This window comes from Zingiber officinale, chromosome 2B, assembly GCF_018446385.1.
Source record: "Zingiber officinale cultivar Zhangliang chromosome 2B, Zo_v1.1, whole genome shotgun sequence".
NCBI lineage: Eukaryota > Viridiplantae > Streptophyta > Magnoliopsida > Zingiberales > Zingiberaceae > Zingiber > Zingiber officinale.
In genome coordinates, this window is record NC_055989.1 from 152,643,484 (window position 1) to 152,786,373 (window position 142,890).

General features: G+C 39.7%; 12 protein-coding genes across 14 annotated transcripts; 5 read left to right on the forward strand and 7 right to left on the reverse strand.

The window, feature by feature from the left end:
- The first annotated feature begins 7,756 nt into the window (after positions 1-7,756).
- LOC122047933 (probable BOI-related E3 ubiquitin-protein ligase 3) lies at positions 7,757-9,808 on the forward strand. The gene is made up of 4 exons (XM_042609470.1): positions 7,757-8,262; positions 8,352-8,800; positions 8,889-9,141; positions 9,244-9,808. The coding sequence occupies exons 2-4, from the start codon at positions 8,733-8,735 to the stop codon at positions 9,748-9,750; spliced, it is 828 nt and encodes a 275-aa protein (XP_042465404.1). The 5' UTR covers positions 7,757-8,262; positions 8,352-8,732; the 3' UTR covers positions 9,751-9,808.
- A 4,500-nt stretch (positions 9,809-14,308) lies between these two features.
- On the reverse strand, positions 14,309-19,956 carry LOC122047934 (guanine nucleotide-binding protein subunit beta). Its single transcript, XM_042609471.1, has 6 exons — positions 19,644-19,956; positions 19,461-19,555; positions 16,809-17,230; positions 15,871-16,228; positions 15,662-15,775; positions 14,309-14,623 (listed from the first exon to the last, which is right to left on the reverse strand). Exons 1-6 carry the CDS (start codon positions 19,747-19,749, stop codon positions 14,588-14,590), a joined length of 1,131 nt encoding a protein of 376 aa, XP_042465405.1. The 5' UTR covers positions 19,750-19,956; the 3' UTR covers positions 14,309-14,587.
- Positions 19,957-29,438: 9,482 nt separating this feature from the next.
- LOC122047935 (glucan endo-1,3-beta-glucosidase 7-like) lies at positions 29,439-31,541 on the reverse strand. The gene is made up of 4 exons (XM_042609472.1): positions 31,406-31,541; positions 30,107-31,122; positions 29,740-30,025; positions 29,439-29,553 (listed from the first exon to the last, which is right to left on the reverse strand). Exons 1-4 carry the CDS (start codon positions 31,470-31,472, stop codon positions 29,519-29,521), a joined length of 1,404 nt encoding a protein of 467 aa, XP_042465406.1. The 5' UTR covers positions 31,473-31,541; the 3' UTR covers positions 29,439-29,518.
- A 134-nt stretch (positions 31,542-31,675) lies between these two features.
- Positions 31,676-34,522, reverse strand: LOC122047938 (uncharacterized protein At1g01500-like). 2 transcript variants are annotated; one of them, XM_042609474.1, is made up of 3 exons: positions 34,233-34,522; positions 32,911-33,747; positions 31,676-32,260 (listed from the first exon to the last, which is right to left on the reverse strand). In XM_042609474.1, the coding sequence occupies exons 2-3, from the start codon at positions 33,604-33,606 to the stop codon at positions 32,027-32,029; spliced, it is 930 nt and encodes a 309-aa protein (XP_042465408.1). In that variant the 5' UTR covers positions 33,607-33,747; positions 34,233-34,522; the 3' UTR covers positions 31,676-32,026. The 2 variants fall into 2 exon arrangements, with proteins under 2 accessions (XP_042465408.1, XP_042465407.1); XM_042609473.1 differs by having other exon boundaries at positions 32,911-33,713; positions 34,233-34,521.
- A 2,342-nt stretch (positions 34,523-36,864) lies between these two features.
- On the forward strand, positions 36,865-37,550 carry LOC122049679 (splicing regulatory glutamine/lysine-rich protein 1-like). Its single transcript, XM_042611040.1, has one exon. It carries the CDS (start codon positions 36,993-36,995, stop codon positions 37,305-37,307), a length of 315 nt encoding a protein of 104 aa, XP_042466974.1. The 5' UTR covers positions 36,865-36,992; the 3' UTR covers positions 37,308-37,550.
- Positions 37,551-40,163: 2,613 nt separating this feature from the next.
- On the reverse strand, positions 40,164-41,306 carry LOC122049680 (protein N-lysine methyltransferase METTL21A-like). Its single transcript, XM_042611041.1, has one exon. The coding sequence runs from the start codon at positions 41,212-41,214 to the stop codon at positions 40,390-40,392; it is 825 nt and encodes a 274-aa protein (XP_042466975.1). The 5' UTR covers positions 41,215-41,306; the 3' UTR covers positions 40,164-40,389.
- A 4,802-nt stretch (positions 41,307-46,108) lies between these two features.
- On the forward strand, positions 46,109-48,731 carry LOC122047939 (box C/D snoRNA protein 1-like). Its single transcript, XM_042609475.1, has 5 exons — positions 46,109-46,426; positions 46,507-46,708; positions 47,254-47,322; positions 47,598-47,730; positions 47,812-48,731. Exons 1-5 carry the CDS (start codon positions 46,204-46,206, stop codon positions 48,466-48,468), a joined length of 1,284 nt encoding a protein of 427 aa, XP_042465409.1. The 5' UTR covers positions 46,109-46,203; the 3' UTR covers positions 48,469-48,731.
- A 3,054-nt stretch (positions 48,732-51,785) lies between these two features.
- LOC122047940 (receptor protein-tyrosine kinase CEPR1-like) lies at positions 51,786-55,117 on the forward strand. Its single transcript, XM_042609477.1, has 2 exons — positions 51,786-54,413; positions 54,511-55,117. The coding sequence occupies exons 1-2, from the start codon at positions 51,884-51,886 to the stop codon at positions 54,885-54,887; spliced, it is 2,907 nt and encodes a 968-aa protein (XP_042465411.1). The 5' UTR covers positions 51,786-51,883; the 3' UTR covers positions 54,888-55,117.
- A 3,224-nt stretch (positions 55,118-58,341) lies between these two features.
- On the forward strand, positions 58,342-62,582 carry LOC122047942 (ribosome biogenesis regulatory protein homolog). Of its 2 annotated transcripts, none has more exons than XM_042609480.1 (9): positions 58,342-58,533; positions 58,600-58,731; positions 58,921-59,071; positions 59,871-59,922; positions 60,056-60,184; positions 61,248-61,365; positions 61,808-61,994; positions 62,091-62,204; positions 62,306-62,582. In XM_042609480.1, the coding sequence occupies exons 2-9, from the start codon at positions 58,646-58,648 to the stop codon at positions 62,432-62,434; spliced, it is 966 nt and encodes a 321-aa protein (XP_042465414.1). In that variant the 5' UTR covers positions 58,342-58,533; positions 58,600-58,645; the 3' UTR covers positions 62,435-62,582. The 2 variants fall into 2 exon arrangements, with proteins under 2 accessions (XP_042465414.1, XP_042465413.1); XM_042609479.1 differs by having other exon boundaries at positions 58,609-58,731.
- Positions 62,583-62,638: 56 nt separating this feature from the next.
- On the reverse strand, positions 62,639-65,076 carry LOC122047941 (L-type lectin-domain containing receptor kinase SIT2-like). The gene has a single exon (XM_042609478.1). The coding sequence runs from the start codon at positions 64,800-64,802 to the stop codon at positions 62,766-62,768; it is 2,037 nt and encodes a 678-aa protein (XP_042465412.1). The 5' UTR covers positions 64,803-65,076; the 3' UTR covers positions 62,639-62,765.
- Positions 65,077-86,605: 21,529 nt separating this feature from the next.
- Positions 86,606-87,690, reverse strand: LOC122049681 (protein GOS9-like). Its single transcript, XM_042611042.1, has 2 exons — positions 87,219-87,690; positions 86,606-87,147 (listed from the first exon to the last, which is right to left on the reverse strand). Exons 1-2 carry the CDS (start codon positions 87,484-87,486, stop codon positions 86,708-86,710), a joined length of 708 nt encoding a protein of 235 aa, XP_042466976.1. The 5' UTR covers positions 87,487-87,690; the 3' UTR covers positions 86,606-86,707.
- A 44,928-nt stretch (positions 87,691-132,618) lies between these two features.
- Positions 132,619-133,207, reverse strand: LOC122048882 (mannose/glucose-specific lectin-like). The gene is made up of 2 exons (XM_042610398.1): positions 132,971-133,207; positions 132,619-132,858 (listed from the first exon to the last, which is right to left on the reverse strand). Exons 1-2 carry the CDS (start codon positions 133,205-133,207, stop codon positions 132,619-132,621), a joined length of 477 nt encoding a protein of 158 aa, XP_042466332.1.
- Between the last annotated feature and the right edge of the window lie 9,683 nt (positions 133,208-142,890).

The window sequence follows — 142,890 nt, forward strand, 5'->3', positions numbered from 1 at the left end:
CAAGGATGAGTTGCTTGATCAAGAACACCACAAACAACAACCTTTCTGCCACTGCCCAACCACTCAATTGATCCAAGGTAGGATAAAAATTAAAGATTACAAATCCAAACAACAATCTAACCTTACCTCTTCCTCACAGCCCCTCTTCTGATGATCCTCAGCCAAGATCGTTGCTACTGGCAACCAGGGGAATCACTGGACCAAAGCACACCACAAGCAAACCAGATCAAAAATAAAAATCCTTGCACCTACTAAATTTCCAACCAAACAAAAACCTCACCGTAGACTTGATCAATGGCAAAGAGCACTAGGGCACAAGGTGGCCGTCGGCTCTAGGGCTCGGGTGCCGGCACAGAGGAGTCGGGATCACCGTACGCAGCGGGGAGGAGCGGCTGTCGCTGCACTGTTTCGTGCGGGAAAGAAAGAACTCGGCCAGCGACAGCGTCGGGTACGCACGGCTAGGGCACTGGTGGCCGGTGCTAGGGCTGTGGAAGAGGGGGAAACGAACGGTGCTCGGCGTCAGCGTCGGTGGGCAGAGAGCAGGTGGTCGGGTGGCGCCGGGTGAGAGAAGAAGAGAAAAATGGCGCCGGCGGCGGAGAAGAATCGGCGGTTAGGGCAGTGGTGGCGACGGGGAAGAGAAAAGGTTTGCGGCTGTGAAGGCAAAATCGCAAGCGAAGGGAAAGAATAGGGTTTCGGCAGAAAAAGAATTAATTAAAAAGAAAAAGAAAAGGAATTATAAAAGAAGAAATTCCTCTCTTAAACGGGTAACCTAAACAGACTTTTCCGGGCCCTGTTCCGATCCCCGTTAACTCGTCCATACGAGCTCCGAAAAATTCTCGGAAAATTTCCAAAAATTTCGAAAAATTCCCTTATTAATATTCGCATATTTTTCGGTATTTTACAGGTTTAAAGGTTTTAAAAATAATTTTAAAAATTTAGTAAAGAAAAATTTGAAAGAGAACTTGAAAATTTGTATAGTTAATTTTGAAAATACTTTTGAAAAGAGTTTGGAAATTTTGAAAAAATTAAGTTTGAAATTTGAAAATTTAATTTTTTAATTTTTCAATTTCCTTGGTCTTGAAAAATTAAAAAATAAAAATTGAAGCTCCCCTAAAATTAATAAGTATCTAAAAGTCTAAACATATATATTTTTTAAATTTTTATTTTAAAAAAAAAAACTAGAAAAATGTTCTTATGATGAAATGTCCAACTATCATACTTAGCTAACTACTACAAGATAGCAGCTGCTGAATTAGGTTGGTCAATTTGAGAGTTCGAATTTAACTAATTTGTTACTAGCTAGATTTTCTAAATTGATCAATGTGTTTTGTTTAAAGCCCAGATTTATAGCGATACACTGATATAAGCATTTGAAATCTTAGACTAAGTCCTAAGCATCTCACATCGTTCTATGTTTCAAAATATACAAGCAAGGTATCCTATTGTGCTTGTGAGATGTTTGGCTTCTAAGACTATAGGAATATTTAATTCTACGATAAGTCCTAGGCTACTCCCAAAAGATAGAATATTTAGAAAGCAAATTTTAAAAGGAGAAATTTTGAAAATATAAATTTGAAAAACTAATTAATAATAATTTTTAAAAATAGGTAATAAAGAAAAAGACCTATTCTATAAATCACATGCCTAATACTCTTAATATGTGATGTTTTGGCCAAAGACTTTGAGTAATAATCTTGATAAGTAATCATAAGGTATGCATTTCCTCGCAAGGAGCGGTGAATCCTTTATGGGTTATCTAAACACTTTCGTGCACTTTGACTTATACTCAATCATCCCAGGTCCATACCTCTACGGAGATACTTGCTTAAGATGTCAAAGTATAAGTCTCCATGATCAAAGTGATGACTTGAATACCTTAAGTCGATGGAAACTTGCACTCGAGTTGTAATGAGATTTTCATTAATATATTTGTATATGTAAAGAATCATATGAAGCCTCATAGCAGATCACTCAAATGAACTAGTTATCATAACCAACATCCATGTTTAACTATAGAAATCCCAATGTCTCCCTCCAGTGAGGAATAACTACTTGGTTAGACCAAAGAGAATAGCACGTGCTAGTCTCACAGAATCGATGATGTCCGAACTCATCAATTCAACGATTAGGGATTATTTCAATACATTTATAATTGCACATGTAAAGATGCTCACTAGTTGTGATCTGATCATAAGTTCTCTCATGCTATGAATCATATTACGAACATTTAGTAAATGAATTTAAGATCCAATCATACACATAGGGAATGTGCACTCAAATAGTGAATTTCATTTATCCAATAAATGATACAATATCTAAGGTGATTCCCTTAGGACACATGTACACACGTACCTCTGCCCGTAGGGGCGGATCACTTTTTATAGGATGATGGTTGACGTTTTCCCCTTGTCCCGAGATTCACGTTGTTATCTTTTTCTTGAAATAATCTGAGATTTATACTATTGTTATTATTTTCCTAATATAATATGAGATTTGTGTTATTGTTATCATTTTCTTGAAATAATCCGAGATTCTGCGTCGAGGTATCAAGAAGACAAGTGCACAAAGAAATGGAGTGGCAGGGAGTCGGGGGCGCTAAGAAGTCGGGGGCACCAAGGAGTCAAGGTTGCTAGGGAGACGAGGTTGACTTGGTTTCCCTTTGCTTGAACCACAAAGAAGTTGGGGCACCAAGGAGTTGGGGTGCCAAGGAGTCGAGGTTGCCAAGAAGATGAAGTCGACTTGATTTTCCCTTTACTTGAATAGCCAAGGAGTGCTTGAAAAATGTGGATCAACTTTTTCTCCTTCATCATGCTTTGATAGCTTGACTCTATATTCTATTGAGGTATTTATGGGCTTACTATTATTCATCTTGAACTTCTTTAATATCTCTCTTGCATAACTTTCTTGTGAAATGAAGATTCCATCTTCACTTTAGTTCACTTCGATGCCCAAATAGTATGCCATGAGGCCAATATCAGTCATCTCAAACTCCTTAGTCATCACTTCTTTGAATTCTCCAAACATACTTAGATTACTTTCTGTGAAGATCAAGTCATCGACATATAGGCATATAATCAAAATATCTTTATCCTTATTCTGAATGTTTAGTGTTGTTCATAAGGACATTTGATGAAGTCTTTCTCTTGCAAATACTTGTCTATCCGGTTATTTCATACCCTTGGTGCTTGTTTTAGCCTATAGAAAGTCTTCTTCAATTTTAAAACTCTGTCTTCTTGTCCTTTGATTTCATAACTTGATGGTTGCCGAATATAGACTTCTTCTTCGAGAATTCCATTTAAAAAGTATATTTTTTTTATCTATTTGATGTAATCTCCACTTATTTTGGGCTGCTAAAACAATGATTAGTCTGACAGTTTCTAATCGAGCAACGGGAGCGAATACCTCATCATAGACAATGCCATATCTTTGATTGTAGCATTTGGCCACTAATCTTGCTTTATATTTTTCAACTTCTCCTTTGACATTTTTCTTTATTTTGTATACCCAGTTCACACCAATTTCCTTATGTCCTTTAGGAAGTGGAGTTAACTCTCATGTACCATTTTTCTTGATCACCTTGATTTCTTCATCCATCATATTTTTTCACTTTTTACTCTTTATAACTTCTTGGAAATCCATATGCTCGTAATCGGCAAAGAGACAAAATAGAGTAATATTATCGTGATTTTTAGTTATCTCATAAAGGTCACGTAAGCTTCTAAAGTGCGGTACTCTTTCACTTGAATTTTCACTTAAAGTTGATGCAGATGAATTTCCTGTGTACTTAATGTTGGTGTTACTAGTGGTTTAGTATGCTCCTCTCTTGTTTGCTTTACCTTTGGTTGCTCTACATTTTCTTCTTCAGAATATGGGAAGAAGTTGTAATATTCATTTTGAGATTCCCAATTCCATTCTCCTTCTTCATCAAATACGACATCCTGGCTGATGATTGTCTTCTCTATATCTGGATTGTATAATTTATATTCTTTTGAGTTAGTATTATAACCAATAAAAATGAACTTCTTACTTTTATTATCCAATTTATTTCTTGCTTTGTCAGGCACATGAACGTGAGCTACACTCCCAAAAACTCTTAGATAAGAAATCCCAGGCTTCCTTCCACTCCATGCTTATTGTGGTGTCTTGCCCCACAAACTCCTTATTGGTGATCAGTTGGATAAGTATACTGCACATGCAACTGTTTCTGCCCAAAATTCCTTTTGTAGCTTCTTGCTTTTGAGAATGTTTTTTTCCATATCAAGGATGATTCGATTCTTTCTTTCTACCACTCTATTTTGTTGAGAGGATTTGGGAACTATCAAGGGTTGTCGTATTCCGTTGGCTTTATAAAATTCTTGAAATTCCTTTGAGGTAAATTCTCCTCCTCGATCAGAACGCAAAGCTTTGATTTGGAGAACGTCTCCTTTTCTACAGTAACTTTAAATTTCTTGAATATGCCGAAGACCTCCAATTTTTACTTCAAGAAATATACCCAATTTTTTTGAGAAAAGTCATCTATGAAAAAAAAATGAAATAATTACTCTTACCAAGTAAACTTGGCTTTATCAGACCACAAACATTAGTGTGTATAAGTTCAAGCGGCTTTTGGGCTCTTGAAATTGACTCCTTTGGAAAACCTCTTCTAAATTGCTTCCCAAGTAGATATGCTTCACATAATTGGTCAAGATGTTTAATACAAGGTAGCCCTTTCACCATCTCCTTTTTTGAAAATAATTCTAGTCCTCCAAATTTTAGATGCCCAAATCGAAGATGTCTAGCCATTTCTTGACATAGACACCTTAGCAATTAAGCAATCAATATCATCTTTCAAGATAAGCATATTATCTTTTAGACGAATATCATATCATTTTTCCAAGAGTTGTCATAAGCTTAAAATGTTGCTCTTCATATTTGGTACAAACAAAACATTCGAAATATATTCATCTTTTCCATTCTTCGAATGGATGAGAATACTACCTTTGCCTTTCACATCGATCTTTGATTCATCTCCGAAGGATACATTACTGTCAACTGATTCATCAAACTCTATGAACATCCTTCTTTTTCCACACATATGATTGCTTGCGCCAGTGTCGAGATACCACATTGTATTTTCGCCTCTTTCATTATCTTCATATGCTAGTAGTAGGGTGTCATCTTCTTCTTTCCTTTCTTCCATATAATTTGCTCTTTCATATACTTTATTCTTGGGTGATCTATATCTTTTAGCATAATGCCCAAATTGTCACAATTGTAGTACTTAACTTGAGATTTATCGTACCTCGAGTTTGTGTACCCTCTTCCAAATCCTCTTATTGAATTTTCTCCTCTTTCATGGTTGTTGTTGGATATCCATCCTTGCTCATTAGCACGACCTCATCCATATCAACGACCTCTTCCATGTTTACTTCTATTATTACTGAAGCTTTCATATTTCTTTGTCGACTAAAGAGTCATCTTTAAGAGTTGTTGAGTAATTTCTTCATTTATCTTCTTCTTTTCTTCATGGGCTTGTAATGAACCCACGAGTTTCTCTATTGTCATGATTTGTAGATCCTTAGTCTCTTCGATGATGGTTGTAATACTATCAAATTTTAATACAATGATCGAAGAATTTTCTCAATGATATTTAATTCTTCCAGATTATTATCATTTCTCTTTAGTTGATTGGAAATGGTAGAGACTCTAGAAAAGTAATCGGATACCAACTCACCTTCCTTCATATGAAGAACATCAAATTGACTTCTTAATGTATGAAGTCGTACCTTTTTTACTTTTTCTTCTCCTTGATATGAGACTTGGAGCTTTTCCCATGCTTGCTTGCTGAAGTAGCACTTGAGATTTTGTCAAAACCATCTTCATCTAAAGCTTGATAAATGAGGAAGAGAGCCTTCTATAAGTACCTCAGGTTGATTTTTGATATTATCAACCGAGTTAAGTTAGGTCCTGTATTATTTTGATGTCTTGTGTCTAAGTGTACAGGAGTTTATGAATATAAGAAGTCGAACGGAAGACGTAGCGGATGAGAAGGATTACATCGGAAGTGAGTGGACTGACTCAGTGCATTCGAAGCACGAGAAGCTGCAAAAAAGTACATTGATGGGCGAAAAGGACGTGCGTGACGCTCGAGGGACGAGAAATCGAGGAGGAAGTCTGTTCGAGGAGAAGGTTGGAGTTGGATTATTGTGAACTCAATTCTGAACGGCCAAAGAATCATCTAAAGAAAAATATGGAAGAGTCAACCAATTTTTAAAATTTACTTGTACAGGCAAATGATCTTATAGTAATATTAATTGCCACAATTTGATTTGATGGATAACTGACTGATTATGTTGATGGTCGACTCTTCTTAGTACTAAACTAAGGTGTCATAATTGTTAAAATCAAGCTACTTCGAGCAGTTGTGCGGTTGTAAATGAAAAGCAATCAGTTATGATTGCAGCTCTGACAATGACTTTCAGATTTCACTTTTCACCTTAGTTCATTTAAATAAGTTAATGATCAGTGTCAGAAATCACTGAATGGATGTCTCTGTAATGTTGGCACGAATTGATGAACAAATTTACATAAACATTAGTTGTTTCAGTAATATGAATGGTTCTGTACTTCATATGCTTCAACAATTCTCTCAAACTAAATCAATTCTCTGTATCGTCTTTCATTCAAATACAGGATCAACCAAGCGTATAATGGAGCACTAAAAGCTGCAATATATGAGTAGATATCAACAGCAATATGTATCTTATCATAAACTGGGAATCATTTAGTGGCAGCTGATTCACTATCCAAGTTGGAACGCACTGACAGATGCCTGAGTGAAGTTTCAATAGTTGATATAACCTTATCATTGGACACAAACATTTCCATCAACTCTTGTGATTGATCTGGATTTCAATCGTTCAGTCCTCTCATATGCCACCACCCTTTTGTTTCCAGTCACTATCTACGTCTTCATTATTACTCATAGGACTCCAACACTGACGGGTTCATTATTTTCCTACAAAGTTTAGAGAGTTGAGTGAAACGTAACATATTACTTCCATTTGCCAAGACTGAACTTATCATGTTAATAGGATAAGCATGTCAAACAGTGCCTTGGCTCTTAACAGCTCTGTTTCTTTCAATCTGAAATGCAAGAACAGTAGCAATTCAGACCTACCAGCGTGATTGAGCATCATCTGTCACACCCATGATCCGTCCAGCCAACACCTTCTTGTTTTCTCAACGATGCAACAGGCAAAAACACAACATCGAAATTGGGCACACATGGCCATGATCAGGACTGCAGCTTATCACTGTTGATGGAAGCTTGTGATGGAGATTGGGGAGCATGAGGGCCCCTCCGTACCATGCATCCACAGGCAGCTCCCATGTTCTCCACCTTCCAGTCTTCTGCCTTTTTTTTGTTTTTTAATTTTCCTTTAGCCTGACCATCAATGATCACTAGAACATCATTCTTTACCTTTTGGTTCAACAATTACATGATATCTTTGATTTGCTTCTTGGATAGATTCTGCTTGCCTTTTCTATAAGAAAAATAATGTTTTGAAGGTCTGTGAGGGAAGCAACAAGCTTGCTGTGGCCTCTTTCCATGCGCCTTTTGCTCAGAACATGGCACCACCTTGGCTCTCAGTACCTGCCAAAAGCCAGCGTGAAGGTGAGCACACATGGCTAAAGGAAGAAAAAGAAGAGAGAAAAAGACTAGAGAAACAATGGTAGGGCAGTAGAACAAAGGCAACATGGTAGGGCTGGGACACATTCGTTCAGTGGCACTCATCTTTAGGCCTGATGGGTTGGGTTAAAGGAAGAGGTGCGTGCCCACATAGTCAAGGTGCTTCTGGTTGCCTCATCAGCCCACTTTTCATGAACTTCTTCTTTGGATGCTGAAGTTTGATATGCACAATAAATAAAGTAGATCAAATTCTGAAATGACTCTTAATGTAAGAGTAGCTGTTGGTGCCAATTCTGATGTCTTGGGTTTGAATGGAAGGACCACTGAGTTGAAGCTTGGCATTGATGTTCAACTAAGTTTGGAGAATATTCTCCATGATGATGCTGCTGCATTTAGCTGCATGCTCTGACATCCCTCGTAAGATAGTTCTTGAAGGGCAAAAACCCCCTCCTGCTGCTAGCTAGCTGTAAGACGCTTAAAGCTTTCCTAAAGACCACCATTGGTAGGGTAATGCCCACTGCAGCCTGCAGCATCTGATTCAAAGGATACAACAACACCAAGCAAGCAACACAGCCAAAATTCAATTCTAAGTCCTCACGATTCACTGTCCATCTTCAGAGTTGTTTCTTTGCGAGGAAGGAAAAAAAGGAAATGAATTTAATGAGTGTGGATGTTGCAGGTTTGGTGTGACTCATCAGAGGGGGTAGAGGGGTAGAAGTAAACGTAATTTGCCTCACGAGTTACTCGGCGGTGGTCAGGAGGGGTCCCCACTGGCGGCGCGGTTGAATTCACGGTGGCCACGGGAGGCTGGCGTCCCCTTGCGTCCGTCGCCGGCCACGCGTCTCCCGCCGGTGCATGCACCTGGTTATTCCTCTCTCCCGCTGCTTCCTCAAATTGTGTTGTCTCTTTTTCCCTCCTTCGAATATGGGAAATATAATAATTGCCCTTTTTCTTTTTTGCCCCTGCCTTTTTCTGTATTCTTTGGCTTTGCTCGACGAGACCAAACCCCTAAATAAACCCCATCCCTTCCCCCACCCAACCACCCACCCATCGCAATTGCATGCACCTCCTCATGTCTGTTGAAGCTCATCACCTGCGCCTCTTCCCTTCCCAACTCATCGCGAACGGGTAATTGAATCTCCGGCCATCTCTCTGATCTCTGGTGTCTTCTCTTCTTGCATGAAATGAAGCGGCCGGCTGATCGAATCTTTTGCAGTGAGGCTGTCGGCGGCGTTCATCAGGATCAATCTGCCATCTACAACATGCAGCTGGGGTTTGCTGCGCCGACGGCTGGACCTTTGGCTGCCGCCTCGACCTCCGAGAGCAGCCTCACCTTCAACAACCTCCCCGCGGGTTCCAGGAAGCGGCCGCGGGAGTTCTCCGAGCACGCGCTCTCCTTTCTCGGCGAGGATTTCTCCGCCCTCGTCCAGCAGCAGATGCTCCACGTCGACTGCCTCGTCCTCCACCACGTAATTCGATTGATTACTTGCTAAAAATGGGAAATTTGTTGTTTTCGGAAGCAGGGGAATTGAAGGGGGGAAAAAATGAGATTTTTATGGATTGTGTTACAGGTGGAGAAGGTGAGGATGGAGTCCGTGGAGCGGCTGAAGCGGTTCCTGCGGCGGGTCCTGGCGACGGTGGAGGAAGGAGTGTCCAAGCGGCTGAGGGCGAAGGAGGAAGAAATGGAGAGGCTGAAGAATCTGAACTGGGCGCTGGAGGAGCGCATCCGAGGTCTCTGCGTGGAGAACCAGATGTGGCGGGAGCTGGCCCGGAGCAACGAGGCCGCGACCCACGCGCTGCGGGCCAACCTGGATCGGGCGCTGGCCGCCGCCGCGGAGGCGGAGGCCAAGGCCGAGGCGGCCGTCGACGACGCCGAGTCCTGTTGCTGCGGCGGAGTGGACAATGCGGAGGCGGAGAGGAAGAGGGTCGCGTGCCGTCTGTGCGGCGAGAAGCAGCCGGCCGTGCTGCTGCTGCCCTGCCGGCATCTCTGCGTCTGCGTCGCCTGCGGACCGGCCGTCGCCGTCTGCCCCGTCTGCAACTGCGACAAAAGCGGCAGCATCCTCATCAACATGTCGTAATCGACTCGTCCTCCATGAATGCAAGAAAAAAGCAATAAAACTGAGATACAATTTAGCAGATTGAATGTTACAGTCAATCCGATCAGCAATTAACATTACGCAATCGCCGACGCATCACGCATCACGCATCGTTGTCACGAAGAAGAAACGGGATAAGATGCCACGTGGCGGATCTCTTGTTTCTTACACGTGGCGTACGATGAGACATCTCAAATCAGGCAAATCCAATCGGGAGCGTTTGAGATTAATATTTAATTTTCTGAGTTTAATTAATTTGAAATATTTGAAACAATTTTAAACTACTCTATTTAGAGATAGTGATGGGTGAAGAAAAAAAGAGGAAGAGAGCAATTTGGATGACGTTAATGGTTGGCTCTTTCGAAGGTGGGATAGGACTAGGAAAGGAATAGCGATAGAAAATGATGATCATGTAGGACCGAAAGCGAACGACGGCTAAGAAACTAGAGACAATAATTGAAAAATATTTTTTAAAATATAAATAAATAAATTTGTTAATAATTGACTTAGATTATCTCTCATACAATTATTATACTCGAAGCAAATCTTATAGCAATGCTACTTTATAACAACCAATTAAAAAATTTAATTTAGATTAAAAAAATATTATTTTAAATATAGTGTGTTAAATTAATATTTAATAATATGATTATAATTAAAAAAATAGACGAATATAAATTCTTTATTATTTCGAACTCTCTAATTCTTTTAATGATATTCATAATATTAATTTAATTTATTTTTTAAATACCAATTATATTTTAGAATTTAAGTTCAATGAATTGATAGGTAAGAATTTTAAAAATAGGATAAATATATATATTTTTTTTTTATATGTAGAATTTTTTAATAATGGGGTATGTAAAGTTCGACCAGACCGGACCAGTCGTATCGAACACGACATGCGCTCTCGTGGGGCACCACGTGACCGCCACCGAATGGGAGAGGCGTCCGCCTTGTGGACCCACGTGCGCGGGGAGCGTCGCGCACGCGCCACGCAGTCCGTGGACAACAACGCACTGAACGCAGTTTGGGACTGCGGGCCCCACCGGTCGATTCCCATTCGAGCCGGAATCGAAGACCCGGTCCAGCCGATTCGGGTTCTAATGCCATGAACAGAGATCTTGATTAATAATTCTTTATAAAAAAAACAGAGCAATTTAATGGCATTGAAGAGTGAGCACTAGGTCTTTACCAATCTGAAAGTAGACACCTCTTATCTTGAGATGCGAGATTGTTCCTCCATGCCCATGCTCTCCTTTGCCTTCACCATCAAATCCAAAAAGATGAGAATTTATCAAGCATTCATGGTGCCATATGAAGATCATGAAAGAACTAGTACATTCAGAGCTCTCACAAAATTAGGTTAGAGGGTAGAATTCCACATGCAGCAACCCCACCAGTTCCTAGTGCCTCCCCAACCAAATCCCTGCCAATCAGTATGTGGACTTTCAATGAGCTTGGCATGTTCTCACATTTGATGCATGCATGGATTCAGTGAGGGAGTGAAAGTTGAATGTTGGTTTGTGGATTTGATGAAGCATGAAAGTGACCGTTCATGTGCTCATTGGACAGAACATTTAAGTGCAACCACACCCTCCACCACCAGCACAAGTGCTGTCATATTTCAGGACTGCATATTTAAGCAAACCTAAAGAGGGGAAAAGCATCTCAATCTTTGATGGATGGAAACTCACTCACTTCTCATGTTGCTATTGTGGGTCACAGAGCAGTTGTGTCTGTGCCATTTTCTTCTTATAGTGGACTTTCAGGCAGTTTCTATTGGTTCCTAGATGTAATTATCGCATGTATAGGGGAACTGTTATTATTAGTTGAAATAATGAACTAAGCATGGAATGATGGCTTCTCGATCAAGACAAAAACAAATCCCACTTTTGAACTAATGTTTATGAAAGATTCAAAGTTTTCCCCTCCACTGCTGTCCAAATTGTAGAGAAAATATGCAAAAGATTGATTGAGTTAAATCACTTCCTCATCTCCTTTTAAAAGTAAAGAGAAGAATTGAAAAGTTACTTCTTTACCATTATGTCTTATAGAGATGAGTCACAAGATAGTGACTTGAAGGAATTTATGATCAAAACATGGACCTAGAACTAAGTAGCTGAGCATTTAATTTATCAACGTGAAGTTGGAGGAAACTTTACAATTAGTGATTAGCATCAAATAGTATACATTATGATTCACAGGGTATCTTATAAGTGGCTATAACACTTTTAATAGTCAAAATATCATCATAGGATATTTCGATCCCTTCTAAATTATTAGGTCCAAAACTAATCTCAGACCCTTGTATATGCTCCTGGCTATAGCTGACCACATGAATCTCAAGTCAGTAGGCGTGCGACTTTCTCGTTCGGTTGGAATCTCCGTCAGTCAGACCTCTAGCATTTATTTCAATATCCTCGAGCGGCATTATAACAATTTTCTTCTTGCCGCATTAGGGATGCTCCTGTTTGACTCGGGCAGAGGCCCGAGCTCGATTATCCTACTGCTAGGACATTCTTTGGCACCGCCCTTAGCCTAGGTAGCTCCTTCGGGGTGGTTCGTTCAGCTGCTGATAGCGTCGACAGTTGGGAGACGACAAGCGCCGGTAGAATCTTGATTAATGGCTCGACACTTCTCTTGATTGTAGTGATAACAATCTTGAGTATCGTGCATCTCTGACCGATGATAAGTGCAAAACTTTGGAGCCCACCTAGGGAACTCGAGGAATTAAGTCCGCCAAGCCCCCACGTCTTGTACAACGTGAGGTCGCGACTCATGGACAGGTGGTGGAGGATCCACCCGGGGCCTTTTGTGTGGTAGGGGAGGAGTCCGGCGCTCAGAAGTGGTTGCTAGCGTGGGTGTGGTGACCTCTTTCTGTGTGGATTGAGCTTCTTCTAAATTGATATATTTGGCCGTCCATCCAAGTAAATGGTCGAAGTCCCTTGGAGGCTTCTTTATGAGCGAGCGGAAGAACTCATTATCTGTGAGCCCTTGAAAAAAGACGTTCATGAGAATCTCCGAAATGGCCGAGGGTACATCTATGATCACCTGGTTGAATTATTTGATGTAGACTCTCAGTGTCTCCTTGGCCCCTATTTGAGTGAGAATAAGTTCAACGTAGTTTTGTGGTAACGACGGCTGCTAATAAAGTGATGAAGAAAAACCTTACAAAAATCCTTGAAACAGTAGATGAATTCGGTTGGGAGTTAATTGAACTATCTCTGTGTCAAGCCCGAGAGTATGGTGAAAAACATTCGATATTTTATGCCATCCGTATATAGATAGAGGACATTTTTAAATTTGAGGAGGTGTTCTTCTAGTCTAGTCTGTTGCCCCTCCATGAGAAACTTATTACAAGGAATAAAAGAAGTGAGAGCGAAAGGATTAAGTTCTTAAACTATGCATAAATATTAAAAGATCTTCCTCCTGAATACTTTGACATCTTGGAATTTAGGAGTTCGAACATATGTATTAAAACAGAAGAGAATCATACGAATGTGGTATTATTCGATATGATTTGATACAAATTTTGTTTTATACGATTCCAAGATATAAAAAACTATTAAAAAGTAAATAAAACTAATTGAAAGTAAAGAATTAATCTAATTTACTAGAAATTAAATTGAAAGCATTATTACAAAAGAAAAACAATAATGAGTGAAGTTTAAATCATACAAAACTTGAAAAGAATGAATCTCAATGGTACTCTTCACATGGAGACACAAAATTGTCTATAGGTAAGGTCGATTCAACACAAAATAAGTCTAGCCAAAGCCAAGTTGATATAAAAATATGACAATAAGAGTGAAAATTGCACTTCACTCTAGAAGTTATGTACTCTAAAAATTGCCATAAAAATTGAATTTTAATCGATTATCATGGTTTTCTATGGTATACAATTTGGTCTTCTAGGAACAACACATGCGACAAACATGTAAACGATTCATCAACCTAAATGCCATTCTTCAATGCACCAAAAGCACCACATTTGAAGGAAGTAAAACAGCAAAGATTACAAAACCAAAGCATATCATAAGGTAAGTTGCAGAGACGATATTTCATCAGCATGATGAGCAGAAAATGCAAGCTATGTTCAATGGCATCACACACCTTTTGAGCCAAATCCACTGTCGCCCCCGGAAGTGGAGTCTAATCAAGAACCTCGACCACCTCTGGTGTCGTGATCCTCTCGAGTATCAACGGTGCAATCCTCTCCCTGAGCTTCAACCCACGGATGCCCGCATCGACGAAAGCAAGACAGGATTTTGCAACAGCTTCTAGAGGCGGAGGAGAGGGCCACCGGCATTTATGCACAGAAGAATGGCAGAGGAAAACTGGGTTTGGGGTTGCGTTTTCCCTTTTTTTTTTTTTGTTGATTTTTAATGAAATGTATCTCTTATTAATCTCCATCAATAAACAGTTGGTTTCGTTGAACCGACCAGTTCAGTTCACTCAGCTTTCGAGATAACCCCACACAAGGTGTCACAGTTAAAAACAATAAAAACCCAAACTCAACAACCGAATGCAGCACAAATTTAGCTCAATCTAGAAAGTTGGAAGAAACACAACTTTCGCGCAACACGCAAAGAATTCCCGATGCTTCGAGATACATGAACAAACACAGCCGAGCATACAATATGAATACCAGATATGAACAATCACAGAAGGTTGAATCAATCCTAAGGGCCTGAGATGATAAGCAGCAGTATGTAATGGTTTAGGACCCTCTTCAATGAAAATCTTACCCGAAAAACAAAGGGTATGCAGGAATGCAGCTCCGGTGCCATAGTATCATCATTGCCAATGGTAAGATTCAGATAACCCTCCTGTGTCCGCCAAATGCCCAAATCTGCACCCAAAAAAAACGTCCTTATCAGTTGCATTGTAGATGTTTTTTTAAGTGGCACTGAAGGTTGAATTTGTTGAAATTATGCAAGGGAAAAAGTGTCGTTTGAGATAAGAAGAAACAAGAGCTACTTTTTCTCCTAGTCTTCAAAAGGATTGACTATGGTAAGTAGGCAAAGGGAAAAAAAAAACTTGTTTCTTCAAGTAGTGTCCATAAATACTTAACATGGTGGTTGGTGTGTCGAGGTAAAGATACAAGGGATTATAGAAGTCTGCTAACTATAGTAATCTAACTGTAACCTCCATTGGGGACAGGATTAGGGGAACTAAAGTCGGGAGGAATTTGGCCAGGTTGCATTTAGTACTCCAAGCTCGCTTTGCTTATAAGCCATAATTTCTTCTCTAGCTGAATGTGAGAGATTGCCCTTTGATTTAGCAGAAGCAGAAGAAGAATTAGTAGCAGCTTATCAAATGGAATATTCAGGTATCAGACTTGGTTTATTTTATCTTGCTTCATACCTAAATCTATTAGTTTCTTCATTATTTGTAACGATTCTTACTTAGGTGGGTGGAAGTTATCTATTCCATATATATCTGTTCCTGAACTTTTTGGAATAAAAAAAATAGCTGGAGTCTTTGGAATGACACCTGGTACCTGTGTTTGCTCTGTTCCAACTGATCATGTTAGTTCACACCAGTAAAATCTCACACCATTCATGTTTCATCCATCGTAGGCACGACAGAGCTAGTAGGTAATCTTACCAACTTAGAAACCTAAGAAAAAAGAAAAGCTATTCCTATCCACCTTAAATTGGATTTCAGGAAGCAATACTAGAGAAATAGACACATGGTCACAAGAGAAAACTATAACCTGGAAGTTTTCAAGAATTAGAGTTGTGCTTAGATGTATCAAGCTCTACTACGACAATCAATCTCTATAAGAATCATCAGCAATCTGTATATGGCAATTGATCGTCTTCACGTATTTTAAACATATAAACTATGTATACAGTTTATAAAAAGGTGGCTGCAAGAGATTCACCTTAAGGTTCTTGTCCCAACTCCCTGTGCATAAAGCACTGCCATCAGAAGACAAACCTAAGCAGCTAATGCGCAAGTCATGAGAATTTTGAAGCGTTCCCAAGTTCAAAACCACCTAAAGAGAAATGAACACGCACAAACAGAAATCATATCGTGGTTAATTTTGCTGAAAACTATGCATTTTTTAGGATGGCAGGAAAGTGCATTTACCTCACCCACTAGTGTATCCCAAACACAACAATCGCCACTGGAATAACCGGCAAAGAGTAGCCTTCCAGATAAAGAAAAGGCAATAGACGTGACAGTTGGGACATCATTGTCGTCATGCTGTTGACTGTAAACTTGAAGCTGATGTCCAGTTCGCATATCATATAACCTGCATGTGCTGTCATCTGAACCAGTTCCAAATCTCTGCCCATCAGGGAAGAACTTGACAGTGTTAACATCTCCTTGGTGACCATGATATGTCCGAACTGCACGGCTAGCAATTCGAGTATCCCATAACCGTGCAGTTGCATCACAGGAACCAGAGACAAACATGTTGGAGTTCGAACTGTTGATTGAGACACTGCAGAAATAAACAAAGAAATTGCATGTCAGAATATAGATTTAAACTAGATTATTAGTACAACTGACAAATTTCATGACTTTTCATATCCTACATATTTTCTTTTCATCAACCAGGATGGAAGCTCGTAGGAGGGAGAGGCATTTGGGATTCAAGTTGGTATGTTAAATTTAAATTTACATCTTTAAATCTTCAAACTTATAGATCCTCATGATATATACTGAAACATGTTTTGATCAGTGTTTTTATACATGAAAATCCTTATAGTTTTATTAATGTCTCTGATGATCCATCATTCCATTTGCTAGCTTAAACATTTTATAATATTAATCACAGGTTCTAACCTTGACTGAAGTATTAAACAGATAGAAAAATGTGCTATACTTAGGTAACTTGTATGTTAAGCTTCTGATATCATGTTTAATCAATTCATATGGGCAGAGGAAGTGACAAAGCTATCAAAGATGCTACTAGAAAGAACTACACCCAAATGTGTGGTTATGACAAATAGTTCAATTGTAAGTTTGGAAAATGCTACCTGAATTAGTTAAATTATGCCTTTATAAAAGGATATTATTACCTCAACACATCAGCTGTATGTCCGGAAGGAAATTCTCCACCGAAAACTGAAATTCTTTGGCCAGTTGTGACATCCCATAGAACACATGTTTGATCACCGGAGCTAGTAATCAACCGAGACTCCTGATCAGGAACATACTGACAAGAATACACATAGCCTTTGTGCCCCGTAAGTACCCTTGAGACAGGAATGTTGTCTCTTTCAACACGAGAATTGAGATTGAAAATAGTGCAGGCACTGTCAAGACCTCCACATGCAACAGATTGCCCATTTGGTGCAAATGCACAGGTCATAACCCAGGGGCACTGAAGCTTTATAGCATGTGTCTTCTGACTCGTTAAAGCATTCCATACAATTAGACGTCCATCCTGAGAAGCACTGACTATCCAGTTCCTTTCAGGTGCCCAGTCCAATGAATAAACCTGAATTCTTAAAATAGAATACATTGGTTCGCAATCTAAAATAAACATGCTAAAAATGTAAAATTTGAGACAAATAAAGTTGTAGAAAGAAAAGCAAATACTAGGTGACGGGCTATTCTGAGTAATTCTCCACCCTACCATACCATTACAATATAAAAATAGTATGAGAATTCAACAGGTCCAAGCTTATTATGAAAATAGCAAAGAAAAATGCATGTAGCAGGGAGTGGCAATGAAGCTGGACAGAACCTGTTTGTCTCATATGGTTCCCAATGCCAACCTAAGAGAACTGCTATCCATCGTGGCCTCACCTTGTTCAGAGTCTATCAAACAAAATATTGTCCTTGATCAATTAGTAATAGACCCAAGTAGTTTTTTCCCCGGCCGCACTCACCATCTTATTAAGTTTGAAGTAGCTTGAAAAGTATGTAGATATAAACTACAACTATTTTTCAGAAAAAAGGGCTAGAAATAAAAAGTGTCACTTCATATACTGATGTAGAACATGTTAAACTTCATCTTTTTTTTAACTAATTCTATATAGTTTTATGCAAATTGCTTATGAATTGGATGGGACAGTTTTGTGGACAGATAAAGGCATAAAGCAATATGGAATATATCTCTTGCTATGAATGGTATCCTAACATTGCAAACTGAGTCAAACATTAGCCTGGGTGACATCAATCAAATATAACAAAGAATTAAGCAAGGTTGGCCTCAGCGCAACACAGGCCCAATCAGATGTTGTGTAGCACTATAGCTAGGGTTGTAAACAATCTAAGCTGAGCTAAGCTTTGGGGTGTTTAAGCTTGTTTGCTAAAGTAATCAAGCCAAGTCAAGCTGAGCCAAGTTTAAAATGAACCAAACCTTTGAAATGTTTGTTCAAGCTTGGCTTGATTTATTTTTTATGAGCTTGAGTTTGGTTCGTTTAGATGTTATCGAGCTCTCAATTCAAGCTTGGCTTGAGCTTGGTTAGAGCTTAGCTTGTTTAGATGTTATCGAACTCTCAAATTTTTAATTATTTGATTGATTATTGAGTTTTGTAATTCAAACTAATTTATTTATTTTTATTTAGCATATTGATAAGAGTTTTATTAATGAACATGAACGTTGTTCACGAATATTGTTCATGAATATTGTTCACGAACATTGTTCATGAACGTTGTTCATGAACATTAACGAGCTGAACACATATGTGTTCAAGCTTGTTTATTTAGTTTAACAAGCTATTCAAGCTTGTTTATTTAAATGATCTTGTGTATATTGAACAAACATAAACAAACTCTTACCAAGCCGAATACCAAGTTTGTTCACAAACGTTTGGTTCATTTTCAACCCTAACTATAGCTAACTCATAACTCCAGATACTTTAAACTAACTAATGTGCTTCTATCATTCTTCAAAAACAATGGCCAAGTAATTACATATCTACAATCAGTCAATCAGCCAGTAATTGCAAGTCTCTCTCAGACGGAGCAAAAGATACGATTGTTAAACTCACCAAAGATAGAATGCCTAATATAATCATGCTCGTATGTACATCTCTACCCGAAAAGAACTTAATGCTCACATTTGCATTCTCACAGTCAGTTTCAATAAAGAACGTAGTGGACTAAGGTATCCTTCAGTGTCACAACGAGATTAAAACTTTCCCTCCATATGCATAAACAAAATTATTTATCTACAAACAATTGATAGGATTACAAGCTATTGTGAACTAGCATGCCAAAAAAATCACAAAGGAATTACAACTCCTAGGTCCTGTAAAATGACAGAATAATAGGAGAAATAACCAGCCCCAAGAGAATAGGAGGAACATTATTTCATGACTATAAACACATTAGACTAAACCCTGATCATCTTATTGCAATATAACTGTGCTTAGCTCTTCAATTTTTTCCTCTATATTGCACATCGGATTTTAAAAAATACCAACTAGAATATCAAGATTTTCTAAAAAAAGGAAAACTAGTTTTAAGTATGACCATCAAGAGTTTACTGCTTAAAATACCGAGATTTTGAAAGAAATATTTGTGCCAAAATGAAGACAAATATTTAGGAAAGTGTTTAGTTTTGTTCACTTTCGTGACGCTTTAGAAACATCATTAGCTGCATGTTATAGAAAGTTTTTTAAAAGTCTCTGGCACCAACGAATCAAATGAGAAAAAAGTAAAGCATATACTCAACAATTTCAACCCTCACCAAAAATAGCCAAGAAAAATCAACCGACCTTGCCAGTGTGACCCTGCAAGATCCTGCAGCAAACGAGATCTGTGGGGCTGAAACTAATTGCCGATCTCCCTTGGCTCTTAGCATACCCAGCCACTGAAGCACGCACACAAGCGTAAGCCTAGAGGGCTAGTCATATCACATGTAAGAAAACCAGAGAAACATAAAAAGAGAGGAATCCCACCATCAGTATCGAGAAGCAACTGCCTCCTCTGCTTCAATCGCTCCCTCAGAGAGTTTACCGTAGCCGTTGCAGCTGCGTGCCGCTCCTTAAGCTCCGCGACCGACATCGACGAAGCCCAACCCTAGCTCCAGAAAAAACAAACTGAAGAAAGGGAAATCCAGGGCCTCCTATGATGCTTAACCTCCCCGTGAGCTTGATCGGCGCCCTAATCGCCTGTTTCAGTAGTAAAAATCACGCCTTGAAGGAGCAGGCCGCCAGAATCGACCGAGCAAGGAGGCGGAGGACGGATCAAGTCAAGGACGGGGAACGGGAAGAAGACGACAAAGTGCCACTGACGTCAGCGATCGAAACTTATCCATTTTGTTTAAAAAAACCAAAAGAAAGCAAAATTACATGAGTCCGTTAGAGTTAGGAATATAAAAGATAATACTTGGTATATTTTTTTTTAAAAAAAACTTTTTCAAAAATACTATATTTTGTTTTTATCTTTTTCCATCCATTTTTTAAATTTTATTTGCCTTCATTATTGGAACCTCAAAATTATTTTTAATGTGATAAATTAAATTAGGTTAGGTCCTATTTTAATTTGATCCATATGTCTAAGTATGCAGGAGCTTAGGAGCATATAAAGTGAAGCGAAAGATGTAGCTAACGAGAAGGACGACACGAGAAAAAGTCGACGGACTCGGTGCGCCCGAGGGACAAGGTGTCACGGAAGAGTACACCGGTGGACGAAAAAAATGTACACGACGTTCGAGGGACGAGAAGTCGGAGAGGAAGTATGCTCGAGGAGAAGGCCAGAAATTGAGTTCGAGTGAACCCTATTCCGGTGGCCAAAATCACTCAAGCAAGCGGAGCCGGAGCGGAAGACCCAGACTGAGACGAGCAAAACTGAAGCAGAGGGTCTAGACCAAAAAAAAGTCAACCATGTTGACTTTGGTGGTCCGGGCGCTCGGAACTCAACTTTTATCACGATCAACGTGTATGTTGACCGACGTATCATGGATAGAATTCTATCTCACTCTAGGCGCCCGAAATCCTTCCAAGCGCCCAAAACATAGCTATAAATATAACCCTGATTTCAGTAGTTCAGATAACAACTTGTAATTCCTTTCTTTCTGTTCTACTGTTAATTGTGAGTTGTTAACGTTATAAGAGGCTACTCTGCCCGAAGGAGATCTTCATAAAGTGCGCTTCATTCTCCTTGTGTCTTTGTCTGTTTAATTAGTCTCTTAACTTTTATTACAAGTATTCTTAATTAAGTTATAAGTCGAGAAAGGGTTGAGTTTATTTGTGCAAGACAATTCACCCCTCTCCTCTTGCCGGCCACCAAAGAACCAACAAGTGGTATCAGAGCCAGGACACTTCAGAAGGACTAACCGCCGATTGAAGCAAAGAAACCAATGGTCGGACCAAGCATCGTTCCTCCAAAATTTGAGGAAGAATTCGCACACTGGAAACGTCGAATGAAGGTATTTCTAAAAACTGACTTTGAGATTCGTTTAATAATCAAGTATGATTTTGTAGTTCCTATGAATCAAAACGGAGAAGAGAAAGAGGAGAGCCTTTGGATGAAGAAATAACAAAATGATTCCTTAGCTAATAATAGAGTGATATATCACTTGCTAAGTGTACTGCCGCCTCAAGAAGTCAATCGCATCGGGAGCTACTCGTCGGCCAAAGAACTCTGGGAAAAATTCCTGGAACTCCGCGAAGGCACATCCGAAGCCAAGCTCACAAGACGAGACATACTTCGGAACAAACTAACGAATATCCATCTAGAAAGAGGTGAGTAAGTAGTGTAGGATCGAAAGCGCTAGAGGGGGGTGAATAGCGTTCGTGGCTTTCACGTTCGTTTTAAAACTATTGAGTAATATGCAGCGGAAATAAAAGAAACAATGCAAACACCAATATTTACTTGGTTAGGAGCATGTGGTGACTCCTACTCCAAGGCTCGCGATTGTTGATCGTTTTCGGTGGGCAATCACTATAAGTTCAGAAATTCTTTATAATTTAAAGTACAATATTAAAGCAGTAATAAAAATTATACAGACAACGGAAAATAGTAAACTTGAAACTTCTGGTTGTTGGAGTCTTGTTACAGCTTTGTCGAATCATTCTTTGAGCAGAGCATGGAAGGAAGATTGCAATTTCGAGTGATGTACAAGCTGCTGCTCGAACCAGGCTTAAGTAGCCTGTTGAGGGCGCCTTCAACTGCATGGAGGGCGCCCTTAAGCCCCGGGTCAGCCGCGTGTGGATGAACTCCGCACTGCTAGCAGCTTATCTGTCTTAGGGCACCTCCAAGCCTATGGAGGGCGCCCTCCACCTAGCGTCTAGGGCACCTCCAGCTCCATGGAGGGCGCCCTCGGCCTGCTTCCTGCGCTGCTTCGGCAAAGGCACCTGAGGCGCCTCCAAACTCCATGGAGGGCACCTCGGAAACTGTTCATTCGGGCTTTTAGTTCTTTTTCACTCTCTGTAAGATACGTTAGTACAAAATACAAAACATATTCTGCAAAATAGAGTTAACACAAATAAAACAAGATTAATATAAGAATTTGACAGTTACCAAATTGTTCAGTTCTGACTTTGGATTTCCATCCGGAAACCCTAGGTCGAACCGATGCCTATTGTTCTCTCACCGAGGAACGCGTCCTCACCTACTTCACTAAGGAGAGTTTACCTGTTGCCAGTCCGGTCATCCAGACCAACTGGACTTTTGCTCAGCACCCGAGGCTTCCGGTCTTCATGCTGGACGTCCGCTCCACGACCCGCCCAGACTTTCACCCGGTCCGCAACCACCAAGATTTCAACCTAGAGTCCCTGACTCTAGGATTTTTGCCCAAAGCACTCGACCTGCCAAGACTTTCTGCATAGGGTTACCATCCCTTAGGACCTAGGGTTATCACTTTCTAGGGTTTTCCACCTGACTAACCGCAGCTAGGACTTTTCTTTACATAGGATTACCACACCCTAGGGTTTTCCACCTGCCTAGAATCCACTAAGACTTTTGCCTAAGACAATTTAGGACTTTCCTACGAGCTCAATTATACTTATTAGATCATAAGACAACTTAACTTTGGACCCTTTGATATAATCAAAACTCAGGTTCGATTGTCTAGTGCTCCCTGCACCAACAGGTAGCCAACCTACTGTTGGGGTTGCAAGGTTGCAAACATAGTCCCACATTGAAAAACACTTGGAAAAGATCATGGGTTTATAAGAGAAAGATATCTCCATTGGAATGAGACCTTTTGGGTGGAGCCCAAGAGCAAAACCATGAGGGTTTAGGCCCAAAGTGGACAATATCATGCAATTGTGGAGATATCTAAATTCTTTTCGATCCTAGAATTGGTATCAGAGCCCGGACTGCCAGAAGGTTTAACCGCTGACTGTGCACAAGAGTTATGGTCTGATTGAGCCATGTGAGTACAATATTGTCCTCGAACAAAGAAAATGGAGGCTCCTATGTTCGGATCAAGAAGACCAGACACCAGACAAGAAGTCCTATTTGCGGCTAGGCAAGAAAGTCCTAGTAGGTCGAGTGGACCGAGAGGCAAGAAGTCCTGGTGGGTCGAGGATCGAACGTGGGAAGCATGTGGTCCTTTGTTTGAGGGGGGATTGTTGGGGTTGTAAGGTTGCAAACATAGTCCCACATTGAAAAACACATGGAAAAGATCATGAGTTTATAAAAGAAAGATATCTCCATTGGCATGAGGCCTTTTAGGTAGAGCCCAAGAGCAAAACCATGAGGGCTTAGGCCCAAAGTGGACAATATCATGCTATTGTGGAGATATCTAAATTCTTTTCGATCCTACACCTACACGCGAAGGTAAAAGAACTAATCACCGAACTTGAAAATCTCGGTGAAACAGTAACCAACCGGGACTCCGTACGCTACGCACTCAATGCCTTTCCTAGGACTTCAGAATGGACCTTGATAATCGACACCTACTACATCTCAAAGGACTTGGAGGTAAGTATCCTAGACGAACTTTTTTCTACTTTAGAATTACAGAAAACTAGATGTGCGGGTACAACAAAAGAGTTAAGCCAGACTCTGGCGCTAAATGCAACCAAGAAAGATGAACTCGTGTCGGACTCAAAAGAATATCAAGAAGCTTATATGGTAAGGAAATTCTGAAAATTTTTTAGATCTAACAAATTTAAAGAAATACATAACAGGAAAAGTCCAAGAAATAGAAAAAGGGTTCGATGCTACTAGTAGACCCGACCCCGGGCCGGGTCTGGCCCGGACCCGGCCCGGGCCCGTAACCGGGTCAACGGGCCGGTTGCCCGTTGACCCGGTTCGCCGGGTCGAACCGGAACAGGCCCGGCAAGTTACCGGGCCGGTTCCGGTTCATTGATTGTAAAACCGGCGGTTCAGCCGCAAAATTTTTTTTTAACGGCTTGAACCGCCGGTTAACGGCGGTTCATAGCCGTTGGAACCGTCGGTCCGTTGGGAGGGTTTTTTGGGTATTTTTTTCAACGGTTAAGATCATTTGACCATTTTTTTTATCAATGGCTATGATTTAGTGTCCGTTACTATCAAAACTTTATAAACAGAGAGCTCATTTCATCATTTTTCACACACATTTTCTCTACTCTTAATCTCATTTTCGTATTCTCTAATCTCTACACGCTTTCATTTCCAATTTTCAATTACAATGGAAGGAGGCCGCGGAGGTGCATCATCTCGAGCTCGGAAGGGAAAGCAAATAATGAATCCGCGGGAGGAGGACCCCAACATTCAATCCACCGATGATGAGATCGAGCATCTTCCGAATCCGACACCCGAAACACAAGGAAGTACCGATGCAATTACTTCAACGGTTCGGGAACTTCCTCCTCTAAAGTCTTCTATTTTTACTAAACATTTTGAGAATGTCACTCTTCCGTCGGGAGAAATGCGTGCAAAATGTAAGCACTGCAATGCTTCCTACAAATTCCAAGCCGGCGGCGGCGTTGAAACGACATGTAGAAACGAAGCACCCGACGGAATATGGACTCGACCGTTCTCAAACACAATTATCAAGATTTTCTTCAACTAGCGGTAGTACCGATTCCGGTTTATTTTTATATTCGGATAATAAATTAAGAGAATCATTAGCTAAATTTGTTTCCGTAGAACATCTTTCTTTTAGTTTTGGATCTAAATGCACATTTGAAGATTTTGTAAAGAATCTCTTAATCCATGTGCTAAACGTGTTCCTAGGACTACACTTACTCGTACAATTAAAAAATTAGTAAAACAAGGAAAAAAGAATTTAATTGATGAATTTAGTAAATTAGATAATAAAGTTTCTTTATGTTCCGATATTTGGAGTGATCATTGGCAAACACATTCGTATATGGGTGTGACTTGTCATTGGATCGATAACTCTTGGAACCTCCAAAAAAGATTATTAGCTTATAGAGTTTTTGATGAATCACATAATGCTCATAATATCGCACAATTATTATGTTTAATTTTAGAAGAATATGGTTTAACTCATAACATATTTTCAATATCATTAGATAATGCTAGTTCTAATACCGCTTGTATAGATGATCTAAAATTTGTTTGTCAACTTATTATTGGAGGTTTATTTTTTCATATTCGTTGTGTATGTCATGTTTTAAATTTATGTGTTCAAGATGGTTTAAAAATTTTAGAAAGTTATATTAAACCAATTAGAATTGCAATTTCTTATTTATGGTCTCATCCATCTATAATGAAACAATGGGGTAGGTTTTGTAAAATTAATGGAATGAGACCTAAAAAATTTCCACGTGATGTACCAACACGTTGGAATTCAACATACCAATTATTACAAGATTCATTTCAATATAAAGAATTATTATGTTCATTTTTTGCACAAAATACTAATACTAATATATATTTATTTTCACAACAATGAAATATTTGTAGTAGTATTTGTGAAATTTTAAAAGTATTTAATGATGCAACCGAACAACTTTCCGGTGTTTATTATCTCACTGCTCAATTAGTTTTAGAAAATTTTTCTAATATAGTATTAGTTTTAAATGAATATATTAATAATGAATCTTTATCTCCTTGCATCTTAGCTATGAAAACTAAATGGGAAAAATATTTTTATTTAATTCTTGAAATTTATTTAATTGCATTTGCTTTAGATCCTAGATTTAAATTAGAAGTTTTACAAGAAATGTTAACTTAATATTATGACGCTTTAATTCCAATTAAAGATTCTTCTTCCCCTGATCCAGTTAATATTATATATAATGTTAGAATTTATTTATATGATATTTATAATCAATATTATGCAAAATATGGAACACAAATTAATATTTCTGAAATTCAACAAACTACTAGTAGTAATTTAAAACTTACAAAAGCACAACTCTTATTAAAAGAACGGACAAAACGTCCACGAGGATCCTCAAGTTCCACACAGGAACTTGAGAATTATTTTACGACTTCTTTTGATTTTAATGAAGCAGATAGCGAAAACTTCGATATCTTAAAGTGGTGGTCACAGAAGGCTCAAAGCTTTCCCGTTCTCTCCTTGTCCAGTGTCAACTGTTGCTGTGGAGCAGACGTTCAGTGCCGGCGACAACATATTAGATGAACGACGATCAACTTTGTCTCCCGACTCATTGGAAGCCCAAGCATTACTGGACGATTGGACTAGAGCGGAGAAAAGAATCCAAGGAATGCAACTTTCAGATGACGAAGTTGAAGATTTTGATACTGAAGGAACAAATACGACAGGAACAGGAAATGGAAGTGAATGAAAATGTAAAAGGATAAAAATGTAAAAGAATTACATGGGCTTTGATTCCCCTAAAGGGATACATAGGCAACTTAAATAAGTGCAAGCCCTTTTTTCAATAAATTTTAATTTCTAATTTTTAATGTTTTGTTTAATTTTTAATTTTTAATTTTTTTTAACATATTAATCTTGAACCGTGGCGAACCGTGACGAACCGTGAACCGAACAGTGAACCGGCGGTTCTGAACCGTGAACCGTAACCGTCTTGGGCGGTTAAGGTTAAGGGTCGACCTGCCTGGAACCGTCGAACCGGCGGTTCCGAACCGTCGAACCGTCGGTTCCGAACCGTGGTCAGGTCTAGCTACTAGTGCCAAAAGGAATGACACATAAAAGAGGACTGCCTAGAACTCAAGGAAAAAGACAAGATGTCTAAGCAAAACAAGTACAAGACTCTAAAGTCTACTTGGGACGACAACTCATCATCTGAGTTAGAAATAAAAGAATATGTCGGACTAGTACTGATTGCAAGTCATGAAGAGCAAAGCACCTCAGAAGCCAGCATCAATGAAGGGGAGCGACTTCAGATGAATGCAAAGAAGCAGGGGGAGAATCAGGCTTCAAGTCTGATATGGTAAGTGATGTATGTCTCTTACCTCCCGATCAACTCTATTTTGGTATTAAATCTATAGCAAAATCAATGTGCAAGTTAAAAAGCAAAAAATGATAAATTAAAAAATAAAAACTTAGAAATAAAAAGAATTTTGGTAAAATTATGTCTAATAAAAGATTTTAAAAAAGTAAGACTTGAAAATGCTAAATTAAAGGAACAAATAGAAAACTTAAAAAATTCTGCATGTTCAAATGTTTCTGCTTTAAATGTTAGAAACTATATAGGATTAAACTGGTACTATAGATTTCACAAATGTCAAATCAGAAAAATAGTAAAATCTTATATCCCTAGAAAATACCTGATTAACCCTGTAGGAAGGAACCTATATTGGGTTCCAAAAACTTGTATAAATTAAAAGTGAAATTATACTTAGGGCTTTCAGATAAAAGATTAAATATTTGAATTCATTAAAAGACTTTGTCTAGAAGTGGTTGATGATCCAATAACCAAGAAAGCCAAGTGTCTTGCCACAGTCTGGAAGTCAATTTCTAAATTGAATATTTAATTGACAAACTAATAAGTATGAAATATTTAAATGCTTTCAATTTTTGTCAATGGTTTAATATTTATTAAAATATATTTACTTGACTTGCAAATTTCACTTAGAAATTTTTTTAATTACAAGTTTCATTTAAAATTTATTTTGTTTACCCTTAGATTTTATTTGGTAGCTCAGTTTTTTTTATGCGATCAAAGGGGGAGAAGAGAAGGGAAGATTAAGTCTAGAGGGAAGGTAGTTCAAATTTAAATTATGATTTTTTTTATTTTTTATTATTACATAATTGCAACTTTACTTGGTATCGTAATTTTATTATCTTTACTTTATGATTATTTTACCCTAACTTAACTTGGGTTGCTCGCATCAAAAAAGGGGGAGATTGTTGGAACCCAAAGGTTATTTTTTATGTGATCAACCAAGTTAGGTTAGGTTCTGTTTTGATTTGATCCATGTGTCTAAGTGTGTAGGAGCTTAAGAGTACAGGAAGTTAAGCGGAAAACGCGGCTAGCGAGAAGGACGACACGGGAGAGAGCCGACGGGCTCGGTATATCCGAGGGACGAGATGCCGCGAAAGAGTACACCGGTGGACGAGAAAAATGTACGCGACGTTCGAGGGACGAGAAGCCGGAGCGGAAGCCTACTCGAGGAGAAGGTCGGAAATTGGGTTCAGGTGAGCCCTATTCTAGTGGTCGAAATCATCCAAGTGAGCGAAGCCCGAGCAGAAGACTCGGACCGAACCAAGCAAAATCGGAGCAGAGGGTTTGGACCGAAAAACATCAACCATGTTGACTTTGGTGGTCCGTGCACCCGGATCCATTCCGGGTGCCCGGACTTCGGGCGCTCGAAACCCTTTCGGGCACTCGGAACTCAACTTTTATCACGATCGACATGTATGTTGACCGCCGTGTCGGGGATAAAATTCTATCCCACTCCTGGTACCCGGAACCCTTCCAGGCACCCGGAACAGAGTTATAAATATAACCCTGATTTTAGTATTTCAGATAACAACTTGTAATTCCTTTCTTTTTGTTCTATTATTAATTGTGAGCTTTTAACGTTGTAAGAAGCTACTCTGCCCGAAAGATATCTTCATAAAGTGCGCTTCATTCTTCTTGGATTAGTAATCTTCTGATTGTAAACCAAGTATTTCTCCTTGTGTCTTTGTATGTTTAATTAGTCTATTAACTTTTATTATAAGTGTTCTTAATTAAGTTATAAGTCGAGAAAGGATGAATCTATTTATGCAGGACAATTCACTCTTTCCCTTTTATCGACCTCCAAGAGATCAATAATCATTTTGTATAGTTACAGTTAATATGATAAATAAATACATATTTTAAATATGATTGAGAGTTTAGTTAAAATTAAACGAATCGAATTAATTAAAATTGAATAAATTTTTTAATAAAAATTAAACAAACTGATAATATAGTCAAAAATTAAATTAATTAAATTTTTTTAACAATGATAAAATTACGAGAGATAACCGAAATCAAAATTAAATTTTTAAAAATTCAACAGTTTAATTTTTTATTTCAATTTATTCAATTCATTCGATTTAATTGGATAAAATTTTTTAATAGACTGATTTTTTTTTTTAAAATTAGAATACTAAAATAATTAAATTAAAATTCTAAATTTTAACCCAACTTTTTCCCCCTAATTCTAAATCATTTTTATCAAACCTAAGAAATTCTAAACTAAAAAATTAACTTAGTTTTATTGTGAGAAAAGATTGCATTAATAATTTAAAGGGGATTTGATAATAAATGTTATGTTCTATTCTATTTGAAGGTCTCAAGAGAACAAGTTACACAAACACCCAATAATAATTAACAAACACCATGTAACTAATATCTTACTCTTAAAATCATCTCTTTATTCCTATTCTTCCATAAACTTAAACCAAAAACCAAAAAAAAAAAACTTATTCCTCCTAGTTTTTGCCTTCCTCTTCTTTATCACCTTCTTCTCATTGGCCTCCATTGTACACACACTTGGAGTAACCTATTTCCAAATACAAAATAAGAAAATATTGCAATAAATAAATTTTAATTATACAAGGGTAACGTGAATATTTTAGAATTGTAAGGCATCAAAATAAAATCAGAAGGGTGAATTGAAAATTTCCTAATTTTATTTAGTAATATTTAAAGACAAAAAGGCCAAATTATGAGGATCGGATCCACGTACTCGGGTTGTCGGTGGTGAGGACGGCGGAGCCGCTGAAGTCGCAGTCCCCGGCGTTGCGGGCGGAGACCTGGTAGAACTCGTTCATCGCGTACGCTGCGTGCGATCGGACGGTGTTCGGATCTTCGCACGCCCCTCCTTCCTGGATCGGACCGCAATCCACCGCTGGCTGCCCACAAGCATAATCCAGGCTCGCCTGCAGCTCCGCCTCCGTCGCCCCCTGTTTCGGCACGCACCACCTCTTCCCTTCCGACCTCTTCGGCGACGGCGCCGTCGTCGACGAGTTTCCCTGCATCCCATCACCGTCATATGCCGTCAAAGTTCAATCTTGCCCAAAATTACGCGATAAAATTTTCGATTTTTTCCTTACCTGGGAAGCAGGGGCGCTGGGGGCGGCGGAAGACTTGGCGAGGCCTACGTCGTAGGTGGGCGTGAGGTCGGGGCGGTAGAGGCCGAAAGAGCGCTCGGAGGTCGGCCCGGGCTTGAGATCCTCGTCGTAGAGCGCGAAGATGTAGGTGTCCACTGACTTCCCCGGTGCCGCTGGCGTTCCGGCGAGGGAACGCAGGTGCGCCACCAGGCCGCCATTGTACGCCTGAGCGTTCTCCACCGTCGCCCCCTCTTCCCCTGTGTCTCCCTTGTATGGCCAACCAGTCTCCGCCACCAAGATCTCCACCCCCGGGAATCCCGCCGCTGCGATTGCCGCCCTCACCGCGTCCACCTGCGCGTCGAACATGTTCATGTATGTCGCCCCCGATCCGGAGTCGTGCCGCCCGGCGTTGGGCTGGAAGAGGCAGAAGGCGAGCGTCTCCGGCCGCGGGTCGCTCTGGTACGCGAAGTAAGGGTAAGGATTGATCATGAAGGGGCTCGCCGTATCATCTAAGAAGGCGAGGACGCCCTTAAGCGCGGGGAGGACGTCGGCGTGAAAGGCGCCGGAGGAAGGAGGCTCGGAGCTGGCGAGTACCGACATGATGTTGACGGTTGAAACCTTGATGCCGGCGGTGGAGGGGGAGGCGGCGACGAGGGCGGTGCGGAGGTTCTGCATCGCCGGGAGGAGCTGAGTCGCGAGCGCTGAGTCGCCGGAGCTGAAGGCCTCGTTTCCGATAGCGACGAGGGAGATGGAGGTGGCAGGGTGGAAGGGGAGGACGTTGGCGGAGACCCAGTTGGCGGCGGCCATTGGGTCGGAGGCCAGGGCGGGGATGTCGCCATTTGAGGCGCCGATGACGACGGAGATGCCAGTGCAGGCGAGCGCGCGGAGAATATTAGGGTTCGCGCCGTAGAGGCGGACCTTGGAGATGGTTGTCGACTGGAGGAGCTGCGCCGTCGCCGCCGGTGGCGGGAGATTGTCTGCCACCTCGCCGTAGTTAACTCCGATAAACGACTGCGACTCTACAATTCCACCATTAATCCATCAAATTTGCATCAGAAATCAAACTTTCTTCTCCACATTCAATCTCTCCAACTCAAAATCATCACAAACTACTCGAAATCCCGATCAAAACCCGCTTTTTACTGCCTGCAACTGTGCAATCACCGGAAGAAACTAACAAAAAAAGCGCGATTTTGAAAATTAAAAAAACTTGAAATTGCACAACATCAGCTCAAAGATATCAACTTTTTGCCTAAAAAACAAACAACTCACAGCTTTCGATCGAAAAGACAGAGAACTCACTGGCTAAAGGGAGGGCGAGAAAGAGAGCAGCAGCGATCATGAGGCATAGGGAAATCCTGGAAGCCATGGCGAAGAAAGCTGAAAGCTCTTTCGCTGCTTTAAGGAAGAAAGCTGAGAGCTCTACTAAAATGGATAAAGAATCGTCAAGATCTACCAATCATACCTGACAGAAAAAAGTATGATGTGTAAGATGAAGGAGGAGGAGAAGCAAGGAACCAGATCCGATTTCCAAATTTACCATTCATAACTTTTAGAAAATGATGAGAAAGATGAAGAACAAGAAAGGCTTGCAAAAAATTACTTTATGAGTTCTAGGATACAGCAAAAACTTTACCAAACTAGTTTTGCACAAATCTGTCAAAATGAAAGATTATTCACCATATTACATAATTCAAGTTTCTGAAAAATAGTCAGAAGCTAAAACTCTGCCCTAAAGTGAAACTCCTCTATGCCCTGAAACTATCGACTGAAAAGTGGCAGCAGCAAAAATTTTTCTTCAGCATGGGGAATGCATCTCAGGGTTACTGCCCTAAACTTGTGCCTTACTTGTATCACATCCAAAGTTTGAAGGAAGATATGCAAGGTACTAGATGCTGCAAAGGTTGTGTCAATTATTCGTTTTCAAAAAAACCGCCTTTTGAAGCTTCGACTGGTAGCTCGGTATGTGCGAAAAAGTAAACCGGCACCGATTCCGATACCGATACAAACACCAACACTGATCCCAACTCCAACCTTGACGCCTTCGTGAAACCATGAGAGTTCGCCATCCTCGTCCACGTAATCTGCACTAGGTTGCAAATTATCATAGTCCATGTCTGTGTTATTCTCAGACCTGCTGTCTCCGTATCCTAAACCCTGTTACAAGTTAAATGTCAAAGAGAGTGATGCAGTTCAGCACCTCAGCACATGAAAGGATAAGAAACATTTAGCCGGTCCTAAATGTTAGCGCAAACATGATTTGATGACGAGGATAAATCATATTCCCAATAAGCTAAGACAAAACAAGCACATAGACTCCAAGAACTGCTAAAATGACTTATATGGAAGCAGAGCCAACATATATATCATTCTAATTCAATAAAATCAATGTTAACAGCTTATTGGGCATCCTCTGATTCGAGAATAAGATCCCTGCCATAATCATGTGAGAATGGCATAGTATGTCAATACATATTGATGAAGTCCTATCAATATGTTCTATCAACTCTCCATAACATAATTAGTTACTTGTTGAATCTAATTTAAGAAAGAACATAGCGTTCTAGTGAAATTAACACAAACTAGTATTTCAATGTTCTTAAAGTAGTAACATTTATATTTGTCTCACTGAATAGTTAACAAAAGACCACCAAGAAAAATACAACATAGAACACCCTCTGTTAATCAAACAGAAAAAAACCATGCTGCATTATGCAAAGTAAAAAAAGACAGTGATAACGCAGTTAGTATCATGGAAAGGATGATAAATTTGTTGGACTTCATTTGTGGACTATTGTTTACATTACCTGTGAGACATCTTTGAATGGTAAATCTTTCTTTGCATCCGTGGAGCTGTCATCAGGGATTGAATTTCGCATTAGCTTATTTCGGAGTTTGGTTCTGCCAGAAAGTTTCATAGTCTTAGTCAAGATAATGGGAGACCCTGATGAACACGCAGCAACATAAACCTCAATTAGAGGTGCAACTGCAGAAGATCCTGAACTCTTAGTCTTATCCAAAAAGCGAAAGGCAGCTGAAGAAACAATCTGGCATTTGATGCCCCACTTGCTTTTATTTTTCTTCGCTTCAGCACTGAAACCATTACTATCTCCTAGCTCCAACACTCCACTGAGCAACATATCATCTCCTTCCCAAACATCAAACCTAACACTTCCAGTCATCCTTATGCAATCTGTCCCAACAAAAGTAGCTTCTTCTGACTTCTTATCCATCCTATCTCTTCTAAGCAAGCAGGAAACAGAGTCTGAATAAATACCACTTCTTCTTCCATTAACTTCCAAAATGGTATCTGGAGTCAAGGAGGTGTGCTTGATAGTGAGATGCTCAGGTGTCGATTCATCAACCTCGAAATTGCTCAATCTCACATAGAAGACTTTCAAATCAAGCCAAGGTGATGACTTGGGAAGGTAAAGAGGGTGGATGATGATGTTCCTATTATCCTCATTCCTATGGAACTTGGGCAACTTGTGGGCAGAACCCATGTCGAAAGTGAGCTTTTCCCCCCTATATTATTCTTGTATTTCCAATTAATCGCCACATTTTTGTCATCGATAGGAAGATGAACTCAGTAGATTTGATGCTGCTTCATCTGATTATTCAAGCAGTAGAAATAATTGATAAAACTGCAGATTTAAACAACAACCTCGAGCAATCAAATATCTAAATCAAAAGGCATTAAATTAACAATAGAGAACATTCAGTATTAGAAAAAACAACTAAAAACTATATATATGTGTGTGTGTTTTTCAAATGATCTCTTAATTAAACACATACTCGAATAATCAAAACAGAAGAGAATCGGGAGTAGAAATCAAATAATCATGCCCAAAAAGGCAAAGCAAGATCGAGGGCATCTTATTTCTCATCCATCTGGGAAGATGCGCTGATCTCAACACTGTTATTCCCCGAATGGACCAAAAGCAAAAGACAATACATCACCAATAAAATTGCAAATCTTCGTTAAATTACAAAAGAAAGGTAACAAAATCGAAATAGAAAAAGAGGAGGAGACGGAAAACTAATAATTTGTGATTTGCACGCAATCAAAAAGTTTTCTCAACAAATCAAGAAAAAAAAAGGGGGAAAAGGTAGACGAAATCGAGGTTACCAGCAAGGCGACCAATCTCTCCGCCTGAGTCCCAATTGCTTCTCCAATCACGGGCTCGAGGATCATCCACGCGTGGTTTTGAACAGACCGACCAAGCAATCGATTGGGGCTGCAAGGCCACAATTTTTTCTTCCAAGTGGATGGAGGAAGAGCAGGGAAAGCGACGGCTACCGGTGGAGGCAAATCGAGGACGAGGAGTTGGCGGATTCGCCGACGTCGGCTTCGCGTTGTGGATAGAGATCGACGACAAAAATCGCGTTTTTCTGATTTATTTATTCTTCACGACGAGAAAGGAACGTCGCCTCATCGGCCCAGCGAAGTGTCCATAATTTAGGCCGCGTACTTTTAAGCCGGGCCGGTAGATGAACCGGCCCACGCATTGATCATGGTTTGACCGAACCAGGAAAGAATTTAAAATAAAAGTTTCAAATTGGGAAAATAAATGAACAAAAATTTTAAAAAGCACATCTCTTATTTTTATTATCATTAAAATAAAATATTAAGAGTGGGCCATCTTAATTTTTTCTCAAATTATTCTTTTTGCCACTTATTTAATATTATTACGATCAAAATTATGAGTAATTTTGATAATGTTAAAATAATTTTGAAATAAATAGCTCAAAGTAAGAGATGCATCATCTTCAAATCCTTCTTTTTCAGCCTCTCATCCAATGTAAATGTAATGTGTTGGCGTCTAAATTAGAGGTGGGATCACATTTATCCCCCTTAGGTTCGACGTTGAATCTAATTCAATAGGTTGATCACTAGGGTCCAACCTTGAGTCGTCTAGTCCGATTCAATTTGATGTATTGATGTCTAAATTAGAGGTGGAACTATCTTCAATTCCCCTTGGATCCGACTTTGGAAATGATTTGATGGGTCGATCTCTAGAGTTCGACTCAAGGTCTCTCAACTTGGATCCATTAAAGGTGGGGTGGCCACCTTCAATCCCCCCTAGGATCCGATTTTGATCTGACCTAGGGTCCCTTGACTTTGATTTGACCTTCCTAGGGTCTAACATTGATCTGATTCAATAGGTTGATCATTAGGGCCACCTTGGGTCCCTCATCTTGGTTATCCAATTGGATTGGTTGGTGCCTACTTTCAATCTCCCTTATATTAAACCCTAAATTTGATTCAATAGGTTGACGACTAGGTTATTGAATGACCGATCCGATCAAAGATCAAACCCTAGTTGCTATAGGAGTTGATGGTGAAGAGGACAAGTAGTAAGGAGACAAAATGAGAGCAAGTGGGGGGGAGGAAATGGACGGCGCAAAAATCCAACAAAAATCTTTGACCACATCATCTCATGCCTCCCATAAAATCTAGGCCTTGACGTGCATTGCATGTTCTATTCATTATTGTCACACTTTCCCCTCTTCCATCAATCCTTGTGGAGTACAAATGAAGCCAAAGAGATACAAAGCTTATCCACCAACTCATTTCTTCTTTAATCAACTCCATTTACTCATCCTTCTACTAACCACCCAAAAAAGGGAAAACAAATCTAGGTCGAATCGGAAAGAAAAGTCCGAACAAACGATCGCGAAGCATCCCGCAGGGTGTTATAGCTTTGTTGGGTCATTGTTAATGGTTCTAATCCAATCACCAAACAAAAAGGGGGATGTGGATGTAGAATTCATTAGAGAATGATTGTCGAAGTGCCACACGAGTTGGTCGTATAGCCTTCAAATACAAATAAGTAGAAGAATACATAAAGGGAGTCCAAGTCCTTTTCAACTTTGTGCGAGAAATATTTATAGAATGAGTGGTGTAAGTTAATTATGAGTCGACCACTTGTTCTTCCCCCCATGTGTTATATTTTGAATAAGGTCATTGTCAATGGCTCCTATTCGCGAGTACTAACAAGATAATTTGTCGACAAAACTAGTCCAAGGAGGTTTTCTCGCAAAGGTCTATAATTTAATCTCAATTGTTCACTACAATGAATAGGAGTTTCATGAGATTTTAAACTTGCTTGAAGAAGCCCTTTACGCAAAATCACATGAATGCTTGCTTAAAAGCCGCATGATCCGATTATAATTTAATTTGGGTTGTTTGTTCATGAGTGAACTAGATTTCCTTGTGACTAGACTCTCCATCCTAAATTTTTCTTCTAGTACAAATGAATTAGTAACAATAAAATAAAATAAAATTTATTTAAATATAAATAATGATATAATAATAAATAAAATCAAATAGAAAGGATCTATATACTCGACCTCATTTAATGAGATAAAACTTGATTATTATTATTGTACACTCTTCGTCCTAATTTTTTCTCGCGTCAACTGTGATGTGCTGTGGTCCATCTTCTATGGTTCCTGAGGGTGAGCCCCTCTGCCTTTGGCACAATAAAAACTTGCCCTCTTCTGTTTCAACCTTCATCAACAACACACACCACCTTTGAACTGGCAACCTCTGCCATGCCACTTCACTCTGCAACCTCAGCAATCTCTACTGTTTGTACAAATAATACATGGAGAGACCCCACTGTCTTTTTAAGTCTACCTTTTTTTTCATTATTTGACCACATTTGCCTCGCCATGGTCTCTTTTTGTATAAAGCAATGTTGTGGTTGATGTAAAGTTGTGAGCTAGAGAAAGAAGAAAACGGTCTGAAGGTTTGAAGATCTCGTCATTGATTTGTTGTTGTTGTTTTTGGGTTTTAGACACTTGATTTGATTTCAGGTATATGTTTGATTTGTGAAGAAGATTGAGAAAGAAAGATTGGATTCTGAATTCTTGAATTGCTGGCATGGGCAAGAAGAAGGGTAAGAAGGCAATTGCGGGAGAGGAGTCATCTCGAAAAAGAGGCAGACCTCGCAAAGCAATTACAGGAGAAGATGATGAAGAAGTGGTGAAGGAAGAGTGTGATGACAAGGAAGAAGAGGAAGAAGAAGAAGAAGAAAGTGCAGAAGAATCCAATAAGAGGAGGAAGAAAAGGAAACCGAAACAGAAAGAAGAAGAACAAGAGCAGAAGAAAGTAGAGGTTTCTTCCTCAGCTGCTGCCAAGAAGGATGAACCGAGGAAGAGGAGGAGAAAGAGTCGACAGCCTCATAAGAGTGCTTGATTTGATCAAATCAAGTTCTCATTCCATTCATCTCTTCTTCCATCTGTTTCCATGGTTCTCCATTCCGATTATGTTAGCACAAATCTGGGTGACTTGTTTTCTTTCTTTGTTCTTCCACTTCGATTCGCATGGATTGGTTCCATCACTTACCTTAAACATGTATCAGAACTTAGTTTTTTTCCATATCAAATCTAGACAATTACTCGATGCTTATTAACTAAGATTGTACATCAATTATCGTTCTTCACGTTCATCTTTCAATAACATATTGATTGTTACTCTAACAAGGGATGAAAGTGAACAGATCTATTCTGCGACACAATTTTTTAGCAACGCAACTAAAGCAACATTTGCTAAAGTAGCATCTCTGTAAAGTGATTAGATAAAGTAGTTTCAAGTTATCTTGACTGTACTTTACATGTCATCTGAACTGTTCATTCTAAATATCTGATGCTAAAGAAGTAAGATTTGTGTAAAAAAAATAGTTAAAAATAAATTTAGTAAATCGATATGACTACATGATGACTTTGATAAGATATAGAGATAGAACAATATAATGCTACCAATTCAACAGATGAAAGGAAAGAAAATGAATATGATGTTATTGAATTCTTCTTTAGACCGACATCTTTGGTTCATTTTAGACATTTTTTTTTACTGTCCAAAGTTAGGAAACATAGGTGAGGAGCCTAAGGTGCTGAGCCTCTTTCATCGACGAACTTTGAAGAAGAATCACAACACAGTAAACATGCACCAGCAAGAATAAGAGCTAATACTTTTTTATTTTTTTTAGTTTCAAGAATCGGACATGTTTACTTGAGGAGAGGAATTGTAAAGGAGGCGGCGACATATGAGAGAGGGAAAACTTTCTCTTATTTTGTCTAGTAGAGAGGAAAGAAGGAAATATGAGAGAAAATGTTAGAAGACCTTTGATCTTGCTTCTTCTGTCGAGGTAGACAAAGGATCAAAGCTGAAGCTGTAGGATCGTGTAGAAATATCCGTTCTATCTCTCTACCTGGGCTCGATTCTGTTAGTATCCCAAGGTAGTTTTAATATAATCAACCAAGTCAAGTTAGGTCCTGTAGGTATTTAACTTGTGTGTTTAAGTGTGCAGGAACTTAGGAGCACAGGAAGTCAAGTGAAAGACGTAGTTAGCGAGAAGGACAGTACAGGAGAGAGCCGACAAGCTCGGTGCGTCCGAGGAATGATATGCTGTGAAAGAGTATGCGGGCGGACGAGAAGGAGGCGCACGACGTTTCCGAAGGACAAGAAGTCGAGCGGAAGGTTGCTCGAGAAGGTCAGAAAATGAGTTCGGGTGAGTTCTATTCCGGATGACCGAAATCACCCAAGCAAGTGGAATTGGAGTGGAAGAGCCGAACTCAAGCGAGCGCAACCGAAGCAGAAGACTTGGACCCAAAAAGTCAACAGGATGGCGCCCGAAATCGAATCTTCATCCAAACGTGACGTGGCACGTTCCGTTACAACGGGGATAAAATTTTATCCCCCTCTAGACACCTGGAACCCCTACAGGTACCCCAATCAGGGATATAAATACAACTCTGATCCCATAAGCTAAAAATAACACTTGTAATTGATTTCCTTGTTTATTCTACTACTATGTGAGTACTTTAAATGTTGTAAGAGACTTCTATGCCTGAAGGAGATTTATAGTGAGCTTTCAAAATTTTGAATTAGTAATCCTCTGATTGCAAACCAAGTAAATATCTGTGCCTCTTCTTTTCTTGTAATTAGTTTATTTTTGTACAAGTGTTTGTTTATTTTAATCAAGTCATGAAGATCAAGAAAGGTATTCTTGTTTTAAATTGTGCAGGACAATTCATCCCCTCTTGCCGGTCGTAAGGGACCAACAGGTTCCCTCAAGTAAACAAGCCTTAACGTTTTAGTTTAACTAATCCATAACAGCCTTCACCGTTGTCATTATCTAGCGTTCTTGCCCCCTGTATTTTTACTCATTACAACATTTGCCATATCATCCAAACATATTTTACTAAAAGCCCACACTAACAATTCGTTGTCACGGTTTCGGTTTGTCGCTTCATCAAAGAAACTAACATTATCCAGAATTCCTTATTAAAGACACAATCAAACATGATATCTTTTGCATCACCATAATCATTGTTGCAGAAAGGACAGTTGAGTTATTGCACCTACTTGAAGTAGAAAAATTACCCTAGGCTAGCTTCAACAAGGTCTTGACTCTTATGAAAACTAGAGTTTTTGAGATTGTGTCACAATCTGCAACTAATCAGTCGTCTACTTTCTTATCTTGAAAATTGTAAGACTTTCTAGCTGAGAGATTCCCATGCCGATCCACCTTCCGTATTCAATTATCTAGACCCAATGAACACATCAGTATTCTCCCCCTCGTTGAGCTAATAAAAAGCAAACCACATGAAGGCACATACAAAATGCAGACCTCGAGCTTAATGGGATACTCTCAATCCAATCATCCTAGATACGAATACTAGAAGATCCAGCCAGGAAGTAGTTTGCTAGGAATTCTTCTAAGGATGCTAAGACAAACTTGCTCCTCTTGAGGAAAGGAAGCACTTTTGCCAAATCTTATTCAGCTTCTTTTGCAATTATCATCTTCCAGTTGAAGATACAACCGTTCTTTACATTCTACGAATACCATTAACCTTGTCCAAAGTGAAACAATGAACAATTATGAAGTAGATAACAGAGTCAGCTAAAACTGTTTTCGTGTCAGCCTGAAAGATACAGTGCAATATTTAGTCCAACTTAGAGATTTGGTAGTTGAAGGTAGCTGAAGTGGGGCAATCAGCTACCATGTTTGGTGGTGGAATTAAACAATCAGCTACCAACAATGTTTGATGGTAGAAAAAACCATTAGCAACTAAGGATTTGGTAGTCGACAATCAAAACAAAAAACCCTTTTTTTCTTCCTCAGAAACCATGGATCCTCACAAATCTGCCTTCTTTCTCTTGTTTCTAACATATTCCAACTAATTCACGATTCCAAACAAACATACTAGGGAAAAAAAATACTCGGAAGAGAATTTTCAATCTGACCTTGTGATTTTGCTTCCTAAATGTTAGCTCATTTGGCAATGTTGTCTTTGATGGTTGGCTTCTCACTGAAGCGGTATATGGCGACGCCGACTCGTTTTCCATGCAGCGGCGGGTCGGTGTGCAGCAACAATACGTCGAACACCTTCCTGGCCTTGCGGAAGAACACGGCGTCCCTCTTCTTCCACCTCCTCAGATGAGCCATCACGAAGGCAATCTCGCCCTTCACCAACGCCCGCAGGGTGCGCAGCAGCGGGTCGATCAGGTGCTCGTAGTAGACGACGTCCGACGCCAGGACGGCGTCGAAAGCCGGCTTCCCGTCGAGGAAAAAATCCGCCGCGTCCTCGTCCTCCCCCCACCGCAACTGGCGCACGTCGAGGGCACCGCCTCGGGCAGCCACGGCGTGGGAGTTGGCGTCGGCGTTGAAGCGTAGGTTGGGGAGGACGTGGGGCAGGTCGGTGAGGGTGACGCAGGCGCCGAGGATGGAAGCGGCGGCGATGCCGACGAGGCCAGTGCCGGATCCGAGCTCGAGGATGCGGATCGGGGAGGGATTAGCGAGGGGGAGGAGGAGAGCGGAGGGGCGGCGATCGAGGAGGGACACGAGAGAGGCGGCGGCGGGCCAGAGCTGGAAGGAGAGGCCCTGTGAGCGGAGCTGGCGGACGACCAACGTAGATTGGACGGAGCTCAGATGGTAGCAACGCTCGCCATCCTCGCCGCTCGCCTCGCAACCTAATGCCGCAGCCTCGTCGTCTGCATGCACTTCATCGTCTCGATTTCGTTCTGTATCTCCTTCGCCTCCTCCATCGAAGAGGAAGAGAAGGCCTGTGTTTCCGCAATCGTTATCTTCGTTCTCCATTTCTTCGCCGGGAATCGGTCGACGGCGGAGGCTAGGGCTTAGGGCGAGCGAAATCACTTCATTTTCTGATGTCAATTATTCCTTCCAAAGTCAAAACATTTTTGCCAAATTTACAATTTTTTTTAAACGTAATAATTTTATTGGAAAAATAAAAATATCATTTTTTTAAAAAATATTAAACGACGCCCCGTTTCATCGCATATCTTATTCTTCGTTTTTTTTTACACATGGTTACAAGCTTAAATATAAAATTTAATATAAATTTTATATTTTACATAAAAAAAAAATACATAAAAAAATTTACATGTTCTATCTATTTTTTAAAATTTAGATTTCATTACTTCTCTATTTTTTTTAAAAAAAAACTATTTTTCTAACATACTTTTCATAAATTTTTCTAACATACTTTTTAAGTTGTTAATTTCTAATTTTAATGATGAATTCTCCTCCTCAAGTGTTAGATCTTGAGTTGATTTGTTATTTATGATTTGTTCCTTGATGTTTTGATTTTTCTCAAGGAGCAATTTTTTTTTTTTTTTCAATTTTCATTAATTTATTATTTTAACAAGAAATAATTTTTAAAAAACTTTTTGTTCAAATTAAAGTATACCTCTTCGGAATCTTCGGAAACGAGTACGGACTCGTGGCTCGATTCGGGTTCGGACCCGTCTTCCGATTCGTCCTCCAACTCTGCTTCGCGGGCCATCAACGCGAGGTAACTTTGGTTCTTCTGATCTTCGTCCTCCGATTCTTCCGAAGATGAGTCGTCCCACGTTGCTTTGAGGGCCTTCTTTTTAGTCGGTTTCGTTTTGTCGTTCTTCGATCTCGGACACTCATTCTTGTAGTGCCCCTTTTTGTTGCATCCGAAGCACGTCACGTTCCTCGATTCGGTTGGAGTGTTGATCTTCTGAAAAAAAGGTAAATCCGCTACCTTAGCGGCCCCCCTAGTGCCGGCCCCACGGATATGGAGGGAGGTTCATGCAGGTACACAGGCCATAGGCGCATGGCGGGGTAAATCCTAGGTCGTCAGTTCCTGAGAATCGACCCCTGGCCATTACGCCAGAAATACCATGCGCCCACCGTCTGCGCTACGCCCTGGGGGCGAGTGTTAATCTTCTGAAGATCCTTCTTGCTGAAGCTCCTTTTCTTCCTGGTGAACATCTTCCTTACTAGGTTCACCAGGTTATCTTCATCTTCGGAGTTCTGGTCAGAATATTCTTCAGGTTCAGGCTTGTTCTTCTTTTACTTGGAGGAACCTGCAAACAAAGTTATACCTTTCTTGGATCTAGCATTAGTTTGTTCGTGTAACTCTAATTCACAAAATAATTCATCAAATTTAAGTTTAGATAAATTCTTAGAAATTTTGTAGGCATCTACGATAGATGCCCATAAATTGTTGCGTGAAAACGGGTTTAATCCATACCTGATTAGATCTCTGTTTTCCATCTGGTGGCCTATCGCGTGGAGCCCGTTGAGGATATCCTTGATCCTCGCGTGTAGCTGATTCACTGTTTCTCCTTCCTGAATTTTTATATTAAACATTTTATTTAACAACAAACCCCTTTTTGTTACCTTAGCGTCGCTAGTTCCTTCGTGTAGCTCGATCAATTTATCCCATAGCTCTTTCATGTTCTGATGCGGTCCAACCCGGTTCAGCTCTTCCCTTATCAATCCGCATTGTAACGTGTTGATCGCCTTGTTTTCCGTCGACGCTTTCTTCTTCAAGTCCGAAGTCCACTGTTTCGGGTCTAGTGGAATTCTGGAGTTGTCAACGGGTGTTTTGTAGGTTTTTGTGACGCTGAGCCACTAGTCGAAATCCATCTTGAGATACACCTCCATCCGCTTCTTCCAGTACGGGAAATCATCCCCGTTGAACAGGGGAGGTCGCACTGTGCTGAAGCCCTCAAGTTGCGACATGTTAATCTGCACACAGGAAAATAAACAAGAGAGGTTCCAAGACTTGGTCTTGGATTAGTAGTGCGGGAAAAAATAAAAAAAAATAACTAAATTGGTGTTGCACCAATTTAAATTTAATTACAACGGAAAGAAATTTTCAAAAAGATAATAATACCAGTTTGGAATTATGCGAAAAACTGAAAGTCGAAAAAAAATTTAAAATAGATTACTCCCTTGTCTGATTGGTGGTTGCACCAAATCAGAGCGGTACCTGCTCTGATACCACTTGTTGGACCGTGAATTTCGATAGAGGGGGGAGGGGTGAATATCGATTTAAAAACTTTCGTCGAAACGAGTTAAGCGCAGCAGAAAATATAAGCGAAAAGAAACAAGGCTAACATAAATTCTTTTTACTTGGTTCGGAGCCTGTGTCGACTCCTACTCCAAAGCCCGCACTCGTCGAGTGCTTCGTTAGACAATTCACTAGCAATTCGAATAATTATTTTACAATTGAAAGTACAGTTGTTAATGAAAAATAAGGCAGTACCGACAAGGAAGAAATCAAAAGAAAAGAGCGCGTTCTTGGAGTTTCGCAGCGTCGCAGGAGCACAAGTGAGCAGATCGTTTGTTCTGAGTTCTGTTTTGAGGCTCCACCCTTGACCTTTTTTTATAGAATGCTCGGGGCGCCCTGGTGTGACGTAGCAGACCCAACCAGCGAGCTCCACGTGTCGACGTCGCGTCAGGGGATAAAACTTGCCTCTGGGCGCCTGGATCCCCTCCGGGCGCTCGGATCCCCTCCGAGCGCCCGTACCTACCTTTCTCCAGAAACTCCTTCTCCTGCAAGACAAGGTTAATCCGAGACAAATATATAATGTATATCCTGCAAAACAAATTATTAGTACAATTTATAATTTTAACATAAAGAGTATGACTTAGATTCCGTCTTTTCGAGATCGGAATCTAGTCACGATCTCAACTTAGATTTCCGAAATGTATCTAAATTGGATCGACGCCTAAGTTCCCTTCCCGGGAACGTGTCCTCACAGTCACTCCCCTCCAGTGACTTACCTTTACTTACCTACCAGACGCCCGGTCAGCCCTTTAACCTGTCTGGACTTCGTGCCAGCTATCTGGTCAGTTCGTCGACCTAGCTGGACTTCGTGTCAAATGTCCGGTCAGCCCTTTGACCCATTTGGACTTCGTGTCAGCTATCCGATCGGCCCGTTGACCTAGCTGGACTTCATGCTAGATATCCGGTCAGCCTTCGACCTGTCTGGGCTTCTCCTGCACACTCGGTCAGAGTGTTAGATTAACAACAAAACTAACTTAACCTATTTTGTCATTCATCAAAACCTGGGTTAGACCGTTAGTGCTAACCGCACCAACAGATTGTTCACTGCTTTTGCTCTTCTTCTCACATTTCCCCTTAACCTTATTTAATTTTATAGCTTTGATTTTCTTTCCCATTGCTGCATAAAAATAAATTACTTAATAATTCATACTAAAAACTATAATATATGGAAAATATGGGCATTAAAGTGCTTAAATTGAGTATATTATTCAGTTTATTGATAATCACTATATAACAGCCATATATCTCATTCAATCATTCAATTAAAAAAGACAAAACATAAACACATTCATAAAACATGTTGCAATTAGAAACCAGAATCCATTTCTATTTAAACAAACAAATCAACCACAAAACACAAACAATTTATAATTCATATCATAAAGTACAAGTCACATAAAATATGGACATTAAAACGCTTAAATTGAATATATTATTCAATTTTTTGCTAATCAATACACAAAAGTAACATATATCTTTCAATTTTCAATCGAAGAAGATAAAATACAAACACAGTCATAAAATTATAATTTAAATATAAAAACTAATTTTATTTTAATTAGCTAGTAAATTGGATAACATCAACAATTTGAATTATTTATTCATTCATACCCTAAAGTACAAACCCTAAATATTTTGGACATCAAAAACGCTTAAATTAAGTATATTATTCAGTTGATTGGTAATCAATACTCAAAATTAATATATATCTTTAATTCTTCAATTGAAGAAGATAAAACACAAACATACTCATAAAATTATAATTCGATCATCAAAACTAATTTTATTTGAGTCAGCAGAATGTGAAACACCAATAATTATAACAATTTATCCATTCATACCTTAAAGTACAACTCTATAGATTTTGGGCATCAAAGTACTTACATTGAGTACATTACCCAATTTATTGATAATCACTACAAAATTTACATATATCTCACATTCATTGATTAAAGAAGATGTAATACAAATTCATTCATAAAATTACAATGCAGATACCTAAACCTAATTTTATTGAACCTCAACCTCACAAAATCGAAAGCACCCATAAACAAAAACACCCATGAACTAAAATACCTATGAACTAAAGCTTCGATTTTTCACAGAGGAATAACAAATTAGTCGAAATCTAGGGTATACAAATTTTACTTACCGATGATTCAAGGGTTTAAGTTGGTTTAGTCGGGTTCTGCCGCCCCACTAATTTTTGCCTTCAACATCGATGGAGATGGTTTAAGAACAAAGCAGGGGCGTGCGTTACTTAACTTATGATTTGGAGTCGTGGAGGCAAAGTGTGTCGTCAAGTTTTAGAGTCGCGGAGGCGAAGTGCGTCATTGAAGTTTGGAGTTGCGAAGTATTGCATCGGACGTTGGGAGATAAAGGAGAAGTTGTGCGTTTTAAATCCAAACGAGGGCAGCATAATAATTTTACCAGAGTTAGGAAATTGAAACAAATAAACTAGTTTGGTCAGGTATCGAGAATAAATTTTTATTGATACAAAAACTGAATGCAAATATTTAAGTTTGCATGGGGATTTAAAGATAATTCCCGTTTAAAATTTGTGAGACGAGGGTATTTTTCAAAAAAAAAATAGGGTACAAATCAAATTTTCCCCCAAAAAAAATAAATTAAGGGTTCCATAATCCACACCTGCTCGAGAATAAAAACCCTCACTCGGACGCCGATCGCCGATGTCCTAAACCTTCTCTCTTCTCTCTTCTCTCTTCTCTCCAGTATCCGCCATGGCCGAGTCCGAATCCCCTTCGAAATCCAGCACGAAGAAGCCCTCTCTTTGCGACGAGTGCGGCTCAAATCCATGGAAGTACCGCTGCCCCGGTTGCTCTCTCCTCACCTGCAGCTTACCCTGCGTCAAATCCCACAAGGAGCGCACCAGTTGTACCGGGAAGCGGAAGCAGACCGAATTCGTCCCCCTTGCGCAGTTCGACGACAGTATCCTCCTCTCTGGTTAGTATCTCTTCACTGCGTTTCGTCAAAGCGTTGCCCTGATCTCTAACTCGCTTCTTTTGCCTTTTGGATGAGCAAAGATTACAACATGTTAGAGGAGACGAAGAGGCTCGTGGAATCGGCTCATCGTACGATAACTGGGTTCGGCAGCAATATCAGGTTTCGGCTTCCGATGAGGCTGCATATGCTCCGAAATGCTGCTAAACGCAGGAGGACTCGTCTTTTGGTTCTTCCACAGGGCATGTCTATGAGACAGAAAAACCAGTCTCACTACGACCGGAGGTTGGCAGATTATATACATTTAAAGTTGTAATCTTTTCTTAGAAAAGTAGTGGTCAGATTGACAGTAGCATGGTTTCTTGTTTATGTTGTTTTTTTGTTTCATGTTAATCACTCATGACTTATTGCACGAGAAACAAGTGACGTGCAGTTCAATCTTGATTTAGGAAACTTTTGATATATCGTAGCAAAGTCTTGAACTGATGTAGATCTTTTTCCTTGCTTATAATTTTGGAGTGAAAATCTAAAGAGAAAGGCATTAGATGTTGAAATCACATGTTTGAATTTGATTATACTTCTGTTGTTTGAATACTTCCACCAATGGATTTTTTTCTTCTTGTTTTTCTTAATTTCCTCTCCTATAAAATATAAACACTACCCAAGGTTTGAATTACAGTGCAAATAATTATCTCTTATTTGGAACTTCAATTAGATTGTCCTATTTGCATTTGGATTCTCAATTCTTGTCTCAGTGAATAGTATGTTAGTGGCTACCGCTGCTGTTTATTGAATTACCGCCTTAATATATGAATTTCTTGTTATGGTAGGAACGATTGTATATATTGGACTGTGGAGTGGAGGTTTCACTCAACAGATGTTATCTTAATGGACCATGAGTAAGTTTCTAACATGCATATACTATAATTGTTCGGCACAGTAGTTGTTCTTGTTCATGAAAAGAGGTTTGATTTACTGCATATCCACTATAATTGTTCGGCACAGTAGTTGTTCTTGTTCATGAAAAGAGGTTTGATTTACTGCATATCCTAGTTGTTATGTGTGCAAATTATTGCTTTTCATATAATTTTGAATGATTGCTGCACTTGGAGACGTATCCTTTCATTTTGTCGTACCTGTAAATTAGAAACTGAAATTTAATGCTTCTTTCCAGGGTTGATGAACGTGTGAATTTGTCCACTATTCTTGAGAAACATCTAGCACCTAGTCCATGGAGTGATCAACTGAAATCATTTCGCAGCTCAAATTTGGATGACTTGAAGCTTTTCGTTCGAAAGAATGCTAAGGTTCTATTGTAATCAGTAGTGGTAATTTCTAAGTTACATGTAACATCTTCTCTATTTACTTATTTCTTGACATTTTGACAGGGGACCAAGTCACCTTACTGTCAATTGAACGTAAGGGCTCCTATTGGCCAACAATTGCAGAACACCATGGTTGTTGAGTACCCAGTGATGCATGTTTTTCTTCCTTCCCATTGTTATGATTTTGAAGTGGAGAAGACAAAGTCATCTATAAAGAAAGATGAAAAGTCACATTCTGTCGATTGTCTCTCAAGCCCCAAGGGTGTTGCCTTTAGGGAAGAGGAAATTGAAGAAGGTGAGCTGCCTTCAGACACAGTAGTCGTGGATCTTATGCATTGCAAAACTGATGAGTCTTGCAACTCTACTCAGATTGCTAGAAGCAGCAATGTATCTGCAAATGGAGATAAATATATGCCAGCCTTGGTAGCCCAAAGTTTAGAACCTGTTCCTAGCGAGAAGCATGAAGATATTACCAAAGACACTAACACACATTTGGCTGGTCTACTATCCAACAGATGTTTGGAGGAGGATAAATTCGACTTTGAGCAAGAAGTCAAAGATGCTTGTTCAGACCTAATAGGGGAACTAAATCCCGATGATTTTCTATGCTTCGACACTCAGTTTGGTGGAGAGGATGAAGAAACAAGTAACAATTTCCTAAGTTTTGTTGATGATCTCTTCGAAGTTGAAGATTTAGAGGAAGGCGAAATCTCAAGTTAACGAAAATCATCATAGAAGTTTAAGATCTTTCTAATTTGAAAGGGAAGATTGTCTGGCTGTGATTTGTACTCTCAGATTTTGGTCTCAGTTTGTCTTCATACATCATCATCCAGAAGAGATGCATGGTTTTGTCATTCTAAAGACTTCATTTTTAATTCTTTTTGGCTTTGGTGTTGTATGATTGTAGAGATGAACAGCTTGTCTAAGTCAGCCATTTGTTAAACTTATATTTTAAAGCTGAATTTAAATCATGATTTAGGCTATGAATTGTAGTGGTAATCCAACATTGTAGTACTTTGTGAGCTTCGACTGTTAAAGTACACAAACTGTGGTTACAAAAGCAGTGTTTGAGTAGTGACACTTTGCCCTTATCCATGATTCCTTATCCTCTAGGGCCCTCCGCATCCCTTTGTTCTTTGTCATCCTTTATAAACTCCTTGGTTCTTCGTGGCCGACCGGATGCACCTCTACTCCCTTCACTTCTAATCTCTTTTTCTTTATCAACGAAGCAATCCTCCATTGTTGATTGTGAATTTTTCATGAGCTTTCATCCATATACCATCTATTTATCACCATATAACATGACGTTCCTTGCCACCATGACTAAATAACATGACAACATGAATCACTCGAGGGGGAAAAAACTCATCCAATGGCTTCTAATCAAACACCTTTGAGCAACTAAGGATAGTTCAGTGCATAGAACTCTTGTTAATGTAGGATCTCAGAGCTATTGTGTATAGTTTTACTTTGTATTATAAGAGATTGTTTCAATGTCAAAAAAATAAAATTAAAAAAACATCAAAATTATACTTTATCCATCTCCACACACAACATTCAAGTTAATTAAGGATGTAGCCATGGTGGGCATCTTATCCATCTCAAGATTCCACCTTCAACCAATGGCTTTTCTCACAAGTCAATCTCATTGCCCATGGGCTCTTCCATGTGTTGTTTCCTCTTTAGATTCCAAAATTTTTCAAATATAAACAACTCTTCAAATAAGCAAAAAAAAAAAATTATTAGAGCGCAAAATCTTTATCCACTAAGATAGATTGTGCAATCAAGTTGATATTGCTCAATCCGGGGCCTGTTTGTTAGACACTTTTCTATAGTTAAAGCAATTGAGTCAAATTGATGTCGCTAGATTGGATGGCCAACTGATCGCAAGTTGTTCCATCATAGTGAGAGCGATTTGGACAAACTATTTGTTGCATAAAAAAAAGGATTTGGTTCTAAAAACTAGTTGTGTTGTTAAGACATGGACCATATATAGTTCTAATACCACTTTGTTTGGCTACTTTCGAATCATCATGACTTGCACCATTAAGCATGTGACGAATGTCTCATTAGCCCTCTAATCTCTTTCTCCTTTGCATTTGTTTTATTAAAGTTGTTAGTGTAAAGTGCCACTTTGTCCTCTATTCAATAAACCCATCTACATCAATGCTTTTAGAACTCAAGAACAATCTAATCCTATTAGAATGATAACTACAATTCACTTAAACTAAAATTTTAACTTAATTCGAAACCCTTGACCTATCCCGACTAGCTCACCCAATTGATTCGTGCATAGTGGGACAACTAATTTGGACATCCACGTTGAAACCACTAAGATAAAGAGAGGGATTTGATTCAATGGTTGACAACTTTGGCACTAAAAAATTTTCTACTACTCACTCAATGTTTTTCCATTATCCCCCTAAACTTTCAAACACTTGCTTCGTTAATGTTACGCTCAAGTTGGTTTATTTTATCATGATTCCATGTCAAACTCTTCGTGGTGTCATCAACAACTAACACGAGGCACATCAAGATAACCAAGTCGAGGAGAAGGTGAAATCTAACCCCCGGAGAATACTCATGCATCTCAAGGATGTGCCTTATAAGAGTAGAATCCTCGAAAGCTAGACATGAACACAGACCATTCGATTTGAAAAGAAAAGAAAAAGAAAGGAGGTGTATAAATTGACAAGCAACTAGAGAAATACATAAAGTACAAGGGAAAGTTCATATCACTCCATAAACATCACACTCATCACACTCAACTATGAACTTTATATATTCTCCTTTAACTTCACAGTGGAGCATGTATGTGGTTAAATCTTTGCACAATAAAATGGAATATGTCTCATACCTTATCCATTTCAATCCATGTGAAGTATAAAGATTAGGGTTTCTCTCTTTGCGATTGAGATTATTTTGACAGTAAAGTTTAGTTTTTGTTTATGTAATACACTAAGTTGACATTAGTCAAAAAGCCTAGTAATTCTTATCTTAAGTTGTTAGTGATGCACAATGTGCCATAAAAATCTTTATCATATTTTATGAGTAAGTTGCAAGTGTGAATCATGTTTTCTATTATCATATATATGTCCAATAGGTTCCTTGTCGTCTTAGATGGTTGGAAATGCTTGAGGTAAAAAATGAAGTGGTTAGGTTGATATTCGAGAGTGACATGGTTGAAAAGATTAGGTCGTTTTGTGTCTTCGCGATAAACTTATCTACTGTAGTATTATTCTTTCAATTATGATTCTTTCTAGTGAATGACCCACAATACATTGTCATTTTATGGGTTGACAATAAAAATGTTAAGATTTTGACATCAAATCTAAGTAATATGGGTGGAAGCTTCAAGTACCCTCAAAATTGTTCATAGTTTTTAAGGAACATTGAAAATTTTAATGGCTTTAAGTGAAGAAAGATAACACTTTGTACCTTGTACTTTCGCTCTAGAGTAAACAAGACTAAGGCACGATCTACCGAAACTCATCTCCACCTATGAACCAACACGGTCGACTCAAACAAGTTAGATTTCACCCTACTTTCTCGATTTCATCTCAATTCGTACAACTAAGATCCCAACTACTTCAAGCTAATGATTTGATAGTCGAGTGCATCAAAGAATAGAACCAAGTCGGACCAATCTAGACCCAACTTAGTTGAGGTGAAAAGACCTCAAACTCCTCCAAAGCAACCTATGTTCAACTCGAGCTACCGATCAATGATTGATCAAGTTCGACCTTCACTTAGCACGACTCCTAGAAACCCTATCCATGACTAGTGAGTAGACAAAACCTCAAAAATTAAAGCCCAATTACATCCTTCCACAAGAGTCGTCCAAGCCTAATCCAACCATGAAGACCTCTCACTCACTCAATCACTAGCTAGACAAGAATGTGAATCGCATTTGTAGGGCTAAAGGGTAACCATCAAATTCAGAGAGCATAAACCCTAAAGCTCCTTTTGTTGAGAAAAGACATGCATATCTTCTCCTCATGCACCTCCTTTATATCATTAGCTTCTTAGTGCCTTGATTCCCTATTCTCCACATACTTAAACATTCTCAACCCCCCCTGAAACCGCACCACAAACCCCACACCACAACAACAATAACACTCTTCTTCTCCTCGCCATGGTCTCATCTTTCCTTCTTCCCCTCTCCTTTCTCCTCCTCTTCCTCCTCCCTCTCGCGGCCGCCGCGGCTAATGACTCTACGGCCGCCCAATTCAACTTCCTCTCCCTCCTCAAGAAGTCCTTCAAAGGCCCCTCCATGGCGCGCTGGGACTTCAACCGCTTTAACGACCTTGACTCCCGCGCTAATTATTCCTATTGCAACCTCCCCGGGCTGGGCTGTGACGGCGCTGGTGACGTCGTGTTGATTGACCTGTCCTCGTGGTTTCTCGCCGGCGACTTCCCTGCGGGTGTATGCTCCGCCCTCCCGGCCCTCCGCGTCCTCCGCCTCGGCTACAACGAGATCCGTAACGGCTTTCCCGGCGACCTCACCAACTGCTCCTTCTTGGAGGAGCTCAACCTCACCCACGCCCGCATCACCGGCGGCGTCCCTGATCTGTCCCCTCTCCGGTCTTCCCTCCTAGCTCTCGATCTCTCCAACAATTACTTCACCGGCGAGTTCCCCGTCGCCGCTCTGGCCAACCTCTCCCTCCTCGAGTATGTCAACTTCAACGAGAACCCGGGGTTCGAGGTGTGGAAGCTGCCGGAGGCAATCGCCGGCTTTACCAATCTTAAAGTGTTGATCCTTTCGACTACGAGCATGCGGGGGGAGATCCCGCCGTGGATCGGCAATATGACGTCGCTCACTGACCTCGAGCTCTCTGGGAACTTCCTCGTGGGGAATATTCCGGCGACGTTGGGGAGACTCCAGAAACTCCAGCTGCTGGAGCTCTACTACAACAAGCTCACTGGCGAGATTCCCCACGAGCTAGGAAACTTGACGAGCCTGATCGACATCGACATGTCGGATAATCACTTAGTCGGGAGCATACCGGCAAGCCTCTGCGGCATCCCTGGCCTCCAGGTCCTCCAAGTCTACACCAACAACCTCACTGGAGAAATCCCCCAAGTTCTCGGAAACTCCTCTGCTTTGACGATCCTGTCTATCTACGGCAACAAACTCACCGGCGAGCTTCCGGTCGACCTCGGCCGGTACTCCAACTTGATCGTGTTGGAAGTGTCGGAGAATCTTCTCTCTGGTCCACTCCCACGCTACGTCTGCGCTCAGCGCCAGCTGCTCTACATTCTCGTGGTGAGGAACAACTTCTCCGGCGAACTTCCGGCGAGCTACGGAGAATGTAATTCTCTGCTCCGTTTCCGAGTCAACGACAACAACCTCAGCGGTAGGGTTCCGGAGTCCCTCTTCGGGCTTCCCCACGCCTCCATCATCGACCTCGGATTCAACAGCTTCGAAGGCAGCATTTCCAAATCCATCGGCAATTCCAAAAACTTGACTGCGTTTTTCCTGCCGAATAACAAAATCTCCGGCGTCCTCCCACCGGAGATCGGACTGGCGACAAGTTTAGTCAAGATCGATCTCAGCAGCAACCTCCTCTCCGGGCCAATTCCTGCCGAGCTTGGGCATTTAACTTTGCTCAACCAACTTTCTTTACAGGGGAACAAATTCGACTCCTCCATTCCCGAATCTTTGTCCTCGTTGAAATCTCTCAACGTCCTCAACCTCTCCAACAACCACCTCACCGGAAAAATCCCAGACAGCCTCTGCGAGCTTCTTCCAAACTCATTAGATTTCTCCAATAACCAGCTCTCGGGGCCGATCCCGTTCCCTCTCATCAAGCAGGGCCTCATCGACGGGGTGGCCGGGAATCCCCTGCTTTGCTTGCCGTTCCACGTCAACTTGACCGACCCTGTTTTCACTCTCTGCCCTCGGCGGAACTTCCGGCGGCGGCTCAACAACATGTGGATTGTAGGCGTCTCCGCGATTCTTGCTATCTTCGTCGTGCTCCTTCTGGTGAAACGCTGGCTCGGTAAAAAGAGCGTCTTGATGAAACAAGATGCGTTTTCCTCTTCGTCGTCGTTCTCCTATGACATCACTAGCTTCCACAAGCTGAGCTTCGAGCAGCATGAGATAGTCGAATCGCTGATCGAGAAGAACATCATTGGGCACGGTGGGTCGGGGACGGTGTACAAGATCGAGCTTAGCAACGGGGAGTGGGTGGCGGTGAAGAAGCTGTGGAGCAGGAAGACGAAGGACCCAGTGGCAGCGAAGGAGGAGCAGCAGGGGAGCCTGGACAGGGAGCTGAGGACGGAGGTGGAGACGCTGGGCAGCATCCGCCACAAGAACATCGTGAAGCTCTACTGCTGCTTCTCCGGCGTAGACAGTAAGCTGCTGGTGTACGAGTACATGCCCAACGGCAACCTGTGGGACGCTCTGCACCAGGGGAAGAGCTTATTGGAATGGAACACCAGACACAAGATCGCGCTGGGGATCGCGCAGGGGATCGCCTACCTCCACCACGACCTGCTCTTCCCGATCGTCCACCGGGACATCAAGAGTTCCAACATCCTCCTCGACGCCGATTTCGAGCCCAAGGTGGCGGATTTCGGCATCGCCAAGGTTTTGCAGGCCGGCGGAAACAGGGAGACTTCCACGACGGTTATTGCCGGTACTTACGGTTACTTGGCGCCAGGTGAAAACTCTAGTTGGTTACGAATTTGACACTTATCTTCCGGAATTTACAAAAATTACATTTCGCCCCTTGAAAACCGTTTCATTGGCTATTGCAGAGTACGCTTATTCGTTCAAAGCCACCACGAAATGCGATGTCTATAGCTTCGGAGTCGTGCTAATGGAGCTGGTTACCGGGAAGAAACCAGTCGAGGCAGAGTTCGGAGAGAACCGCGATATCATCCACTGGGTTTCGAGCAAGATGAGCACCAAGGAATGCATGGACGAGGTGCTAGACAAGCAGCTGGCATGGAACCCCCTCAAGGAGGAAATGATCCAGTTCCTCCGCATCGCCATCCGCTGCACTTACAGCAACCCATCGCTGCGTCCGACGATGAACGAGGTCATCCAGCTCCTCACCGAGGCTCATCCTTGCAAGTCGGACGCAAACGGACCGCCCTTCAAGCTAGTCGAACCTCGTCACCGCAAAGGCTAACGACCCAACTAAGGCCTATCTTTAGCTACTACATATAACTAATACCATAGTTTAATCACTCCACTTATAGTTTAAAAGATAGGAGCATTTAGAACTGGAAAGGTTCCTGCTTTGTGCTTACATTAGTCAGCTTTGTCCTCACGCAGCATCTGGTGCCTCTGAGAGGTGGACCTTCATGTACATATCAATCACTGTTTTTGTCGAAAAAGAGTATTCTCTTCTTCTTATCATATTGGTGCCTTTTGGCTAATTTGGCTTTTGTTTTATGAGGGTGATCTCAAAGAATATGCCAAAAAGTAGGGTGTACTGTTGATTTGTTCCTCCATCATTCTAATGCAAAAGGTATCACCATATATAGGGCTTTGTCTCAATTTGAGAGGAAGGGAAAGCAAAAAAAGTTCCTTTGGCTTTGTAGGCTCCGGACGAGTAGATTGCACGAGAGTAAAGATACGTTTCTCTGTTTACTAGATATAGTATTTTGATCTGATCCATCCACAATCAAAATCGGACGGAATAACTTTCCTTTAACCGCGATTATGTGAATTTGTGGCGAGCTTGTTGGCAATTCTTGCGACTATGATTCTTGTTTGCGTTGGTGAGGATGAAAGGGTAGGACGGTGAGAGTAGATGTGTGGCACTTGTTTGTTAGCTAAGTTCCACCGTGCATAGTGCCATTGATTTATCTCTGAATGAGTGGAGTTTGATCAATAATGCAAGAATTGGTCAATTCCTATAGATATGGACACTTGTGATCTTCGATAAAATGGTCAATGGGCTCACGAGCAAACCACAGCTCTCGGCCAAACTATTAAGATTGAGCCAACCAAAACCTCAATCTGAGGTTGAACTCGATTCTAGAGTACTCTGAGCTTCAGCTGAGCCTGAACCGGGTTCGATTTATTGAGATTTGGTGGAAGGCTTGAACCGGTTTGATTTGGATTGAGATCGATAACCATAACCTAATCGATGCGAACCTTATTTCATTTACGCTTCGGACTATTTTGTTGCCGCAGCCGTATCCTTCGCAACAGCTTCAGCTGACCGCGCTTCGTCGCTCTCTAGAACCTGTTTGTTTAATGTTTTATATTTAATTTTTATTATTGAAAGGTCTCATAAATAAATATTAAATTTCAAGTATATATATATATATATATAAAATTATATATATATATATATATATATATATATATATATATATATATATATATATATATATATATATATATATATAGAAATGATATGCTGCGGACCAAAATCGTGCGAACCGCTGCAGACTTGCCTTCCTGATCGGTCTGGTGACCGATCAGGAAATGATATGCTCCCTGATCGGTCCTGACTTTGTCCGCAGCATATCATTTCTGTATATATATATATATATATATATATATATATTAGGGTCGGCCCTGGCTTTTGGGGGCCCTTGGGCGAAAAGAGAAAAATGAGCTCTTAGGAAAAAAATTTACTAATGTACAATTTGAATATAGTTTAATAGAAAAATTTGAAAATCAATATATTTGATATAAAATATGGTAAACTCCATACAAAATTTATTTCTCAAGATTTTTTCAAAAAATGAACACCATACAAAATATGTTTTCTAAGTTTCTCCAAAAGTATAATACCTACAAATAAAAAAAATAAGTATAAAATAATCATTGAAAATATCTATATCTTCTAGTATTTTGAGAAACAAAGTCATCAATAAGGTCTTCAAAATTAAGTTTTTCTAACACCTCATTTTCGATACATAAAATTATCAAACCATTTACATTCAAATCATTATCATCATTTTCTCTCAATTCTTCTTGCTCATTCGTTGCATGATTATGATCATCATTTTCTCTCAATTTTTCTCGCTCATTGATTGCATGATTATTTAATTCTTCTTGATTACTCGATTGCTACTCATTTGTTATATGATCGTTTAGTTCTTCTTGACTTTCTTGCAATTCATCAACTTAATTTTTAATTGAAGATTTAACTTTAAAAAACTTACTAATAACACCTTTGTGAGTTTTAATAATATGTTCCACTCTTTTTCTTTTATTTATTTTCTAATTTCAAGATTGATATTTTTTTAGAAATATGTTTGTATTACAAATTTCAAGTGTAAAAATAAAACACAAAAAATCAGCAACAAAGCTAACAATGAAATAAACACGAGCAGTGAAAATAATAGTCAAAGAACAATAAAGTCTGGTTTGTGCTTGAAGCAATCGATATAACTTATTCTATGATGATTAAAACTGGGATGGTTTATTTAAATTATTTTAAATCGGTAAGAAAAATTATAAAATATTGACTCCAATACAATATTAAAAATCAATATTGAAAATTGACAATAAGAAAAAATATAGAAAAGTAGGTAACTTACGTTGTAAGTTTGTATATTGATGAATAATGATGTTGATAAACTTAAAATTAATAAACTTTTCTAATTTAATTAGAAGAGATTCAAAGGAGAAGAAAGGAGGAAACTAGCGTTCAAGATTCATACTTTACTCTTTACTCTTATAACTTCTGTAAATAAATTAATGAAGAAAGAATTGTACAAGAAATAAAATTTTGGAAAAAGAAAAAAAAAATCGTTTACCTTTCTTCTTTTTGTTCTTTCTTTTCTTTTTTAGATTGTTTTCCTAAATTTTAATAGAAAATATATTTTTTGGGATCTTTATTAAAACAATTCAACAATATATATATTTTTGGACCTTTATTGAAATAATTCAATCAAATATATTTTTTATTTTTTTATTAAAACATATATATAATATATATTATATATGCATGTCAAAATTGAGGACCCCTAAAAATCAAGGCCCTTGGCCATCATCTCTAGTGACATGCCTCAGGGCGGGCCCTGATATATATATATATATATATATAATATACCGTTTGCCTGCGGTTTGGTGCGGCTTATGATGAGCTGAACGAGCCACGCAAGCAAAAAAATAATAATAAAAGGAAAAATCACTATCGTAGCCGGACAACCATTTCTCCACCTCTCCCATTGGTCGCCGCTGATTTTCACATGACGCTGGCGGATTATCCCTCGGCCGGATCACAACCAGATTACTGTCGGATTCCGACTGGATTCCGGCTAGATGGCGATCAGAATCCGGCCGTTTCATGGCCAAAATCTGTCGTGCCGCTAGCAGACGCAGCGCTGCTGATTGTAACTGCAATCCGGCCGGTTTTTTATTTCCATTTGGTTAATTTAATTTTAGTAAAATTATCGTTTGATTTTAGTTCGATTATTAATTGAATTAAGGGCTCACGAGCAAACCACAGGCTCTCAGCCAAACTATTGAGATTGAGCCATACCAAAACCTCAATCTGAACTCAATTCTGGAGTACTCTGAGCTCAAGCTGAGCCTGAACCGGGTTCGATTTCTTGAGATTTGGTGGGATGCTTGAACCGGTTCGATTTGGATTGAGATCGATAACCATAACCTAACCCAATTGCATTTACGCTCCCGACTATTTCGAGAGCAGTCGACGCCGCCGCCGCCATTGCCATCGTCTCCTTCGCAGAAGCGTCGGCCGACCGCAGCCGAGCTCCGTCGCTCTCCGGAAAGACTATAGCTCCGAAGGGCTTAAACCCTTCTCATCACCGGCAGTAACCGTCTTCAGCAACGGGAGAAGAGGGGTGAGTCACTCGGATGCAAATTGAGTATTTTCCTTCAATTCGGATAGAGGCCTAATATTGCTTCAGTTGTATCAGAGAACAACCTTCTCTTCCTACCCGTCGCACCTTCGTGATGGAGTCGGAGAAGTTTCAGGTCGACTTGGGAAACCTTATGGCATTTGATCCCGCTCACCATTTCGAATCCATCCCCTCTTCTCGGTTCGTAACACATCTCTTTTTGTTACTTCTGAGCGTGAATCAGACTTTTTTTTTTCTTACTCGGTGCAATCTGCAATTGTATTTTTAATTTGGGAGTTTGGCTGTACTAAAATCTTGGGATTTTTAGAGATTGAGTGGTGTTGGACTATATATGTGAGCTTCTGTATTTTTCTTCGCTGTGATGATTAGGGAGGAGCTAACCAAGGCGTGTCTAGAGAAAGGCACGGAGCTAGTCCAAGCCATAGCCAATGTTCTTTTTGCACTTCCATCTACTGAGGATCGTGATGGTCCCATTGTTCGTTTGCCGCAGCCCACAACCAAGCTTCCCAGGGAAAAACATGTATGTTTTTTCTTCTGTGTTCATCAATCCTGATATTTGGTCACTTATGAGTTATTGTCAAATTTATTGTATTTTGTTGTGATTAGAAGAACATGTAACAGTATTTATTTCTTAACTTCTGGTAATGTGCAATGTGCTTTATTATAAAGAGAAAAGTAAATAGATCTTGTAGCCATGAAAATGGCTAGTAATTCAAGTTCCCAGACCTGGGAACTAATAAATCTTCAGTGATCAAGTGCATAGGTGCATGAGTCTACGATTGACAGGAACAAACATTACTTGACTTATTGAATTTGGCAACTTTTTTATTTCTTCAATTTTTGGTGTTTGAATGCATGGAGTGTTGATTTTGCAGTCTGTTCTGCTTTGATCCCTTGTAACCATTTGGTTAGTGTTCATACTTTTTTAATTGTAACATGTCTATGGTACCTAGCCCTAGTTTCTTATCAGTTTGTGAATATTATTTTATTTTTTTGTTCACGCCAGCTCAGGATATGGGTTGCATTGACCTAAGTGAAGCACCAGTTCCTTCTTATGGAAATTACACAGTTTTAAGTTTCTTTATTGCTTTCTTTTTTCTTGAGCAAGGAATTAGAATAACTGATACTGTAAATTCATTTGCAAAGAACTTCATTCAAATGATTTATGATACTCAATTTTCATGTCATTGCAAATGGATACTGTTCTATTATCCTTGCATTTTCTTCCAGCAGTTTCCTATATCATTCTTTGACAATTTTTATTCTTGTTTGTTTTATATATTCTTGATAACGCTGACAGAGTTTCTATTTCTTTTCAGTTCCCGAAACCCAAGCCTCCTACGAAGTGGGAATTGTTTGCTAAAACGAAAGGTTAGTTGTACTAGACACTTGATGTCCTAAAGTAATCTGATTCAGTTTTAAATATTTCTGTATGTTTTTTCTTGATTACAGGCTACTAAATCTAGAGTGATGCAATTGAATATCACTATCTTTCATTTTGCAGGTATAAAGCCGCGGAAGAAAGGGAAGCGTGCTTTTGATGAACAAACTGGTGCTTGGAAAAGGCTTCATGGTTATGATCGGGTAAATGATGATAAAGATATACCAATCATCGAGGCCAAATTGACAGATGGTAATGGTTCATTTGATTGTATTTGATTTAAAGTTGGCATCATTTTGTTTTTTTACCTTTTATTATCTATATGTGCTAATTGATTTACAATCTTGGGGAAAATTATTTTTGAGATTAATTTGATTTCACAATATAATAGTAAAAGGAGAATTGATATGTTTTTCCGTACTAAGAAGTCTGGAAATAAATCAATGCCTAAATCAGTCTTATGGTAGTAGTCAAGGTACCAAAGTACATATTTAGTTCATGTGTAGACATTGCCATTTAATTGAAATGGAAATATATAGATGTGTTTTTCCATTTATAATATACAAGAAGCATCTAGCTTTGCTTTTGGAACCCAAAAGAAGTCCAAAGTGAAGTTCATTGGAACTGAAATGAAAATATAGTGTGTGTGGGTTATTCAACACTGAAAGCAGTCCCAAGATCGAACAAAGCCATCTAATGAGACTCAAAATCCAATATCTCAGCTCCAACTCTTTGCTCCATTTTTGAAAAAAAAAATTCAATCCTAATTTCCATATAGCTATATGGCGCAATGGTAAAGTTGTTACTTTGTGACCTAAAGGTCATGAGTTCGAATCTTGGAAACAACCTCTTGCAAAAAGCAAGGTAAGACTGTGTATAATGAATCCTTCCTCGGGACCCCGCATGGTGGGACCTTTGTGCACGGGCTGCCTTTTTGTTTTTTTGAAGGGGAACTTTGGTGCAATTGTAAAGTTACTGCCATATGACTTGGTGGTCATGGGTTCGAATTGCGGAAACCACCCCTTGCAATGAATGATAAGATTGCGTACAATAGACTCTTTCCCGAGATTTATTAGTGGGAGGTTTGTGCACCGGACTATCCTTTCTATATTTGTTTACCACTTTGCCTCCATTGTCCTATAGTGGTGGTGTGTGTTATGAGTGCTAGTCATTTCAACTGTTTATGTGTCTTGTTTAACAGCCAGCTATGAGTGTTTCATGTCTCATATTGTTTGAATGGAATTCGAATATGGTTATTCTAGCATGGTTATTCTTTTTTTCCTTCGTTTGATTTATCTATTGCTATTTTTTGCAGAGCCAGGAGAAGATCCGTTTAGCAAAAGAAAGGCTGAAAAGAAGAAACGAGTTGAAAAACAAGAGAAGAATCGGTTGGGAAACCTTAAGCAAGCTGCAAAAGCTGGTGCCCTTCCAAGGTTATCTTTGTTCTTGTTCTACCTTTTTAACTCTGGTGCTATGAGTACACAAGGAAATAACTACTTTTCCTACTGACAAACGCCATCCATATTTTTTGTATTGGTTATGCTACATATCTTACAAATCCTTTCAATAGCTGGAAAAACTCTATGGTGCCAACCCTAAATAGTTGAGATGGATTATTCAGACCTGCGAGCTTCTATAGTTATGGGCATCATGTTATTTTTTCTGTTCATGGATTGCTAGCATTGGAGCATTCACAAGTTGTTTTGTAGTACTATTGACTAGCATCAAACATGTACCATAAATCCTAGGCAACTCTTTCTATACATGTTTGTTTGCTTTCTCCCATGTATGAAATTAGTTACCCAGAAGAACTTTAAATGTTGTCAAACTCAAAAATTACCTTCTGATCTTCTAGTAACATAATTTCCGTTGCAGTCACATACAACTGGCTGCAACAGCATTGCCCATAACAGGAACTCGTACAGATGTGCCACGAAAATCGAGCAAAGAAGAACTTGAAAATGTAGCTGGGATGGCAGCAACAGCAACAGCAAGTGGTGGGAAATTTGACCGAAAGCTTTCAGGAGAAAAACCTCTCAAGCATGCTGGGAAGCATCGGAAGGTGGGTAGTAACAGTAACCTCCAGTTCTTATATTCTAGCTATCCATTTCATCTTGCAAACTGTTTCCTTAATAATTACTTTCTTTTGTGCATATAGTTTCTCCCTGTCGTCGAAGGCAAGGGGATGAGTTCGCAAGAGCAGAAGCAAACAGCCAAAATTCTTGAGCAGCTGATGTCTAGAAGCTCTAATGACATACTCGACGTCAAAAAGGCAAGATATTCAATTCATGTTTAAACAAAGAGATTCAGCTTGTAGTTTTTGTTTACATCGAGTGCCAAAAACACCACCTCATTATGCCCATTATGGAACAGGCTGTTACAATCTTCAACGTGAAGAAGGAAAAGAAACGAAAGATGGAAAAGGATAGAGAGAGATCTTCTACAGCCAGCAAGCTTAAGCCCAAAAAGCAGTCTCTCAAGAAATCATCAAAGAAACACTAAATTGCAACAGCATTAGTTTATCAACTCTTGTTATCGAAAATTAATCTCTCTGTCTTGGCTATACTCCTTAATGTATCCTCGAATTCTGTTTAACTAGTTTGTTAAAACCGTGTTCCATTATTTAGTACAGTTTTCGTTGGAAACTGAAGAGCTGGTGAACTATAGTTTAGTGTTATAGTTTGCTTGAGCATTTGTGAGTGAACCTTTAGAACAAGAATGGGGTTCTCTATTCTTATGATAACTATTCAGCCAATCGTATCGTTGTTAACACCGACACAAAAAAAATAAAAAAAAATGCTAAACATAATTTGATTATGTTTTTCTTTCCAGGTTATGTACTGTGCTGTCGAACTCCGGTGATTGGAGGTGCCGAAGCCACTGAAGACGACGATGGATACTGTGGCATATAATCCTTATAACTGTTACTGTGCAGCAGTGCTATCTTTTTGAAGCTCAAGTAAGTTGCTGTCAGCTCCGGCAGCGGCGAGCTCCCCTCCAAATACTCGACGACTCGACGCATAGTTGGCCTCGCCGCGGGCAGCGGATGCGAGCAGAGCAGCCCAAGCTTCAACACCAGCTCCACCTCCTCCGCCACGAACTCCTTCCCCAACTTGGTATCCATTGTCTGAAGTATTGACCCCTTGCGCCAATTCTCCAGCACCCATTCCAACAGCACTAGTTCGTCGACATCGGCGACCCAATCCACCGGTCTCCGCCCGCACGCAACCTCCAAAAGGAAGGTCCCGAAGGCGAACACGTCGGTCGCAGCCGAGGCCCGCCCTGTCCGCATCATCTCCGGCGCGAGGTAGCCCATGGTTCCAACTATGTGGGTGGTTTGCGGATCGGAGCCATGGTCGTAAAGCCTCGCCAACCCAAAGTCGCCTAATCTTCCCTTCATCTCGCCGTCGAGCATTACATTGCTGGCCTTGACGTCCCTGTGGATCACCATCTGCTCCCAGTCCTCGTGGAGATAGAGCAGGCCTGACGCCACGCCTTTGATGATCTTAAACCTCGACGCCCAATCGAGAGATGGCCGGAACTGATCGTACAGAAACTTGTCGAGGCTACCATTGGGCATGTAGTCGTAGACCAAGAGGAGCTCCCCCTTTCGCCGGCAGTAGCCCAGCAACCGGACAAGGTTCCGGTGCCGGAGACGGCCGAGGCTAACGATCTCTGCGATGAACTCCTTCATTCCCTGCCTTGACTCGTGAGACACCTTCTTCACTGCCACTTCCACTTTGGCCCTCGGCAAAATTCCCCGGTATACCCTGCCAAAACCGCCGTAGCCAAGCGAATTTTCCTCTGTGAAGCCGCCGGTGGCATCGAACAGGTCCTTGTAGGAGAACCTGTGAGGACCGTATTCCCTTTCCCAGTCCTCCAGAAGCTCCGCGTACTTGATCCTTCGTTTCACCACCAACGCCACGACGCCGGCGATCGCCAAAACAATTCCGGCGGAAGTCAGTGAAATTCCGATCGCCAAAAGCCTGGATCTGTGATTGGATTTGGTCCGAGGGAGAGACGGGAGCAACGAGTAGTCGAGAGCTCGCGCCGTGCCGTTGATCTTGAAGCTCCAGCCGAGGACATAATGAGCAGTTTGATACGAACCAGTGGAAGCAGAGAATCCGATGAACATTGAACCCAAGAACACCGACGAAAGATCGATCGTCGTCGATAACAGCGGCCTTCTCGGCTTCGCCATTGGAACTCGAGCCACGGTAACATTAAGCTGCAAGCTCTCTGCATCATATTCCACCCACGCTTGCATGACTCGCTCGCCGACAAGGCTCAAGTTCTGGAAAACACCAGTATCGTCGGAGAAGTAGCCGGCGGGGACGGAAACGTTGGACGCCACGCCGTTGATGTCGATCCCGACGTGGTTGTCGTCGATATCCTGGACATCAGGATTGTAGATGGTGTCGAGCTCGACGGCGAAGACGTGGTTGGTGGCGTTGCCGTTGTTGTTGGGATTGAAGAGGCCCAAGTACTGACTCCCCAAGGCGCCGGAGAAGTTGTCGGAGCGGGAGATCACGAGGGCGAGCCCGTTGCCGCCGATGTACCTGTCTTTGAGGATCGTGGCAAAGGCGAAAGTGGCGGAGAAGGAGACGACGGAGCCGTTAAGGGGAGCCCGGAATTGAATCGGCGACGGGTAGAAGGCGTGGCCTTTCATCTGCCTCGTGTTGTTGGTGAGCTTCAAGAGGCCGCCGGGAGTAATCGTGGCGGTGCCGTCGAGCGTGAGGTTCGCCCCCCGGAATCCATTGAAGGTGAAGTCATCTCCAGCGCCGGTGGCGATTCCAGCTGAGAGACGGCGGTGGAGCAACAGGAGGAGGAGGAGGAGGCGGCGGCGGAGGAGGAAAGTGCTCTGACACATGGTGCGAGTTTCAATCTTTGGAGCAAAATGCAAGACAAATGTAACTCCACGTTGCCTTTCGTGGAAGGAAAGAAAGAAAGAAATTGGAGAACATCAACATCAATGAGGTAGGTCGATTTGCAGGTTCTAATTTAATTTAATGACATCTCATAGTGAAGGAAGATTTATCTATTGAATTAAATTGGATTTTTGACCGAATTGTAATCTATTAATCGACTACCTCCGATCGGAAGAGGCCAAGTAATTGTACCAACCAAATGCCCTCTGCAATTTCAGTCTGGCGTTCAGACTTCATACTTTATACTTCATGTGAGGGCATGGAGAGGGAGGTCAACAATTCTCCTCCTCTGTCGATAGATGTTTCTCACCTAAAGATTCATGAGATCACATTAGAATCAAATCGTACGAGTCCCGTGATCACGAAGATATCAATTTCAGAATTTATTTGAGGTGGAATAATTGAGAATGAGAATGCTATCAATTTCAGAATTTATTTGTGGTTTAATAATTGAGAATGAGAATGTTAAGATCTTCAGATAGATTTTTAAATGAGAATGTGATCACGAAGATATCAATTCAGAACTTATTTGAGGTTGAATAATTGAGAATGAGAATGCCATCAATTTCAGAATTTGTTTGTGGTTTAATAATTGAGAATGAGAATGTAAGATCTTCATATAGATAGAATCAAATCGTAGAGTCTCGTGATCACGAAGATATCGATTTCAGAATTTATTTGAGGTTCAATAATTGAGACCTCAAATAAAAAAATCTTGACCTAACTTGTTTCTTTTCAAAGCTGAAGTTGAAAATCAATTAGACAAAAAGATTAATACCGTAAGATCGGATAGTGATTGTGAATATTATGGTAAATCTGATAGATTAAGTAAACAACGTTCTCGATCATGTGTAGAATATCTTATCTAGTGTGAGATCGTGACTCAATATACCATTCCTAATACCCTTCATTAGAATGACATAGCTGAGCGATGAAATCAAATCTTAAAATACACGGTAAGAAGTATGATGACATTTTCTTCTTTACTAGAGTATTTATGGGATGAGATATTCAAAACTACAGTGTACTTACTCAACAAAGTGTCTAGTAAGATAGCAACAAAAATCTCATATGAACTGTGAACAGGTATAAAGCCTAATATTACTATATTAGACATTTACATATCTGAGGTTATCTAGCTCAGGCTAGGTCCTATAGGTTTAACAAAAGAAAACTAAACTCAAGAACTCTTAAATGTCATTTTGTGAGATTATCTAAAATGTCAAAGGACTTCAAATTTTATAACCCCTCAAGTAAGTTCTTTTTGCGACAGATAATAACAAATTTATTGAAAATGATGGAGCATTAAAGTTATGCAATTATCATTTGAGAAGAGCATTAACTATTTACTATGGTAACTACTATTATAGTTGATAGTGGACTGATAGTCATTCCATATACATTTAGAGCTATATAATTGATAGAGGTAGTGGACCAAGATATTTCCATGTCACTTTCAATACAAATAGAGAGTATGACACCTCAAATAAAGGTATTTCTTTCTATTGTTTAACATACCTCCAATAACCACCTTAAGTACATCACTAAGAAGAGTCATTATAGAAAGGAAATCTATAATATGATGTCGGCCAAGATAGTGATTATCCTATGAGCTAACAAGAAGATGAAATTGAGGAGAATGTAAAAAGAGGAACCGTCAAAACAAAGAGAAACTCGTCGTTTTCCAACAAAAAAAAAATGAAACTTTGTTATTATAGAGGATGAATCCTCATACAACTAAACAAGTGTTTATATAGACTCTGCACCCTAAGACTAAGAAAGAAAAGAAATTCTAATATATGAACTTCAATTCCTCTATTGTAGAGAAAGAAAATAGATCCTTCTATAAAAGAAAATTTCTTAATAGAAATTGAAATTACCAAAACAAGATGCTGATATAGACAAACCTTAACCTATATATAGTAGAAATACCAAAATTACCCTAAATATCATAGAAATATAAATGACTAAAAATAGAAAAATAATCTTTAGAGGTTCAGATGAGGGCCTAAATGGTGGATTTTGAGACCTAAAGTTAGCGGTTATGGGTTCCCCATTTAAATGTAGATCTCTATTAAATGTAGAACCTGATTTCGAGTCTTGAGTCAAAAGTTATGCCCTTTGAAGTTCAAGCATATTTAGTTGGTCCTGCATCACAATATCACATGATGATGTATATCTCCAAAAGTATGAGTTTGACATAGGGTTGAAAAACAATCTCACATTTTTACAAGAAGTCAAATAATGCCATAATTTGAAAAACTAGATTGTAACCATGAGGGAAAGGATCAAGTCCATGGTAGACAATGACATTTGAGAATATGTTAAATTGTCTGAAGAAGTGAAACATGCTGGTTGTAAATGGATATTGAAAACCAAATTGGATTTCTAAGGCAATATCAAAAAGTATAAGATTTGTCTTGTTGCTAAAGGATTCACTCAAAATGAGGACATTATTTACCAAGAGTTTTTTTTTTCTAGTTTCAACGAAAGATTTTTTTAGGGTAATCATAACATTTGCAACTTATTATGACCTGAAGCTACCCAAAATGAACGTTAAGACTGTATTTCTTAATGGAAATATTGAGAAAACTATATATATGGATTAACCATAGAACTTTGAATGGAAAGATTCAAAGCAGCTTGTATATAGAGTAAGTCCATTTATGGTATTAAGCAAACATCTCGTTAATGGTACCAAAGTTTGATCAAGTAATTACTTCAAATGATTTTAAGTAGAACTCCGTTGATCAATGTTTGTTTATTAAGTTCATTGAGAGCAAATTTATTATACTTTTTTTATATATGGTTGATATTTTGCTAGTTAATAAAGATAAAAGTCTGCTAAAAAAATTAAGTCATTTTTGTCATATGAATTTGAAATAAAAGATCTTGGTGAAACATCTTTTGTTTTAAGCATACAATTTATCATGATCGTTAAAGGGCTACATTTAGACTTTTATAAAATGCCTATATTGAAAAGGTGTTCATTCAATATGACATGCAAAATTGTACTCCTAGCAACACGCCTATATCAAAGGTAATGGATTTATTTTACAACAATATCCATGTCTTAAACTTAAAATTAAAGAAATGCAATAATTCCTTTATGTATTGGTAGTAAGGAATTTGATGTATGTTCAATTATGTACGCGTCTGAAACTTACGTACATAGTGGGAATATTAGACAGATATTTGAATATCTCTGGACTAGAGCATTAGAATACTATAAAGAGGGTTTAGCGTTTTGGATATTTTCAAAGAACAAAGAACTCCATGCTTACTTATTAGAGATTAAGTAATATGGAGATCATTGGATATTTAGACTCCAAATTTAATGAATACTTGGATAGTAAGAGGTCCACCTCAACATATGTCTTCATATTAGTATAAAGGGCTATATTATGAAAAAGCGTCAAATAGACACTTATAGTCACTTCCACAATGGAGACAGAGTTCATAGCCTGTTATAAAGCATCCAACTAGAGCTGTTAGATGGGCCAACCCATGGTGGGGCAGGTTGGCCTGTGGCGGGCCAACCATTTGGCGGGGTGGGGCGACCCGTCAACTTAGGGGGTTGGAAAATTTTCAACCTAACCCAATCCAAGGTGGGTTGCGGGTTTGGCGGGCTTACCCGTGGGCCCATCAAATTCTTTAAAAAAAATTTAAAAAATATTTTATATTTTCAACATTTTGCTTCGGAAATGTTTCATCAATCAAATATATCTATAAACATGTATTTTAAATATAAATGGATACAAAAGAGTACTTATGTTGGATGAAAAATACTATTTTTTAAAAAATTATAATAAAGAAAGATAATAAATTGACATAAAATTTAGTTTACATACGTTTCTTAACCCGCGGGTCAACCCAAGCCCATCGCGGGCCGACCCGCGCGGGTCGCGAGCCTTGGTGGGTCGGCCTGCGGCGAGCTTGGGTGATAAAATTCTAACCCAATTCGCTTAAAATATTTGGCGGGGCGAGCCAACCCGACAGACGCAACTCAAATTGACGGCTCTACATCCAACTACAGAATGTCTATGAAATCTCATCACATGATTATAGATCATTGGAGACATTGATAAACTATTGACGATATGTGATAATAAAGTTAGAATTACACTCCAAGAATAATCAAAGTTTGTCAAAGTCCAAACACGTCGATATAAAGTTTTTGAACGTTAAAGAAAGAGTGTAGAGTGATTAAGTTATAATAGAGCAGATAAGGACAAATTCTATGCTATTGGATCCGCTCATCAAGGGTTTGTCATCAAAGGTATTTAATCAATATGTGCTAAATATGAGGGTTCTTTTTGATGAAGTATCCATTTAGTGGGAATCTGTTTGTATTTGATATAATGCTCTATATTAACGAACACATCTTTTGACTTATTGTACATACTAAGGATTAGTGATACATGTATATAAAGTTTTGACTCTCTGAAATAAAAACATCAAGATTTACTATTGCGATTTGTATATGGTACTTGTAAATATGATGTAGGATTCTATTTTTGAGTCATAAGGTTGAAATCATGATTTATTAGTACGGTTTAGCATAAAGTACTAATAAAATGATTTGGACATTTTTGGGTCATAAGGACTAGTTGAGAATAAACATGCACATATCACATTTCATGTCTCTCATGCTACACATCCATATTAGATCTATGTCGTTAATAAAGTTAGTACAATTGGGTCTTGTTACAAGTGAGATAACTCTAATTTGTTTAGTTTTGTATCGATGGAATTAATGGATCAAATTTTTTAAAAGGGTATTTAACCCATAAAATTTAATATGTTGAACTCAACTAAGGTATTGTGAGTTATATATAGTATCACATATAGTCTAAATGGAGATTGCTAGATTAAATTTTCATTAGGTGGGCTCACATGTTAATTGATAACACACAGTATTATTATTATTAAAAATTAAACCTCATAAAGTGATTTAATGCATTGTTAATTGTGGGTTTAAATTATTGAATGTGGAGAACCCATTAAATCGATTCGTTAATATTGATGAGTTGTTAGGGTTTAATAAGAGAATGTGTTGGTGCGGGAAGCATCCGACGATCGAACTCAAGTTTTGATAATGGCAAAGGAGTCAAAGTTAAGCTTATTTGTGATCTAACATGTCTGATGGAGATCGCAGGAAAGTCCTAAGTGTTCTTAGGCAAAAGTCTTAGCTGCGGTTAGAAAAACCTAAGGGGGGATAACCTTAGGTCCTAGGGGGTGGTAACCCTAGGTGGAGAAAAACCCTAGGGGGCGGTAACCCTAGGTCCTAAGGGGTGGTAACCCTAAGCAGAAAGTCCATTCGGTCTGGAGGACCAGATTGGCATCAGGTAATCTCTCCTGAGGGGAGTAGGTGAGGACGCGTTCCCCACAGAGGAAACAGTAGGCGTCGGGTCGACTTAGGGCTTCCGATCGGAAATTCGAAGTCAGACCCGAATAGTCTGATTGTTGGGATCGTTCGTACTCGGCTAGAGAGGGGGGTGTGAATAGCCGCCCCAAATTCTCGCGTTCTTCCTACAGTTAGGGTTAGTCGCAGCGGAAATACAAGGAAGAAACTAAGGAGAAGAAAAACAAACCGATGTAACGAGGTTCGGAGATGAACTCCTACTCCTCGGCGTGTCCGTAAGGTGGACGAAGCCTACCAATCCGTCGGTGGATGAGTCCCCGGAGAACCGGCTAAATATGAGCTCCTTATGGGTGGAGGAACCTCGCCACAACTACTTCTTGCAACAGCAAGATAAGGAGTACAAATACAAGAGAAACAAGAAGTAAATACACAGCAAATGTAAACAACCCTTGCCTTCTTGTCGACTGTTGAAGAAGCAACAGCTTCTCAGACGCCAACCACAGCAGCAGCTCAGTCGGAGTGAAGAAGCTCACGCGAAGCTTTCGAAGAAGAGCTCAACAAAGCTCAAGCACCAGCAGCAATGTCGAAGAGAAGAGGAAGAAGAAGATTTTTTCGCACGGAAGATGCCTCGATCCTTTATACCTGCGAAGAAGAAACAATGAAGAAACTAACCGTTGCGTTGCAGCAGCTAGAACCGATCGATGCGTGGACCGATCAGGCCTACGATCGGTCCCGGACCGATCGATCGAAGACATTCATGCGTACTCGATCGCGTGGACCGATCGAAACAACTGGATCGGTCCACGCACCGATCCCTTCCTTCCTTCTCGCGATGCTGCGTCTCGATCGGTCCACGCCGATCGAGGACATCTTTGTCGATGCGTGGACCGATCAGTCCTCTTTCGCCTCTGTTTTCTTCGATCGGTCACGGACCGATCGATAACGAAGCTTGATATCGATCGGTCACCGGACCGATCGAGAAAAGTTCATCTTGGATCGGTCTGGTGACCGATCCAGAGCTTGGTTTTTGCCCAAACCAAGTCCCAAGACTTCCAAACCAATATCCGGTCAACCTTGACCTATTGGTACTTCATCCCTAGCATCTGGTCACTCCCTTGACCTGCTAGAACTCCCTGCCAAGTGTCCGGTCAATCCCTTTGACCTACTTGGACTTTCCAACACCAGAAGTCCGATCATCCCTGATCCATCTGGATTTTCCCTTGCCTGGCTTCACTCACCAGGACTTTCACCTGGCTTCACTCACCAGGATTTCCACATTGCCTAACATCCCAGTTAGGACTTTCCCACTGCCTGGCTTCACTCACCAGGACTTTCCACACTGCCTGGCTTCACTCACCAGGACTTTCCACACTGCCTAACATCCCAGTTAGGACTTTCTCATTCACCTAGCTTCACTCACTAGGATTTTCACCTGGCTTCACTCACCAGGATTTTCCACACTGCCTAACATCCCAGTTAGGACTTCCCATTCACCTAGCTTCACTCACTAGGATTTTCACCTGGCTTCACTCACCAGGATTTTCCCGAATGCCTGGCTTCACTCACCAGGACTTTCACCTTCACCTAGCTTCACTCACTAGGATTTTCACCTGGATTCACTCACCAGGATTTTTCCCCGTGCCAAGTCTCCATACTTGGACTTTTCGCGTGCCAAGCTCCCTGCTTGGACTTTTCCGTGCCAAGTCCCCATACTTGGACTTTTCCCGAATCAGGTCAACCAGGTCAACCTTGACCTACGGTTGCACCAATAATCTCCCAAACATCTATTCTTGTCCCACATCAAGAATAGAACTCTCTCACGAGTGTCAAACATCAACATGCAACACAACTAGGTCAACCTTGACCTAAGGTTGCACCGACAATCTTCCCAAGTCAAACATCAAAATACAACTCGAGTCACGTCAACTCGAGTCGGGTCAACCAGGTCAACCTTGACCTAAGGTTGCACCAACAATCTCCCCCTTTTTGATGTTTGACAAAACCATAATCAAGTTAGGTTAACCCGATAACCTAACTTCAGGTTAGGTTAACCCGATAACCTAACTTAGGTTTTCCAACCATCTTCCAATGTCCAATGTTCTTTCCTTGAACATTCTCTAGACATTCTCCCCTTAGGTTAACCTGATAACCTAACTTGGGTTCTCTAATAATTCTCCCCCTTTTTGACACACATCAAAAAGTATTCCAATGTTCTTCCTCGAACATTCCTTGACAATCTTCCCCTAGCTTAGGTTAAACCGATAACCTAACTTGGGTTCTCCAATAATTCTCCAATGAACACTCTCCCCTTTTTGACACACATCAAAAAGAATAAGGAGGGTATCAAGGTCAAGAGTTTCTTCCTAATGAAAGTCCCATACCTTTCATTGAAACTCTTATTTTCCCCTTGATACTAAGCTCAACAGTCCACTTAGTGATAATCCCATATCACTAATCCTCAAGGAGTAAAAACTCCCCCTAAAAGTCAACTCCCCTTGACTAATAGTTAAAACTCCCCCTAAAGGCCAACTCCCCTTGACCATTGCACCAACAATGTCTTGGAGAGTTTCAAACCTTTAGAAATCTAAAACCAACTTTCAGCCGAAATTTCGGACATGCGGTCGAATTTCAGCACATTGGCACGCTATCAGACCTCCCTGGATCGGTCACCGGACCGATCCACAGCACTCTGGATCGGTCCGGTGACCGATCCAGCCCTCCCTGGATCGGTCCAGCGCCAGCCACTGATCACAGGGATTTCTGATTTTTCCTCTCCCGAAATTCAGAAACCCCTAATAAATTCCAGAAAATTCGAAAAATTGTGAAATTTTGAGGATACATTCCTCATATCATACACTACCATGGAAAAATAATTTTCTATGAAAATAGTTTCCATTTTCAAATCTTGATACAAAGTTCAAAAACTTTGAAATAGTTCAAGTTTTAACTCAACTTTGTATCACAATGTTCAATGATGAATGCTATCACTAGGAAAGCTTCATCAAGGTTTTTCAAATCAATTTTAAAATGCTTTTAAAACCATTTGAATTTAGGACCATAATCTTAGGGCTAAATGTACATGACTTGTACACAAGCTTTCCCTATGATCCTCCATTTCTTGAATTAGGGTCATCTAGGTACAAGAATTATGCACCTTGATCCTAACTCATGATCCTAATATCTCACACACATCTAAAGTGTATCAAACCACATTCAAGTCAATTTGATGTGAGATATGGGTTAAGGTCAACTTAGGCTAAGTTCTCATGCATTTTCTAAACTACACTTTGATCTCAATATCAAAATGTGTTTTTCATCCTTAAACCAATTCAATTGATTATTAATGCAAGAGATGATGACATGGCATAAAATGGTATCATAAATGAAAACATGTGCCAATGTCATGATGTCATGGCATAAAGTTTGAAACTAAACTAACACATGACATATAAATAACCTAAGCATTATCATGACATTTCAAATGATCATAAATTAAATATGATGTCATGACATGGCATATGGCAAACAATCATGGTAAGTTAGCACAAATGAAATACCTAAATTCCCTATCTAAGTATCCTTAGCCTTAGCTAACTTAAAATCTAACCCTAGATTGCCCATATATCCCTAAGAGAAAACCAAAATCCCAATTATGGTTTTTCTCTAGGTTTCCTTAAATTGTGCCAAATAAGATTAAAATATTCTCACTTTGGCACACTTTACTCTTCCAAGGAGTGAATGATAAAGATTATTCCATTTCATTTTCAAAGGTTCCAAAAACCTTGAAAATGTTCCTTGAGTGTCAATTTCCTTAAAGTTGGGTTAACTACCCTTCTTATTGGAGTTGACACTCTCTAACCCATCTATGGGGTAGAGAAGATGCTCCTAGGAACCCAATACCTACTTGAGCTCATTGGGTTCACTAAAAATTCACTAGGGATGACTTCCCTAGCAACCCTCCTAATGACCCTCTTAGGCTTTAAAGCCTTGGTCATTTGGGTCTCATCAAGATCAACTCTAGGGGTGACTCCCCTTGTGACCTTGGTGGTGATCTTCCTAGCCCTAGGTTTTATTCCATAATCGAATGGAACATTGTGGTAAGTGGGCTTGACCACTTGGGACTTAGGTTTGTGACCCAAACCTTTCTTGTCCTTGGGCTTTGGTTTTTGACCCTTAAACCCTAGAGATGACTTCTCCAAGTTCTTAAGAGCCTTTTCCAAAGTATCAAGTCTTGACCTCAAGACTTGATTCTCCTTCTCTAATACCTCAATTTTTGATTTGTCATTTTTCTTTGAGGTATTCCTAGGCATGTGTCTAGTTGTTTTGGGGTTTCTACCTAGGTTCTCCTTAGCCTTAGATGAGTTAATTCTAGGGTTAGCATTTCTAGAATTGTTCTTATCTAGGCTAACATGTTGGCACCTAAGCATGTGTATCGATTTCTAATGTTATCATGCTTATCATTATTGACTAGTGCAATAAAATTTCTAGCATGCATCTTACTAGTATTGCACGAATGAGACTTAAATGATACCTTAGGGTTTGCCTTAGCTCCCCCTATAGAAGTGCTCGGTCTCTTGCCCTTGTGAGGTTGCCTCCCCCTCGGACAATGGCTCCTATAGTGTCCCCTTTGCTTGCATTGGAAGCACACGATGTGCTCCTTGCCCTTGCGTTTCGGGACTCCGGCTTCCTTGACCTTTGGCGCCGGTGGAGTCTTTCTTACCCTCTTTGGACACTTACTCTTGTAATGTCCATGTTCCCTACACTCAAAGCATATTATATGTAACTTATTTGAAATTGAAATGCTTGAGTTACCTAGGTTTGGGGATGGGTGTGAGCTCTCTTCCTCATCCCTTCCGGAGGTAGATGTCTCTTCTTCTTGCTCCGAACTTGAACAAGAGGAACTCTCCTCCTCTTCTTCTTTGGATGTTGAGTAGCCCTCAACTCCCAATTCGCTCCCTCCATGATGTGAGCTACTTGGCTCACTTAGCTCCTCTTCATGGCTTGAATTTGAGCTCTCCTCATGGAACTTTGCCAAGTTGTTCCACAATTCCTTGGCATCGTTGTATCTACCTATCTTATGCAAGATATCACTAGGTAATGAAAGTTCAAGAATTTTCGTTACCTCGTCGTTGATTGTGGATTGGTGGATTTGCTCTTTCGTCCACTCCTTCTTCTTGATAGGTTTTCCTTCCTCATCCATCGGTGGGGAAAACCCTTCTTGTACACAAAACCAATTTAACATATTAGTCCTAAGAAAATACATCATCCTTACCTTCCAATATGTGAAGTTGTCGTGAGACTCGTAGAAGGGTTGAATCGTGACATCTTCTCCATAGAGATCCATCTCTAGCCCGTGCTCCCCCGGGTGTTGATCCGTCGAAGAGCGGCCTCGCTCTGATACCACTTGTTAGGATCCTTCGTAGAGGGGGGTGTGAATAGCCGCCCCAAATTCTCGCGTTCTTCCTACAGTTAGGGTTAGTCGCAGCGGAAATACAAGGAAGAAACTAAGGAGAAGAAAAACAAACCGATGTAACGAGGTTCGGAGATGAACTCCTACTCCTCGGCGTGTCCGTAAGGTGGACGAAGCCTACCAATCCGTCGGTGGATGAGTCCCCGGAGAACCGGCTAAATATGAGCTCCTTATGGGTGGAGAAACCTCGCCACAACTACTTCTTGCAACAGCAAGATAAGGAGTACAAATACAAGAGAAGCAAGAAGTAAATACACAGCAAATGTAAACAACCCTTGCCTTCTTGTCGACTGTTGAAGAAGCAACAGCTTCTCAGACGCCAACCACAGCAGCAGCTCAGTCGGAGTCCCAGCCGAAGGAAGAAGCTCACGCGAAGCTTGCGAAGAAGAGCTCAACAAAGCTCAAGCACCAGAACAGCTTTTGGTTAAAGAAGAAGATTTTTTTGTTCAAGATGCCTCGAAATTATGCGGCCGAACGGAAACTACTCGTTGCGTTAGTTAGAAGCCAAAGCGGGGGAAGACGAAGATCAATAACGGCCCCTGTCGAATCCGTTCCGAGGTAGGGTTCCGCTGCAATGGAGCCCTTCCGATCCCTTCCTTTCCTTCTCCTCTACGTCTCCGCCATCGCCATCGCCATCGCCATTGCCTCCGCCGACTCTTCGCCTCCCTTCTCCGCATGCGATCGGTCCCGCCGGCGCCGGAGGAGCCGCCGATGGCCTCATCGGCGACAGAAGGTATCACTGGATCGGTCTGGTGACCGATCCAGAGCTTGGTTTTTGCCCAAACCAAGTCCCAAGACTTCCAAACCAATATCCGGTCAACCTTGACCTATTGGTACTTCATCCCTAGCATCTGGTCACTCCCTTGACCTGCTAGAACTCCCTGCCAAGTGTCCGGTCAATCCCTTTGACCTACTTGGACTTTCCAACACCAGAAGTCCGATCATCCCTGATCCATCTGGATTTTCCCTTGCCTGGCTTCACTCACCAGGACTTTCACCTGGCTTCACTCACCAGGATTTCCACATTGCCTAACATCCCAGTTAGGACTTTCCCACTGCCTGGCTTCACTCACCAGGACTTTCCACACTGCCTGGCTTCACTCACCAGGACTTTCCACACTGCCTAACATCCCAGTTAGGACTTTCTCATTCACCTAGCTTCACTCACTAGGATTTTCACCTGGCTTCACTCACCAGGATTTTCCACACTGCCTAACATCCCAGTTAGGACTTCCCATTCACCTAGCTTCACTCACTAGGATTTTCACCTGGCTTCACTCACCAGGATTTTCCCGAATGCCTGGCTTCACTCACCAGGACTTTCACCTTCACCTAGCTTCACTCACTAGGATTTTCACCTGGATTCACTCACCAGGATTTCCCCGTGCCAAGTCTCCATACTTGGACTTTTCGCGTGCCAAGCTCCCTGCTTGGACTTTTCCGTGCCAAGTCCCCATACTTGGACTTTTCCCGAATCAGGTCAACCAGGTCAACCTTGACCTACGGTTGCACCAATAATCTCCCAAACATCTATTCTTGTCCCACATCAAGAATAGAACTCTCTCACGAGTGTCAAACATCAACATGCAACACAACTAGGTCAACCTTGACCTAAGGTTGCACCGACAATCTTCCCAAGTCAAACATCAAAATACAACTCGAGTCACGTCAACTCGAGTCGGGTCAACCAGGTCAACCTTGACCTAAGGTTGCACCAACACTGATGACTGTCGATCACTTGATGTATCATGTTTATATCTATTCTAACTTGTCTTGCAGGGCATGTTGTTGTTTTGGGACTAACGTGTCTTGCAGGTACAAAAGGAACAAACTAAGCCTCGGATGAACAGTGTCCGAAGCGCCTCCATGGAGCTTGGAGGCGCCTCGGGTGCAAAACAGAAGTTGGCTGCGAAGAGGAGCTGGAGGCGCCTTGGAACAGGGCTTGGAGGCGCCTTGGACTGGCCATGGAGGCGCCTCAAGCAGGATAAGCAAAGAAGGTTTCTGCGCTGATCCACGCGGCTGACTCGGGAGACTTGGAGGTGCCTTGGATGAGGTTTGAGGTGCCTCCATCAGTCAATAAAAGCAGGTCTTGAGGCAGCAGCAAACACATCAATCCTTAAGCGATATTTCATCAATGTGCTGCCAACAAAACGACCCAGGAGTGCTGTTTCAAGTCACCGACAACCCGAAGCATCATTTCCTTAATCTTGTTGTCAGTATTGTTTTAATTTGAGCTGTAACTGTTATACTTGTACACTTTCTCAATATTATAGTTGTTGTCCACCGAAAATAATCAACGATCGCGGGCCTTAGAGTAGGAGTCACACTAGGCTCCGAATCAAGTAAACCCTTGGTGTCTCTCTGTGTTTGTGCTTATTTCGTTTATCATTTCTGCTGCTTTAACTCGAACATTTTCCGAATACGAAACAAGTGAAAGCCATGAGTGCTATTCACCCTCTCTCTAGCGTATCTTAATCCAACAGAATGTTCCCTCCAGAGCTTAACATATAAAAAATAGCATTGTGGATATTGGGTTGGGTGTATGGAAACATCTACGAGTTGCTTCTCTTCTCCTCTCCCCATTAGATGAGAGACTATATTTAATGGTACAAGAATGATATGATGATAGTAATAATTCTACTATCTTTAAAGAATAAGTGCAAGATAAAAATAAGTCACTAACAACACTAATATAAGATTGAACATAGCTATTGGAGAGTTTCTTGAAGAAAAAGTGTTGACGCTTGCACTAACGGTCGTGAAAGAAGCAGAATGAATCAAAGGTTAGAGTTGTTGTTGGCTTGGAGCTCGAGGTCTTCTTTTATTGTCATGGTTTGGTCGATTGTCTAGTCGACTGATACGTTCGGTCGACCAAACACTCTATCCGTCGACTGAACTCTAAGCCTTTCCTTGTTTGCTGTGATTCAAATCGGCCTGCCTGTCTTTCCTTATTTATATAGGTTGACTGATCCTGTTGATCAGTTGACAGAAAATGACTTCCTTTCTTGGCTTCTATGGTTACCAAATATGTATTGGTCGATTGATTAAATGTATCAGTCGATTGATCATGCTGTGATACCAAGATTACGAGCTTTATTCTGATCTATCCCAATCTGGATTGATCGGTCGACAAAACCTCTAGTTCGGTCAATCGAATCCTTGGTCAACCTGATACTTCATTTCATCTGCAAAATAGAGTTAACACAACAATAATAATAGTGACCATGCAAAACAGAGTTAGACAAATATATTAATACATGAATAAGACTGTAATGACTATCTTGATCTCAACTTAGAAACCTCCATTAGTTTCTCTGGTTGGATCATTGCCTAAGGTTTGTCTCTACTGGAATACGACCTTATTGTACTCTCTCTAAGAGCTTACCTCAACTTACCTGCCAAACATCGGGTTCTCTAAACCTGTTTGGACTTTAATCGTTCATCATCGGATCGACTGATCCACTAAGACTTTTCTTATAATACTAAATTAGTACAACAACAATAAAAGTAATGCAACATAGTGTTGGTAAAATTATACTTAGGTTTACCAAAATTCACTAGTCTGGTCCACCGCACGTAGTTGACTAGAAACCATTTGGTCTCACATGCTTGAAGTTCACTCCTCCAAGACTACTCATTACCTAGGGTTACCTCTCCCTATGATTTTCCATTGTCTGACTTCACTTACTAGGGCTTTCACCACCTACCTTCATGCACTAGGGCCTATCTTCATTTACTATGACTTTTGTTTGAAGTTCACTCCTCTAAGACTTCTCATTACCTAGGGTTACCTCCCCTACGATTTTCCTCTAGCTAAGCATCAGGTCACCTTGACCTGCTTGGACTTGCTAGTCACTCGGTAGACTACTCACCTTTGCAGTCATTCGGTAGACTACTCACCACTTGCCAGTCATTTGGTCAACCTAAACCTGACTAGACTTCTCACTTGCCTAGGTCAACCTTAACCAAACTCCATTAAATATATTGTCAGACATCAAAATCTTGAAGGTTGATTGCTCCAATAACCCCCCTCTCCACCTCGTCGTTGCCTTTGGCCTCCATTATCACTCTGTCGTCACCACCGACCTCTGTCATTGCCTCAGGCCTCTAAGACGTCTCCTCCATCATTGACCACGTTGCCTTCAGCATCCGAGCTCCTTCTCTCCCTTAGGTTGCCACCCTCTTTCCCTTTGTGCTCGCCAACACCAGTGCAGCCGCCTCAGCCGATCACCACCTCAGCAGGGCTCTGACCCCTCTCCCTCTCCTTCACGGATCTAGCCCTTTCAGCTTCGTATGTCATCGCCACCACTATCGTATGATAACTTCTGACGCCGATCAGGACTCAGATCCGTGTTATCGTACATTTTCGTCGCCAATCGAGCTTCCGAGCCATCATTGTTGTGCACTTTCATTGTACTTCGCCTCTCCAATCGATCTAATTCCTATAGCCCATAGCCGCTGCTATGTTCCGACCTTCGAGCCATCCGACCTTTGAGCCACTGTTGTGTTCTAGCTTTTGAGCAGTCTAACCTTCGAGCCACTATCATGTTTCTACCTTTGAGCCACTACCACTAGCTCTTGGCATGTCGTCTTCTCTAGCTCCCTGAGCGAATACTTCAGGGGCTCAGCTCTGTTGGAGCAATCTAGTGACCCTAGGTTTTGATGTTTAGGCAAAGGTTTAAGTTAGGTTTATTGTTGTATTTGATATGCAGTGTGAGTGTGCAGGATACAGGTACAACAAGGAAGTCCAAGTGTGATCTTGGCAAAGGAGGAAAGTCCAAGGATGAGTCTTGGCGGTTTAAGTCCAAGCATGTAGTCTTGGCAACGTAAGTCCAAGTGTAACTTGGCAATGGATGAAGTCCCGGAGGCACGACCTCTTGGCAAAGGAAGACCCGACAACAATGACAAGGCCGATGGAAGCTCCAGAAGGCAAGACGTGAAGGATGGGGAGGCATCCGAGGGACGCAAGGCTGATGGAGGAGGCTAGAAGGCTAGGTCTAGGTTGGTCGGGCAGGGACGAGTGCTGAGAGATTGTACTCGGAGTAAAATACAAGAATTAGGGTTTCTTGTGCAGACCTTGTAGCGATCTTGTGGCGTTCTTGTAGCGATCTTAGCGATCTTGTGATCGCATGTTTTAGCGATCGGTGCGATCGGCCGATCGGTGAATGTGTGAAATCGAGCCGTTGGGGTGTAACGGTCGAATTTCCACAGAGGCGATCATGCATGTTTTTGATTGGTAGGCGGGGTTTTCAACCCGCGGGCTATAAAACCAAAGCTTGGGAGCTTGGTTTGAGTTGACGAAATTAGACTTGGTTAAGGTCTAATTAGTAGTCTACAAGTGCTCAAGAGTTTTCCTTGTGTCCAAGAGGTCTTGGTGAGTTTGTGGTGAGGTTTCTCCACCCACAAGGAGTTTGAGCTAGCCGGAGGTCTTCCGGGGAGTAATCCACCGACGGATAGGGATCGTCCACCTTACGGACACGCCGTGGAGTAGGAGCTTTATCTCCGAACCACGTAAATGATCGTGTAGCTTGGTTTGCATTCTTTCTTGTCTTATATTTTGTTTAGCTTGTTTATTTTTGTATTATTCCGCTGCGCAAGCTAACAACGTAGGAAGCGAACGATTTGGGTGAGCCGCTATTCACCCCCCTCTAGCGGACGTCAAGGTCCCAACAAGCTCCTCAATTAAAAACTCTAGGGGCACAACTCCCCGACCAGATATCTAGCTTATGTCTAATCAGCCCTGCCGCTCAGATGCTCTGACTCACCTCCACTCCGATTCGATGCCTCTCCTAGGTCCAGATATTCAGCTACTCAGTGGCACATGGATTGATGTGACACATGGAACAATATGGTGGACGTAGCGTGATCCCACGAGATCTTATACAACACTAGATATGATTGATGTGATATCCTGATACAACGATGGGACATCTTCCATATCAGGAAATGACATCCTGTCAAAAGCGCACCATTTCCTTTGACAGACACGGATGTGATATCTCCCTATTTCCAATTATAAAAAGTTCCGCCCCCATAGGCCAAGGCATTGTTGATTGAGGACTTTCTGGGATTCTTGGCTCCATGTTCCTGGCTCTTTCTTAGGAGTTCAGTAATTCAGTTAACCTAGAAGACAACTTACCTTCTTCCTCGGGTCATGGTGACTTAGTCTACATTCCAACTACCTCATCGGTAGTTTAGCTTCCACCGATTTCAAATGGGATCATTTCTATTAGAAGAAAAAATTCTCCTTAAAAAAATTATGCTTAGTCAATATTTCTAACACAATAGCGAAAAGATTCCGTATGATAATAAATTGTTGATCCTAATTATAGAAGTAAAGATCTTATTGAATGAATTTCAAGAGTCTCTTATTATAAAAGTAAAGATCATATTTGGATGGATTTTGAGAGTTGGAATATTTTTTTCTTACATGACATGTCAGATGATTCCAAAGCGGAGATAAAAAAATGATGATGATGAAATAAAGAGGAAGAAGCCACAAATTCAAATGATGATGATTCAGTGTTGTGTATTAGAGATGTTCTAAGAACCATAGTTTGTAAAATCGCGATCCGGATCGTAGGATCGTACGATCCTACGATCCTAAGACCCAAAATCGATCCAGGATCGTGCAGAATCGAGTTTTGCAGCAGGATCGCAGCAGGATCGGTAGGATCGGTAGGATCGGAACAGGATCGGTAGGATCGTAACAGGATCGGAACAGAATCGGAGCAGGATCGGTGGAAGCTTTGAGAGGTCATAACTTTTGACTCGGATTGAACCACGGGGCCTATAATATATCAAATCAAAGCTCGTTCAGAGATCTTTAATAAATTTTAAAGTTTATCCTTAACCACCCTATTTCAAACCCAAAAAATATTATTTAAATCCTTTTCGGATGCCTAGAAGATTTTATTTTTTATTATTATATTTTTTCATCTTGTTAGGGTTTTAAATTATTTAAACATATATTTAATTATTTTTGAGTTAGTTTTTTATCAATAATATTCTGTCATTTTCCCCCCAAAATGATGAATTTTTGGATGTCTATTGTCTAGTATTGTGTGACATCAACCAATCTTTAGAAGATTATTTTCGACGTTTATATTTGAATCAAAGGATCCAATAACTTTTGTTAGGTATGTTAGGTACTTTATTGGCCTTTAAATTGGATCATCTTATAAACCAAGGAAATATTTTTGACGTTGAATGTGTTATTATTATTGTGTTAATAGAAATTTTATATTCTTTCATTTTATGATATGAAAATATAAATATTATTACTATGTGAGAATAGTAGTTAAATTACTAGTTAATTTAAATTTGTACATGTAGTAATGTAATCTAAGGTGTTGAGTGTAAATGATTGCATATATATGCAAAATTAGTTATCTATTTATATGTAAATGAGTTTTTTAAGTATTTTTTCTAATTATTAATCATGTATGATAAGATTTTAAGGGTTTTTGGTAGGATCGTACGATTCTACGATCCGATCCTGACCGATCCGATCCTGACCCTAAATCGATTCTACGTAGGATCGCGATTCTACAAACTATGCTAAGAACCAATGCCATTGAGAAGAACAAATAATTTATGTACTTGAGGGTTTGGCATCAAGATACTTCCAGACATTGCATAAACATATCAGATCAAATAATACAACAGAAAAAGCTATATTTAGTATTTTTCAACTGCAAAACACCTAAAAGATCTTACATTTTATATTGCCAATTGATAAATTTGTGGCTCGCAATCATCTATAGATATTGAATCAGGGTCTAAGTAAATCTCGCAATAGGAGTCGAGTAGCACATGTTTGAGGGTGTTCATGGTAATGAATGACCTCCTTGATGTTGAGAGTAGTCCTATAAAGTTGTTCGCTAATTTTGTAACATCCTCCTTGTAACATAAACTTTGCTCCTGTTTCTAACATAATTGCACTCAGATCGGTGATATCATGATAAAAAATTGGGTTGGAGTTCGTCGATGTTTGAGAGCCAAGGATATGAAAGCACATATTTCTCTTTTGAATATCTAGAATTGTAGTCACAAAAGAATCTTCTATGGCTTCCAATGCTTCAGTGATGCGCGAAGAAGCTCTAGGGAAGCAGTGAGACAACACTTTGACAATGAGTGATACTAAGGGTAGGACAAATATTTCAAGAAGATCGACAACACCACGATCCATATCAAATCTGAACAGCAAGAAGCAAGCTGCCCATATATGGTTAGTATGCTAAAGTAGATTGTCTTCTTCCTCAATGGCTTTTACGATCATAACAAAACTTGCGAGTATAGAGCTTAACAATCTTGTGGAAACAAATGTAACCCCTCTTCGTGGTGATCCTCACTATCGAAAGTTGTAATAGATCAGTTGCAACTTCATCTTTCAACATACTAGCATTTGATTCTCTAGCCGTGCAAGGAATAGCCCGAAGGCACCTATTCTAGAAATTCATGTGTCTATGCTTCATAGGAAATTTCGATGCAGCAATTAGAAACATAGAGATTGGAATAGGTGAAAACAAGTTGCTCATCTCAACCATCCTTGTGGTTAATCTACTTGACTTATTTACATCATCCAATATGTTGAAGCACAAATCAAGAAGCTGAACTAGACCAGAGTTATGTTTCAATACCAAATCTTCCTTCCTATTTCATATTCGTTCTGATATGACTTTGAGTTATTGAAGCCAACAACTCATGTGAATCCATTAACAACTCTGAAATGATTGCTCTAACAATCAATAGGCTAAGTGGAATTCGACTGAGGTTCTTTTTGATAATCTTGAGAGCATTGGTGCCTTATGTTGTGAGATCAGTATTCTCTCCCTTCATTAACATCATTGCTTCTACAGAAGATAAGTAGGAAAGCTTCAGGGGCTTGAGGTTGAGTACCTAAGGAAGACAAGAAGAGACCACTGAAGCAAGGCAAGAATATAATTCGATTATGTTTCTTCCATCCCACCAATCCTTTTCGCTTTCCATGTTATCGATCACTAGAAGGAAAGGGATGCCTCTCAAGAGCTCCTTTCACACCTTCGCAATCACATCTTCCATCTCCTCAAAGCTTCTTGGTCCATTCCTATGTATACAAACCTCCATTCCCATGGTTACATCGACACCCAACAATGGCAACAAATTCAGGTAGTTTCGCCGAAGATATTTTGACTCACCATGAACCTACAACACCATCTTGTAGTTCTAAGAGATCCCATATGTAAACTTCAGCAAGAGCTCTGTTTTACCAATGCCTATCGAACCATGAACACAAGGAATGCCTTCACTGAATGACGACGAACAACTGCTATATCTCCCAGGCCAATTGCCACACATCTCTGGCTCTTTGTCATATTCTTTCCACAATAGATACTTACCATTAAGAATGACAACAAATTCAGGTAGTTTTGCCGAAGATATTTTGACTCACCACGAACCTACAACACCATCTTGTAGTTCTAAGAGATCCCGTATGTAAACTTCAGCAAGAGCTCTGTTTTGCCAATGCCTATCGAACCATGAACACAAGGAATGCCTTCACTGAATGACGACAAACGACTGCTATATCTCCCAGACCAATTGCAACACATCTCTGGCTCTTTGTCATATTCTTTCCACAACAGATCCTTACCATTACAGTCTTTCACTGTTCTATTGCTGCTTTCCACAACAAATCCTTATCTTTACCGTCTTTCACAACCGACCTCCATCTTTCTCCCAAACCTCGCGTCGCGTTTCAATTATGTCTCTAGTGAAACAGTCTTGTTGTGCGAGTTCGAAGAACATAGGAACCAACCTTTTGCACATTTGGAATCACTGCATCTCCTCCATGATGTAGGGGTTTGAGAGCGACTTCTTTGTGACAACAACAAGGATGCCAATGGCGGCCTCCATTGCGGCCTGGGTCGTGCCGTGTGCAAGGGAGTCGTGGCACCTGTGCCGATTGGAGGCGAAGCAGCGGAGGAGGGGCTGATGGCCGACGAAACTAAGGTACACGTCGCAGCTCTTTGCTCTGTGATGTTATCGAACAATCTATTGCCGGAGATTTACGGGGTATTAGTTAAATTTAAACTACACTGCATAGGAGTTGAAACAGATTCACCTCCTTATATAGGAGCTCAGATCAACGGTTGCATTAATGGTCGATTAATGATCATTACTTGCCGAGGGGCAAATCTTGCTCTGACTAATCTGACATTCGACGCGCACATATCATGTCCGCACACAAGTCAACATGATTTAATGCAATCCGAGCCTTGGATCTGAACCCCTGCGCACCCACACGTGACAGAGAGTCTCTCCTTATGTATTTGTTCACATCCTCAATGCACGTGAATCAATATAAACCAATCAACATGTCATGAAACTCCGAATATGAGACTAAAGTCTCATTCACAATGGAATCTCTTTCCTCTTTCCTCTTCCACCTCTTATCTATTCACATCTCTTATATCCAACATGGGAGACGGCGAGAAAGTGCTCGATGGGTCTGGTTTGAGGAGCCGCCCTCGGTGAGAATCACAGGCAATGGAGACGACAACAGTGAGGTTTGGGACGCCAAGTGGAAGGCTAGAGAAGAGCAGGAAGATGCCATGGCTAAGAGTGTGTGTTAGCCGCCAAAGGAAAGATCTTGAATGCAAAGGGATTATTAGCACATGATTTATGAACATTGAAACAAGGCTAAATATACATGAATTTAGGAAAGACTAATGTAAAACAATTCCATTTTTAGAGGACCAGAAGAGGATCGGAGGCTCCAACACTTCCAACTCCCTCCGGAGAACACGATGACGACCTGCAACGAGGGAGACGATGGAGGCTTGATGGCGCAAACGGCGAGAAAGCAGTTGGGTGTTGCGGCATGATTGCCGGCGGGGAGAGATTAAAGGCCCAAACTTCTTAATAGAAATTTCTTTTTCGGATAAAATTATCTAGAGAATTTTATATCAAGCTAATGCACTCAATTACAATTTCACTTTTTTTTTCATAAGAAACTTTTGTGTGGGCAATTAATTAGGAGCTAAATAGACTCCGATCTTATTTACATATTTGGTGTACCGGCCAAAGAATCCAACAACGCGGCCATCCTTGACCGGAACTGTGAATCTGTTGCTACCTGCTGCTCCAAAAGGCCCATGCTGCTTCCCCAAATTGGTCCTGAATTCCAGCTGAGTGATGCAAGTTTCGCCGTTGTATTCACGGACGGACCCAACCATCCAGTTGATATATTCACCATCCCGCAGTTCAAACTCGTGGAATTTACCACCACTGCCGCCTGCTCTGCTCGTCGCGACTTTATTACGATCGTCGACGTAGGAGACCTCCAAACTGTCGACGACGACTCCTGCGTGGAGTCTGACCCTTGTGATTTGGAAGGCAGATCCACCGATGTCAAATCTCTGTTCTCCGCTGCCTCCCCATGCCCCAATTTTGATGTTATCATGAAAAGCTAAACACCAGGGTTTAATAATTTGTCATTTAATTGTGAAATTAAACTAATTAAGAAGAATCGATGCTCACTGATGCGTGTGAAATCCTCAAAGATGGCAGCCACTTGGTCTTCCAGTGATTCCAGGTCACGCTGCCACTGCTTGGCTTCGGCAGTTGCGAGGTTGCTTCCGCGCTTGGCTTCTTCGATCTTGCTTTTGATGTCGTTCCGTTTAGCTTTCAGCTTTTCCATCTCTTTCTTCAACCTCTCGACGTCGGTGTTGGGCCGACGCCAGGATTTCCATAACCCGCTGAAGCACTTGTTGACGTCTACGTTGAGATTTAAGCTGGGGCCAACCATGGCTAACTAGCTAGCTAACTGCAGGCCGAGGGCTTTGGTGGCGATGGAGGATTCACAAGGCTGAGGGTCAGATTGTGGCATGCAGATCAATATTTCCTTCTTTTGTAGACTGAAGAGACAGAGACAGATTAGATGAACTAAAGAGAAGGAGGAGAGGTCTATCATTTCTATGATTGATTTATTAGTCAATAAGTGTTTTCCAGGAAGAGGGAAAAAGAAGTCTATCATTAGTATGTTTGGTTGAATAATCAAAAGTTATGTCCTTTGTCTTCACTTTGTCTTTTATTTCTATTTTTATTGTTGTTCTTTCCTCCTATTTTCCCGTTTAATTTTTGAACCTATTTAAGAGTTTTTTTTGGCTGAGCTTATAAGCTCTCTAAAATAGCTTATAAGTTATTTTGAAACTTATAAATATTTTGAATTTTATAAACTCTTCAAATTTATTTGATAATTTTTTTTCAAATATTTAATAACTTATCAAAATAAGTTGTTTTGAAACTTATAAGCTATTTTTAAAAAAGTATGAAAGATCCTATTTTTTTTTTAAAAAAATCTTATTTTAATAATTTTATTCTCTAAAATATTCTTATATAATTTCAGAAATCCTCATCTTATCCTCCATAAATTTTTATAAAACTAATATCTTTCTATCTCCGTCTATTTCAACGTCTCTTTCCAATTTTCTCTCCCTCAGTACATAAATTCACTCAAAACCTTCTATTAATATAAAAACCAAAACTTTCTATTAACAGTATTATATTTTTTTTTGATAATTTTATTAATAAAAAGATCTTATAATACTAAACACATCAATACCTTTAAATTAATTGTAATAAATTTATCCAAATACTTTAATAATTTATTTTTAAAATATAATCTAACAATTTATAAACTCCTAAAATAACTTATAAACGGTACAAACTTATAAACTGTTTTTAATAAGTTTAATCAAACCCCGTCTAAATCCTTATCAGCCTAACAGCATAGTCATTCAAAAAGTTCAGCCTTCTCAACTTAAGTTCAGCAGCACCTTTAAACCATCTACCATCTTGATAGATTCTTGTAATTCAATATTTTTCATATATCTCGGATGATAATCTAAAAAGTAAGATTGACTAACCGCCTTAAACCAACTGATTGTGAACCCCGCAGTTAAAACAGAGCAGTTTGCGACCAAGACAGTGAGCCACATTTGAAAAACAAGATGGTATGCAACTCTTTCTCCATTGATGCACATGGAAATTCTTCGCTCCAAAGAGAGGTACAAACTTTTATATATATATATATAGCCAACGGCCTCCGACTGATTGAACCCATCCTAATTACTATAGTCTGGGAGAAGGTGAACCCTCGGGGGATCGTGACATGAATTCCGGCCGCGATCCGATTAAATCGTTGTTGGATTTCAGCAGTGATCTTACATGAGCACGGTCGGAATTCGGTGGCTGCCAAACCCTGGTCGGTTCGCGGCCGGATTACAGCTGGAATCCAGCCACGTTTCGGCCGCCATGCTAACGACCTCTATCGCAGCCAGATTTTGGTCGGGATTCTGGCAGCAATCCGGCATGAATCCCAACGAGGTAGGTGCGGTGGGCGGGCGGTCTACGGGTGGCCTATGACGATTCAGGCGCGATTGGCACATGGGCGAGCGGTTTCGAAATGGAAAGGAGAACGAGCTAAGGGAAAAAAGTGCAAGAGAAAAAAAGCAAAAGAACAGTGTAGGCGGTCGGCGGCCGGGCGAGGAGACGCATGCAGTGAGCACGACGAGCAGTTTCAGCGAGAACGAACAGTTTGGGCAAGAACGAAGAAAGAAAAAAGAAAAAGTTATATTTAAAAAATAAAAAATTGACATGGACCGGAGGTAGCAATCCATAAGAAATGCAAGCCCAACAACAATACCCATGGGCTACACATGATTCTTATGTAGTCTTCCAAATATTCCGGTGTATTATAGAATATTTTTTTTACGAGATGATAAATTTAGAATGTTAAATTTCTAGACGGTCCATTACAAATACTTCCAAAGTTATTTTAATAATTGATAAAAACTAATCAATTCGCGTTTGGTTGGTTAAATGATGAGAATGACTATAGGTATGAGTTTGATAATAAAATGTAATGAGAATGAGAATGGAAATAAAACTCACCTAGTTATATGAGTTTGGTTGATTCTCATAAATTTAAAATTTATTTTCAAATTAACATTCCTAAATCCACAATCCAAATATCATTTTTTATTATCATTTCATTTCCTCATTCTCAAATCCATCAATCAAATACTTCTAAATATATATATATATACAATACAAACCCAACAACCAAGACATGGGACACAATTCATAATCATCAACTTTTAAAATACTGCAACTACTGTCCACAGCTGGAACAAGGAATGCCTGGCCACCTCTTGCCCAAAAGAGGTGCAACTGTGCAAGTTTCTATGGAATCGAGATCACGCATATTCGATATTATCTTATTCATCAATTTTTTTACAGCAAAAGAATTATATATTTTGAAGAGTACCATCGGATTAAAAATACAAAAGTCAATTTTTTTTTTAAAAAAATAAAAAATAAAAAATAGCACTCTATTGTGCATGACGGAATGAACTGAGTTCTTAGGGTGACCTGCAGACTTGCCTTACGAACTAGAGTAATTGAATAGATGGGCAATTAATTAGAAGCCAAATAGACTCCGATCTCATTTAGATATCTGGTGGAGCTGCCAAAGAATCCAACAATCCGACCATTGATCACCGGAACATTGAATCTCCTGCCTTCATTAATACTCCCAAAAGGCCCGTAGTGCATCCCAAAATTGGTGGTAAATTCGAGTTGAGAGATACACGTGTCGCCGAAAAATTCACAGACGATCCCAAGCATCGAGTTGATAGATTCACCAATCTGTAGATGAATCTGCAAGATCGATCGATCGATCGATCGATGTATATAGTTGTAAACTCGGAATGATAATCCATATAATTAAAATGTTGGAGAGTTGACTGACCACGTGTTGGGCGCCGCCGTTGCCGCCTACTAGAGGTGTTTCGACGTTGTTCCGGTCAACATTAACATAGGAGACCTGCAAACCATCGACGATGCTTCCTGCTTGGACTCTGATCCTTGTGATTCTGGAGACAGATCCACCGGTGTCAAAGCTACTGACTCCGTTGCCTCCCCATGGCCCAATCTTGATGTTGTCACGAAAAACTAAACATCAGAATTTAATTTGTCATTAGTGTTAGAAACAAGATCAACCTCACATTACACTACGAAAAAATGTTGGAAGTTGGGAGAGTGAAATTATGAAGGATTAACGAATAAACTGGTTATTGGCGAAGTTATAATTAATTACTTAATTAAGAAGGGAAAGGTATAGGAGAATTAATTAATGCTCACTGATGCGTGTGAAATCCTCAAAGAGAGCAGCTACTTGGCCTTCCAGTGTGTCCAGGTCACGATGCCACTGCATGGCTTCCGCAGTTGCAAGTCTTCCCTCCTGCTTGGCACCTTCGATCTTGTTTCTGATATCGTTCCGTTCAGCTCTCAGCTTTTCCATTTCTGTCGTCAACTTCCTGATGTCGGTTCTGGGCTGTCTGCCGCCGGAGTTCCGTAACCCGCTGAAGCAATTGTTGAAGATTACGTTGAAGTTTAAAGGGGGGCAAGCCATGGCTAACTAGCTGCAGGCCGATCGAGGCTTTGGTGGCGATGGAGGATTGACAAGGCTGGACGAGAGACATCTCTTTTATAGACTCAAGAGACAGAGAGACAAAGACGAAATTAAGAGCAGGGAGAAGAAGAGGTTTATCATTGCCATGATTAGTTTAATCAGTACTCACAAGTGTTTTTTAAAATTTGGTAATGTTGGTCCAATTACATAAACAAAGTCAATGAGATCCGTTTGAATCAATAAAAAGATTTTCTCCTCCATTGCTAGTGTTTTTAATCTCCTCAAGCACAACCACTTGCAACCAAACAATATATTTATTTCCTTCTCTGCAGTTTTTTTCTTTTATTTCTATTTCTGTTGTTCTTTCCTCCTCTTAATTTCTCTTTAGTTCTTATTATTTCTTCAAACTAACGGAACGTGTGAAGGAATCAATCTAAGAATCTACAATCGTGCCGAAAGAATTACAGATATGCAAGAGTACTCTTACATTAAGAAATACAAAAGTCAAATAAGAAAATTAAACATTAATTCTATTATGCATGACGAATGAGTTGAGCAGATCAAGCGGGAAGGATTATATACCGCATGATATAGTGCGTAAAGGGGACATTGACTGAGTGATTAAAGTCCAGAGGACATGGTGATCATGGATAGTCAAAAGTCAATGCGATGTGACATTCAATAGTCAGGAGAAGGAGGGGGCTAGATCGCCCGGCTCTCTCCCATGTCGACCTTCTCGCTAGCTGCGTCTTTTGTTCTCCTAGCAAACTTCCGTTCCAGCTTCTCATCCCTCGAAAAAATCGCACGCTCCTTTTTCGTCCACCGGTGTACTCTTCCGCAACATTACGTCTTTTGCTCGACTTCCTGTGCTCCTAAGTTCCTGCACACTTAGACACAAGATTAAACACAACAGGACCTAACTTAACATGTTTCATCACATCAAAACTACCTTGGAATACTAACAGTCAAGACCCATGCGAAAAACGTGTGTCAGGCATCGTGGCAAAAGGAGTTGGGAGGACACGTGTTTGTTTCCTATGAAGTGACATTTATGATGGACAGGACAGGGAAATCATGGAGGTGATATGACAACAGTGATATTGGACCTCTTGGTTTGATCCAAACTCTCGCCCCAGCGCGAGTTATAAGTGAGCATGCTCTCACGCCGAATGGCCGCCCAGTCGGTAATCCAGACTCTCGCCCCAACGCGAGTTATAAATGAGCATGCTCTCACATCCAATGATCTCCCAGTCGGTTATCCAGACTCTCGCTCCAACGTGAGTTATAAGTGAGCATGCCCTCACGCCCAACGACTTCTCGGTCGATAATCCAGACTCTCGGCCCAGCACGAGTTGTAAGTGAGCATGCTCTCACGTCCAACGACCTCCTGGTCGGTAATCCAGACTCTCGCTCTAGCGCGAGTTGTAAATGAGTATGCTCTCACGCCCAATGACCTATTGGTCGCGATCTAGACTCTTGCCCCAGCGCGAGTTATAAGTGAGCATGCTCTCACGCCCAATGACCTCTCAGTCGGGATATTGACTCTCGTCCCAGTGCGAGTTATAAGTGAGCATTCTCTCACGCCCAACAACCTCTCAGTCGGGATTTAGACTCTCGCCCTAGCACGAGTTATAAGTGAGCATGCTCTCATGCCCAATGACTGCCCGGTCAGTAATCCAGACTCTCGCCCCTACGTGAGTTATAAATGAGCATGCTCTCACGCCCAACGACATCCCAGTGGGTGATTCAGACTCTCATCCCAGTGCGAGTTATAAGTGAGCATGCTCTCACGTCCAACGACCTCTCAGTCTGTGATCCAGACTCTCGCCCCAATACGAGCTATAAGTGAGCATGCTCTCACGCTAAACAACCGCCCGGTCAGTAATATCTCGTCCCAACGCAAGTTATAAGTGAGCATAAGCTCACGCCCAATGACCTCCCGGTCGGTAATCTAGACTCTTGATCCAGCGCGAGTTGTAAGTGAGCATGCTCTCATGCCCAACAACCTCCCGGTCGGTAATCAGACTCTCGCCCCAACGCAAGTTGTAAATGAGCATACTCTCATGCCCAACGACCTCTTGGTCGCGATCTAGACTCTCGCCCCAGTGCGAGTTATGAGCTTGCTCTCACGCCCAACGACACTCAGTCAGGATCTAGACTCTCGCCCCAGTGTGAGTTATAAGTGAGCATGCTCTCACGCCCAACGACCTCTCAGTTGGGATCTAGACTCTTGCCCCAGCGCGAGTTATAAGTGAGCATGCTCTCACGCCCAACGATCGCCCGGTCGGTAATCCAGACTCTCGCCTCAGCGCAAGTTATAAATGAGCATGTTCTCAAGCCCAACGACCTCCCAGTCGGTGATTCAGACTCTCACCCTAGCGCAAGTTATAAGTGAGCATGCTCTCACGCCCAACGACCTCCCAGTCTGTGTTCCAGACTCTCGCCCTAGTGTGAGTTATAAGTGAGCATACTCTCACGCCCAACGATCTCCCAGTTGGTGATCCAGACTATCGTCCCAGCGCGAGTTATAAGTGAACATGCTATCATGCCCAATGACCTCTCGGTCGGGATCTAGACTCTTGTCCCAACGTGAGTTATAAGTGACCTTGCTCTCACGCCCAACGACCTCCCGGTAGGTAATCCAGACTCTTGCCCCAGCGTGAGTTGTAAGTGAGCATGCTCTCACGCCCAACGACCTCCCGGTCGGTAATCCAGACTCTCGCCCCAGCATGAGTTGTAAGTGAGCATGCTCTCACGCCCAACGACCTCTCAGTCGGTAATCTAGACTCTCGCCCTAGCATGAGTTATAAGCGAAGTTGCTCTCACGATCAATGGTCTCTAGGCCAGTGCGTTATACTCTCACCTTATACTTTCACCCAGACACCCGGGTACAGGTTATACCAGAATGCCTCTTTATGGAATTATAGTAAGAAAAGAATAAAAGGCCAGGAAGGAAGATAGAAGCGCAATCGGATATAGATTCAACAAAATACAGGAGAGCATCCCTCAAAATCTCATTCTTAAGAGCATACGAATATGATTATCATCTCAGTACCTAACACTCTCTTCCTGAGCTAGCCATAGGTCGGCACCTTGGGCAACAATGGTCTGTTGGCTTGCCTTCTCCATAGAGATGCAAGCCTGTTCCAGCTCACCTTTGATCAACTCAAGAGTGCGCCATTGCTGGTCGATGGTCTCATCCTTTATCTTTGTTTCTTCTTGCATAAGGGACAGGGAGGAAGCATGTTTCCCTTTCAGATAAAGTATGAATTGAGCCTGACTCTCCAGATCAAAATAGGCTTTCTGTTTCAAAGCCACCTCAGCACGAGTTCATGATTTAGCAGCCAACCAAAGTACTTTAAGCTCCCTACGAAGAGAAGACTGAAGATCCCTCTCTTGTATCATCTCAAATAACGTGATATCCTTCTGAGAATGCAGTTGGGTAATGAGCTCCAGCTGTTGGCGAAGGTATTGCCGTTCATCCAACTCAGAGTTGGCCGCCATGATTGGGTGTCGTCAGATAAAGGAAAGTACATACCTGGGAGCAGATGTCAACCCCTTTTTAAGGAGGGCAAGGAGAGGAAGCAACCACGGTAGGAAATAAATTGGCCCCTCACTAGAGGATGATTATGCGAGTTACAATATCTGGGGAAAGGAGCAGCATTTATGGTCAGGAAGGCGAAGTAAATGAGACTGGAGTTTGGGTCTAGTCAGTCAGACTTGAGTCTTTCGACTAGACTTGGAGGGGAGGCTTGTGATATGGTACGTAAAGGGGGGATGTGGCAATCAAGAGTAGTCAAAGTAAAGAGAACGTGGCGATCAAGAATAGTCAAAAGTCAATGCGATGTGGCATTCAGCGGTCAAGAGAAGGAGGGGGTTGGATCGCCATATGTCATCAACCGCCTAAGTCTGAGGCAGGCACATATAAGGAAGATTCCTAGGTCTGTGGCGCCATACACAATCGAGGCTAGTTCCTGATCTAAGGACCAAATCTGTTGTTCCCGATAAGATCCAGAGCTGTGGCGTCATACATAGCCGAGATATGTGGCGTCAGACACAGCCGAGGCTAGTCCTCGACCTATAACTTCTTGGTCGGGTAACCTGGATCACAGGGCAAGTTCCCAGATTTATGGTGCCATATATAGCCAAGGCTAGTATCTAATCTGAGGACCAGATCTGTCATTCCCGGTAGGAAAACTCCAAGTCGGTACGTCAACAATTCAGGAACAATGAAAGGGCTTCCCACCAGCAAGGGATAAGGGCAGAACTGGCCACCATAGATCGGCCCCATTATCAATACTCAAGTCAGATGGTACCTATGAGCGGGCGTCCTGGGCGGTCCCTAGCCAGACCCAGTCGGAACAAGAAGCACTAGGCAATAATATTGTCAGGGAATTACAACCTTCTGTCAGGGAATAACTATCATACGTCAAGGAATATTCTAGCGGTATGCTATCCTCTACAAATGGAATATTCCTTCCACCAATAGGAGATCGTCGTACAACCTCTCTCCTCCAACAGACACTGACACCCGATATTTTCTAACACGCGTCAGGCTCTAGAAGGTATACAACGTTATATAAAAAGGGAGCTCCTCTCCCTTAGACAGGTTCACGCACTATCACACTAGCACTCATCTTCTACATTTTTCTTTCATACACTATTCTTCTGGAGAAAAAAGTACCTGACTTGAGTATCGGAGGACCTTCGGTAGGGACTTTTTCCCTGATTTTTGGGTCTCTAACGCTCCGTGCACTTGTCTGAATGTACGCAGAGCTCAAGTACTAGCTGCTTCATCACCACTGTCAAGGAGCTCCATGTGGGAGTCTCTCTTCCCGACGTACTTGCGTTTGCTGTGCAAAAGTCATCTCTCCGTCAATGTCAACGTCATCTCAATCGATCTTTGTCTGACTCAGATTTCGAACAGAATCATCGCATAAACTGGATCATTTAGAATTGTCTGAATAAATTAGAGAAGTCAATATGATCCACAAGCATCACTATGATCAACTTCCTATTTAATAATATATATCATAATTAACATTATCTTTTATTTTCCTTGTTCACTCTCTCGCTCTTTGTGCTACATAATACTTTAAAAGAAACAACTAAATATTAATAAGAAGAAACTAAGAAGACACACCAATAATCAAGCCAATTATTGTTTTATACAAGCATTATGGAAATATTTAACGTTTACTTGGGCGCGCAAGGATGAAAGGCACATGGGGACACTGCTAATATGTTGGCAGCAATAGTTAGTTGGTTTACTGAAACAATAACATGCATGTTTGTGGAATATCTTTTATGGTTACATTTGTATATTTATCACAGGATTAATATATAATTGGGTAGCGCATAATAATATTATCATCGTAAAGTCTAAGAGTTAACTAATAATCAGGTGTTTATTCTTCTTCGTGTATTATCATCGTTCCTTTTGTGCTCAGTAGATGCATCGTCATTTTCTCGACTGTTAGATCTTGTTGAACGATGATTTCTAATAGATTCTTCCAAGTAATGCAATCTCTTCCATCCATAGGATAGTAGCAAGCTGTAACTTTTTCACAACAAGAGTAATACAACGATAGTAGCAAAAGGTAGAATATGTCACTATAAGTATTTCACACTGCTACCCTCACAATCATTTGTGAGTAGATAAATTAGAAAATTATAATTGACTAATATGGAGGGATTTTTTCTTGACTTTGTCAAGATTCCTTACTATATAGTAACAATTCTGCTATGTATTAGCCAATTCAATCTTGTCTAGGTAAGATCACTTTTATTCTTTTGTGCTCAATGTTACATTGAATAACTTGATGCTCACCGCACTTCCTCTTAGATATAAAAAATTTATATTTTTATCTCTTGAACCATTTTATGAATCATGTTAGATTTTCTTCTCTTTATCTATCTTCCTAATTGATAAACTTTTCTTCCCTCTGCTTACTTTTTGCATGCCAAATTCCAATTATTTTTACTTTCAATTATTTCTTCCTCCATCCTATTAATGTCTTCAATTTCTTCCCCTCTCCTCTGCCCTACCTTATCTTCAAACTCATGAGATGAATTACTTTTCTTGTAGAGATTAATTAACCTACCAAGTTTATTGAGACAATATAGCAAATTAAAACATGAAACGAGTAAGTCTTACAATATCAAATTTTTTAATACAAATAAATTGAGATGATAAAAAAGTCACGATAAACATCAATGTTCATCTCTGATTAGTCCATGGTTAGTTGTCAATGCTAACGAATCAACAAGTCTATTCATGAAGATTCTTTTGGTTCCGAAACAATAGGTATCACAAATCAATGAACATTAGGTTAGTGTGAACAAATATTTAAGTAGGAATTTCTTCCAATTTGAATCCTAAAATCTCTAAGTATGGATAACAAAATGGAATATAAGACAATATAAAAGGCTTGCTAACGTTCTTACTACACATTGATTAATTTAAATCATAAACTAAAAAAGCTTAATATTGACAAACACAATACCCATGAACTCTAAATTAAGCCAAGAAATAATATTGTAATATTATAAACAAAACTATATCATATAGTAAGCAAATAGTATCAAATAAAAGATTAAAAGATTCTGAATGCTATCAAACACCTCATTAATCACCTCAAGGCACTATCCACGCAAAGCACTACCCAATCTTATCAACAACACCAATTTAAAGAAGCTAGCTTGCATTTCAAGTAAAACTTCAAAAACCACATAAGCAAAAGTATCAAATACACAGAAGAGACTTTTGAATTGAAATTTGAACGAATAGCACACTTAAACATAGAAAGTAAATAAAAAAAAAAGACAAGAAGTAATCAATTTTCTGGAATTAAAAGTAGGTAAAATAATAAATTGCAATAGCCAACAAGTGGTTGAAAGTGTAGTAGTAAGAGTAAAATTCTAGGCCTACTTGTTGGATTGTGAGCACGTGAAAGGGGGGGTGTGAATCACGTGTTTTTTTAAAAAAAAACAAAGTTATTTTACAAATTTAAAGTAAAATCACAATGGAAAGTCTAAACTTAAAAGAACACAAGAAAAAGACTCGGTCAGTTTTATTTGGTTCGAAGTCTTCGACGACGCATACTCCAAGAACTAAGTCTCGTGGATCTATCGATGGATAGTTCACTAAACACCTCTTCCATAATCGCCAGAAGAGGTACTCAAATACAAAGATAGGGACAGTGTAACAATCTACATTTTCCTTTTAAATCAATAGTATAAAAATAGCAACACTATTTAAAGGTACCAACAATTTAGGGCATGCTCATGTGTGGCTATCAGTCTGCTGGAGATGATCGGATGACTCAGAAAGGCAATTCAGTGGTAAAATGACTTCTTTGAAGCAACAGTAAAAAGCCAGAGCAATTGGAACTTCAAACGGACGCACAGTAGATCGTATAAGTAATCTGTGAGTAGTCTTGGTCGAGATACTCTTTCATTGAGCATGGTAGGTGCCTTCCATAGCACTGAAGGCGCTTTCAATATGTAAAATCTAATCCCAAAGAATTTGCCTTTTATCGTAGACGAAGTTTGATTTTATCTGATGGAAGGTGCCTTCTAAACCTTCGACAGTGTCTTCCATAAACAATACTTAAGGCAGCGTCAAAGTTTCAGAAGACGTCTCGAATATTATTCACCCGAAGTACTTTACGCTTCTTTTTCCCTACAAAATCGATGCTCATTGATGCCTGTGAAATCCTCAAAGATGGCAGTTACTTGGTCTTCTAGTGATTCCAGGTCACGCTGCCACTGCTTGGCTTCTGCAAGTTGCGAGGTTGCTCCCGCGCTTGGCTTCTTCGATCTTGCTTTTGATGTCGTTCCGTTTAGCTTTCAGCTTTTCCATCTCTTTCTTCAACCACTCGACGTCGGTGTTGGGCCGACGCCAGGATTTCCATAACCCACTGAAGCAATTGTTGACGTCTACGTTGAGATTTAACCCGGGGCCAACCATGACTAACTAGCTAGCTAACTGCAGGCCGAGGGCTTTGGTGGCGATTGAGGATTAACAAGGCTGAGGGACAGATTGTGGCATGCAGGTCAATATTTCCTTCTTTTGTAGACTGAAGAGACAGAGACAAAGATGAAACTAATTAAGAGAAGGAGAAGAAGAGGCCTACATTTCCACGATTGATTTAGTGATTAGTCAATCATAAGTGTTTTCCAGGAAGAAGAAGGGGTCTATCATTATTATGTTTGGTTGAATAAGTCAAAAGTTATGTCCTTTGTGTTTGTTGTTCTTTCCTCCTCTTTTCCCGTTTAGTGTTTTCCTTTTAAGTCCTTTCCTCGTCCTTGTTAGCCACTCGACACTCGGCATGTTGGCCAGGCCACTCAGGCCAACAGCATAGTCATTCATAAAGCTCAGCCTTCTGATCAACTTAAGTTCAGGAGCACCTTAAAATCATCTTGATAGATTCTTGTAATTTTAAATTCAATATTTTTTTATATCTCGGATAATAATCTTAAAAGTAAGATTGACTAACCGTCTTAAAAACTGATTGTGAACCCCACGGTTAAAACAGAGCAGTTTAACCAAGACAGTGATCCACATTTGAAAAGCAAGGTGGTATGAAACTTTCCCTCGATTGATGCACATGGAAATTCTTCGCTCTTATTACTTGGCTTATACTGATAGAATGTGAGTTTTTTCTTAACCTTATCAATTTTAGTAACAACATGAGGATTTAAATAGAGAAAAGAACATATAAATATAAATCTTCATTTCATCGAGAACATGATATAAAACAATCAATACATAAATATAATAAAAATATATAATTAAAGAGTCATATTTTTATCCTTTAGCGTCGTTTAGAAGATCACGAAGAAAAAAAAGAAGCAGAAGCAAACGAGGAGGATCTTCCAATGAACTTAGGGGATGATGGTACTAAAAAATTTCTTGTTAATGTGAAACAAGAAATTAAGTCAAGATTTAATACCCTAAACCCTTGGGGGCCTTCCCTTTATATAGGAATCAAATCCGTTATCGACCCATATATAATAACGGATTGAACTAAAGTGTTCTACACCTTGAATCCACACCCAATAACTCGAAACCCAATAGCCTTAAGTTAGATAACTTAATGAGTTTTGATATCGTAAGTCTCTTAAATCACATGTAAACTCATCTTAAGGGATATTAAATCTGACAATCTCCCACTTAAATGATATGTGATTATAGACAACATACGAATGTAACTTTAGTTGATATCAAACTTTATGGGTACAAGATACCCCTATAAATAATCTGGTGCATTAATTTTATTGGTATATGACTAAAGAAGTTATAACTACTATATATGATCGTAACAAATTTCAACAGTAATCATAATATCAATGTCATTAATGACATAGATGAAGATAAGGATGTGTAGTGAAAATTACATGAAATGTCAGTTTCCAACTGGTCCTAAGATGACCTTAAAAAATGTCAGATCATATTACAAAATACTTTATGCTAAACTGTAATAGCAAATCATGATCCAAACTTTATGATTCCAAAAGGAATCTGTGTCATATTTACAAACACTAAATGCTAAACAATAACAATAAATTATGATATCATAGTTAGAGTGTTAAATAAACATATAAATTTTCATTAATATTTTGAATTTTAAGTACGTACAATAATTAAAATAAAAATTTGTCTTTATTAATCAACATAGAGCAATAAAATAAATACAAACTTTTACTAGATGAGTTCTTCTTCCATAAGAAGGACTCTCATATCTATAATGTTTCTGTCTGAAAGCATAAAAGATGACAAACTGGGATGTGGCTTGTGGTCGATCGAGATGCACGTGAAAGGGGGGGGGGGATTAATCACGTGGTTTTCAAAAACTTGTCTTTTTCATTTTACAAACATGCAAGAGTACGCAACGAGAAAAAGTAGACAGAAATGAAAAAGACACGAACGTAAGGATTTTTTACTTGGTTTGGAGCCTTTGGCGACTCCTACTCCAAGACCCAGGTCTCGCAGACCTATCGATGGACAATTCACTTAATGCCTATTTTGAAACTATCGGAAGAGGTGATCGAATACAAGAGATAGGGACAGTGTAACAGCCTACACTTTTCCTTTTAAACAGTAATGAAGATTTGCATCACTTAATGAAATGTTACTAACAATTGAGAGCGCTTGTGTGTTGTTGTCGGTCTGCCGGAGATGATCGAATGACTCAAAAGGATAGCTTGGTGGCAGACAGACTTTTATAAAGCAGTAGCAGGAAGCTGGAGTAGTCAGAACTTCAAACGGAGGCATAGAGGATTGTAGAAGTGATTGTCCTTGAAGCTGAGTCAAGACACCCTTATAAAAGGTGTGGAAGGCGCCTTCCATGGCCTTTGAAGGTGCCTTCAATGTGAGAAATCTAATCTCGAACAACTCACTCCTTATCTGCGATAAAGTCCGAAATTTATCCACTGGAAGACACCTTCTATACCACCAAAGGTGCCTTCCAAAAATAGTGCGAAAACGACTTTCAATACTTGAAGGCACCTCGAGCAATGTTCACCCGAGGCCTTTTGTGCACCTTTTGTCCTGCAAAAAGTGTTAGTTCAATAACCTGCAAGACAATGTTAGCACAGTAATAATAAAAAGTTGTAATTAGATCCTGTCTCCCTGAGACCAAGATCTACTCAGGGTCTCAATTTAGATTTTTGAAATGGACCTAAATTAGACTGACGCATACTGTCCCTTCGAACGGGGATGCGCCCTCACTTAGTCACTCTCCTCCAGTGACTTACCTCTACTTACAAAGTGAAGAAATACTTTCCTGAATCACACATCTGGACTTCGGGAATCAAATATCCCGATCTACCGGAATCACACATCCAATCTTCTCCAATCGAGAATCACACATCCCGACCTACCAGAATCGCACATCCCAACCCTTATCGGAATCCCACATCTGGACTTCAACCTGTCGGTAATCGAACATCCTGACTTATCGAAATTGCACATCTGATCTTCAACCAATCAGGAATCAAAATCCTGACTAGGGTTAGTCAACCCGCATACTTGGTTACAAGGTTAGATCTCAATACGTCTAACTTTAACCTATTTGTCATTCATCAAAACTCAGGTTTAACCATCGGTCTTAACTGCACCAACACTTGAAGGTTGATGAAGTAAAGACTCCATGCGGTCCTACAACACAAGAGGCGTCTGTGCTGAGCTGAGAAGGAGTTCCCGGTGTTGATCCTCTGACACTCAAGTTAGTTTTTGGCGAGTGGAGAATAGTAGAAAATTGTAGCTAAAGCATGTGAAATAATAAAGTTGTGCATCCCTTCGCCTGTATATGAGAACCCTCCTTCTATAATGTCACTGTAGTGTCTACGCACGTATCTCAAAATGAGCGCACATTTTCCCAAGCATCATAGGAAAAGATAAGTCCAAAAGTATTTCTGACACCTTTATTTAAGCAAGCATGCAAATCCCTAATGTGACAGGCTGGAAGCTTCTATCGTATGATTTGCCTACAAGACATGCTCTATTGTCAGTGACACAAACCTTTAAAAGGGTATGAGGAGATACATAGGTAGGTCCCACTGTAGGTAGATCGTTGGTCGCTCGGCGGGGACGCGCCCCGTTCGGCTGTGATGCATAGAGTAATCTCTCTTCACTTAGCTCTTTTATAATCAGAGGGCTCCTCCTCAAACTAACACGCCACCCGCTCGGTAGGGATGGTGGCTGGGGGAGGTACTGTCTGTTTATCTTGTAACGTTATGCTGTCCGCTTGGCCCTGCTCGTCCGTTTGGGCATGCCGCTTATCCGACCATAACTCTGTTGAACGACTGACCTTGCCTGATCTATGTACAATGCCCCTTTACCTTCCTTAACTTTGATCTCCATGTCAGCTAGTCTTCCTTACTTTGACTTATCTTTGGTGGGGCCCCTCTTCACCATCGTATTACACAACATGCGCATGAAACACCTTTGGCACCAAGCCTTTGATGAATGGATTAGTTAAAATGGAATATGTGTTGATGTGCCCTACCATGAACTCACAATTCTAAACTCTTTCTTTAACCGTTAGAAACTTGATGTCGATACTTGGACTTCGATGAACTACGGTTGTTCTTAGCATAAAGTTATGTGGCTTTATTATCACAGTAAATTCTGAGTGGCCTATCAATGCCATCAATGATCAGTAATGCTGTGATGAAGTTCTGCAACCAAATCTCATGATTGGATGCTTTATAACATGCTATCAACTCTACCTCTATAGTAGAAGTAGGTATTAGCATCTGCTTGACGCTCTTCCAAGATATAACTCCTCCAGCCAACATGAAAATATAGTCTAAAGTGGACCTCCTACTATCTAAGCACCCAGTAAAATTAGAGTCTTAATATCCAATCACCTCTAAGTGATCTAATCTCCAATACATGAGCATATGTCTTTTTGTTCTTTATAAATATCATATCACTCTCTTAACCACTTTCTAGTGTGACGGTCCTGGGTTACTAACATATCTGTCTAACATCCCTATTATAAATATTATATCTGGTCAAGTACAAACTTGTGTATACATGAGACTTCTCACTGTTGACGCATATGAGAATTGTTCCATCTCCTTTATTTCAAGTTCAAGTCGTGGACATTGCTGCAAACTGAACTTATCACCTCTTGACACATGTGTGTCATCAGGTGTATAGTTCTGCATACCATACCTTATAGGTATCTTTTCAATATAGGTTTGTTGTGAAAATCATAGAATATCTCTTGAACAATCACGACAGATTTTATGCCTAAAACAAATGAGGCTTCATTAAGATCTTTTATTTTAAAATTACCAGATAGAAATGACTTAGTTTGATATAGTAGATCCTTATTATTACTTGCAAGTAATATATCATCTATGTACAAAACAAGTATAACAAACTTGCTCTCACTGAACTTGACGTATACGCACTGATCAACGGGGTTCTCTTTAAATCCAAATGAGGTAACCACTTGATCAAATTTTTGGTACCACTGATGGAATGCCTGCTTGAATCCATAAATAAATTTCTTTAATTTACATACTAGATGCTTTGAGTCCTTAGACTCAAAGTTCTCTGGTTGCATCATATATATAAACTTTTTTATGTCTCTATTGAGGAATACAGTATTTACGTCCTTTTGATATAGCTCCAAATCACAATGAGCTACAAGTACCATGATTATCTTAAAGAAGTCTTTCATTGACATAGGTGAGAAAGTTTCCTTGTGATCAATGTTTTCTTTCTGAGTGAATCCCTTGGCAACAAGACGAGCCTTATACTTTTTGACATTGCCCCTTGAATCCTGCTTAGTTTTAAATATCTATTTATAGCCAACAGGAATCTTACATTCAGACAATTTAACAAGTTTCTAAATGTCATTATCTGCCATAGACTTCAACTGTTCTTACATGGCGTTAATCCACCTTTTATGATTATAGCATTGTTTGACTTCTTGGAAAGATGTAGGATCGCTTTCCAACCATATGTCAAAATCATGCTCTTGCAGATAAACATAATCACGAGAATTCGTGGTTCTCCGTTCCCTTGTGGATTGCCTTAAAGGCACATGTGTTTGAGGTGATTGAGGTACTTGCTCATTAATAGAAGATAATACTTCAATTTCAATGGTAAACTGCACCAATTGCATTGGAGATATCATAGAATATCTTTGTTCACTACACTCACTGGATGTGTGATACCCTTAATGTGCGGTATGATAACCACATTGCTATTGATTATACTAGTAGTAACTATAGGAGGATTGCCAACGCATTCCTCGAAAGACACTTCCTTGACCTTATCACTTCCACTGCCTCAATGAACTTGACATTTTTTATTTTGAAGAAGGATCTATTAGATAGATCATAAAATTTATACCCTCTTGACTTCTCAGAGTAACCTACAAAATTGCAACTAACTATTATTGAGTCCAGTTTCCTTTCATTAGGCCTATAAGGCTTAGCTTCAGCTGGATAACCCCAGACGTGTAAATGTCTAATGCTAGGCTTTCTATCCATCCACATCTTGAATGAAATTTTAGTTACTACCTTACTAGATACACTATTGAGTAGGTAAATTACAGTCTTGAGTGATTTACCCCACAAATATTTTGTTAGAGAAGTGAAAGTTATCATACTTCTTATCATATCTTTTAGGATACGATTGTATCATTAGCTATACCATTCTGACTGGGAGTACCAAGTATGGTATATTGAGGCACAAACCCACACTCAGCAAGGTAATTCATAAAAGGTCCTAACTATTATTCACCTGATCCATTATATTGACTGTAATATTCACCTCAATGGTTGGATCAGACGGCTTTAATTTTCTTACCTAGTTGAAGTTCAACTTCGGCTTTAAAAATTTTGAACATGTCCAAAGACTGTGACTTCTCATGAATAAGGTATAGATAGTCAAATCTGAAATAGTCGTCTATGAAGCTAATAAAATATGTGTATCCATTCTAAGATATTTTAGGGAATGATCCACAAATATTTATATGTATTAGCTATAAATCATCACTATAACGGCTAGCTCCCTTGTTCCTTGGGTTAGTGGTCTTCCCCTTAACACAATCTATACAAACATTAAATTCTAACATGTCAAGGGAATCGAGAATTCCATGTGACATTAACCTTTTAAGGTGTTGTTTGGATATCTGTCCTAAATGCCTATGCCACTGTTGGTTAGTCCTAGAAAATCGTACCGGTTCCACTGTACAAAAATTTTGTACAAGTGTCGAACCTTTCCTTAAATAACCTATTGTGTTCTTTAGAAGTTAAATTAGGAATCGTAGACGGAACTTAACATCATTGATTCCAAATTTAACTTATCTGTTCTTAATGGTTTAGACTTGGATCGCAAGCGAAACTTAACACTATTGATCCAAATCCACCTACGTTATAAATTCAATTAAATATTAATTTCCAAAATTGGCTTCCAGGACTGCATGACGAGGCACATGGCCTTCTTGGATATAGGAGCAACCACCACCGCCTAAACAAAGCCTTTTAAGGAAAGCTAATATTTAATTTCCTTAAATAACTCTAGGTTAACCAAAAAGAACAATCGAATCACAAATTCGAAAAATAAAAAAAATACAAACTCGAAAAACTAATTCGAAATACTAGATCTAATGCCTCTTGTGTTTAGAATTCTTACAAAAAGAAATAACTAGCATGATGCGGAAAATAATTGCTAATTATACCTTCTCTTTGTATACTAATGACCTCGAGATCTTCTGCCGTATTCCTCGTCTCGCCTTGGACGTCGTGTGGGCGACAATCTTCCAAGATGAACACCACCCAAAAGATTTCTTCCTCTTCCTCTAAAATCCGGCCACCAACACCACCAAGGAGAAGAGAGCAAAAGGGAAAAGAAGAGGGGAGAGGGAGGGCCGACCACCAAGAGAAACTTCTCCAAGAGAATAAGAATTGATGTCTCATGAGGCCTCCTCACCCCTTCTTTTATATTACTTGCCCAAGGCAAATAAGGGAAGAATTTTTACAAAAATTAAAATCTTCCTCTTGTTTTTCCTTTTCCCTTTTTATTTTCTTTTTCTTTCCTCTTGATTGAATCAATCACCAAATCATTGGATGATGATTTTAATTTTATTTTTATTTGGCCGGCCACCTTGCTTGGGCACCAAGCAAGGGTGGCCGACCCCCTTAAGAGGAAGGAAATATATTTTTTTTTATAAAATTTTACAAGAAGAAATCCTCTTATAAAATTTTACAAACTCTCTTTCAATTTCCTAAAGTAGGAGTTAAAAAAGGAAAGTTTTAAAAATTAAAACCATGTTTTAAAATTTAAAACTTCTCTTATAAAATTTCCTTTTATAACATGGTGATAGAAAATTTAAATTTTAAAACTTCTCTTCCTTTTTTTTTTCCTTAAACCATGAGGATGGTTAAAAAAGTAAAGTTTTAAAACTTTTAAACTTTCTTTTAAAACATGTGGCCTAATTCAAATAAGAAAAGTTTTATATTTTAAAATCTTTCTTTTAAAACTTGTAGTTTTCTACAAAGAGAATATTTTAAAAATTCAAAACACCCCTCCTTGTTTGAATTATTGTGGCCGACCCTTACATGCTTGGGCACCAAGCAAAGGGTCGACCCCTATAGAAGAGGATGTGGCCGACCCTTGCTTGGTCACCAAGTATTGGACCGGCCCCCTTCTTGGACACCATGATGGGTTTATATTTGGATGGACTTGAGACTTTAATAAGGCTACGACAGGGACCTAGAGGAGAAATTTGTTTTGGCCTTCCGATGAGCTTGAGTATCCCGTGTTCGCCCCGAACACACAACTCAAGTTCATCGATAATAACTCATTCCACTAGAGAGTTATTATCGCACTACCGCACTAATCCCAAATTACATTATGGGCTTCTTCTTATCATGAGTGTGTTAGTCTCCCTGCGTTTAAGATAACGAGTGTCCACTAATTAAGTAAGCTACTAACAACTCACTTAATTAATATCTAGCTCCAAGAGTAGTACCACTCAACTTCATTGTCATGTCGGACTAAGTCCATCTGCAAGCTTTAACATGGCAATCCTTATGAGCTCCTCTTGGGGACATTCTCAACCTACATTACTAGGACATAGTTTCATTCTATAATCAACAACACACACTATAAGTAATATCATTTCCCAACTTATCAGGCATATTGATTTATCGAGCTAAACCTCACCCTTTGATAAGTCAAAGAAATAAATATTAAATATATGTGCTTGTTATTATATTAGGATTAAGAGCACACACTTCCATAATAACTAAGGTCTAGTCTTTTATTAAGTCAGTACAAAAAGAACTTACCTAAAATGGTCCTACTCAATACACTTAGAGTGTACCAGTGTAATTTATTAATTAAGATAAACTAATACTTAATTACAATACGACTATTCCGATGGTTTGTTCCTTTCCATCTTAGTCGTGAGCAACTGTTTATAATTTATAAAGAACCGATAACATGATCTTCTGTGTATGCCACCACACACCATGTTGTCAACTATATAAATTAATTGAACAATTACTTTTAACAAATAAATGTAGATATCGACCAATGTGATTCTTTTATTTCAAAAATAAATGTTTACAAAAGCTAGACTTTTAGTATACACTCTAACAGGTACCATATTCAGAATGTACACTACTGTTTCCAGAGTATATCCCCAAAACAAATTTGGTAATTCTGAATAACTCATCATCGATCTAACCATTTCCATAAGAGTCATATTCCTTCGTTCTGCCACACCATTCTGTTGGGGTGTACCAGGTGCAGACAATTGGGATTGAATCTCGACTTCTGATAAGTAATTCCTAAACTCTCTAAAGAGATATTCGCCACCACAGTCAAACCGTGGTGTCTTGATACTTTTACCAAGATGTTTCTCCACATCAGCCCTATATTTTTTGAACTTGTCAAAGCATTCAGACTTGCGGCGCATCAAGTAAATGTATCCGTATCTTGAATAATTGTCTATAAAAGAGACGAAGTATTCATAACCACCTCTTGCCTGGATAGACATAGGACCACACAAATTAGAATGAACCAGTTCTAACGTATCTTTGGCTCTATACCCCTTGGCCTTAAAAGGTCTCTTGGTCATTTTACCTTCCAAGCAGGATTCACATGTTGGAAAGTTTTCCAACTCTAATGAACCCAAGAGTCCATCGGCTACAAGCCTTTGAATCCTACTTAAGTTAATATGACCAAGCCTTAGATGCCAAAGATACGTTTGGTTCATTTCCGAAGGTTCTTTTCTTTTATTAGAGTTAGAAGATGTGTTATTAATTTCCATATTTTGCTTTGTGGGAGAAATTAGATTTAAAGTATATAAATTGCCAACTAATACACCAGAACAGATAATCACCTTATTTTTCTTTATAACCATATTGTTACTAAAGGAAACAGAATATCCATCTAAATACAGTTTAGAAACTGAAATTAAATTCTTTCTAAAACTGGGTATATAAAGATAATTTCTTAAAATCAAATTTCTATTCCTATCAAAAGATAAGTAGATGTCTCCCACTGCAACAACCGCCACCTTAGTAGCATTGCCCATGTAGACGGTTATCTCTCCTTCAAATAGTCGTTGGGTTTCATAGAACCCCTGCAAAGAATTGCAGACATGATTAGTGGCTCCCGTATCTATACACCAGGTGCTGGTAGATAACACCGCTAAACATGTTTCAACTACTAGAGCATGAGATATACCTTTATTGTTCTGATTCCTACGAGGGCAGTCCGCCTTCCAATGTCCTGACTACTTGTAGATGAAGTACTTGCCCTTCGGCTTCTTCATTCCAGCTTTTTGTCCTGTACCCTGAGGTTTATTCACTCTCTTTGATGAAAAGACATGTTTCTTCTTCTTCTTGCCTTTCGACTTAGAAGTAGAACCATTTTCAGCATAGTAAATATGAGAACTGTGACGAAATATACCTTCTGCTGCCTGTAGTTCTGTCAGAAGTTCCGCCAATGTATACTCTCTTTTGTTCATGTTATAGTTCAGGCGGAACTGCTCAAAACTTCTGGGTAGCGTTTAGAGAATTATATCGACCTGGGTTTCCCCATCGATTTCTCCTCCAAGGACTTGTATTTCGTTCAGATAAACCATCATTTTGAGGATATGATCTCTTACGGGTGTCCCCTCAGACATGGTGGCTATCATTAACTTTCTAATTACCTCTTGCCTAGCAGTCTGCCTCTGGTGCCCAAAGAGTTCTTTGAGATTGTTCATTATATCATAAGTCGTTGTTAAATCTTGATGCTGATGTTGCAATACATTTGACATTGAAGCCAAAATGTAACACCGCGCCATCTCATCTGCTTTTACCAATTTCTTATGATACTTAATCTCCTCTGGGGTAGAGTCATCATTAGGTGCTTCAGGGCAAGCTTCAGTCAGTACAAACTTATAGCTCTCAGCAGTTAGAACAATGTCCAAGTTCCTTTTCCAATCTATATAGTTAGGACCAGTAAGTCTGTTTTCTTTTAGTATGATGGCCAGTGGGTTGAAAGTCATCCTAAGAATCACAAAAATAACTTTGGTTAGGACTCTAAATTTAAAATAATATTGATTCCTCAAACAATACTATTTAAATTTACCAACATCTCAAAACACCGTGAATATTATATGCCACATTAGTATGGACGTATACAAATTCAACATTTGTAAGAGGAGGGTGTAACCCATTAATTTTATTATCTTGCCATCCTAAATTTATGACAAATAAAATTAATAGTTGGTTTTCCTTTGGTCACACAAAACAATAGTAGTGACTCCGTTGGGGAGGATACTATTGAATGCGTCTAAGTGTATACCATTACTTGATATTAAGTCCATTAAATAGGATTGCGCCCCTTCAGTTGGAGAAGATCACACGCTCCTAAATAATTTTCTATAACCATCCATAAAGGAAGTTTGATCTAGTGATCCGCAACAAACCCATCCGTTGTGGAGGGAGGCACTCAGAGCCAACACGCAAGCTTGTTGCATCACTTACAAACTAGTAATGGAGACCGTGGAATTTATTAAAATCCCTCTCCCACTTAGTTATTTAAAATGAGGATTTTAACCTATGCTAGCATACATCACATGCACATAAACATCATAGTAAATAAAAACAATAAATTTGAAAATTAATTTTCCAACTATTATGGCCTTTTCCATCACTGTCTTCAGTATGCTCCAACCTTAGCTGCTGCCATTTTTAGCCATCGCCATCGGGTTGAGTTGTCGCATCTATCTTGCTTCTTATTCCGATGCGTCTCTGGTCCTCCAAAAGCACCACGCCTCGTTAAGATACAATCTGCAACAAATATAGAATTTTACATATATCGATCCTATATTCCATAAAAGAATGTACATGTATTCTAGATCGAACAAAAATAAAATTCTAAAAAAAATACAGCTCCTGCTGTATTTGATACATACAATCATGCACACAAAATAATGCCCTTGACATGTCCAAGGGTCTAATCACACACAATATCTAAATGTCATAATAGTTGGAGCATGCAACTACAAAGTTAGTGTTGGAGTATATACTGAAAGCCTAAGCTTTGTAAACATTCATTATGAATAAAGAATCACATTTGGTCTAATTATCTACATTTGTTTGTAGTTGTTCATTTAATTTATATTGTAGATAACATAGTATGTGGTGTCACATACAGAAGATGATGTTATCAAGTACCTTATAAATTATAAACAGTAGCTCACGACCAGAATGGAAAGGAACAAACCATTAGAAGGTCGTAGTGTAATTAGGTATTAGTTTATCTTGACTATATAATTACACTAGTACACTCTGAGTGTATTGAGTAGGACCATTTGAGGTCGTTCCTTTTATACTGACTTTATAAAGGAACAAAGACCTCAGTTATTATGGAAGTGTGTGCTCTTAATCCTAATATAATAACAAGCACATATGTTTGATATTTATTTCTTTAATTTATCAATGGGTGAGATTTAGTTCGATGAATCAATAAACCCGATAAATTGGGAAATGGTATCACTCATAGTGTGTGTTGTTGATTATAGAAGGAAACTGTGTCCTAGTGATACTAGGTTGATAATGTCCTCAAGAGGAGCTCATAAAGATTGTCATGTTAAACCTCGCAAGTGGACTTAGTCCGACATGATAATAAGGTTGAGTGGTACTACTCTTGGACTTAGATATTAATTAAATGAGTTGTCGATAACTCACTTAATTAGTGGACATTCGATATCTTAAACACAGGAGACTAACACACTCATAATAAGAAGGAGCCCAAAATGTAATTTGGGATTGGTGCGGTAGTTCAATGATAGTTCTCTAGTGGAATGAATTATCATTGATAAAATTAAGTTGTGTGTTCGCGAACATGGGATGCTTAATTTTATCGGGAGACCAAAACCAATTCCTCCTCTCGGTCCCTATCGTAGCCTCTTATTTATAGAGTACTATACCCACATATACCCACCTTCTATACCCACCTAAAGGGGCCGGCCAAGCTAGCTTGGGAACCAAGCTAGGGCCGGCCTTTTAAGGTGGCGGCCCTAGCTTGAACCCAAGCTAGTAGGGCCGGCCATAATTAAATAAAAAGAAATTTAATTTTAGATTTTATTATTATGTGGAAGATATAATTTAAAGAGAATTAAAATTAAAATATCTCTCTTGTAAAAGATTTACAAAGATTAAAGAAAGAGATTAGATCTCTTTCCTTATTTGTAGATTGGAGAGTTTTTTATTTTCTCTTTTAAATTATTCACATGTTAATAAAATTAAAATTATAGATATTTCCTTTTATTAACCATGAAGAGATTTTAAAGAGAAATTTTATTTTTAAAATTTTTGGAAACAAATAAGGAAAGTTTTAATTGTTGATTAAAACTTGTCCAATTTGCTTCCTCTTGATGTGGCCGCCATTAGAGTTTATTTGGAAAATTTTATTTTATTTTTCTCAAATAAATCATGTCAAGGAAATTAAGGAAATTTTATTGTAATTAAATTTCCTAATTTGCCTAGGCCAAGGAATATAAAAGAAGGGTGAGGGTGCCTTCACAAGAGACAACCTCTATTGTTTTCTCCCTTTTCCTCCGTGGTGTGGCCGGCCATTACCTCTCCCTCTCTTCCTCTTGTGGTGGCCGAATACTTCATCTCTCTTGGAGTTCTTGTGGTGGCGGATACTACTTGGAGAAGAAGAAGAAGAAGGAGAGAAAGCTAGCATCTCTTGGAGCTTGGTTAGTATTTTGATTTTCTTCTTTGGTAAAGTTCTTCCTTTGTGGCCGAACCTTGCTTGGAGAAGAAGAAGGTGGTTGGTGGTTTCTCATCTTGGTAGATCGTTGCCCACACAACGTCCGAGGTTAGAAGAGGAATACGGTAGAAGATCAAGAGGTTTTTCTACAAGGTATAACTAGTAATTTCTATTTCCGCATCATGCTAGTTATTTATGGAAATAATACCAAATACAAGAGGCTTACGTTCTAGTATTTCGAATATGTTTTTTCGAAGTTGTGTTCTTTTGTTTCTTTCTTTTCCTTGTGATTTGATTGTTCTCTTTGGTTAACCTAAAGTTATTTTAGGAAATTAAATATTAGCTTTCTATTAAAGGTTTTGTCTAGTCGGTGGTGGTTGCTCCCATATCCAAGAAGGCCATGTGCCTCGCCACGTCAGTACTGGGAACCTTTTATGGAAATTAATATTTAATGGAATTAATAACTTAAGGAGACTTGGGTCGAACGTGTTAAGTTCCGCAGGAGATCCAAGTCAAAACCTAAAAGAACAAATAGATTAAGTTTTGGATCAAACGTGTTAAGTTCCGCAGGAGATCCAAAATTTAATTTAAAAGAACACATGGTAGCTAGGAAAAGGTTCAGATCTTTGTACAGTGGAACCTATAGGCTTTCCGAGTAGCAACCAACAGTTAGCACATCCTACTATTATCCTGCCTAATTTATGTATGACATGTGCATAATTAATTTGAAAACCAAAACACATAGAGGCAAACTCTAGCTCTGATACCAATTGTTGGTTAGTCCTAGGAAAATCATACCGGTTCCACTGTAAAAAAATTTTGTACAAGTGTCGAACCTTTCCATAAATAACCTATTGTGTTCTTTAGAAGTTAAATTAGGAATCGCAGACGGAACTTAACATCATTGATTCCAAATTTAACTTATCTGTTCTTAATAGTTTAGACTTGGATTGCAAGCGGAACTTAACACTATTGATCCAAATCCACCTAGGTTATAAATTCAATTAAATATTAATTTCCAAAATTAGCTTCCAGGATTGCATGGCGAGGCACATGACCTTCTTGGATATGGGAGCAACCACCACCGCCTAGACAAAGCCTTTTAAGGAAAGCTAATATTTAATTTCCTTAAATAACTCTAGGTTAACCAAAAAGAACAATCGAATCACAAATTCGAAAAATAAAAAAAACACAAACTCGAAAAACTAATTCGAAATACTAGATTTAATGCCTCTTGTGTTTGTAATTCTTACAAAAAGAAATAACTAGCATGATGTGGAAAATAATTGCTAATTATACCTTTTCTTTGTATGCTAATGACCTCTAGATCTTCTGCCGTATTCCTTGCCTCGCCTTGGACATCGTGTGGGCAACGATCTTCCAAGATGAACACCACCCAAAAGATTTCTTCCTCTTCCTCTTCCTCTAAAATCCGGCCACTAACACCACCAAGGAGAAGAGAGCAAAAGGGAAAAGAAGAGGGGAGAGGGAGTGCCGGCCACCAAGAGAAACTCCTCCAAGAGAATAAGAATTGATGTCTCATGAGGCTTCCTCACCCATTCTTTTATATTACTTGCCCAAGGCAAATAAGGGAAGAATTTTTACAAAAATTAAAATCTTCTTCTTGTTTTTCCTTTTCTCTTTTTATTTTCCTTTTCTTTCCTCTTGATTGAATCAATCACCAAATCATTGGATGATGATTTTAATTTTATTTGGCCGGCCACCTTGCTTGGGCACCAAGCAAGGGTGGCCGGCCCCCTTAAGAGGAAGGAAATATATATTTTTTTATAAAATTTTACAAGAAGAAATCCTCTTATAAAATTTTACAAGCTCTCTTTCAATTTCCTAAAGTAGGAGTTAAAAAAGGAAAGTTTTAAAAATTAAAACCATGTTTTAAAATTTAAAACTTCTCTTATAAAATTTTCTTTTTTAACATGGTGATAGAAAATTTAAATTTTAAAACTTCTCTTCCTTTTTTTTCCCTTAAACCATGAGGATGGTTAAAAAAGTAAAGTTTTAAAACTTTTAAACTTTCTTTTAAAACATGTGACCTAATTCAAATAAGGAAAGTTTTATATTTTAAAATATCTCTTTTAAAACTTGTAGTTTTCTACAAAGAGATGATTTTAAAAATTCAAAACACCCCTCCTTGTTTGAATTATTGTGGTCGGCCCCTACATGCTTGGGCACCAGGCAAAGGGCCGACCCTTTAAGAGGAGATATGGCCGACCATTCCTTGGTCACCAAGTAATGGACCGGCCCCCTTCTTAGACACCAAGATGGACCTTTCTTTGGATGGACTTGAGGGTTTAATGAGGCTATGACAGGGACCTAGAGGAGAAATTGGTTTTGGCCTTCCGATGAGCTTGAGTATCCCATGTTCGCCCCAAACACACAACTCAAGTTCATCGATAATAACTCATTCCACTAGAGAGTTATTATCGCGCTACCACACCAATCCCAAATTACATTATGGGCTCCTTCTTATCATGAGTGTGTTAGTCTCCCTGTGTTTAAGATAACGAATGTCCACTAATTAAGTAAGCTACTGACAACTCAATTAATATCTAGCTCCAAGAGTAGTACCACTCAACTTCATTGTCTTGTCGGACTAAGTCCACCTGCAGGGTTTAACATGATAATCCTTATGAGCTCCTCTTAGGGACATTCTCAACCTAGATAACTAGGACACAGATTCCTTCTATAATCAACAACACACACTATAAGTAATATCATTTCCCAACTTATCGGACATATTGATTTATCAAGCTAAACCTCACCCTTTGATAAGTCAAAGAAATAAATATTAAATATATGTGCTTGTTATTATATTAGGATTAAGAGCACACACTTCCATAATAACTAAGGTCTAGTTCTTTTATTAAGTCAGTACAAAAAGAACTTACCTAAAATGGTCCTACTCAATACACTTAGAGTGTACCAGTGTAATTTATTTATCAAGATAAACTAATATTTAATTACACTACGACTATTCCGATGGTTTGTTCCTTTCTATCTTAGTCATGAGCAACTATTTATAATTTATAAAGAACCGACAACATGATCTTCTGTGTGTGACACTACACACCATGTTGTCTACTATATAAATTAATTGAACAATTACATTTAACAAATAAATGTAGATATTGACCAATATGATTCTTTTATTTCAAAAAATAAATATTTATAAAAGCTAAGCTTTTAGTATACACTCTAACAGCCACAACATAGAAGAATATTCATCGGTCAATTTGCATTTCGTACTTATACTATGCATTATTACGTTGTCAACCGTAGGAGTAAAGGTGTTCAATTTATAAAACTTATCAACCATGGAACCATTACTAACCAACACCGAATTAAAAAAAATATACTAAAAATTTTATTTTTAAATGAACAAGAATAACCTGATTTGTCCAAACAAGAAATTGAAATTAAATTTTATCGAAAAGATGGTACAACAAATATATTTTCTAAATATAGAAAGACATTAGTTTCTAAACAAAGTCTAAAAACACCAATTTACTTGGCTTTAGTCTTCTTTCCATTTCTTGTATAATTGTTCTTAGATTTTGAGAGATGTTCTAAGACAATCACCTTATAGTTTTACTATTTATTTGATAAATATATATTCACTATTTGAGTGTATATTATATATTTGAATAGTCTTAAACTCATTTATAATGTTCGCAATATAATTCATAGCATAAGAGAATTTGTGATTGGATCATAACTTGTGATTATCCCTACATGTGCAATTATGAACGTATTAGAACTTCGCTAGTCATCGAATTGGTGCATTTAGATATTATCAATTTTGTAAGACTAACATGAGTCATACTCCTTGGTTCGGCTAAGGAGCTGTTTCTCACTAGCTCGAGATATTATGATGTCGAGAGTTAAATATAGATGCTAGTTATGGTAACTAGTTCATTGGAGTGACTTACTGTAAATCTTCATATGATTCTCAACATATATGGATATGTTTGTGAAGTTCTTATTGCAGATCGAGTGCAAGTTTACTTTGACTTAAGGTATACAAGTCATCTTGGTCATGGAGACTTATACTTTAATATCTTAAGCAAACATCTCTTGGAGGTGTGAATCTGAGATGATTAGGTATAAGTCAAAATACCCGAAGGTGTTTGGATAGCCCACAAAGGATTTATCACTTCTTACGAGGAGACATATACCCTGTGAATACTCGTTAGGATTATTACTCAAAGTTTTTTGCCAAAGCATCATATGTTAAGAGTATGAGACTCTTGTACACATGTAATAGTAATTTGAATCCGCGGAATGAGGAAGTATTACTTGGGCTAAGTGTGACATAGTCATCTTAGTGGGGGCAGATATAGACTGTGTTTTGAACCAAGTGAGTATAAGACGAGTGAAAGAAATGATACACAACTCACTGTAGTTGTTGAAGGATTCAGAATTAGTTTTGAAATCAACTATGATTTTTTGTTTAATTAGGGATCATGATGTACTACTAGGTGTTACTCATGATCGTTCTATAATTAAGTAGTTAATTATGGATGACTAATATAAATCAGAAATCTATTGGGTCACACGCACTAGTAGTCTCTAAAAGACGTAAAATAAGTTAGAGAATAGAATTCTCAGATCAATAGATAAATATTTGGTTGAACCATACATAAGAGAAATATGAAAATATTTGTCGGAACGGAAGCGCGAATGAGCCACATCTATTATGAAAGAGTTGACCCTATTTAGTTTAGTCATGAATCAATTTGGTTTAGCGATGAACCAACTTGATTTAGTTGTGAACCAAACTAATGGTATAATTTTTGGTTAAGGTATAGTTGTTAGGATCGATGATCGCGGCTAGAGAGGGGGGGTGTGAATAGCCGCCCCAAATCGTTCGTTTCTTTATACAAATCAAGGTTAGCGCAGCGGAAATAAACAATAGAAACGACAACGAAGAATAGCAAACCTCAAACTCGCTGATGTCACGAGGTTCGGAGATGAAACTCCTACTCCTCGGTGTGTTCGTAAGGTGGACGAAGCCTATCAATCCGTCGGTGGATGAGTCCCCGGAAAATCGGCTAATAAATACTCCTTGTGGGTGGAGAAACCTCGCCACAATAGCTTGCAACAGCAAGATCAGAGTACAAGTACAAGAAGCACAGCAAGATACAAATATAAAGATGAATGTAATAACTCTTGCTTGCCTTCTCGTCGTCGACTGAAATCTGTAGATGAAGCACCAACTTCACAGAATCACAGCAGCAGCTGAAACCAGTCGAGGAAGCTCACGCGAAGCTTCGGCAGCGAGCTTAACAAAGCTCTAGAGCAGCACTTGCAGAAGCAAGAAGAAGATCAAGACGAAGCAGAAGCTTTTGAGAAGTTCAAGAAGCAGTTCTGTAGCAGCCCTCGATCCTCTTTTATACCTGCATCCACCTGCGAAGAACAGAAGCCAAAAAATAGCAGAAGAACCTAGCCGTTGCCTCTCAACGGCTAGTGGCCAGACCGATCAGGCATCACCCTGATCGGTCTGGGGCTGATCTGATCGGTCGTGGGGACCGATCAGGCTCTATGCTGATCGGTCCCCAGACCGATCAGACGCTTACACAGAGAGTTGCCCAACTCTCTGTGCGTACCCTGATCGGTCCCGGGGACCGATCAGGCTTCCTGCTGATCGGTCCCCAGACCGATTAGTAAGCTCATAGAAGCACTGATCGCTTTCTGATCGGTCTTCAGACCGATCAGGAAACCATAGTATCAGTGGATCGGTCACCAGACCGATCCAGGTCTTGGTTTTTGCCCAAACCAAGTCCAAACCAATATCCGGTCAACCTTGACCTCTTGGTAAATCATGCTTAGCATCCGGTCACTCCCTTGACCCGCTAAGACTCCCCACCAAGTGTCCGGTCAATCCCTTTAACCCACTTGGACTTTTCTCTCCGTGTCAAGTATCCGGTCATTCCCTGACATACTTGACCTTCTCAACACCAGATGTCCGATCACCCTTGATCCATCTGGATTTTCCCTTGCCCGGCTTCACTTACCAGGACTTTCACCTAGCTTCACTCACTAGGGTTTTCACCTGGCTTCACTCACTAGGATTTCCAATCTGCCCGGCTTCACTCACCAGGACTTTCCAACTGCCTGGCTTCACTCACCAGGACTTTCCATCTGCCTGGCTTCACTCACCAGGACTTTCCCACTGCCTGGCTTCACTCACCAGGACTTTCCCGTCTGCCTGGCTTCACTCACCAGGACTTTCCACATCCTGTCCAGAGAACGAGCTACCGAGCCCTCTCTGACCACAGTTCGGAGAACGAGCTACCGAGCCCTCTCCGACTTCCATCCGGTCCAGAGAACGAGCTCCCGAGCCCTCTCTGACCTCAGTCCGGAGAACGAGCTACCGAGCCCTCTCCGACTTCCCATGCCAAGTTTCCATACTTGGACTTCTCCGTGTCAGGTCAACTCACCTCGGATCAACCATGTCAACCTTGACCTAAGGTTGCACCAACAATCTCCCATCAAAATACAACTCTTCTGTTTTCGTCAAACATCAAAATACAACTCGAGTCAGGTCAACTCGAGTCGGGTCAACCAGGTCAACCTTGACCTCAGGTTGCACCAACAATCTCCCCCTTTTTGATGTTTGACAAAACCATAACCTAACTTAGGTTTTCTAATGTTCTTCCTTGAACATTCTCCCCAAACCTACACTCTCCCCCTTTTTGACACACATCAAAAAGAGTGAATCAAGGTCAAGAGTTTCTTTCTAATGAAGGTCCCATACCTTTCATTGAAACCCTTAATTTCCCCCTTGATACTAAGGTCAACAATTAACTTAGTGATAATCTCATATCACTCAAATCTTTAGGAGTAAAAACCCCCCCTAAAAGTCAACTCCCCCTTGACTAATAGGTAAAACTCCCCCTAAAGGTCAACTCTCCCTTGACCATTGTACCAACAATGTCTTGGAGAGTTTCAAGCCTTTAGAAATCCAAAACACCAACTCCCAGCTGAAATTTCAGACAAAACAGTCGAAAATCAGTAAGTTGGCACGCGCTGATCGGTCACCTGACCGATCAGACCTTCCCTGGATCGGTCACCAGACCGATCCACACTTCCCTAGATCGGTCCAGTGACCGATCCAGAGTGCCCTAGACCGATCAGAATCCCCTCTGATCGGTCCCCAACTCTGATATCAGAAGTTTCTGATTTTTCTACTTCCGAAATTCAGAAACCTCTCAAAAATCACATAAAATTTCAAAAATTGTAAAATTTTGAGGATATATTCCTCATAACATATATTATCACGGAAAAATAATTTTCGATGAAAATAACTTCCATTTTCAAAACTTGATACAAAGTTCGAAAAACTTTGAAATAGTTCAACTTTAACTCAACTTTGTATCAACTTGCTCAATGATGAATGCTATAACTAGAAAAGCTTCATCAAGGTTTTTTAAATCAATTTTAAAATGATTTTAAACCCTTTAATTTAGGACCATAATCTCAGGATTATATGTACATGACTTGCACACAAGTTTTCCCTATGATCCTCCAATTTCGAATTAGGCTCATCTAGGTACAAGAACTATGCACCTTGATCCTAACTCATCATCCTAATATCTCACACACATCTAAGGTGTATCAAACACATCCAAGTCAATTTTGATGTGAGATATGGATTTAGGTCATCTTAACTAGGTTCTCATGCATTTTCTAAACAACAATTTGATCTCCATATCAAATTGTGTTTTAGTCCTTAAATCAATTTCATTGATTATAAATGCAAGAGATGATGACATGGCATAAAATAGTATCATAAATGGAACATGTGCCAATGTCATGATGTCATGGCATAAAGTGTGAAACTCTAACTAAGGCATGACATATAAATAACCTAAGCATTATCATGACATTTCAAATGATACTAAATTAAATATGATGTCATGACATGGCATATGGCAAACAATATATGGCAAATAGCACATAAAGGTATAGAAAATACCTAATTCTAGCCTTAGTTGTCATTTTTGATAATTTTGATCATTTTTCCATAAATTCTATATTCCTAAGTGTAATAGACCTAAAATCATATACCAAAGATTTTTAGATCACTATGTGCCAATTAGATTGACTCTAGAAAACTCCTCAAATGTGATTGGTACATCCTAATCACCTTAGGAATAATTCTTAATTTCATTTTCAAGGCTTGATCACACCTTGAAAATTCCTAAAGTGCCACCTTTTGCCATGATTAGGTTAACTACCTATTCAAGTAAGGTTGGCATACCCTAACTCATCTAGCATGATGAAATCACGCTCCTAGGAACCTAATACCTATTTGAGCTCATTGGGTTCACTAAATATTCACTAGGGATGACTTCCCTAGCAACCCTCCTAATGACCCTCCTAGGCTTTGAAGCCTTGGTCATTTGGGACTCATCAAGATCAACTCTAGGGGTGACTCCCCTTGTGACCTTGGTGATGGTCTTCCTAGCCCTAGATTTTGTTCCATAATCGAATGGAACATTATGATAAGTGGGCTTGACCACTTGGGACTTAGGTTTGTGACCCAAACCTTTCTTGTCCTTGGACATTGGTTTTTGACCCTTAAACCCTAGAGATGACTTCTCCAAGTTCTTAAGAGCCTTTTCCAAAGTATCAAGTCTTGACCTCAAGACTTGATTCTCCTTCTCTAATACCTCAAGACTTGATTTGTCATTTTTCTTTGAGACATTCCTAGGCATGTGTCTAGTTGTTTTGGGGTTTCTACCTAGGTTATCCTTAACCTTAGATGAGTTGATCCTAGGGTTGGCTTTCCTAGTGTTATCCTTATCTAGGCTCACATGTTTGGCACCTAAGCATGTGTATCGATTTCTATAATTAACATGCTTATCATTTTTGACAATAACAATAAGGCTACTAGCAAGCATCCTACTAGAATTGCAAGAATGAGACTTAAATGTTACCTTAGGGTTTGCCTTCGCTCCCCCTATTGACGTGCTCGGTCTCTTGTCCTTGTGAGGTTGCCTCCCCCTCGGACATTGACTCCTATAGTGTCCCCTTCGCTTGCATTGGAAGCACACCACGTGCTCCTTGCCCTTGCGTGTTGGGACTCCGGCTTCCTTGACCTTTGGCGCCGGTGGAGTCTTTCTAACCCTCTTTGGACATTTACTCTTGTAATGTCCAAATTCCCTACACTCAAAGCACATTATGTGTAATTTGCTAGAAATTAAAATGATTGAGTTACCTAGGTTTGAGGATGGATGAAAGCTCTCTTCTTCATCCCTTTCGGAGGTAGAAGCTTCTTCTTCTTGCTCCGAACTTGAAGAAGAACTCTCCTCCTCTTCTTCTTTAGATGTTGAGTGGCCCTCAACTTCTAAATCCATCCCTCCATGATGTGAACTTGTTGGCTCACATGACTCCTCTTCATGACTTGAAGTAGAGTTCTCCTCATGGAACTTTGCCAAGTTATTCCACAACTCCTTGGCATCGTTATATCCACCTATCCTACACAAAACATCATTAGGTAAAGAAAATTCAATGATTTTTGTTACCTCATCATTGATGGTTGATTGGTGGATTTGCTCCTTCGTCCACTTCTTCTTCTCCAAAGGTTTTCCTTCTTTATCCATCGGAGGAGTGAAACCTAATTGTACACAACTCCAATTTTCAATGTTAGTCATAAGGAAATACTTAATCCTTACCTTCCAATACGCGAAGTCGTCGCGATCGTAAAAGGGTGGAATTATGATGTCTTCTCCGAGTAGATCCATTCTCTAGCTTGTGCTCCCTCGGGTGTTAATCCGGCGAAGAGCGACCTCGCTCTGATACCACTTGTTAGGATCGATGATCGCGGCTAGAGAGGGGGGGTGTGAATAGCCGCCCCAAATCGTTCGTTTCTTTCTACAAATCAAGGTTAGCGCAGCGGAAATAAACAATAGAAACGACAACGAAGAATAGCAAACCTCAAACTCGTCGATGTAACGAGGTTCGGAGATGAAACTCCTACTCCTCGGCGTGTCCGTAAGGTGGACGAAGCCTATCAATCCGTCGGTGGATGAGTCCCCGGAAAACCGGCTAATAAATACTCCTTGTGGGTGGAGAAACCTCGCCACAATAGCTTGCAACAGCAAGATCAGAGTACAAGTACAAGAAGCACAGCAAGATACAAATATAAAGATGAATGTAACAACTCTTGCTTGCCTTCTCGTCGTCGACTGAAATCTGTAGATGAAGCACCAACTTCACAGAATCACAGCAGCAGCTGAAACCAGTCGAAGAAGTCGAGGAAGCTCAGGCGAAGCTTCGGCAGCGAGCTTAACAAAGCTCTAGAGCAGCACTTGCAGAAGCAAGAAGAAGATCAAGACGAAGCAGAAGCTTTTGAGAAGTTCAAGAAGCAGTTCTGTAGCAGCCCTCGATCCTCTTTTATACCTGCATCCACCTGCGAAGAACAGAAGCCAAAAAATAGCAGAAGAACCTAGTCGTTGCCTCTCAACGGCTAGTGGCCAGACCGATCAGGCATCACCCTGATCGGTCTGGGGCTGATCTGATCGGTCGTGGGGACCGATCAGGCTCTATGCTGATCGGTCCCCAGACCGATCAGACGCTTACACAGAGAGTTGCCCAACTCTCTGTGCGTAACCTGATCGGTCCCGGGGACCGATCAGGCTTCCCGCTGATCGGTCCCCAGACCGATCAGTAAGCTCACAGAAGCACTGATCGCTTTCTGATCGGTCTTCAGACCGATCAGGAAACCATAGTATCAGTGGATCGGTCACCAGACCGATCCAGGTCTTGGTTTTTGCCCAAACCAAGTCCAAACCAATATCCGGTCAACCTTGACCTCTTGGTACATCATGCTTAGCATCCGGTCACTCCCTTGACCCGCTAAGACTCCCCACCAAGTGTCCGGTCAATCCCTTTGACCCACTTGGACTTTTCTCTCCGTGTCAAGTATCCGGTCATTCCCTGACCTACTTGACATTCTCAACACCAGATGTCCGATCACCCTTGATCCATCTGGATTTTCCCTTGCCCGGCTTCACTTACCAGGACTTTCACCTAGCTTCACTCACTAGGATTTTCACCTGGCTTCACTCACCAGGATTTCCAATCTGCCCGGCTTCACTCACCAGGACTTTCCAACTGCCTGGCTTCACTCACTAGGACTTTCCCACTGCCTGGCTTCACTCACTAGGACTTTCCCGTCTGCCTGGCTTCACTCACCAGGACTTTCCACATCCGGTCCAGAGAACGAGCTACCGAGCCCTCTCTGACCACAGTTCGGAGAACGAGCTACCGAGCCCTTTCCGACTTCCATCCGGTCCAGAGAATGAGCTCCCGAGCCCTCTCTGACCTCAGTCCGGAGAATGAGCTACCGAGCCCTCTCCGACTTCCCATGCCAAGTTTCCATACTTGGACGTCTCCGTGTCAGGTCAACTCACCTCGGGTCAACCAGGTCAACCTTGACCTAAGGTTGCACCAACAATCTCCCATCAAAATATAACTCTTCTGTTTTCGTCAAACATCAAAATACAACTCGAGTCAGGTCAACTCGAGTCGGGTCAACCAGGTCAACCTTGACCTCAGGTTGCACCAACAATAGTGAGTTAGATTTGAGTTTTCTAATCCAACTCATTAAAGAACACTATATTGATATGGTTAAGAGAGAATTAATAGACAATTCATTATTCGCTTGATTAGATTTTGGAAACCTAAACCCGATACTTCTCTCTCCCTCTCCCTCTCTCTTGTCGCTGGCCACAACAAGAGGTTCTCCTCTTGTTACCGTGAGCCACCTAAATGAAGAAGATCTTCCTTTTGCTTCTTCTTCCTTTTCTTGATCCTATTCCTTCGCTTATGGCTAGTACCTTCTGAAAGTGAAGCTTGTTCTCTTAGGGTTGTCTTGAAGAGCTCGGCGTAGATACGAATAGAGGCGAGGTTCGATAATGTCGTAAAAGGTTGATGCCCTTCTAGTTATAGGTCATTCGTAAGATATACCTAGAATAATTGTTATTCGATTTCGTTTTATTTTATAATCTTATCTACGCGATTGTATCTTGCATGTGTGTTGTGTGTGTGATGTGTTGGTCCCCGTAGTTATTTTGATGTGATCAACCAAGTTAGGTTAGGTCCTGTTTAATTTTGATCCCTGTGTCTAAGTGTGCAGGAGCTTAGGAGCGCAGGAAGTCGAGCAGAAGATGTAGCTAGCGAGAAGGACGACACGGGAAGGGAGCCGACGGGCTCAGTGCGTCCGAAGGATGAAAGAGCTGCGAAAGAGTACACCGGTGGATGAGAAGAATGTGCATGACGTTCGAGAGACGAGAAGCCAAGGTGAAAACCTGCTCGAGGAGAAGGCCGAAAATTGGGTTCGGGTGAACCCTATTTAGATTAGTCACAATCACCCAAGCTATCGGGACTTCGGAAGCTAAAGAGAAGACGAAGAAATGCTCGAAAAGCAGCTAGAGGCGCCCTCAACAACTGTTGAGGTGCCTCCGCCCTCACCAGAGTGAGGGCGCCCTTAACAACATTTAGAGCGCCCTCAACTGGGTCAAACATACCGTTTGCGATCGGATAAAGTTTTATCTGCTTATCCCCTTGGAGGCGCCCTCAACCCCTTTGGAGGTGCCCTCAAGACTCGAGATAGGATTTCCAGAAGCTATATAAAAGCCCCTGGAGCTAGGAAATTATTCAATCAACTCTATAATCAATTCTTAATAACTCTTGAGCTCTCTAAGTGTGTAAAAGGCTTCTCTGCCTTCAGAGAAGGAGTTTTTTAGTGTGTTGTTCAACTGTCTTGGATTAACAACCATCTAGGTTGTAACCAAGTCAAATTGCTGAGTCTCTTTTCCTTCTTTTCTGTTATTTGCTTTTATTTTATTGTTGCTATTTTAGAGTTGAAATTACGAGGAGGGTAGTTCTTATTTTGCAGGCAATTCACCCTTCCCCTCTTGCCGGCCTCGCTGTACCAACAAGTGGTATCAGAGTTAGACCGTCTCAGAAGGATTGATCGCCGACTGAAGCATCAGGATCAAGACGATGGCCAGTGCAAGCATTCATCCCTCGAAATTCGACGAAGACTTCGCAACGTGGAAACGTCGAATGAAGGTATTCTTCAAAACATAATTTGATATTCTTTTAATTATGAAATACGGTTTTGTAGCCCCTAAAGACAAGGAAGAATACAACTGGATGAAAAAGGAGCAAGCTGATTTCGTGGCCAACGGAAAGGCAGAGTTCCATCTGCTCATCGTCTTGTCACCCTAAGAGGTAAGTCAGATCGGAACCTACGACTCCGCCAAAGACCTTTGGGAAAAATTCTTGGAGCTCCACGAAGGCACCTCAGAAGCGAAGTTAGCAAAGCGCGACATCCTCCGAACTCAGCTGACAAATCTCCGAATGAACAACGGCGAAAAGGTAGTGCAACTCCAAGCAAGAACTAAGGAGCTGATAACTCAACTAAGCAATCTCTGAGAAATGGTAACAAACCGAGGCTCGATACGATATGCGCTCAACGCCTTACCAAGAACTCCAGAATATGCGTCCTTAGTAGATGCATACTACATCTCTAAGGACTTTGAGGTAAGTATGCTAGAAAATTTATTTTCTACATTTAAACTTCACGAATCTCTAATTGCAGAACCTAAACAAATAGAGAAGTCAAATCACAATATTGCCCTACAAGCCAAGATGGACGATCCCGACTCTAAAGCATTAATTGACGAAATTGAAGCGGCGCTATTAGTAAGAAAGTTAAATAAGTTTATTAAGACTAATAAATTTATATCGCAGACGAGCAAGCATCAACGCAACAAAAGGATGGTCCGATACTATAACTGCAACGAGGAAGGACACATCAAGGATGATTGCCCAAAATTAAAGAAAAGGGACAAGAAAAAATCTCAAAGACCGACGTCCTCTAAACGCAAGATTCTGAAGGCTACATGGGATGAATCATCATCCTCCGAATTTGAAGTCGAAGCCTTCTCGGGATTAACATTGATAGTCAACCAGCAAATTGAAGAAGAAATCAGCTTAGAGATGAGCATAGATGAAGGGGGGGGATCAGAAGAAGAAAGCTATGATGAAGGAGGAGCATCAGAAATAGAGGTAAGTCAGGTACATGCGCTAACCCCTAAACAATCTTTTCGCTTTATCAAAGTACTTACTAAAGATTTAGTCAAATCAAAAAAAAAAATTACTGATTTAAAAATATTGTTAGCTAAGTTGAACTTAGAAAATGAAAAGTTAAAATTGGAAATTAAAAAAATTGAAAATGATCATGCATGCTTAAATAAATTTCAAAAATCAAAACTTAGAATTTATGGTAAATTAAATTGGTATATTAAATAGCATCAAGGACAACTAAGAAGGATACCAAAAAATTATATACCCCCTAAGTTCTTAACTAACCCAGTAGGAAGGAGCCTCCATTGGGTTCCAAAATCTTTTCTATATTAAATTTTTGCAAATTAGCGCTTTCAATAAGAAAAATTAAACAGTTAATTTCTTTATAAGGTTTTGTCTAAGAAAATGGTTGTTGCTCTAATAACCAAGAAGGCCTAGTATCTTGCCACTGCCTAGAAGCCAAAATATTGAAATAAAATGTTTAATTAACTTACTGTTAAAGTGTTGAAATTAAATAATTCTTAAATTTTTTTTTAACATTCCTCAAAATTGTCTAAAAGTTACCTAAGTTAGAATTTTCTTTTACTTAGAAAACTTTGTTGTTTAAAATTTTCTTAAAAATATTTTGTTTTAATTGCCTAAAAGTTAGAGTTCTTTGTTAACTTAGAATTTAATTTGCAAAATTTCTACCCCGTTTTTACTGTGATCAAAGGGGAAGAGATAGGTACAAGTTTAGGGGGAATTTTAGGGGAGCTATAATTTTTTTAAATATTTTTTTGTTGCAAATTCTATTATTGTAATCTATGCTTAAAATGTTAGTTTAGTAATTTTTTTAAATTACTTCTGATCTATTTTTACCCTAACTTGAACTTGGATTGATGTACATCAAAAAGAGAGAGATTGTTGGTTCCCGTGATTGTTTTGATGTGATCAACCAAGTTAGGTTAGGTTCTATTTGGTTTTGATCCCTGTGTCTAAATATGCAGGAGCTTAGGAGCGTAGGAAGTCGAGCAGAAAACACAACTAGCAAGAAGGATGGCACGGGAAGGGAGCTGACGGGCTCGGTGCATCCGAAGGACGAAAGAGCTGCGGAAGAGTACACCGGTCGACGAGAAGAACGTGTGCGACGTTCGAGAGATGAGAAGTCGGGGTGGAAGCTTACTCGAGGAGAAAGCTGGAAATTGGGTTCGGGTGAGCCCTATTTTGGTTGGCCACAATCACCCAAGTTATCGGGACTTCGGAAGCTAAAGAGAAGACGAAGAAATGCTCGAAAAGCAGCTGGAGGCACCCTCAACAATTGTTGAGGCGCCTCCGCCCTCACCAGAGTGAGGGCACCCTCAACAACATTGAGGGCACCCTCAACAACATTAAGGGCGCCCTCAACTGGGTCAAACAGACCGTTTGCGAGCGGATAAAGATTTATCCGCTTATCCTCTTGGAGTCGCCCTCAACCCCTCTGGAGGCGCCCTCAAGACTCGAGATAGGATTTCGAGGAGCTATATAAAGGCCCCTAGAGCTAGAAAATTATTCAATAAACTCTGTAATCAATTCCCAGCAACTCTTGAGCTCTCTAAGTGTGTAAAAGACTTCTTCGCTTTCAGAGAAGAAGTTTCTTAGTGTGCTGTTCAACAGTCTTGGATTAACAACCATTTAGGTTGTAACCAAGGCAAATTACTGAGTCTCTTTTCCTTCTTTTCTGTTATTTGCTTTTATTTTATTGTTGCTATTTTAGAGTTGAAAGTACGAGGAGGGTAGTTCTTATTTTGCAGGCAATTCATCCCTCCCCTCTTGTCGACCCTGCTGTATCAACATGATGTAATAAATTAGTTTATCTATAGTTAAGTCTTCCGCTGTACATGTTTACAAAATATGTTTTAAGCACATACCGCATAGAGCATATCCCAACAGTGGTATCAAAGCCTGATCATGCTTCGACATGATCGTAAAATTACTTCACGGTTCGTAATTAGTGTTGTAATTAACTTTTGAGTCAACAATGAGAAGTCTCTGTAGGATCGTTACACACATGAGAGGAGGAGGGGGGGTGTGAATCATGTGATTTTAGAAAACTTATCTTTTTATTTTGAAATCAAAAGTACGCATCATAATTAAACACAGAAATAAAAGGCAAAAACATAAGTACTCAAACTCGATTGGTTTTACTTGGTTCTGAGCATTCAGCGACTTCTACTCCAAAACTCAAGTCCTGTGGACCTATCGATGGGTAATCCATTAAAGACCTCTTCCGGACCTACCAGAAGTGGGGATAGAGTACAATGAAAAGAATAGAAAAAGTGTAACAATGTACACTTTCCTTTAAGCAGTAATTAAGTACACAAGGAAACTTCATTACCCAACACTTGTAGTTTTAACGGATCGAGCTCGGTGTTGGATGGCTTCTTAGTGGCAGTTGGGAGTAGTAGTGTTGTAGCATAGCAGCAGCACGAAGTCAGAGCAGTTGGATCATCGAATGAACGTGTAAAAGCTTGTAGAAAAGTTGTGTTTAACTGCATGGTCGAGTAGCCCTTTTAAAGGGGATGGAAGGCGTCTTTAACACCTTTGAAGGCGCCTTCAATTGAAACCTCTATCCCTGAAAGCCAACTTTTATCGTTGACGAAGTTTTCTGCCTTATCTGACCGAATACGCCTTCCAAGCCATCCAAGGCGTCTTATATCGCCCAGCTCAAAGCACCTTCCTTCGTATGAAATATGCATCAGATACTGTTCATCCAAGACATTTTGTGCAATTTGATCTTGCAAGTTCATGTTAGCCCAAAATAAATAATAACTTACAAGACAGAGTTAGCACAATAAAAATAGTATTGATTATATTATGTTCTCTAGATCCGGATCTAGTCATGGTCTCAATTTAGATTTTTAAAAATGGACCTAAACTAGATCGACGTCTACTGTCCCTTCAAACGGGATGTGTCCTTACTAAGCCATTCTCCTTCAGTGATTTACCTCTACTTACCAAATATCAAGTTATTTCCTCAACATCCAATCTGACCCAGAATCGCACATCTGGACTTCGTCAATCGAGAATTGAATATCCCGACCTCCTGTCGAAATCACACATTCAGACTTCAACCAATCAGGAATTGAACATTCCGACCTTCTGCCAGAATCTCACATCTAGACTTCACCAATCAAGAATGTACATCTCGACTAGACTACCTGCCTGGTGTCTGGTTCTCTTGACCTGTCAAGTTAGTCAACTTTGCATACTCAGTAACAAGGTTAGATCACAAGCACGTCTAACTTTAATACATTTGTCATTTATCAAAACTTGAGTTTGATTATTTGTACCAACTGCACTAACAGTAATCTTGCTGAGCAAGTTCGAAGAATATAGGAACCATCCTTTTGCACGCTAGGAACCACCGAGAGCGACTTCTCCGTGACAACGACCAAGCTGACAACAACGACCTCCATGGCTGCCCGGGTGACAATATGTGCAGGGTGTCGCGGCACTTGCATCAGTTCAAGGCGAAGCAGAGGACGCCCTACGGCTCGAGTTCTGCTTGGAGCCAGTTCACGAAGTGGCAGAGTAGGAGCCGACGGCCGGTGAAACTGAGGTACATGTTGCAGCTCTTTGCTCTCGGAGACAGGGAGAAAGTACTCGATGGTGTCTGGTTCGAGGAGCCGCCCTTGGTGAGTTTCACGGGTGGCGGCTGTGATAGGGACGGAGATGTGTAGGACACCGAGTGGAAGGCGGATGAAGAGCAGGAAGATGCCAAAAGGAAGGATCTTGAACGCAAAGGGATTAGGGTACGCATGATTCATGAACATTGAAGGAAGGTTAAATAAACATTGACTTAATATTTTTATAAAAACAATTCCATTTTTGGAGGACCAGAAGAGGATCGGAGGCACCAACAGTTCGAACTTCCTCTGGCAGAGAACTGGCGCAAACGCAAAGAAGCAGTTGGGTGTTGCTGCAAAAGGTGGAACCGTCACCCTAACGGCCCCCTGGGCCTGACCCTCTAGGATTCCAGAAGGAGTAAATCACGGTTAATACTGGGCAAGAGAGGTGACTGGGGGTCGCAGGAATTTTTGACACAACAGATCAGAATTTTAACCCCGTGTGCAGCTGACGACCTTTGACCCCATAACCTTAGCTGTAAGAATTAGGCATCTCTCCAGCTGATCCAACCCGTGGGGGCAGCAGTTGGGTGTTGCTGCATGATCGCTGGTGGAGAGAGATTGAAGGCCTAAACTTCTTAACAGAGACTTCCTTTTCGGATAAAATTATCTACGGATTTTTATATCAAGTTAATGCCCACAATTACAATTTCACCTTTTTTTATAAGAATTTTTTTTGTGCGTATGGAATATAAGACAAAATCAAGATTTGGATGGGCAACTAATTAGGAGCCAAACATACTCCTATCTGTTTACATATTTGGTATATCGACGCCTTCGGGATAAAATTGAGTTGGCTAGTATGAAGCAGAATTATTACTATAAGGTAAGAATTTGAATTTTAATAAAATCGAGAAAAAAAATCTTCTTCCGTAGATCAATTATAATTCCCCGATTTACCTCCTCACAAATAACTATAGGGCCGATCATGTGGGATTGCTGATGGCGGATTCCATCTTTTGTTATTATATTTGGTGTACCGGCGAAAGAATCCAACTATGCGGCCATCCTTGACCGGAACCATGAATCTGTTGCTACCTTCTGCCCCAAAAGGCCCATGCTACATCCCCAATTGGTCTTGAATTCCAGCTGAGTGATACAAGTTTCGCCGTTGTATTCACGGACAGATCCAACCATCCAGTTGATATATTCACCAGCCTGCAGTATAAACTCGTGGAATTTACCACCACTGCTGCCTGCTCTGCTCATCGCGCCGCGACTTTATTCCGATCGTCGGCGTAGGAGATCTCCAAACTGTCAACGACGACTACTGCGTGGAGTCTGACCCTTGTGATTTGGAAGGCAGATCCACCAATGTCAAACCTCTGTTCTCCACTGCCTCCCAGGGTTAGATGATGAATGAGCTGAACAAGTCAAAGGGAGCAGAATTATGCACGACCATAGCTGGAAAAATTTAATTGTCTGGATAGATTGGAGAAGTCAACATGATTAACTGGGATCACTTGAAACCTTCCAATTTTATTTAGTTTAGAAAAAGATACGAACATATATATATATAGTTTTCCCTGGATAATTCACCAAATCACTCCTTCAACTTTTAAAAACTTAATTTACAACATTGAAAAAATTAAATAGGATACAGAAATTCGAAATATAACACTATCCCTACTTAATTCTTCCGTTTTTTACCCTTTGACAAAGATCTTCTTCAGCATTTTCATGAATGTAAAATATACTCGAACAGAGATTTTTGAAAATTGACCATCTCCTGCCTTGTGGAAAAATAGAATTAGAACTCGATGGAAAATAAGGCAATTTACGAGAGCAAATGAAAAGAAAAACAAACTTGGAAGTTGACTTAGCATTCATTACTGAAAACTATCAAATTTTCTCAAGTCAACGTCACGATGAAACAAAGTGAAGAAGACAGAGTTCATGGATGATCAGATTCTGAAATACTGAATGCATAGAGTGGCCAATTAATCAATTAGGAGCCAAATAGACTCCGATCGCCTTCAGATACTTGTCGTACTGGCCAAAGAATCCGACAATTCGACCGTCGACGACCGGAACAGAGTACTCCTTTCCACCGCCCGCCCCGAAAGGCCCATGCGTGTTCCCGAAATTGGTTGCGAATCCGAGCTTAGCGATGCAAGTTTCGCCGTTCAAATCATTGACGGACCCAACCATCGAGTTGATATATTCGCCAGGCTGTAGTTCGAACTGCAAGATCGATTCGATATAACGATCGATGTTTACAATCCATATAGAGTGTCGGCGACGTACTTTTTACGTACCGTGTAATGAGAGCCACCGCCCTCACCGCCTAGTCGACGTGTTTCGATGTTTTTCCTGTCGACAAGGTAGGAGACCTCCAGGCTATCGACGACGGTTCCTGTGTGGAGTCTGACCCTTGTAATTGGGAGGCAGATGCAGCAATGTCAAAGCTGCAGGCTCCAGGGGTTCCCCATGGCCCAATCTTGATGCCGGCTTTGGACCGCCTTCTGGATTTCCATAACCCGCCGAAGCACTTGTTGACGTCCACGTTGAAATTCAGACTAGGGCCAACCATGGCTGGCTGGCCAATAGAGGCTTCGCCGGCAGTGGAGGATTGACAAGGCTGAGGGACAGAGTGTGTTGCGTGCAGACAATAATCTCAACTAAGAGATCCAGAGAGAAGAAGGGAGAAGAAGAGTTCTATCATTGCGGTGATTAATTTAATCAGTCGTAAGTGTTTTTAAAATCTGATAGTTGATAGTGCTGTCCATTTCATTGTATTCAATTAGATAAACAGAGTCAACGCAATCCATTTGAATCGAAAAAAACTTGAATCCATTCTCTTTTTTTTCTTCTGTTTCTTTTATTAATTTTTCTTTCCTCAACCGAACGAATTACAGATATGAAAGAGTTGAATTATTTGGATAGATCGGAAGTCATATGATCCACTGGAATCACTGGAAAAATATGATCCAACTATTAGGGAATAATTATTATTAACCTATTCAATACTACTGATCATCTCTGAAATCAGAAAAGATGGCGAGCCGGGTATGTGATATGTTGGTGACCGTGAGAAGATTCTAAGCCGGAAGAAGAGGATGCCGAGCAATTTTTTCTGTGCACATCACAGAGAGAGCAAATGGAAACGTTAAAACGAGAACCAGGGAGAGAGTCCCTAATGCAGATACTCCAACGCTCAACTCAGAACCGTGACAAAAAATGGTGAAGAAGATGAATAGTAGAACATTAATGCAGATGCGTGTGTGCGCACGTATTATCGCATAACATAGCATAAGTGAGCGTACTTGGCCAACGGAGAGGATTTTTTTTTACACTGACCCTTATAACCTCTGCAATAATGAGGCGTCAGATAATGTCTGGTGTCAGAATATGTCGAATAAAGGCAAAAGTACGACCACCCTCGGAGGAAGGTTCCATTGCGTACATATGCCAGAGTAGTAGAATATTCCCTGACTAGTAACCGTTATTCTCTGACAAGTTGTTACGATTCTCTGACACTGCTGTCTCCTGGAAGAGATTTGACTTACCTTGTAGCCTACTAGTTGTATGCTAGGAGATTGGCACATGAGAAGTGGAGAGTTGAGTTCCGGAAGGTCTGACCGGAACTTTGGGTCGACCGACCACATGTTGGTCGCCTTGCCCTTGAGGTGTGAGGAACCGAGCTCCGGATGTCTGACCGGTGCTAAGGTCGACCGGCTATATATTGAGATACTTTTGCAGGATAATTGAAGAGCTAAATCCCGAAGGTCTGGCGGGCAATGTGGCCGACCGGCTATATTCTGGGAGACTTGCCCTTGAAGAGTGGGGAGCTGAGTTTCGGAAGGTCTGACTAGCACTTTGAGCCGACCGACCACATGTTGGGAGTCTTGCCTTTGAAGAGTGGGGAGCTAAGTCCTGGAAGGTCAAACCGATACTTTAAGCTGTCCGACCACATGCTGGGAGCCTTGCCCTTGAGGCGTGAGGAACCGAGGTCTAGATGTCCGATCGACTTTAAGGCCAATTGTCTATATGCTGAAAAACTTGTACAGGAGAGGTGGGGAGCTAAGTCCCAAAGGTCCACCGGCGCTGGGGCTGACTGGATGTATATTGGAAGACTTGCGCTTGAAGCAATGAAATAGGTGAGTTGTTAATGTCTAAATGAGCGTGAACTCTTCTATTTATGTTTGCTTAAAATAAAACTTATTACTTTTATGAGTGGTTTCAACTGCTTCAAAAGAATTCTTTTAGAAGCAGAATGTAAAACCACATCTAAATGTGCTAAATAGAAGCGGTATATCATAACCGCTTCTATGGAAGATCTATTGCAGCGGAAAGTACGTAACCGCTTCTAAACCTTTACTCATTCGATGCGGTTATTCAAACGCTTCAAAAAGACCGATTCAAAAACACCTATTTTTTTTATAGTATAAAATAAGACAATAATATGTGAAATGTTGGAAAATGAGAAGTTAAGGGAAACAGATGAAATTAATTAAGAAGGGAATAAAAGACAAATGACACGAAAAAGATAATGGTAAATGATTTTATCGTCTTTAATAATATTTTTCATGTACGTTTTTCTTATCTCCACTTTGCACTTTGTTATCATCCTCCCTTTTTCTTTGACTTCTAGATTTGTAGACTTGAGGCAATTTTCAAAGTTTAGTTAATAAAGTTTGAACTGTTGGTCAGAGATGCTCAACAATAATTATGGAGATAGTTTTTACATAGTTCATTAAATTCATTATTGTATTGCATAGTTTGGGTTGTTTATGCATTTTGTTATTCTAGTATTTTCCATTTCATTGTCTGCATGTAGTCAGTTTGTCAGTCAAGTCATGGGTATAGTAGAGTCTGATATTTATATTCTTCTATATGATTTAATAAAGTGTTGCATGTTCATATTCATACAACCTATAGTGTAATCTTCTCGGGTATTATTTATGATTTTAATGTTGGGATGAATATTGTCTGAGCAAAGATACTATCCCTCATCAAGGGATGAATTCTCCAGGTCGTGATAATATTTATTAGTATCAAAGCCTAGGTTGGTGACCTGTGTTTGGGGGTTCATAATTTGTACATTGAGGTCTTAGATGGCCTATAGAGTTGTCTCCAAACTTAGTCGAGTGTCTCTGAGCAAAGCAGAAGTTATAAATTTGTAATGTTATGTGACTAAGTATGATTGTAGCCTCACATTTTAATTCAACCCAGACTATGGTGTGACGGCAAACTTCTATAGTTCATAGTCATGGCCATAAACATACTCGTGCTATTGGAGAGCTTGAGCGAGGTCGGCCACACCCTTCCATACCATATAACATTCCTAATCGACTAGTAGCTGAAGACTCAGAACACCCAACTGAGAAGCAGGGCGAGTCAAGGACTAGCTCGATAAAGGACTCTGATAGCAAAGAAGGGCATTAAAGAGTGTCCTTTGGTATTTGATGAACATTTTCTCATTGTGAATTTATTAGTCCTCGAAATGTTAGAATTTGACATTATTCTAGGGATGAATTGATTATCTAAAAATAATGCTTTAGTAGATTGTCAAGCAAAAGTTGTAAGTTTTAGTCCTCTTGGACAACTTTCTTAGAAATTCACTAGTGTTCGAGATCAAAGTTTACCGATCATCTCTGCATTATATGCCCATAAATTGTTATCTAAAGGTTGCAAGGGTTATCTCTTATCTATGATTAGTATGAATGTTCCTAATGCGAAGCTACTATCGGAAGTTTGTGTGGTCAACGAATTTACCAATGTATTTCCAAATGACCTACTTGGGTTACATGTAGTACGTCAGACAGACTTTGCTATTCAACTATAATCCGGTACGACTCCAATATTTAAGCCACCAAATCATGTGGAACCAAAGGAATTAAAAGAGCTAAAAGTTTAGTTGTAGGAGCTACTTGACAAGGATTTCATTCGACCAAGTGTATCCTCTTGGGGTGCTCTAGTTCTTTTTGTTAAAATGAAGGATGGTACGATGAGACTCTGAATTGATTATAGATAATTGAATGTACTAACTATAAAGAACAAATATCTCAGTCCACGAATCGACAGTCTCTTTGATCAATTGAAAGGTACTTGTAGTTACTTCAAGATTGGTTTGAGGTCAGGATACCACTAGCTGAGTGTCAAGGAATCATACATTCAAAAAATGGCTTTCAGAACACATTATGGCCATTATGAGTTTTTAGTGATGCCTTTGGGACTCACTAATCTCCCAATAATTTTCATGAACTTAATGAATAGAGTATTTCAGGACTACTTAGACCGGTTCGTGATTATGTTCATTGATGGCATTCTAATTTATTCAAGATCGGAGGATGAACATGAAGAATATTTGCGTATAGTGTTGAAGACTTTGCGTAGAGAACACTTCTATGCAAAATTCAATAAGTGCATGTTTTGGTTACCTTCCAATGGTTTTCTTGGACATATAATCTCTAGAGAAGGCATATTAGTGGACCCAAAAAAGTTGAAGTAATAACCAAATGGGAGGCACCCCAAGACAATATTTGAAGTTCGTGGCTTTGTAGGCTTAGCGGGCTTCTATCGTAGTTTCGTAGATGGTTACTCTAAGATTACAGGACCTTTGATTCAACTTATGAAGAAAGGGGTAAAATTCATGTAGAATGAATCTTGGGAAGCTAGCTTTCAAGAACTCAAACGAAGACTAGTTAGTGCACCCCTCCTTGCCATTCTCTCAGGGGATGATGGATTTATGCTCTACACAGATGCATCAAATCAAGGGTTGGGAGCAGTGTTAATGCAACGCGAATGAGTAGTGGCTTATGCCTCCCGACACTTCAAAAACCATGAGCAAAACTACCCAGTACACAACTTAGAGCTAGCAGACATTATATTTGCTCTGAAAAATGTGAAGATATTATCTTTATGGTGTCACATTTGAGATTTACACCGATTATAAGAGTCTAAAGTACTTATTCACTCAAAAGGAATTAAATCTACGTCAGAGAAGATGATGGAATTCTTGAAAGATTATTACTGCAAAATAAATTACCATTTAGGCAAGGCAAATGTTGTAGCAGATGCATTAAGCCGAAAGTCCAGAGAAGTATTAGCTCGTTTCAGGGTTGTAGTTACAAACTTGGTCCATCAATTTTCATAGTTAGATTTAACTAAGGAGGGCCAAACTCAGAGAGGTATCTTAGTCACTCTTATGGCACAATCTCCACTTGTTGAGCAACTTCATGTTCAAAACTTCTTGACATCTTGCATCTTTTAGATATCAACTTGACCTAATATATTAAGATTAGTGATGTTTTAAACATGAATGTGTCTGAAATATTGAATTTATGTTTAAAAATTCACTTCTTTCAATATATTAGGTTAAATTAATATTTAAAGACATGAATATAATCAGAAAAACTAGAGGAATAAATTGGAATGAGTCTTATGTCATTCTGAGCTCCTTAGGTCCATCAACCATTTTCTAAAACTGTTTGATTAACGTAAGGAATTCGAAATGTCATAAAACCAGTTCCTATGTGTTTTTCCAGTTTTCCTGGTTATATCTATGCATTCAAATATCAATTTGATCTAATATATTGAGATCAGTAATTTGTTTGAACATGAATGCGCCCAAAAAATCTAATTCGTGTTCAAAAAATCACTGGTCTCAATATATTATATCAAATCGATGTTTGAAGGCATGCATATAATCAGGAGAACTAGATGAACACATCGAAACTGATTTTATAACATTCCGAGCTCGCTAGGTTTATCAATCGGTTTTAGACATATTTTGTTTTTATTTAAATTTTTACCTATTCTGCGATGAATCCATGGGATTCGTCAAAGAATTGGCATAGTTCTACGATGAATTTTGAATTCATCGTAGAGTTTGCAATGAATATTGATTTCATTACAAAATTTACAACAAATCTGGTATTTCATCACATTTTGCAATGAATATCGAATTTCATTGATAATTGCCAATGAATTTTATGACGAAATATAATTTTTTGCTAATTTGGGACGAAACTATTTCATTGTTAAATTCGTTGCTAATTAGAGACGATTTTTTTTTCATTGTTAAATTCGTTATAGATTTAGGATAAAAATTTTTCGGCCCTAAATTATGATTCTTTTGTAGTATTTGGTCTTGTATTTTAAAAATCAGTTAATATTTTTAATAATAAAAATTTTAAAAAATAAGATTTTTTTTATTAAACTGATTAATTTTTTATTAAAACTTTAAATATTTTTTAGTTTTTAAAAATTATGTTAATTTGGACGGTTTGGTTTTTATGGAATACTCCCTAATTTGTGCTATCAATGAATATCATTGGTGTAAAGTTGTAAAGAAATCAAACATATTAGTTTTTTTTTTTTGTTAAATTAAGTTGTCCATTTGAAACTTTGTTTTTGTATTGTCTCCTGTTTTCGGAAAAAAAATATATAATTTTAAATTAGTTAAATATTAGATAACATTGAATTAATTCAACCAACTGAAGTAAAGAAGAGTTGGGAGAAAATTGTCCTTGAATATTTAAGTGAATTAACAGGCCGGGTATTCCTTCATGTTCCTGTATAATTTATTCCTAGAGAAGAAGATTTGATACCACCCAAGTATGGTTGTTTGCATACAGTCAATTGGAATAAAGCTAAAGCTAGGGAGAAGATTTTGCATAGCAAGCAAATAGAAGAGCCTAAATCATTCTATTCTCTCCCACGCTGTTGCCAACGCCGGTCGCTCATGTCGTTTCTTGAAAGCGAAGGTCAGCGGTTATATGGCAAATGACGTCCGACTTTTTGATAGTGCCCTCAATTAAGTTCTTATTTAATATGTTCCCTACGGATCATTAGAAGTTTACAACTCTCACATAATATTCTTTTACTGTAATTCTTTTACATAATAAAAGGAACATTCAATCAATGTATACGTGTTTGTCCTTTAATTTTATAATTATAAAGCACTAGATTCGCCTGTTTGTATAGCTACATGTTAAAGTCATGGATGAGAATCTACTATAACTTTTGTCTAAAAAAATAAAAAAATAAAGTTCTCTCGGGGCGGTGCGATGATTAAGACATGGAGTATTACCACATGAGATCTTAGGGTTCATTTGCACTAATGGTCAGTAGTCATCCGTGATTTACCTCATCCGTGTTGGCCTAGGGACGGATTGACGGGGGCGCTGGGGGCGAGCGAATCGCCTTTTGTCACATGTTAAAGTCATGGATGCCCCTGGGATGGATCTAGTGGCTAGCACATGAGATGTTGCCACGATGAGGTCTGGGGTTCGAATCTCAGTAAAGTCGAGGTAAATACCTCCCTTATGTGCTAGTCATTATTCCAAAAGCTAGTAGCTACCCGTGATTTACCTCCTCCGTGTTGGCCCTGAAACGGATTGACGGGGGGGCACTGGGGGCGAATGTATTCGCCTTTTTGCCACAATATTAAAATCATGGATGGTCCCCTCGAGACGGTCTAGTGGCTAGCACATGAGGTGTTGTCATCATGAGATTTGGGGTTCAAATCTTGACATAGCTGAGATAAAATACCTCCCTTATGTGCTAGTTTCTATTCCAAAGGCTAGTAGCCCGGCTAGTAGCCGCCTGTGATTTATCTCCTCCGTGTTGATACTGAGAAGAATTACGGGGGTGTTGAGGGCGAGTGTATAATGTATTCACCTTTTATCACCATATTAAAGTCATGGATGACTCTACTTTATATATTTGCACTTAATCTAGTTAAAGCTATTTATTTCTGGTTCTTAACAAGAAACCAAATTACTTAATAAAAAAAAATCTTCATCATGAATGTATCCAAAAGTATTTCATGATGCAAAGTAAATTTATCTTTACGAGAATGTATCTAGTTTGCATCAAATATATTCATGATGCCAAGATGATCTTGATGATGAAATCAAATACCTTTTCTTGTAGTATTTTGTGATATTCAAAGATTCTTAAGACTACTATTAAATAGTCATGACATAAGTTCTTAACAAAATAATTCATCACGCACGCTAACAACAAATGAGATGTCAATTTGGTAATTGTAATATAGTTTAATTTTTCCACCAATCTTTTATATTTTTCTAGATCAATTAATGGCCCGTCCTATCTTGATACTAACATAACATGTCCTCTCGGGACTGTCTAGTGGCTAGCATATGAGGTGTTGCCACAATGAGGTCTGAGATTCGAATTTCGGTAAAGTCGAGGTAAATGTCTCCCTTATGTGCTAGTCACTATTCCAAAAGCTAGTAACCGCCCTTGATTTACTCCTCCGTGTTGGCCCTGAGATGGATTGACGGAGGCGTTATAAATGAGTGTATTCATCTTTTACCACATTGATACTAACATAACACTTGATACAAAGGATATATAATGGTTTAATCTCAACATACTTATAATTAACCTCCCTCAAGCATATCTAACATATAGTGATGTAAATATCTTATCTCTATATCAAAAAAGTATCTAAATCTCTCATTCAAAGTACAATAGCAATCAAATTGACCCATTCATAATGATTTTAAATGAATTTACGTTAAAATTAAGTCGAAGGAAGCTAATACAACATTAAGTATCGGCGAGGGAGAGTCACAAAAGTCATCCATTGAGGTAATTTTCTCCTCACAAAACCACTACATCATCTCTAAAAAGAGAGAGGAGCATGAGTGTTGGAAGATCACTGATCGTAGACACTATTTTGAGCCGCTTGAGGTCAGTAGGCCCGGTCCTAACATTTAGGAGGCCCGGGGTAAAATCATAAAAATAGGCCCCCAATTTTTTTTTTAATAAAGTTAAAATCATTTAAATGTTTTCTAACTTTTCTAGATACAAAATCATATATAAATTATTAATTTCAGGTTGTTATAAAATCTCTTTTTCAATAGATAAAATTGTTAATATATTCAATCTCTCTTGCGACATCGTTGATCTCATGTATGTTTTCAATAATTTTAATTTTGAGAAACTTCTTTTAGCCGATCCTACGGTAACAGGTATAGTCAACAATATTCTATAAGCAATTGTAATATTTGGATAACAATCTATATTGTTTACAAAATTAAGAACATCAACTGCTGACATTATCTCATTTGGTAAAATTAATTGTAATATTTTTAATTCTATAAATAAATCATCTAACTCAACATCTAATGAATTGTCATGCGTAAAAATATTTTCTCAACTCATCATTATCTAATGATTTTAATGTTTTCGAATCAAACAAAAAAACCAAATATATTTTCAAATGTTTTCATTTCATCAAATCTACAGTTCAAAGAAGAAATTGTCATGTCTACAACAATCACAAAATAATCAATTCTAAAAGATTCTTCAAGTGATAGTGAAATTTCATCATCTTCTTTCTCATCGAATTATTTTTTCTAAAAATACAACATTTCATTGAAAATATTGGCTCTATATTCATATCAAATGCAAGACTTTTAGTAATAGACAAACTTGTTGCAAAATCATCATTTCTATACTTTTCAAAATATGATATTATACCATCTAATTGTTTCATAGCAGAATCAATGCACATAGATTTTGATTGTAGCTTCTTACTTATCATGTTTATAGCAAATAAAATATCATGTCAAATAATCATACCAAGTAAAAATTCAAAACTTTCAATTGAGTTAACTATACTTTTAACTTTACTCTTAGACTTTGCATCATCACAAATGTTATATAACTCTAATAAAGTATTTCGCACTTCAGAGCCTGAAATCTAATAGCTTGAACACTTTTAATATGACTTTCCCAATGCATGTTTGAAAAAGATTTAACAGTTAATCCTTTCACATTATCAAGTAAAACTTTCCATCTTTTAGAAGAACTTGAAAACAATGTATATATGTGTTGAACTACTCCAAAAAAAGAAAGGGCTTTAACACAAGAATGTGTCATATCACTAAGAGTCGAATTAAGACTATGACAAGCACATAACATGTATAACGCTCTTGGGTTTATTTCAGACAACCTCTTTTGAACTCCTTGGTGCTTTTTTTTATATTAGAACCATTATCGTAACTTTTACCTCTAATATTTTCAATACTAAGATCAAGTGATTTTAAGATATTTTTTAATTCATTAAAAAGTCCAAAGCTAGTGTATCATTAACTTTGAAAAACTCTAAAAAATACTCTTTCTATTTTCACATTGCTAGATGACATATTAACACCTCGTACTATGAAAGTAATTTGTTCTTGATGATTTATATCTGGAGTACAATCAAGAATTACTGAAAAATATTTTACCTCC

What these genes read in the sequence shown, in the direction of transcription:
- LOC122047938 (XM_042609474.1), bottom strand. Translation starts at nt 33,606, where the DNA reads ATGGGTTCTGCCCACAAGTTGCCCAAGTTCCATAGGAATGAGGATAAT. An exon ending in CATTCAAAGATGTCTCACAG is followed by an intron (nt 32,261 to 32,910) that starts GTAATGTAAACA and finishes AACTTGTAACAG; the next exon opens with GGTTTAGGATACGGAGACAG.
- LOC122048882 (XM_042610398.1), bottom strand. Translation starts at nt 133,207, where the DNA reads ATGGTTGGCCCTAGTCTGAATTTCAACGTGGACGTCAACAAGTGCTTC. An exon ending in CAGGAAAAACATCGAAACAC is followed by an intron (nt 132,859 to 132,970) that starts GTCGACTAGGCG and finishes TCGATCTTGCAG; the next exon opens with TTCGAACTACAGCCTGGCGA.
- LOC122047941 (XM_042609478.1), bottom strand. Translation starts at nt 64,802, where the DNA reads ATGTGTCAGAGCACTTTCCTCCTCCGCCGCCGCCTCCTCCTCCTCCTC.
- LOC122047942 (XM_042609480.1), top strand. Translation starts at nt 58,646, where the DNA reads ATGGAGTCGGAGAAGTTTCAGGTCGACTTGGGAAACCTTATGGCATTT. An exon ending in GAATCCATCCCCTCTTCTCG is followed by an intron (nt 58,732 to 58,920) that starts GTTCGTAACACA and finishes TGTGATGATTAG; the next exon opens with GGAGGAGCTAACCAAGGCGT. An exon ending in CGAGGCCAAATTGACAGATG is followed by an intron (nt 60,185 to 61,247) that starts GTAATGGTTCAT and finishes TATTTTTTGCAG; the next exon opens with AGCCAGGAGAAGATCCGTTT.
- LOC122047940 (XM_042609477.1), top strand. Translation starts at nt 51,884, where the DNA reads ATGGTCTCATCTTTCCTTCTTCCCCTCTCCTTTCTCCTCCTCTTCCTC. An exon ending in TTACGGTTACTTGGCGCCAG is followed by an intron (nt 54,414 to 54,510) that starts GTGAAAACTCTA and finishes TGGCTATTGCAG; the next exon opens with AGTACGCTTATTCGTTCAAA.
- LOC122047933 (XM_042609470.1), top strand. Translation starts at nt 8,733, where the DNA reads ATGCACCTCCTCATGTCTGTTGAAGCTCATCACCTGCGCCTCTTCCCT. An exon ending in TCCCAACTCATCGCGAACGG is followed by an intron (nt 8,801 to 8,888) that starts GTAATTGAATCT and finishes AATCTTTTGCAG; the next exon opens with TGAGGCTGTCGGCGGCGTTC. An exon ending in ACTGCCTCGTCCTCCACCAC is followed by an intron (nt 9,142 to 9,243) that starts GTAATTCGATTG and finishes ATTGTGTTACAG; the next exon opens with GTGGAGAAGGTGAGGATGGA.
- LOC122049681 (XM_042611042.1), bottom strand. Translation starts at nt 87,486, where the DNA reads ATGGTTGGCCCCAGCTTAAATCTCAACGTAGACGTCAACAAGTGCTTC. An exon ending in TGAGGATTTCACACGCATCA is followed by an intron (nt 87,148 to 87,218) that starts GTGAGCATCGAT and finishes CCTGGTGTTTAG; the next exon opens with CTTTTCATGATAACATCAAA.
- LOC122047939 (XM_042609475.1), top strand. Translation starts at nt 46,204, where the DNA reads ATGGCCGAGTCCGAATCCCCTTCGAAATCCAGCACGAAGAAGCCCTCT. An exon ending in CGACAGTATCCTCCTCTCTG is followed by an intron (nt 46,427 to 46,506) that starts GTTAGTATCTCT and finishes GGATGAGCAAAG; the next exon opens with ATTACAACATGTTAGAGGAG. An exon ending in CAGTCTCACTACGACCGGAG is followed by an intron (nt 46,709 to 47,253) that starts GTTGGCAGATTA and finishes TTGTTATGGTAG; the next exon opens with GAACGATTGTATATATTGGA.
- LOC122047935 (XM_042609472.1), bottom strand. Translation starts at nt 31,472, where the DNA reads ATGGCTTCCAGGATTTCCCTATGCCTCATGATCGCTGCTGCTCTCTTT. An exon ending in TCTCGCCCTCCCTTTAGCCA is followed by an intron (nt 31,123 to 31,405) that starts GTGAGTTCTCTG and finishes GTGGAATTGTAG; the next exon opens with AGTCGCAGTCGTTTATCGGA. An exon ending in CCAGCGCCCCTGCTTCCCAG is followed by an intron (nt 30,026 to 30,106) that starts GTAAGGAAAAAA and finishes GATGGGATGCAG; the next exon opens with GGAAACTCGTCGACGACGGC.
- LOC122049679 (XM_042611040.1), top strand. Translation starts at nt 36,993, where the DNA reads ATGGGCAAGAAGAAGGGTAAGAAGGCAATTGCGGGAGAGGAGTCATCT.
- LOC122047934 (XM_042609471.1), bottom strand. Translation starts at nt 19,749, where the DNA reads ATGTCGGTCGCGGAGCTTAAGGAGCGGCACGCAGCTGCAACGGCTACG. An exon ending in GTTGCTTCTCGATACTGATG is followed by an intron (nt 19,556 to 19,643) that starts GTGGGATTCCTC and finishes TGCGTGCTTCAG; the next exon opens with TGGCTGGGTATGCTAAGAGC. An exon ending in CATACAGCTGATGTGTTGAG is followed by an intron (nt 16,229 to 16,808) that starts GTAATAATATCC and finishes TTATTTCTGCAG; the next exon opens with TGTCTCAATCAACAGTTCGA.
- LOC122049680 (XM_042611041.1), bottom strand. Translation starts at nt 41,214, where the DNA reads ATGGAGAACGAAGATAACGATTGCGGAAACACAGGCCTTCTCTTCCTC.